This window comes from Zingiber officinale, chromosome 2A (genome assembly GCF_018446385.1).
Source record: "Zingiber officinale cultivar Zhangliang chromosome 2A, Zo_v1.1, whole genome shotgun sequence".
Lineage (NCBI taxonomy): Eukaryota > Viridiplantae > Streptophyta > Magnoliopsida > Zingiberales > Zingiberaceae > Zingiber > Zingiber officinale.
In genome coordinates this window covers 86,807,856-86,951,147 of record NC_055988.1, presented here as the reverse complement: position 1 = coordinate 86,951,147, position 143,292 = coordinate 86,807,856, and the positions used below count along the sequence as shown (strand labels likewise).

The following is a 143,292-nucleotide window of genomic DNA, read 5'->3' as shown; positions in this document are numbered from 1 at the left end:
TCTTTGTAAATTATTCACATGTTGAAAAATTAAAATTATAGAAATTTCTTTTTATCAACCATGAAGGGATTTTAAAAGGAAATTTTATTTTATTTTTTAAATTTCGAAAGACAAATAAGGAATTTTAATTGGTTGATTGAAAATTGCCTTGTTTGCTTCCTTGGTGTGGCCGGCCATATACACTAAGAAAAGGATTTTAATTTTAATTAATTAAAATTTTCCTTTTCAATAGCAATAGAGTTAAGGAAGTTTTTATTAAATTTTCCTTATTTGCCAAAGCTAAAGGATTATAAAAGAGGGGGTTTTGAGTTCCTTGAAGGTGAACAACCTCTATTATTTTTCTCCCTCTTTTCTTCCTTGGTGTGGTCGACCACTTCCCTTTCTCTTCTCTCCATCTTTGTGGCCGGACCTCTCATCCTCCTTGGAGATCTAGTGGTGGCCGGTTTTTAGCTTGGAGAAGAAGGAGAGAAAGCTTGCATCCCTTGGAGCTTGGTTGGTGGAAAAAGATCTTCATCCTTTGGAAGCTTTGTGCTTGGTCGAAACTTGAAGGAAGGAGAAGAAGGTGCTAGGTGGTCCTCGTCTTGGAAGATCGTTGCCCACACAATGTCCGAGATTAGAAGAGGAATACGGTAGAAGATCAAGAGGTCATTATCATTAAGTAAGGTATAACTAATATTGTTTTCCGCATCATGTTAGTTTTATCTCCATGTAAAAATACCAAATACAAGAGGCATGCGATTCTAGTATTTCGAATTAGTTTTCGATGTTGTGTTCTTTTATTTTTCTTTTCCTTGTGATTTGATTGTTCTTTTTGGTTGACCTAAAGTTATTTAAGGAAATTAAATATTAGCTTTCCTTAAAAGGCTTTGTCTAGGCGGTGGTGGTTGTTCTCATATCCAAGAAGGCCATGTGCCTTGCCATGCAGTCTTGGAAGCCAATTTTGGAAATTAATATTTAATGGAATTAATAACCTAGGTGATTTGGATCGAACGTGTTAAGTTCCGCAGGAGATCCAAGTCTAAACCTAAAAGAACAAATAAATTAAACTTAGAATCAAACGTGTTAAGTTTCGCAGGCGATCCGAGTTTAATTTAAAACAACACATGGTAGATAAGAAAAGGTTCAGACCTTTGTACAAAATTTTTGTACAGTGGAACCATTAGGTTTTCCGAATAGCAACCAACATATCTAACATCCACTGATCCAATTCTTTATGTTCCTACACATAAATTGTTTGAATTGGACTCTCTTTGATGAAAAGAAAGTGAAGTGATTAAGTTTGAGTTTGTATTCGTTGAAACAAAGGTTTAACTTTAGGTTAATTTATTTTGAATATTTATTTTAAGTTAATTAATTTTGAAAAAATAATTTAAGTTAATTAAATTTTGAATTAAATTAATTTAAAAAATAATTTTAATTAATTTTAATTTTGAATTAATTTTAATTTCAAATTTAATTTTGAATTAATTTTTTATAATCCTTAGTCATCTCGTCCGGTCTAAATTTTCAATCAGGGGATCCTATAATTTTTGTTAGATGAATTAGTTTCAATTTAAAGGTTTAGTTTAACTTTGAGTTAGATTCAGGTTTAGCTTTGGGTTCAACAAGTAGGCGTTCTTTGGATAAACTTCTGGGTTATGGTGAGTCACAAGGATATCATTAAAGTAACCATGCCTTCGAAGTTTTCCAAATAGTCCTACCCATTGAATTTAGTACAAAACCTTTGTCTAATTGGTTAGGATCCATAAAGGGTAGCTTCGGTCAGTTTCACTTAGCCAAATGCACCAGGTCGAAGCCATATCTTCCTAGACTTGCGATGACTAAGTTTCCCCAACATACTATCATCCAATACTTCACCAGTACCGTGGGTCAAGTTAAACCTAGTCCATTTTAATCTAACCCTATTTATCCTGTCGGGTAGGTAAAGTTCGGTTATCCTGTCAGGTAGATTAAGTTCGGTTACCCAGTCGGGTAGTTTTAGTTGGGGGTGCCAACTATTTTGGATCCTCCTTCTATTTTTATTTGATTTAAGTTGAATTTTATTTTTAATTTTGAATTAATTTCGAATTATTAATTGAATTTTGAATTTTGAATTTTTTTAATTTAATTTCGAATTATTAATTGGATTTTGAATTTTTTATTTAATTTTGAATTTTTAATTGAATTTTGAATTTTGAATTTTTTAATTTAATTTCGAATTATTAATTAAATTTTGAATTTTTTATTTAATTTTGAATTATTAATTGAATTTGAATTTCTAATTTAATTTTGAATTTTTAATTGAATTTTGAATTTTGAATTTTTTAATTTAATTTCGAATTATTAATTGAATTTTTAATTTTTAATTTAATTTTGAATTTTTTAATTATGTTTGTTTTATTAATATCGTCTTTCTTTTTGCTCCCCTTGGATCATAGCCTCGATATGGTTTATCGAGGTAGTGTATTTGATCCTTCGGGATCCAATATTGACCAAGTCCAACTTGATTAATCAATTTGGACTTGGGGACCCATGCTTGGACTGTTTTTCTATTTGCTCTCTGTACAAGAGATAAATAAGATTTATATTTTTTCTTTGGTCTAAATCCTAGACCAGTTCTATTGTAAACGGCTCTTTGTGTCTCAAGAATTAGGTCAAGATTCTTGGAACCTAAAGAAAACCGTTCTAGTGTTTTCTCTAGATCCTTGACTTGAATTTTCAGGCTGGAATTCTCTTCTACAAGTTTTTGGACTTGAGTTGAGTTTCCAGTTTGAATTGGTTCAGTCAAAGATTTGGAGTTAGTCACTTCTTTAAGGACTTCTACTTCCTTTAGAAGTGACTTGACTCTAAGGTTTGATTTAGCTAACTTTCGTAACAAATAATTAACTAAATTATTGAGTCGAGAGATACTTACAGAGGGATCGGACCCTTCGGAAATGGATACGGATTCGTGGCTTTGCTCGGACTCGGCCTCCGACTCGCTCTCACTCTCGAACATGTTGATTTGGTCCCGGGCCATCAGTGCAAGTAAACTCGTCTGATCGAGTTCGTTGTCGTCGTCTTCATCTTCCTGCATTTTTAGGTTATACAATTTATTAAGCAACAAGTCACGTTTACTTACTTTTGTGTCGGAGGTTCCCTCGTGGAGTTCGATCAGCTTCTCCCAAAGCTCTTTTACGCTGGAGAATGGTCCAACTCTGTTGAGTTCCTCCTTGGTCAGTCCGCATTGGAGGGTGCAGGTTGCTCTGGCATCAGCTTCCACCTTTTTGATTAGGGTCGGTTCCCATTTTTCGTAGGGTGTTGGCTTATCGTCTTCGTCTGATGGCAGTTGTAGTCCGGTCTTGATTATCATCCACGTGTCGAACTGAGTCTTGAGGAAGGTTTCCATTCGCCCCTTCCAATATCTGAAGTCTTCTCCAGAGAAGAGTGGGGGGCGAACGGTGCTGAAACCGTCTTGTTGGGCCATTTAAAATCCTGAACGACAAAAACAATAAAACTGGTTCCAAGACTGGGTCTTGGATTAGCAGTGTGGGAGAAAGAAGGGAAAACGAGCTCGAGTGGTATTGTACCAACCTCGAGCAAAACCGATTCGATAAAGCAATTAGAATGTAGCTATTAAGCTAATTCTAATTTGACTCCGAAAAATCTGAAAATACCACGAAACAAAATGTTTTGAATAGTGGTTGCACTAATTCGAAATGACCCCGCTCTGATACCAATTGTTGGATCGAGAAGCGCTAGAGGGGGGGTGAATAGCGCTCGTGGCTTTCACTTTCACGGATTCGAAAAACTATCGAGTTATAAAGCAGCGGAAGTAGTAAAATGCACAAACACACAGAAGACACGAGAGGTTACTTCGTTCGGAGCCTATCTCGACTCCTACTCGAAGGCCCGCGGTCGTTGACCGCTTTCGGTGGGCAACAACTATAAGTTCGAAAATACTACAGATTAAGTACAATAAACAGAAGTTAAAGTATACCGACAACACTTAAAAATAGCGAATTTGGAGCTCCGGGTCGTCGGGATGTTGCTACAGCACTTCGGGGTCGTTGAGTTTGCAGCTTGTCGTAAGAGAATCACTTAGGAGCAGTTGTTTTGAGCTGCTGGTCAAGTGCTGCTTATAAAGGGTGTTCAAGGCGCCTTGAAAGCCATCCAAGGCGCCTCCAGCATGGTCGAGTCGCCCGCGTGGATCAAGCCTGAACTGGTCGTGACTTATCCCTTCAAGGCGCCTTCTGTGCTCTCCAAGGCGCCTTCAAAGCCTGGTCCAAGGCGCCTCCACTGAGTTGCGCTGGTAGAAGCTGGCTCTCACCCGAGGCGCCTCCAAGCCCCATGGAGGTGCCTCGGACACTGTATATCCGAGCTTAGCTTGTGTTTTTGGTACCTGCAAGATGCGTTAGTCCAAAGTATCTGCAACACAGAGTTAGTGTATAATAATAATAATGAATTAAAGTTTGACAGTCTCCCGACTGTCCGAGTCTGACTTCAGATTTCCGACCGGAAACCCTAGGTCGACCCGACGCCTACTGTTCCCTCTACGGGGAACGCATCCTCACCTACTCTACTCAGGAGATTTATCTATTGCCAGTGCGATCCTCCAGATCGACTGGACTTTTGCTCGGTGCTCGATGCTTTCGGACTTTCTGCTGGACTTCCGCTTCCCGGCTGGTCCAGTCTTTCACCTGGTTCGCGACACTAGACTTTCCACCTAGGGTTACCCCCCTAGGACTTTTGCCTGAAGCACTCGACCTACCAAGACTTTCCACATAGGGTTACCACCCACTATGACCTAGGGTTACTACCCCCTAGGGTTTTCACTTGCTTAACCATAGCTAGGACTTTTCCTGAAACACTTAAACAGACTTGTTAGATCACAACATAACCTTAACTTTGAATCCTTTGCCATTATCAAAACTTAGGTTCGATCGTCGGATGCTTCCCGCACCAACAGTCTTTAGCTACAAAGAAAGGTATAACTAATTAATGGTTTCCGCTTCGAATTAATTAGTTAGTTTTCTTTGCATGGATTCTAAAACACCAACACAAGATGCTAGCAATTTTATATTTCGATTTCGTGCTATCGATTTTGTATTTCGATTTGCGTTTCGATCTTGTGTTTCTATTGTGGTCTCTGTAGTTAAACCTAAGATTACTGTAAGAAGTTAAATATCTCATTTCTTTGAAAGGTTTTGTCTATGAAGTGGTGGATGATCTCATAACCAAGAAGGCCTAGTGTTTCGTCATGTTTAACATGGAAGTCAATCTTTGAAATAGATATTTAATCAACTTCTGTAATATGGTTTAACTTAGAAAGATCACATCGGTTAAACTTGGAGTAAAAATGTTAAGTATCGTTTTCAATCCAAGTTTAACTTCTGAAGAGTAACTTGAATTAATAATGTTAAGCATTGTTTGCAATCCAAGTTTAACTTTAGTAGAGCACATGGGTAGCTAGGTTAAGTTTTATGCTTATATAAATTTTTATACAGAGAAAACAAAATGATATTCTGAGTAGCAACAAACAGCATCATCCATTGGAAGTTGTTTCCACTTAACGAGGCTTTCTTCAACAAAACACGACCCTTTTTTAACCCAATGTGTATCCAAGATAGCTTCAGGTTCCAAAACATTTGCATCGTCATCATCAGCAAGTGGCAAGTCAATTGTAGCATTGTGGGAGCCCCCCACCTTCTTCTTAAGTAGTGAAATATGGAAAACTGGATGAATTTTTTATCCTTCTAGAATCTTTAATTTATATGCAACCTTCCCAACACATCCTCAATCAGATATGACCCATAGAATTTACTTGAAAGTTTTTGAGAAGCCCTGCAAAAAATAGATTGTTGTTGATAAGGATGGAGTCGAAGGAAAACCATGTCACCTATTTGATACTCAAGGTGACATCACTTGGAATCTGTGATTTGCTTCATGCGGTTCATAGCAGAATGCAAATTGAGCTTTAACTGGTGTAATATGTCATCTTAGGAGGCTAATTGTTGGTCAACTTCTTGAACTGGAGATGTACCTAACTCATAGCGTGGAATGGGTGGAGGTAGTCACCCATACAAAGCTTAAAAGGGGGCATCCCTATTGAAACATGGTAAGTCGTGTTATACCAGAACTCTACCCATGGAAGAAAAGAAGTCCATTTACAAGGTTGATGATTTACAAAACAACAAAGATATTGCTCAACACATCGGTTAACAACTTTAAATTGTCCATCCATTTGTGGGTGGTAGAAAGAACTCTTATTTAATTTTGTGCCTAATAACTTGAACAACTCCTGCCAAAAATGATTAATGAACATTAGATCCCTATCAGTAATAATTGATTGTGAAATTCCATGTAGCTTGATGACACCATTAACAAACTTTTCAGCTACCAATTTAGCTGTGAAAGGGTGTGTCAAAGCCAGAAAATGTGATGATTTACTCAAATGGTCTACCACCACAAGAATTGTATTTTTTCCATTGGAAGTTGGAATTCCTTCGATGAAGTCCATTGTAATGTCATCCTAGACTTGACATGGAACTGGTAATGGTTGTAAGAGGCCTGCTGGAGCTAGAGTTTCAGATTTAACTCTTTGGTAAATATCACAGGAAGAAACATATTCTTGCACTATATGGAACATTGATGGCCAGTAAAACTGTTGAGCAAGTCTTTTGTAAATTCGTAATACCCCATAATGACCTCTAAATGGAGAATCATGGAATTCGTACAGTAGCTTTCTAATTAATGAAGAATTTGGAGGTAGGACCATCTTATTTTTATAATATACCAGCCCATTTCGCCATGTGTAAGGAACACCTGGTCATTCAATTGCCAATTTACCAATCTTGTCCATGTATGGATGTTCAACAACCTCTGCCTTGACTTCATTCCATAATGAAGATTGAGAAGTAAATAAAGCATTAAGAGAAGGGTTGCCCCTGACCCTAGAAAGTGCATTTGCTGCTGAGTTCTCTCGTCTCGGTTTATAAGAAATTTCACAACCATATCCCAGTAACTTTGCGACCTATTTTTACTATTTCGGAGTTGCTATTCACTGTTCTAGTAAGTATTTGAGGCTGAATTGATCTGTTAGTATATAGAATTTCTGTCTCAATAAGTATGGTCGCGAAGTTTGAATAGCATGAACAATAGCCAACATCTCTCGAGCATAGATAGACCAAGAATGTTTGGACACTCCCAAGGCATGACTCATAAAAGCTATTGGTTTTCTCTGCTTGGTGAGAACAACACCAGTTCCCTCTCCTGAAGCATCGAATTCAATGACAAAAGGTTCATTGAAATTAGGCATAGTAAGTGTAGGAGTTGAAGTCATTGCATCTTTGAGTGCTTGGAAGGTTGTTTTAGCATCCTCTGTCCATGTGAATGACACTTTCTTTAACAGATTAGTGAGTGGTCAAGCAATGTTGCCATAGTTACGAACAAACATCCTATAGTAATCAGTAAGGCCTAAGAATCCATGTAACTTGGAAATATTAACAGGTCGGGGCCAATTTAGCATTGCTGTGATTTTGACTTGATCCACCTTAACACCTTGAGAAGTCACAATATGACCCAAATACTCCAGCTCTTTCTCGCCAAAGCAGCATTTGCTAATTTTCACAAAAAATTTGTGTTGCCTCAATATTTCAAAAACTTTTCTAACATGTTCAAGATGCATGTTCCAATCGGGGCTATAAATCAAGATGTCATAAAAAAAACAACACAAATTTGCGAAGGTAAGGCTGAAATATTGAATTCATAATGGCTTGAAATGTAGATGGCGTATTAGAAAGACCAAAAGGCATGACTAAATATTCATAATGATCATTATGAGTACGAAAGGCAGTTTTAGGATATCATGTGGGTTTACTCATACATGATGGTATCCAGCTTGAAGATCAAGTTTAGTAAAATAAGTTGCACCATGACGCTCATCATGCCTATCATCAATTGTAGGAATGGGAAATCGATCCTTCATGGTTACAACATTAAGGGTCCTATAATCAGTTAAAAAACGCCACATGCCATCTTTCTTTTTAACCAATAAAATCGGAGATGGAAAAGGACTAGTACTTTGGTCTTATAAGCCCCAACTTTAACATGCCATGAACCTGTTTTTCGATTTTAGCTTTATGAAAATAGGCATACCTGTAAGGTCTTACATTGAATGGCTCAGAACCTTTCTTCAAAATAATTCAATGGTCAATCTCTCTTTCTGGCAGTAGTTGATTGGGCTCTTGAAAATATCTTCAAAGTCTTTAATTATTTCCTGCATGTCTAGATGAACTTCTTATTACATCCATGTCGTAATTCTTTTGAAATGGAATTAATAGATGTTGCTTGAATGGGTTTGATATCCATGCCCTGTAATCAGTGGGTTTAATCCTCCCATTGGAACTCCATTGTCATCCTCTTCTAATTGCATATTTGTTAGTATTAGTCCTACTACCAATTATGAGATAATTGACAAAGGCACCTTTTGTATCATATTTAATTAATTGATAAAATACAAAGTTGGTTATTATATTTATTTCAGTTTAGTACCGAATGAATAAACATAATAATGTCCTAGGATAGTAGATTCTAATCTACAACATATCAATTGGCTAAATTGATTGTGGGACATTGTAGATTGATATAGAATGCTACTCTTAACTATTCCTAGTCAAGCATTAATATACAAGGACAATATTAATACATTGGGACTAGCATGTAGGTCAATGGATGACTTAATCTCATAAGTCATGGATATGAAATATTAGGTTGGCATATGAGTATATATTAGAGAATATATATTGAATGATCCGCCATGAGAATGTTTCATAAATCATTATATGAGTGTTATAAACATTCCCATGTAACTATTGGTATAAATAGTCCTTAGACTTGAAGTCACTACGGTTCCCTACAAAAAGAGTTGTGTACTTTGGTATCGATAAACGTCACTTGTAACAAGGTAGACTATAAAGTCGATCACTGGGTATGTAACAAATTATGTAGAGGGAGTGAGTGATATAGATGAGATTTATCCCTTCCATATGACGAAAGTGATATTTGTGGGTCCCTTGATTAGTAGGGCACAAGAATGTATGACCATGCTCAAATGAGTCAATATGAGATATTAAACTTATTTATTTGAGTGTGTCTACTTAGAGATCAAGAAACACAAAGATTGATAAGAGGATGACACGGTTTATGTCTCATTGATCAATCTAGATATCAAGGATAGAAGGACTGAGTCATACAAGATAATATATACGGAGAGGTTAGGTCGAATCTTGATATTCTCGTCACTTAGGTAGCAATGATGCATTGCTAGATGTCACTCATTGTTATGTATCTAAAATGATTTTAGCTATATTGCCAATGTTATGAGAGCCTATTAGGTCACACACAAAGAATATATTGATTTGGAGATGGATTATATGGTTAAGTCTAATCCGAATTGAGTTAGACTCGAATGAATTCGGATTAGACTCATTAAGTGATGGGTTAGACTCATTGGTTTATTGTGTTAATGGATTATTGGATTAATGATTAATCTAATATACTAAATCTAACTCATTAAGATTAATGAATATTAATAGAGATTAATACATCATTAATCAAAAGGAAGATCAAGAGACAAACATATTTTTGTATTCATTGGATGAGTATAAAAGTTATTTGTAAAAATAACCTTTAGGTAAAGTAACCTTTTTGATTAAGTAATCTTTTGGTGAAGTAATTTATTTAGTAAAGTAACCTTTTTGTTAAGTCACCTTATATAGATGAAGTGACCTTTTGGGTGATGGTAATCTTCTTGGTTTTTGCCCTTCTTCCTCTTCTTCTCTTGGACAAAAACAACCTTGTGTAGTTGCTAGCACAACAAAGGTTGTTTCTTCTCCAAGTCGTGAGTTCATAACGAGTCCCAACTCATATTTTTTTCTCCAAGGATAACTAGCGAATGTGTATGAATTCTAGAATTGATTCAAATCTAATTTCCATCAAATGAATTTGGTTTCTTATGCAACATTGAATAATTAAGTCAACTACTATATCTTCTTTTCTCAATGTAGTAACCATTAAATTCAATCACCAAACAAACTTGTAGAAACCAAACTAGCATTCAATTCACAATCTCAATCATATGCAATAATTAAACTGAAATGCTTAAACAAAATAATGTTGAATGGAAGTAGCAATCAAAAACTCAAGTTAAGCAATCCACACTTAAACAAGATCACAATCACAATATCCATTAATCTCGAGAACTCCATACCATTTCAAAACTAAAATTAACATTTCATTCACCATCACAATCAAATTCATCACTCAACTCAATCTCCTAGTTTTCTATTCTCAATCAAATTCAACAAAATTAAACAAGGTAAACTGTGAACATAATTCAAGTAACCATTCAGTGTCTCAAATAGTCCACAATCTTTAGATCTGAAATATTAAGCAAGAATTCCTCAAACATTCAAGAAGTAACTGAAACACTAGCTGGTATAAACTCAAATAAGGAATTCAAAATAGGAAATAGATTTCTAAACTATGTTAGGAGCTGTAACAAGATTTGGATTTCAGAAATTCAACAAAAACTGAATTGCAAAAATAGAAATCAAATCATAGGATCTGAGCAGATTCAAGAACAAATCAAAAACAATATCAAGAAAACTAAACCCTAAGCATTCCACTTCCCAAATCTGGATCAAAACTCTCCACTCTGCTATTAAACAGAGATGTTCTTGGAAACCTCCCCTCAAACACCCAATGAACAATGAACAACCTTCCAACTATCACTAGAGAACGCTCACAGCTCTAAGAAACCTCCCTTGCAACTCACACTCGTCTCATAATCTTATTAGCCTAAGAACAGAGCAAAGATTCTATGAATTGCAAAACTAATTCGATTGATTAGATCTACTTAGCTTAGCCACGGAATGGAAATTGGAAAAGGCTCAGAAACTCCAAGAAACCTCCCTCGAAGCTCTGTTGAATGCGAAGATCGCTGATCAGAAACCACCCTTAATCAGTGACGCGACGATGAAGCAGAATCCAAATCGTGGCTGAGAAACCTCCCTATGCCACTCTCTGATCTCGGAAGATGAACGCCGGCAGCTCGAAGATTGCCGTCCGTGAAGAAGCTAAGCTCTCGGATTTGGTTTAATGGAACGGGATCTCAGCGTCGCGGAGAAGAAGACGGTGAATAGTGCGATGTCGTGGAAACGCCGAGCCCAGGGAAGAACTGTAGCTTCTCGCGGGTTTTAAACTCTCCCAAATCTGATCGAACGGTCCAGATTGGTTTGGGACTTGATCAACGACTAGAACATCTCAGATCTGGATCAAAGTTTCTGGATCTTCCATCAACGATCGTGATGTGCTTCCTCTTTGCTTGGATGGGTCGGATCTTCAATGGATGACTCAGATCTACTTGATCTTGAATGAACGGCCCATAATGCTCCAAAGCTTAATCGACTTGTTTAGCCTTAGATTTGAGCCCAAACGTGGTCTGATCTGATCGGGTCCATGACCCTTTTGATGTCTACAAAATAATAATCAAATAATAGCATCAAATACCATGATAATTGGCTAATTTATAATTAAGTCCAAAATCAAATGTAATTATGAAATGTAATGTAAATGTGAGTTTAAGCCATAAGAAAATCATTAAAAACTTGCATTATGAATCAAGATAATATAGCCAAATTCATGGTTATCAAATCTCCCACACTTACTCTTGAACGTCCCGTGAAAGTAAAGAAAACTAAAAATCATCTCCACACAAATTTCCTAGCAATACCTAGAAGATAGTAAAAGGAATTTAACTAAGACCATCTAAAGATCACAAACAATAATGAATACAATCCAAACAATAATCAGTAGGTATGATAGTTTCAATCCAATTGAAAACTTAAGCAAGTTACAATCTCACAAGGTTTTTACCTATTCTATCCCTCACACTCAAACATGCATAAAAGTGGAGTTCACTCAATGTCACTCATAGCATTTCACTACCATAAGCTTGCTTATTATCTAATTCTCCACCACTATAAACATAGCATACATGAATCAAAAGGATTTGTCAACAAGAATTAAAATGGGATAAAAAAAATAATGAAAGTGAATGAAATAGGCAAAAGAAAAGAATTTAGTGAAGAAAATGAGAAGATGAGAGTATTGGAGGAAATATTTGATGAGTTGACCAATTTAATGTATAAAGAGATGAATACCATTTGTCATTATCAATTCAAAATATCAAGCTAACCTCTCCTTCAATTTGATAGCAAAAATAGAATTTTGATACTCTATCTTCACACTTGATACTCTTTGTCTTGCCACTGTTTTTTTTTTCTTTCTGTTTTTCCACTTTAATTTTAGCACTAGGAACTAAAACAATCTCTTATCCCCTTATGGAGAAGAGTTTCCTCCCCCACACTTAATATATTGTCCGTCTCGGACAATGAAACACATCATGCATTTGCTACTCTTTAACCACTGTTTTCTTGTCTTCAATTTGCAGCTTTTTCTTTCTCTATTTTTGCATATTCAAACTTAGACTTTTGTTTCCTGTTCAACAGCAACCATCTGCCTGGCACTTAATAACGACAGGATTAAAGCTTCACTTCAAATCCTCTTACCAAAATTTGCATGCATCATGCTTAAATTGACACATTCATTTACAGCTTTTATGGATATACTGCCAGCAGTAATTAAGAAGCCCTTAGGTGAACTAAGCAGCAATAAAATACAGTAATAAACAGGGTTCTAACAACAAGTTTCCATAAATCCATAATACAACATATTTCAGAAGCACAGCTAGGAAGTTGTAGACTTTGAATTATACAGAAATCGAGTTTCAATAGAAATTTGGCATATTATCAAGAGCTATCACTAATTCAATATCCCAGAACTAAGCTATGCATTTTACATTTCTGAAACTAGATTCAAAAATCAAAAGATTGACCCCTAATAGCAGTCATTCCACAACAGATTTGATAATTCTAGTATTGCAAGTCAGAATTGTAGTTTCAGAATTCCAGATTTGAAAGAATAAGGAGTTGAATTCTCTGGATTAAGTTTCATAATCTGTAAGTTAGGGTAGTCGCAACTTGTATCATGGAGAATACATCTTAACAGAGATTCCCATTAGCTCAAAGTACATAGAAAACTAAATTTCAGTTCCTACTATCCAAGTTGCTGCACCTAATTCAGATTCTGATAATTTTGGATCCTGAATTCTGGAAACTATGAGAGATTGCAATTGGCACACAAAAATTAAGTTCCAATTCACAATTCAGCTTCTCTACCAATTCAGACATTAGTTCTCTGGTTCACAAGTTTTAGATCCCTCTGTCTTTATTCTGATATAAAGGTTTATAGTTCCCGTTCCTACCATTCATAATCAGCACACAAACTGGCACTAAACAGGATACAATTTCGGCATTACAAAATCCAAATTCCTGCAACTGAGTCTCATAGATTTTGCATCCTACAAATTCAGCTTTTGAGACAACCATTTCAGAATATAGGCTAATCTCTACAAATGTTAATTCGAGCTTAAGCTTGAGAAATTCCAAGTCAAAGAAGTTCAGCTAGTCACTAATCAGAAACTGCACAACTTTTAGCATGTAACAAGTTCCTTAGTTCCAGATTTTTGGTTCTGCAGATTGTACAAAGTTCCAACAATTCAAAACTAACTTTACCACTTTATCAAAACTGAAACTAACTCACTGTATCACTTTTTCAAAACTAATTTTCTTAAGTTGTACTTAAGTTCACTGAGCATACATAAACATCTCAGTTGCATATCTGCTCTTCCAAAATCTTATTAACTTGATACAAATCCCAACTGCTTAAGCATTCTAGCATTTCTGCATTTGTAACTTCAGAAATCAATGCAAGTAAATTTCATATTATCAAGTTTTTGCTCAGACTGAAAAGAGATGGAATTCATAATGTTACTAATCAAAAACAACATAGATGTTTGGCGCTAAACTCTTCTACAGATTTTTAGTTTCTGAGAATAAAAAGGCTATGAACATTTTTCAGCATCATCATCCAAAGCTAACAATCACTCCAGGACTTGGAAATGCTCTCAAATTGTCCTTCTAAACTGATGCAACATTCAGTTAAAACCAACTCAATCCATCCCCAAAAGCTGCAGCTAAAAATCTCTAAGATGGAATTAATTTCTGCAATTTATGTCTTCAAATCAGATTCAGAAATCTGTATTCAAATTCAGACTTTGATTTCATACTCTCTGATCATTTCTGTCCGTGCAGCAACATGCCCTTTATTTTTCTTTATTTGTTCAACTTCCAAGCTAACTTAGATTATAATCCTTGACTGAAGTATCACTTCAGTACTTGAAATTCATCACTGTCTTCCTTCGTTTTTGCCTCTACAACTTGAAATCAGAATCTGAATTGTTAAGACATTGCATCTAAAATCTCAGCACTTGTGAATATATCACTGTTGCCATTAGCAGTGACAATATAGAATAGAACTTCTGTATTAACAACTTCTGCAATTCTTCTTTTTTAAAAAAAAAAAGAATTCAACTCTTGCACATTTAGATACCCCTTTCTTCCTTAGCTTTGAATCGATTGAAAATAAACTTCACAGAGAAAATTGGAATATCAAATGACCAATGAAAGAACAAAAACTACACTTAAAAAGCCCACTAATCAGTTTCTGAAATTTCAGAACTTAACTGATTAAACTTCTTTACACAACGCACTGTACAGCTTCCTCAAGAGCCCTTAAGAATTTATCACAATTTGAATCTTTTCAGTAATTTGCATCAGAATTTGTAAGGCCTAATTATGCAAGATCACCATTTGTACTTAAACACTTCACCATATCTTCTTCTTCAATTTCTTGATATTGCTTCTGAGTTTTTGATACTCCACTGTTACCACACTAACTGAATTGTTTCCCTTTCTATTTCTGCATAATCCCAGCTCCTTAAACCTCCTTACAACTGCTATTTCCTTGACTCCATGTTTCACTGTCAAGTCCATTAACAAAAGTATTGTCAAATACAATCCTTACTCATGCTTCTAGTGCATTTCAAATTCAACAATGCTTCCCACTTTTAAACCAATCTGCTGTGAACAGATCTTTCAACACCCAATAGTTACAATTTTTTAAAATTTTTCAACAATTCCAGCTTAGCACAGTTTCTCTGGACACCAACAGCAGCCCTCAAAGCAGCTCTGATTTTTTGTTTTATCAGAAATCTACAGGTTTCTGATTTAATGAACTGATTCCTGATCATCTTCCAGCTTATTAACTCAACTAAACTCACTGATTCCAGCATTAAAATGCAGCAGCCAAATTCCTGCACAGATTTGATGGTCAAACATTTTGTCTCTTTAAATTCTCAATTCACAGATCCTTAGAAAGTTGCCACAAAACAAGGTTGATCTTTGATTTCTAGCACTTAGTTACAAAATCTGAACTCTAACAACTTCAAGTTTCAGATAGCATAGCTTGGTAGCTAATTCTCAAGTTCAATGTATCAACTTTACATGTGTCTCTGATTCCTACCCAAAAGAATGTCAAGCCTTGTATACCTCTGATCCATTATCATCTGCAGCCACATTTCCTTCATGTGAAATGTTTTCATAGCTCAGTTTACATTCTCAATCAGGAGTTGCTTGATAGAATTCAATAGCTTAGTTTTCTCTTACAGTTACAACTTTTCCCCGATTGATAGAATTCAATAGCTGAGTTTTAGAAACCATATTTTTGAAAATATAGCATCACCAATTCAGGAACATAAATTCCTTCAGATTTTCCACATCACAAAATCAATTCAATTCAACATTTAATTGCTTGGTGTATCAATTCAATGAGATGAAAACTCAGCTTCACTCAATTCCAACTCTTAATTTCAAATTCAGTTTCAAGGATCATGCCAAGAAAAACACACCCTAACATTGGGAAGTATTCCTCACCAGCAACTATCATGCCAACATTGCCCATTTCTTGTACATTACAGATATTAAGTTTCAGAATTAGAAACGTGAAGAACTATGTATCAATATTCTTTAACAACCAGTGAATCACTTCAAAATTGTTTCCCGACAGCTACACACGTTCATTAAAATATGCCTATCAATATACCACACTGCCTTAAGCAATTTGAACATTTGATAATGCTCCGGCAATTTGATTAACTGCAGTCTCCATATTTCAATTTCAGCAATTGGAATTCAAGGTAATTTCAGCTGAATGCATCACAATTTCGGTTTGGAACTGAGATAATAGGAGCTTGATTTCAGTACATTTTTTATCAGAAAACAGCTTGAAGGATTGGCGCAAATTTGTACATCTCCTGTATATTTCCTACTTCTGCAGCATACAGCCTTCTTCATTTCTGCAGATTCTCTTCTTTTTCTCTGTTTCTTCTAATCACTACTGGTCATAATTAGTATTTAGAATTAAACAAACTGACCAAGATGAACATCATCTAGTTTCTGCTAAATTCAGTTTGAAAAGGCAAGAAGTGAAATGAGAAACTATTTGTTACTGAAATTAATAGAGTTTCACTTGAGATCTTGTTGATTCAAGGACTTCTAATATGATTTTGGCACAAACTTGATACATCATAGTCAAGTTACATCAGCTACAATTACTTCCAGTTTCATTTCAATTATGGTTTTGCATTTCTTTATTTTCCATCATTGATACCTTTTGTTCCCCTCCAATGTTCTCAACCAGATTGATGAAGAAATGGAAAATTAACAATTCTGTGACAATCCAGTTAAACATTTTCATACTTTGAATCATACTAGCCTACCTCAGCATTTCTGTAATCCTATCAGGTCATGAAAAGTACAGGTTACAAACTGGTTTTGATCAGGACATCTACATTTCATTTCCTACTTTACTTGATACTAATTCCAATTGCAAACTTCCAAATGCATGCAACTGTTGTACGTCAGTTTCAGAGATCATCTCATTTCTGGAAATTCCAGACTTAAGTTCATATTTCAGAATCAAATGTCATCTCAACCAAGACACAGCTGTTGTAAATTCAGTTAAATAATATATAATTCATTTCCAAATTAGCACAGAAATGCCACATTCCTTGTTCTATAAAATTCTGCACTCTCTTTCACTTTTGTTTCTGCAGAATCTAGTAGCACTTTCAAAATTAAACAACTACAGAATTGTTGTAGAACTTCAAATGTCCAGATCCAACCTTGTTAAGCAATCCAACTTCCAGAAATTCATAATAGATTTTTTTAATCTTTAGCCTTCCACATGTTACTCCTTAAATGACTGTCAAAAGCAATACAGCACATGCAAATTCCAGCTTCATTCTCATCTTTGCAGGGTCTAGCACATCAACTTCTTCCTCCAACAATTGTCTCCTAGAGTTTGAATGTATCATCATAGTATCAAATCTCAAAATCCAAATCAATTGTAGCTTGCTCTTGACATGATTACACTCCAGAAATGGATATATTTAGCATACAATCTTAAGAGCACTTCATTCATAACAACATTTTCAGCATTTTCTTTTCTAGAACAGTAGCACCCCAACCTTAAAACCTTTACATTTAACTCCATTGCAACTTTCCAAAACTCCAGCATTAGCTTGAATTTGAATCCCGAACATTAACAAGTTACTCCAAACATTCCAAGAATAATATACACCTCCCCCACACTTAATCCTTTGTCCATCTAGTCAATCCAACTCATCAAGAAATTCCACCAAAACTCCCAATAATAGAAGAATGACAAGCAAAAATGATCAAGATTTAGAATACTAGATGAGAATGCTTAAAGAAAATTGTGTGGAAAGAAATTGGAAATTATGAGGGAACAAAATGATAAATATCCTTTTGTGACCTTGAAAAGAAACTAAGCAAGTTCTAGAGTTTAATTTGCTATGAGTGCATGCCACACAAAGATAAAATAGTGTTTAGGCTTAAAGTGGTCCTTCTAGGAATTTTTATATGCAATCAAGCTCAATTGATCAAATTAGAATCCGCCACCATTTTAACCAATATCATGTAAGTAAAGCATCCAATCATGTCAAATGACCTAAAATTGATGATCAAATTTAAGAAACTTTTATCATCTTAAAAATATTACTAGAAAATTCCCATGAAAGCTTTTATTCAAAATGAAATGCTTTGTATACTAAATAAAATGCAAAATGTGGAAACAAAATGCAAATGTAAGAAAGTGCAACTAAAGAAATGTATAAAGAAAAAAGAATTTATTAAATAAAATACTAAGCACAAAACATGAATTAAAATGCAAAAGAAAATGAAATTAGACCTAACTCCCCTTTAATTCTGGTGGTTGAAGAAGATTTAAAAGAAGTATCCACCCCGGAAGTTGAGTAATTGTGGTTCCAATCAAATCTTTTTTTTTCTTCATTTTTCTTTTCAAAATTCTTTCCGGAGGTCTGACGCGATTCAATTCAAGCATCCACTCCAAGAGTTTATGTTCTCCTATAACATCAATCAAAGCAAACCTCTCCCACTCACATGTAGGATAAGAAGGAAATAGGAGAACATTAGTGTGGGTAGAAAATATATCAAGAAATGAATCACATCTAACAAAATTAACAATTGGTACCTCAATTAAATTTTCTAAAAAATCACAAAAGATTCTCACCCTGTCATGTTGAAAGGTACCTGGAGTAGTGATTGTTACCTCCTCTTCATCAAGTAAATGCTCAAGCTCTAGTTCTGGTGAATGTTCAACTTCATATGGTGATCCTTGGGTGCTTGGCTCCATAGCACAAGTCCCTACACTTTCATCTTCAAATTCAAGTGATCCTTGGAATACTGCTTCCAGTAAGCAATCCCCTACACTTAAATTATCTTCAACATCAATACCTGCATCATTCACATCATCTAAAGCAACAACATTAGTAGAATCAAAAGTATGTTCAACTACATCATCACAACAATAAAAAGTACTTAAAGAATCTAGTGAAGTAGTAGATGCAGTGTCAAGCCTGACAGAGCTCCACAATCCACCTCCTCACTGGCACTTTGTGTTTGTAACTGGTTGATGAATGATATAATTTGATCCAATTGTAACTGTATATTCTGTATCCTTGAGAATTGTTGCTCTTGATATTCACTCATTTGTTACATAATCTCCCTGAGTTTCCATGTTAACTCTTCCATTTGAGAATCGTTTTGTTGAAAAGGATGTTGCAAAGAAGATGTCGAAACCTCTTGAAACCCATATGAATTCGGATAGGCTGGGTATGACTCAATAAATTGTCCTTGTGCACTTTCATACCTGAAACATGAATTATCCATCCAATTAGTATTAAAAACATTAGAAAATGACTCATACCTAATTTGTTGATCCATGTTTGGGTAAAATTGATACTCAGGCTGAAAGTACTGATTCTCCATTCCTCCTCCAAAATTCTGAAAATATGGATCCATACTTCTGAAATCTCCTGTTCTTTACACTACACCACTAAACTCAAAATTAGAAGACTCAAGAGCATAAGTTTCAAACACAATGAATTAATGAAAATTAAAGCACTTAACAATTCAAGAATAGCCAACATGAAAATACAAAAAGAATAGCAATCAAATCAAGGAAGATGCTAACAAAGTAAACCAATCAATGCACAATCCCAAAATAAATACACACTACTAGTAATTTCCCCGGCAACGACGCAAAAATTTGGTATTAGCCTTTTTGCATGTCACAAGGCGCTCCAAATTAATAAAAATTGGAAACTCACTTAAACTAAAGATAACACGTGTAGTAACGATTCTCAAGTCATATTTTTTTTCTCCAAAGATAACTAGTGAATGTGTATGAATTCTAGAATTGATTCAAATCTAATTTCCATCAAATGAATTCGGTTTCTTATGCAACATTGAATAATTAAGTCAACTACTATATCTTCTTTTCTCAATTTAGTAACCATTAAATTCAATCACCAAACAAACTTGTAGAAACCAAACTAGCATTCAATTCACAATCTCAATCATATGCAACAATTAAACTTAAATGCTTAAACAAAATAATGTTGAATGGAAGTAGCAATCAAAAACTCAAGTTAAGAAATCCACACTTAAACAAGATCACAGTCACAATATCCATTAATCTCGAGAACTCCATACCATTTCAAAACTGAAATTAACATTTCATTCACCATCACAATCAAATTCATCACTCAACACAATCTCCTAGTTTTCAATTCTCAATCAAATTCAACAAAATTAAACAAGGTAAACTGTGAGCATAATTCAAGTAACCATTCAATGTCTCAAACAGTCCACAATCTCTAGATCTGAAATATTAAGCAAGAATTCCGCAAACATTCAAGAAGTAACTGAAACACTAGCTGGTATAAACTCAAATAAGGAATTCAAAATAGGAAATAGATTGCTAAACTATGTTAGTAGCTATAACAAGATTTGGATTTCAGAAACTCAACAAAAACTGAATTGCAAAAATAGAAATTAGATCATAGGATCTGAGCAGATTCAAGAACAAATCAAAAACAAGATCAAGAAAACTAAACCCTAAGCATTCCACTTCCCAAATCCGGATCAAAACTCTCCACTCTGCTATTAAACAGTGATGTTCTTGGAAATCTCCCCTCAAACACCCAATGAACAATGAACAAGCTTCCAACTATCACCAGAGAACACTCACAGCTCCAAGAAACCTCCCTTGCAACTCACACTCGTTTGATAATCTCATCAGCCGAAGAACAGAGCAAAGATTCTGTGAATTGCAAAACTAATTCGATTGATCAGATCTACTTAGCTTAGCCACGGAATGGAAATCGGAAAAGGCTCATAAACTCCAAGAAACCTCCCTCGAAGCTCTGTTGAATGCGAAGATCGCTGATTAGAAACCTCCCTTAATCAGGGACACGACGGTGAAGCAGAATCCAAATCGTGGCTGAGAAACCTCCCTATGCCACTCTCTGATCTCGGAAGATGAACGCCGACAACTTGAAGATCGCCGTCGGTGAAGAAGCTAAGCTCTCGGATCTGGTTTTGTGGAACGGGACCTCAGCGTCACGGAGAAGAAGGCGGTGAACAGTGCGATATCATGGAAACACCGAGCCAAGGGAAGCACTGAAGCTTCTCGCGGGTTTTAAACTCTCCCAAATCTGATCGGACGGTCCAGATTGGTTTGGGACTTGATCAATGGCTAGAACATCTCAGATCTGGATCAAAGCTTCTGGATCTTCATCAATGGCTGTGATGTGCTTCCTCTTGGCTTGGATGGGACGGATCTTCAATGGATGACTCAGATCTACTTGATCTTGAATGAATGGCCCATAATGCTCCAAAGCTTAATCAACTTGTTTAGCACTAGATTTGAGCCCCAACGTGCTCTGATCTGATCGGGTCCATGACCCTTTTGATGCCTACAAAATAATAATCAAATATTTGTTGGTTGCTACTCGGAAAACCTAGAGGTTCCACTGTACAAAAATTTGTACAAAGGTCTGAACCTTTTCCTAGCTACCATGTGTTCTTTTAAATTAAATTTTGGATCGTCTGCGGAACTTAACACGTTTGATCCAAAACTTAATCTATTTGTTCTTTTAGGTTTAGACTTGGATCTCCTGCGGAACTTAACACGTTCGATCCAAATCACCTTAGTTATTAATTCCATTAAATATTAATTTCCATAATTGGTTCCCAGTACTGACGTGGCGAGGCACATGACCTTCTTGGATATGGGAACAACCACCACCGACTAGACAAAACCTTTTAAGGAAAGCTAATATTTAATTTCCTAAAATAACTTTAGGTTAACCGAAAGGAACAATCAAATCACAAGGAAAAGAAAAAACAAAGAACACAACATCGAAAACAAATTCGAAATACTAGAATCGTATGCCTCTTGTATTTAGTATTATTTCCAAAAATAACTAGTATGATGCGGAAAGAAAAATACTAGTTATACCTTTTAGAAAAACCTCTTGATCTTCTACCGTATTCCTCTTCTAACCTCGGACGTTGTGTGGGCAACGATCTTCCAAGATGAGAAACCACCAAAACACCTTCTTCTCCTCCTTGCTAGGTTCGGCCAAAACAAAAGCTTCACCAAGGATGAAGAAAAACCACCAACCAAGCTCTAAGGGATGCAAGTTTTCTCTCCTTCTTCTTCTTCTTCTCCAAGTAGTATCCGGCCACCACAAGAGCTCCAAGCTATAGAAGAGTTTCGGCTACCACAAAGAGGAAGAGAGGGAGAGAAGATGGCCGGCCACAACACCAAGGAAAAAGAGGGAGAGAATAATAGAAGTTGTCACCCATGAAGGCACCCCAACCCCTTCTTTTATATTCTTTGGCTTTGGTAAATAAGGAAATTTAATTACAATAAAATTTCCTTAACTTTCCTTGACAACAATTAATTAAGAAAAATTAAATAAAATTTCTTAATCAATTAATCATGGTCGGCCACCTCATGGAGAGAAAACAAGACAATTTTTAATCAACAATTAAAAATTCCTTATTTGTCTTCTGAAATTTTTATAAAAAAATTCCTTTAAAATCCCTTCATGGTTGATAAAAAGAAATTTCTATAATTTTAATTTTTCAACATGTGAATAATTTACAAAGAGAAAAAATAAAATATCTTTCCTATCTACAAATAAGGAAAGAGATCTAATCTCTTTTCTTAATCTTTTGTAGAAGAGATATTTTAATTTTAATTCTCTCCAATAAATTATATCTTCCACATAAGAAAATTTTAAAATTAAAATTCTTTTAAATTTAATGGGGGCCGGCCACCTAAGCTTGGGTTCAAGCTAGGGCCGGCCACCCATGAACCAAGGCTTGGCCGGCCCCTACATCATGGGTACGAAGGTGGGTATAGGTGGATATAGTACTCTATAAATAAGAGGCTACGATAGGGACCGAGAGGAGGAATTGGTTTTGGTCTCCCGATAAAATTAAGCATCCCGTGTTCGCCCCGAACACACAACTTAATTTTACCAATAATAATTCATTCCACTAGAGAACTATTATTGAACTACCGCACCAATCCCAAATTACATTTTTGGGCTCCTTCTTATTATGAGTGTGTTAGTCTCCCTGTGTTTAAGATGTCGAATGTCCACTAATTAAGTGAGTTACTAACAACTCATTTAATTAATATCTTAATCCAAGAATAGTACCACTCAACCTTATCGTCATATCGGACTAAGTCCACCTGCAGGGTTTAACATGACAATCTTTATGAGCTCATCTTGAGGACATTATCAACCTAGATTACTAAGACACAGTTTCCTTCTATAATCAACAACACACGCTATAAGTGATATCATTTCCCAACTTATCGGGCTTATTGATTCATCGAACTAAATCTCACCCATTGATAAATTAAAGAAATAAATATCAAATATATGTGCTTGTTATTATATTAGGATTAAGAGTACACACTTCCATAATAACTGAAGTATTTGTTCCTTTATAAAGTCAGTATAAAAGAAACAACCTCAAATGGTTCTACTCAATACACTCTAAGTGTACTAGTGTAATTATATAGTCAAGATAAACTAGTTCCTAATTACACTATGACCTTCCAATGGTTTGTTCCTTTCCATTTTGGTCGTGAGCTACAGTTTATAATTTATAAGGTACCGATAACATCATCTTCTGTATGTGACACCACATACTATATTATCTACAATATAAATTAATTGAACAACTACAACTAAATGTAGACAATTTGACCAAATGTGATTCTTTATTTAAAATAAATGTTTACAAAAGCTTAGGCTTTCAGTATACACTCTAACAATATTAACATCAAATACCATGATAATTGGCTAATTTACAATTAAGTCCAAAATCAAATGTAATTATGAAATGTAATGTAAATGTGAGTTTAAGCCATGAGAAAATCATTAAAAACTTGCATTATGAATCAAGATAATATAGCCAAAATCATGGTTATCAAAGGGCAAAGGCAAATGGAAACCCAAAGGTAAGGGTAAGACCCAAGCCAAAGGCAAAGGCAGAACTCAAGTATTGAAACCCAAAGGTGGAGTTGCTAAGGAAGAAACCTGCTTCCACTGTGGTGAAAATGGACACTGGAAGCGAAACTGCAAGTTGTACCTAGAGGAAATGAAAATGAAGAGAAGTGAGACTTCTGCCTCAGGTATAAATATTATAAAAGTTAATCTATCTATTTCTTCTTCATAGGTATTAGATACCGAGTGCGCATATCACATTTGTGCTAATGTGCAGGGGCTGAGAAATAGTAGATCTTTGACAAAGGGCGAAGTGGACCTACGAGTAGGCAATGATACAAAAGTTATTGCTATAGCTGTAGAAACATATGCCTTATCTTTGCCCACTGGGCTTGTTTTAGAACTTGAAGAGTGTTATTATGTGTCTGCCTTAACTAAGAACATTATCTTTATTTCTTGTTTGGACAAGAAAGGATTCTCATTTATAATAAAGGACAAATGTTGTTCCATTTATTTCAATGAAATATTTTATTGTAGTACACATCTCATGAATGGACTCTATGTTCTAGACTTTGACAACCCAATCTATAACATAAATATCAAATGGTTCAAGTCTAATGATTTGAATCAAACATATCTTTGACATTATCGCTTAGGTCACATAAATGAGAGTCCTATATCCCAACTCCACAAAGATGGACTTTTGGACTCATTTGATTTTTAATCATATGAGGTATGCGAATCTTATCTTGAAGGCAAGATGACAAATACTCCATTTAGTGGACATAACGAAAGAGCTAATGACTTGTTAGGACTCATACTTACTGATGTATACGACCCTTTTAGAATAGCAGCTAGGGGAGGCTACCATTACTTCATTACTTTTATTGATAATTTCAGTAGATACAGCTACGTGTATCTAATGAGACACAAATCAGAATCTTTTGAAAAGTTCAAAGAATTCAAGAATAAAATACAAAACTAACTTGGTAAGCGTATTAAGATGCTTCGATCAGATCGAGATGGGGAATACCTTAGCCAAGAATTTTATGACCATCTCATTGAGTGTGAGATCATATCTCAACTCACTCCACCTGACACACCACAATAGAATGGTGTATCAGAAAGGAGAAATCATACTTTATTAGATATGGTATGATCGATGATGAGTCAAACAGAACTTCATACTTCCTTCTGGGGATATGCTCTAGAGACGACCACTTTCACACTTAACCGCGTTCCATCTAAGGTCGTCATAAAAACATCATATACAATATGGACTGGGAAGAGTTCCAAGATATCTTTCATGAAGATTTAAGGATATGAGGCTTATGTTCGACGACCAGTGTCAGATAAACTAGGACTCAAATCAGACAAGTGTTACTTTGTATGATATCCTAAGGAAACAAAGGGATATTACTTCTATAATCCCGCATAAGGTAAAGTGTTTATTGCCAGAACTAGTGTCTTTCTAGAAAAGGAATTTATTTCTAGAAAAACTAGTGGGAGTCAAGTCGATTTTGAAGAAATTCAAGATACATAAATTAACACCGAAGACTTAATGGAAACTGAACAGGTACCACAAGTGTTGTGGATCATGATTTTGTTACACCGTAAGAAGTTATGGAGCAACAACCAGTTCAAGTAGCACAAGCTCTATGCAAATCTGATAAGACCCGTCGTCAACCTGAGAGATATTTTTTTCTCTTGTCTAACAACGATGATATAGTGCTAGTTGGTCTCAACGAGCCTACATCTTATCAGGAAGCTGTATAGGGTTCAGATTTTGAGAAATAGCTAGAAGTCATGAGATCCGAAATGAAATCCATGTACACTAACCAAGTATGGACATTGGTTGATTCGCCTAAAGGAATCAAACCCATTGGGTGTAAGTGGGTCTTCAAAGTGATGGCTGACATGGATGGTCATATGCATACCTATAAAGGTAGATTGGTGGCTAAAGGATTCAAGCAGATTCATGGTATAGACTATAATAAAACCTTTTCACCAGTTATGATGCTCAAGTCCATTCAGATCATGCTTGCTATTGCAGCTTATTATGATTATGAGATTTGACAGATGGATGTCAAAAGCATGTTGGAAAGGTGTGTAAGTTGTAACGATCCATATATGGATCGAACCAAGCTTCTAGAAGCTGGAATCTTCAATTCGATGATGCAATCAAAGCGTTTGGTTTCATCAAGAACGAAGATGAACCTTGTGTCTACAAGAGGGTTAGTGGAAGCACAATCATCTTTCTCATATTGTATGTAGATGACATACTTCTCATTGGAAATGATATCCTTACTCTTCAGTCAGTGAAGACTTGGCTTGGGAATTATTTTTCAATGAAGGATTAGGTAAAGAAGCCTACATTTTAGGCATCAAGATCTTTAGAGATAGATCTAAGAGATTACTTGGTTTAAGTTGGAGTGCATATATTGACAAGGTGCTTAAACGTTTTACCATGCAGAATTCCAAAAAGGGGATTTCTACCAATGTCACATGGTGTGAGTCTTTAGAAGACTCAATGCCCCTCTTCTAAGGAAGAAAGGGACTGCATGGATCAGATTCCTTATACGTCTGTTATAGTGTCTATCATGTATGTCATGCTTTGTACTCGCCTAGATGTCTTGTATACATTAAGCATGATGAGAAAATACCAGTTAAATCCAGGTGAAGGTTACTGGATAGTAGTCAAGAATATTCTTAAGTACTTGAGAAGAACTCAAGATTATTTCTTGATTTTTAGAGATGATGAAGAGCTTGCTGTAAAGGGTTACATCGATGCTAGCTTCCAAACTAATAAGGATGATTATAGATCATAGTCAGGGTATGTATTTTTCTTAAATGGTGGTGTTGTGAGCTGGAAGAGTTCAAAGCAAGACACAACCGCTAATTCTAGAACAGAGACCAAGTACATTGTCGCTTCAGCTGCAGCTAAAGAGGTTGTTTGGATTAGAAAATTTATTATAGAGCTAGGTGTTGCTCCTAGTATAGCAAACCCAATAGACCTCTGTTGTGATAACAATAGGGCTATTGCACAAGATAAGGAACCTCGCTCTCATCAGTAATCCAAACACAAACTATGGTGATTCCATCTCATTCAAGAGATCATCAATAGAGGAGATGTGAAGATATGTAGAGTACCAACCGATGCTAACATTGCGGATCCCTTGATCAAGGCTTTGACATAAAGGAAGCATGATGGTTATACTAGGTCACTGGGTATTAGATATTTCAGTGATTAACACTAGTATTAGTGGAAGATTGTTAGTATTAATCCTAGTACCAATTATGAGATAATTGACAAGAGCACCTTTTGTATCATATTTTATTAATTAAAAAGGTAAAATTAGTTATTATATTTATTTCAGTTCAGTGTCGACTAAATAAATATAATAATGTCCTAGGTTCTAACCTACAACATAGCAATTGGCTGAATTGATTGTGAGACATTATAGATTTATATAGAACGCTACTCTTAACTATTCCTAGTTAATCATTAATATACAAGGACAATATTAATGCGTTGAGACTACCATGTAGGTCAACAGATGACTAAATCTCATAAGTCATGGATATGAGATATCAGGTTGACACATGGGTATATATTAGAGTATATATTAAATGACCCACTATGAGAATGTTTCATGGATCGTTATATGAGTATCATAAACATTCTCATGTGACTATTGGTATGAATAGTCCTTAGACCTGAAGTCACTATAGTTCCTTACATAAGGAGCTGTGTACTTTGGTATCGATAAACGTTACCTGTAACAAGGTGGACTATAAAGTCGATCACTAGATATGTAACAAATTATGTGGAGGGATATGAGTGATGTAGATGAGATCTATCCCTTCCATATGACGGAAGCGATATCTGTGGGCCCCTTGAATAGTAGGATACAAGAATGCATGGTCATGCTCAAATGAGTCAATATGAGATATTGAAATTATTTGTTTGAGTGTATCTACTTAGAGATCAAGAAACATAAAGATTGATAAGAGGATGACACAGTCTATATCTCATTGATCAATCTAGATATTAAGGATTGAAGGACTGAGTCATACAAGATAATAGACATGGAAATGTTAGGTCGGATCTTGACATTCTCATCACTTGGGTAGCAATGATGCATTACTAGATTCCACTCATTGCTTATGTATCTAAAATAGTTTTAGATACATTGCCAACATTACGAGAGCCTATTGGGTCATACACAAAGAACATGTTAATTTGGAGATGGATTATATGGTTAATTCTAATCCGAATTGAGTTGAATTAATTCAGATTAGACTCATTGAGTAATGAGTTAGACTCATTGGTTTATTGGATTAATGACTTATTAGATTAATGGTTAATCCAATATACTAAATCCAACTTATTAAGATTAATGAATATTAATAGAGATTAATACATCATTAAGTAAAATGAAAATCAAGAGACAAACATTTTTGTATTCATTGGATGAGTACAAAAGCTATTTGTAAAAGTAACCTTTAGATGAAGTAACTTTTTTGGTAAATTAACTTTTTGGTGAAGTAACTTATTTAGTAAAGTAACCCTTTTGTGAAGTAACCTTATATAGATGAAGTGACCTTTTGGGTGATGGTAATCTTCTTGGTTTTTGCTCTTCTTCCTCTTCTTCTCTTGGACAAAAACAACCTTGTGTAGTTGCTAGCACAACAAAGGTTGTTTCTTCTCTAAGTCATGATTTCGTGTGATGGATAGAGAATGTGTTCGTCTTGATACCATGGAGGTGCGGGCGTGCTGATCGCGCTAAGATTTGCATTCTAAAGAAACATTGCTATCGGGATTGTGAATGGCACACACCAAAGGTATAAACTCCATTTATTAAACTTAGTATGTGGTTTTCCTTCGCATGGATCTTCTGGAAGGAACTTGTTTTTCCGCTACACTTTCTACGTATTTAGTGCTATAGTTCCTTACAAAATCACTGTGTAGGATTGAAAAGAGATTTAGATATCTCCATAATGATATGATATTGTCCACTTTGGACCTAAGCTCTCATGTTTTGCTCTTGGACTCTACCCAAAAGGTCTCATGCCAATGGAGATATCTTTTTCTTATAAACCTATGATCTTTCCCATGTGTTTTCAATGTGGTACTATATTTGCAACTTTACAATCCCAACAATCGCCCTCCCTCAAACAAAGGACCATAGGGTCTCCCTCAATTATCGGGTCACTCTTGATCTGTTCAGGGTCTCCTCTCGAGCATCAGGTCACTTTTGACCTGCTCAAGGCCTGCCCTCAAGTATCGGGTCACTAACCTACTGAGGGTCTCCTCTACTTTGTTCAAAATTTTACCCACATAGTTCGATCTTGGATCATGGCTCTAGCTCGTACTTGTTTCGGTGATTAGTCTGATGAAGAGAGACCTCACTCTGATACCAATTGTAGAATCAAAAGAGATTTAGATATCTCCACAATGATATGATATTATCTACTTTAGGTCTAAGCCCTCATAGTTTTGCTCTTAGACTCTACTCAAAAGTCCTCATGCCAATAGAGATATATTTTTCTTATAAACCTATGATCTTTTCTATGTATTTTCAATGTGAGACTATGTTTGTAAACTTACAACCCCAACACACTAAAGCCAGTTGTTCGAGCCATTGCACTCCTAATACAAAGTCCAGCCCTGTTAATGGTAATGGGTAGAGTATTAAAGTGAAATGAATTCCCTGGAGTATCACAGGTACATGTTTGAATCTCCCCTTACACATTAATGGATTTCCGTCAGCTACTTTGACAGAGAATGACTCGGTTGAAACCACAGGCAAGTGCAATACATCTGTTATCTTTTCACTGATGAAATTATGAGTTGAACCACAATCGATGAGGACCACCACTTCTTGATGCCCAATTGTTGTTGTAATCCGCATGGTTTTAGAAGTGGTCCATCTAGTGAGAGCATGGAAAGATATCTTGAGCTGAGTTTGATTATTACTATCTTCTATCTCATCCTGTATATCATCTTCTGTAGTTGCTTTGAAATCCCCTTCTAGCAATAATAATTGTGGTCATTGGCACTTGTGACCCAAAGTAAACTTTTCATCACAGTTAAAACAGAGACCTTGTGCATGTCTCTTTTGCATTTCCTCCCAAGTAAGTTGTTTCACAACTGGTGATGTTTTCAATTTTGTGGGAGAAACAGAATCCAAAGGTGAATAGCTGGCTAGTGGAAATCTTGTGAATTTGCGACTTTGTGATTAGCTTCACCCTCTAGATGGAATGACACAAGTGACACCTTTTGTTCTATTGGAGTGCCTTGATATTCAAAAAATTGTTCCACTTTATTGAACCATTTTGTTGGATCGTCACCGAATACCACGGAAATGCAAGTTTAGCCAATTTGGATGAGAAAACTTGTCGTGTGTTTTCTGCATGATCTCAAAAAGTACTTCTGAAATTGCCATGATGATGATTGGCGTTGGTGCTTCATCCTTCTTTGTTAGATAGCAAAGCTTTAGATATTTTGTGGATAAATTCTTCCATTTAATGTAACTTATCGTTGATACCAAGTTCCATCTGGCTCATGCCATCTTGAAGTTCTCCTAACCCAACTTCCAATTGTTGGATCCTTTTCCTGTTGGTTTCCATTAGAGACCTGACTCTGATACCAATGATAGGTCCCAGTTACAGCCTAAGAAATGAAAGTGAATGAAAGAAACTCTCTTTAGGTGAGAACAAACCACAAATTTTATGAACTTTTTTCCCCTTCTTCCCCCATGAGATAGGCTTAAATACAAATTATTTCATAATCTCCTCTTACTTTTAGGACAACTACCCATATGCTTAAAATAAAAACTAATACATGAAAACATAATTAATAACCGACAGAAACCGATTATTTTAGTGCTTATCAGAATCAAACTACAATTGCAATGTTGGACACAAACAATCTATTGCCGGAGATTTTAGGGACTTAGCTGAATTTAAAATTACATAGAATTTAAATTCAACTTACAATTGAGTTGACCTGAGCAGATGATCTCAGGCTGCCAGCAGGAGTTGGTTTTTATCCAAGTTCCAACCTCAGAGTGACTAAGTGAGCAGAGCGTCTGAGCAGTGAGGCTGGTCAAATGAGGCACACAGGTCGAGCAGGAGAGGCCGGTCGGACGAGGCGGATAGGCCGAATAGGAGAGGTCAGTCGGGTGAGGCAGACAGGCCAAGCAAGAGAGGCCGGTTGGATGAGGCAGACAGGCCAGGATGTCAGAGAGGTCGCCCAAGTCGAGCAGACAGGCTGGTTGAAGCAGAGAGGTCGGCCGAGTCGAGCAGATAGGTCGGACTGTCAGAGAGGTTGGCCGGGTCGAGTAGACAGGACGAGTGAAGCAAATAGGTCGGGCTATCAGAGAGAGATTGACCAACCGAGCTAACTGACAAGCCGGGCGAAGACCCCGAGCGGGTAGAGAAGTCTGATGGTCGGATGAAGAGACTGACCGGGTGAGCTGACCGAAGCTTGCGAGTCGCAGTTTCCTTGAAACAGATTCGCCCACCTCCAGCTGTGCTTCGAGGCTTACAAGGGTCGTCTGTTTCCCAGGATACAACGGTTGACCATGGACTCCACCAAGTATTGGTGGTCATGGCGAACTGAGTGGCACCCGATTGCTATCACGGGCACTCCGCCGAGCAGGAGTTGCACGACAGAGGAGGAGGAAAATGGAGAGTCTTTGCTTTGCTTACTATGTTTTTTTTTGCCTACGATCAGAGCCTCCTTATATAGGAGCTCGGTTCAATGGCCAGAGTTAATGATCTTAATGGTCATTATTAGCCGAGCAGCGAAACGACCACCATTTCACTCATTATTACTCGGCCAATTTTATTCTGTATTAATTTCGAATTTAATGCATTTGTTTCACAACAGCAAAAGATCTACGTGGTAATGAAACGGCTACCTAATCTCGAATTTAATGCATCTGTTTCACAACAGCAAAAGATCTAGCATTCATGTGCGCAGGTCGCGCTCGCACACGAGTTAACTTGATTTAGTGCAATCCGCCATGGATTTGCCCCCCCCCCCCCCCCATTGCGCACCCACACGTGAGAGAGAGCTTCTCCCCATGCATTTGTTCACATTTTTAATGTATGTGAATGAATATAAACCAACAAAAATGTCTTGAAACTTCCAATGTGGTACTAAAGTCTCATTCACAATGGAGCATCTTTCCTCTTCCATTTCTTCTCCATTCACTTATTCAACATGCAATATATTGACTGTAATTAGTCAATATATTTCTGATTCGACCGAGGAACATGCTGAGATTTTCGTGATTATTGAGTTCTCTTGGCTTATCAGTAGGAAATGGACAAACTTGGATAATCGATCAATGATCACCTAAATCGAATCATGCACCCTCCAAAATTCATTGTATTATATTTCCTTTTCTACTTTGGTAGAAAAATCTTCTGAAGTAAGTTTGCTGGTCTCTGACGCTTTCTATAGGTTATGGGTCCACTATGCTTTGACTGTGTCACTCTGAGGTTCTACCTTCACTTATTGACACACCAAGTGTCGAGATATAAGATCCTCAATGTCCTTCTTCACACCGTTTCACTCGAAAGAGCATCTTAAGTCCTAATATATATAGGTACTTCTCGGATGAACCGTAATATCATGCTCGATGCACTAGGTACTTCTCGGATGAACCGCAATATCATGCTCGATGCACTTTCAAGAGTAAGTCTTCTTTATTTGAATTTGCCTTGGGAGCACATCTTTGAAATCGATGATCGTCGAAATTGAAGAGTCTCATCTATAAGACTTATAATGCGCAAATGCATCTCACATAGAGGTGGAGAAGGTGATTAAGAACATCTCTACAGCTGTATCGAGGTATGATGACAAGGAATACCCATAGGGAAGGGTAGAAAAAAAGCATCCTCAAGTCAACTTTTCCATTAGAATTTCAGAAGGAACAAAACCGAAAGATCTTTTCAAGATGGGCTCTACTAAGTAGAGTATATATCCATAGAGCATCTCCATGCATCTAGATCCTAAATGTCTCTATATGGGACCTCAAATGCATTGATGTCTCAAATCTCAATGAATTTGTCGGAAATGGCACATAAATGTTTTGCTCGGCTACCACTCAGAGTGTGCCAATTTTAATGAATTTGCCAAAGTTTTGATGCATATTTTGTGGGTAGAAATTGAAGTATTCAAAGTGCAGATAGCCTGAATTCGAGCAAGATTGAGATATAACACTCAAAGTTTTTGAAGATATCCATTGAAAGGCAAGATAATTGAATGACTCTTATTGTAAATGGTTTGCTAACATCTTTCAATTATGCATTGAAATAATCCAAGTTTCTGCACTGTATATAAGAATCACCCTCAGGACTATGCTATAGTTGCCTCACTTAGGGTTCAAGAACTCCTGATGACGAAATACACACAAAAAAAAAAAGGTAGAGAAATATTATCTCTGCCTCTCGAAGGTCAACTTATGTAATTTTCACTAATTGTCATGATCTCGCAAGTGATAAGCAACTAGCTTTATCTTCTCCACATCACTATAGATCATATATCTGAATGTATCTTCTAGGTTATCTAACTAAATATGAGTAGTCCATGGCCAAAATCTCTATGGTATAGGATACATCGATCCTTTATTGACTATGATAATATGAGTCTACGCTCTTTGTTCATTATCCAAATCGTGGTGGTAAGAACGATATAGTTGTTGGTATTTCCTAAGACTATGCTCCTTGATCTCCAATAGGTTGTTGATGGGCCCAACCCCTACCTTTTAACTCGGTCTCAGTTGGTGCCACAGAAGAATTTGCATCCTCTGCATCAGGTTCGGGTCCTAAGTGTCAATGGGTCGCGTCCATGGACAACTCCGACCACGATTGCGAATAGAGCTGATTCACTAAGTGTTATCATACTAAACCAAATTAGTGAGTACCTAATGGACATATATAGAAATAGTTACACAATCCAATTAAATTAAAGGAAATCTAACCAATCGCACCTCAATTCCTATGACATTCAACTTGTCTAACATTAACTTACACCAAGTAGTGAACACATAAGGTAAGATAATCACTAGAGGTATACTTTACTTTCCTATAATTCAGAGATGTTCTTTGGCATGTCTTGCTTCCCGACTCGGAAAATTATAAATCGAAATGAGATGGAAATCCTTAAAATATAAAACTCAGCATTTGAACTCAAACCTAATTCTAATACCAATAAAATTGTGACATTCCCTAAGTATACTTGTACTCTCTTATGAAAGAGTTGAACCATATTTGGTTTAATCATGAATTAGTCATTAACCTGTTTGGTTTAATTGTGAACCAAATCAAGGGGTAAATGGACTAATTTTTTGTTAAGGAATAATGGATTGGATTTGAGCTTTCTAATCCAACTCATTAAAGGAGATTATATATACATGTAATTGGGAGAGAATTATATATAAGTTTAATTATTTAGTTGATTAACTTTTGAAAACTCAATCCTCCTCTCTCTCTCCTCTCTCTCCTGCCGCCAACAAGAGGGTACTCCCTCTTGTTATCGTGACCACCACAAGGGAGAAAATTCTCCCCTGTGTGCTTCTCTTCTTCTTACTCTCGATCATTCTTCTTCGCTCGTGGCTAGTAACTTCCAAAGAAGAGACTTGTATTCAAAGAGTTATCTTGAGGAGCTCAGCATGGATATGAATAGAGGTGAAGTTTGACAACATCGATACGGTTGATACCCTTCTCATTACAAGTCATCCGTACGGTATATTTAGTGTAAATTTATTTTTTGTAAAATTTTAATTATGCGATCATGTTTGACATGTTGTATCCTTGTATACGTATGATGTGTGTGATGCAATAATTAGAAAGTATTATTATTTTATTTTTTGTTGTGCATGTTTACGAAACGTGTTACATGTTCTAGCACACACCCGCATCGGGTATATCCCAATAGTGGTATCAAAGCCTGATCGTGTTTCGACATGATCGTAAAACTATTTTATGGTTTGTAATTAGTGTTATAATTAATTTTAATCTTTTTAGAATTATTATGACCTTTTCTATTTTTTGAAGTTTCCTAAATTGTTAGGAAATTCTAAATTTGGAAAGTTTCTGATATAATTTTAGAAAATTAAATTTAAAAATATTATATTAATTTAGAAATTATCATTTTTAAAATTTTCTAAAATTTTAAAAAATATTCTATTTTTTAAAAAATTTCTAATTTGTTAAGTAATACTAAATATGGAGAGATTATAAAATTTTAAAAAATCTAGATTTGAAATATTCTAAATTAAATTATATAATTAATCTTTTTTGAAATTTTCATATTTATTAAAATATTCTATTTTTGAAAAGTTTCCTAAATTATTAGGAAATGATAAATTTGGAAGGATTTAAAAATATAGATTTGAATATTCTAAATTAAATTATTGAATTAATCTTTTCTAGAATTTTTGGATTTATTAAAATATTTCATTTTTGGAAAGTTTCCTAAATTATTAAAAAATACAAAATTTGGACCGATTTGAACAATCATAAAAAATCTAGATTTAAATTATTCTCTAATAAATTAATAAATATTAATTATTTATTTCCTAAATTGTTAGAAAATTAATTTGAAAATTCGTTTCCAAAATAATTAAAGATTCTTGATTGATATAAAAATTCTAGTGACGCATTCAATATCAATACGAGCAAGAAACGCGTCTGATTAGATAATCAATTAACCTCTTACTCGTGGCATTGTCGCCTTGGCCATATAAGCAAGAAACGTATGTCCAAATTATAAAAGATTGCAGTTCTCAAATCATATGAATTAGATACATTTGATACATGTGATTCATATTTAAAAGGTAAGATGACAAAGTTACTTTTTTTTTTAAAGGGTGAACAAGTTGATGAGTTACTTGGGCTCGTACATACCGATGTATGTGGATCAATATCAACTCATTCACTAGGAGGTTATAGCTCTGAATAGTTCAAAAAAGGACAAGTGAAGCTATGAAGTCAGAAATGATTTCCATGTACGAAAACCAAGTTTGGAATTTGCTGGACTCACCTAAGGGTATTACGCCTATAGGGTACAAGTGGATTTTCAAGAAGAAAATCAACATGGATGGTAATGTAATTACCTACAAGGCAAGGTTGGTAACGAAAGACTATCATCAAAGGTAAGGCATTGACTATGACGAAACTTTCTCACATGTAGTCATGCTTAAATCTATTTGGATACTCCTGGTCATATCATCTCATCATGATTATAAAATATGACAAATGAATATGAAAACAGCTTTCCTTAATGGAAATCTGCTCAAGTATGTGTATATGATATAGCTCGAAGGTTTCACATCCATTGACAAAAACAAAGTATGCAAGTTTTAACGATCCATTTATGTACTAAACCAAGCATCCAGGAGTTGGAATATCCATTTTGATGAGACAATTAAAGAATTTAATTTCTCATAAAATCCAAACAATCTTTGTGTGTATCAAAAGGTTAGTGGAAGTGTGATCATATTCCTGATATTATATGTTGATGATATAATACTTATAGGAAATGATGTGATAGTTTTACTGTCAGTTAAAGTTTAGTTGTCCAAAACATTTTCCATAAAAGACATGGGAGAAGCAACTTACATCCTCGGGATAAAAAACTATAGAGATAGATCGAAAAGGTTGCTTGGTCTTTCACAGTTGACATATATAGATAGAGTGCTAAAATAGTTTAGCATGTCTGAATCCAAGAAAGGTTTTATACCTATGAGGCATGAAATTCACCTTTCAAAGTCTATGTGCCCACGTATAGAAGACAAGAGGATTTGCATGGATAAAATACTTATCCGTCCGCAATACGATCTATCATGTATGCTATGTTATGTATAAGGCCTAATATATCGTATACTCTGAGTGTTACGAGTAGATACCAGTCTGATCCTGGAATAGATCATTGGATAGTTGTCAAGATGATCCTTAAGTACTTGAGAAGAACTAAGGATATGTTCTTGGTATATGGATATGGTGATATGATCATACGTGAATATACAAATTCAAATTTCCAAACGGACAAGGTACTCTAAGTCCCCGTTTGTATTCATATTCATATTCATATTCAATGGAGGCACAGTTAGTTGGAAAAGTTCCAAGCAAAACACTATTGCAGATTCTACCTGTGAGGTAGAATACATTACAGCTTCGGAAGTAGCAAAGAAAGTAGTTTGGATCAAGAAGTTCATTGTCAAACTTAGAGTAGTTCTATCTACTGTTGAAGCATTACCTATTTACTGCAACAACACCGAAGCTATTGCGCAAGCAAAGGAATCTAGGTCTCATCAGCGATCAAAACATGTGTTGCGCCGCTATCATCTGATCAGGGAGATCATTAGTAGGAAAGAAATACAGTTCGAAAAAATTTCCACTGAAAGGAACCTAGCGTATCCTTTGACAAAAACTCTACCACTAAACAAGTTTGACAGTCACATCCATGCTTACGATTTAGGACACCGTAGCGATTGACATTAGGCTAAGTGGAAGTGTTAGATTTTGAGGGATGTCCTAAGGTAATTATCTTATGTTTTTTACCAAATATAGATTTACTATTTGAGTGTATATTATGTGTTTGATAGTCTTAAACTCATTTACTGAATGTCCACAATACAATTTAGCATGAAAAAAATTATAATTGGATCACAACTAGTAATTATCTCTACATGTGTAATTATGAATGTATTAGAATTTCCCTAATCATCAAATTGATGCATTCAGACATCATCAATTCTGTAAGACTAGCATGGGTTATACTCCTTGGTTCACCAAACAGTTGTTTTCTTACTAGCTGGAGACATTGGGATGTTGAGAGTTAAACGTGGATGCTAGTTACGGTAACTAGTTCATTGAAGTGACTCGCTGTAAGACTTCATATGGCTATATATATATGGATATGTCTGTGAAGCTTTTACTACAGCTTGAGTGTAAGTTTTCTTCGACTTGAGGTATACAAGTCATCTTGGTTATGAAAACTTATACTTTGACATCTTAAGCAAGTACCTCATTGAGGTGTGGACCTGTGATGATTGGATTTAAATCGAAATACCTGAAGATATTTAGATAGCCCACAAAGGATTCATTGTTCTTTACGAGGAGACGTATACCCTATGATCACTCGTTAAGATTATTACTCAAAAATTTTTACCAAAGCATCACCTATTAAGAGTACGAGACTCTTGTACACATATACGAGTAATTTGAATCTGTAGAACAAGAAAGTATTACTTGGGCTAGATGTGACATAGTCAGTCTAGTAGAGACAGACACATAAATCATGTTCTGAACCAAGTAGGTATAAGATGAGTGAAAGGAACAAGACACAACTTACTGTAGCTGCTGAAGGGTTTAGAATTAGTTTTAAGATCAACTATGATTTTTTGGCTAATTGGAGATCATGATATACTACTAGGTTCTACTTATGATCGTTCTATAATTAAGTAGTTAATTATGGATGATCAAGATAAATTGGGAACCTATTGGGTCACAAGCACTAACGAGTCTCTAAAAGATGTAAAATAAGTTAAAGAATACGATTCTTAGATCGAGCGATAAATATTTGATTGAACCATACATAAAACAAATATGAAAATATTTATTATGATGGAAGCGTGGATGTGTGACATCTCTTATGGTAGAGTTGAACCATATTTTATTTAATCATGAAATGGTCATGAACCAACTTGGTATAGTTGTGAACCAAACTAAGGGGTTAATGAGCTAATTTTTAGTTAAGGGATAATGATTTGGATTTTGGCTTTCTAATCCAACTCATTAAAGAGAATTATATATAGATATAATTGGGAGAGAATTAGATACAAGTTTTATTATTTGGTTGATTGCCTTTTGGAAACCCAATCTGTTGGTGCGGGAAGCATCTGACGATCGAACTCGTGTTTTGATAACGGCAAAGAATTCAAAGTTAAGATGTTTTTTAGTCTAACGAGTCTACTTGAGGGTTTCAGGAAAGTCCTAGCTGCGGTTAGGCAAAGGGAAAACCCTAGGGGGCGATAACCCTAGGTCATAGGGGGTGGTAACCCTATGAGTAAAGTCTTGGCAGGTTGATGGCTTCAGGCAAAAGTCCTAGGGGGTGGTAACCCTAGGTGAAAAGTCCTGGTGTCGCGAACCAGGTGAAAGACTGGACTAGCCGGGGAAGCGGATGTCCAGCAGAAAGTCCGGAAGCATCGAGTGCTGAGCAAAAGTCCAGTTGATCTGGAGGATCGACTGGCAACAGGTAAATCTCCTGAGTGGAGTAGGTGAGGACGCGTTCCCCGAAGAGGGAACAGTAGGCGTCGGGTCGACCTAGGGTTTCCGGATGGAAATCCAAAGTCAGACTCGGACAGTCCAAAGACTGTCAATTATTACTTACTGTGTTTTATCAGATTCTAACATTGTCTTGCAGGGTATTTTGCTCGGACTAACCTTTGTTTGCATGTGAGGAACCTGCTGGAAAAAGGCTGTCCGGGCGCCCGGGATGGATCCGGGCGCCCGGAGGTCCGGGCGCCCGGGACCAAATTCTATCTCCTGCGCGACTTCGCCACGTGGAGCATCCTGGTTGGTTGGCCACGTCACACTCCAGGCGCCCGGAAGGGATCCAGGCGCCCGGAATCGCATATAAAAGGAGGGTTGAGGTGCAGCTTCAAGATATAACGAATTCTAAGTGATCCTTCATCAACACGCTGCTCCAAAAGACGCTCCGAAGTTCTACTACAAGTGCCCGACGACCCGAAGCTTCAGAATTAGCATTTCTTGTTGTCGGTATAATTTTTGATAGCTTTTATTTGTACTCATTATTGTAATCTTTTAACGAGCTTATAGTTGTTGCCCACCGAAAGCGATCAAGGATCGCGGGCCTTCGAGTAGGAGTCGATCAAGGCTCCGAACGAAGTAAAAATCCTCTTGTCTCTGTGTGCTTACTTTGTTTTATTCCGCTGCTTAATTACTCCGATAGTTTTACGAATCGAACGAAATAGCCACGAGCGCTATTCACCCCCCCCCCCCTCTAGCGCTTCTCGATCCAACAATTGGTATCAGAGCGGGGTCGTCTTGAATCAGTGCAACCACTATTCGAGACAATTTTTTTTTGTGGTTTTGTTCGGAGTCAATTAGAATTTAGCCTCATAGCTATATTCTAATTCCTTTTTACGAATCGATTTTCTGCTCAAAGCTGGTCAATACCACTTGAGCCTATTTTTTTTCCTTCCTCCCACACTACTAATCCAAAACTTAGTCTTGGAATAGATCTTGTTGTTTCTATTTTTTTTGTAGATCTAAATGGCCCAACAAGAAGGATTTAGCACCGTTCGTCCCCCATTATTTTCCGGAGAAGACTTCGAATATTGGAAGGGGCGAATGGAAATTTATCTAAAGATCCAGTTCGACACATGGATGACCGTCAAAACAGGACTACAACTACCAACTGGTACAGACGGTAAGCCTACATCCTGTGAGGACTGGGAGCCAGCTTTTATCAAAAAGGTGGAAGCCGACGCCAAAGCCACCTGCACAATCCAATGCGGTCTTACCAAAGAAGAGCTCAACAGAGTTGGTCCATTCTCCTCCGCAAAGGAACTATGGGAGAAACTGATTGAACTTCACGAAGGCACTGCGGAAACCAAGGTAAGTAAGCGTGATTTGTTACTAAATAAACTATACAATTTGAAAATGCAGGAAGGTGAGACGGCAAGCTCTTTGCACGCCCGAATTCAAGATATCCTGAATTCTCTACATGGAATCGGGCAGAAGGTAGAAAATAGAGATATAATAAGGTATGCACTTAACTCATTTCCTAGGAGTTCATTGTTGGCATCAATGGTAGATGCCTACAAAGTCTCTAAGGATTTGTCGTCCTTAAAATTAGACGAGTTATTTAGCGAATTTGAACTCCATGAACAAACTAATACACTGCCATCTGAGAAAGGTATTGCTTTGATTGCAGGAACGAGTAGAACACGAGAATCAAGAGGACGGCGAAAAGTTGAATCAGAATCAGAAGACGAACCCAATTCAGAAGATTCAGAAGATTCAGAAGATGAACTGGCCAGCGAGTTTGTGAATCTTGTAAAGAAGCTCTACAAGAAGAAGAAGGGCTTCAACAAGAAGGATCTAAAGAAGGCAGTTCAATCAAAGGAGGCTCAACAGAACTCAAAGGCAAAGTACGAAGTCACTTGCTACGGGTGCAACCAGAAGGGGCATATAAAAGTCAACTGCCTCAATCAAAAGGAAGCCAAGAAGCAAAGAAGAAAGAAGGCACTAAAGGCAACCTGGGACGAATCTTCTTCGGAGGACGAAGACGACGAACTCGACCAAACGAGTTTACTCGCATTGATGGCCCGGGACCAGATCATCGAATCCGAGAGCAAGTCAGAAGCCGACTCCGAGCAAAGCCACGGATCCGCATCCGTTTCCGAAGGGCCAGACTCCGCTGTAAGTATTCCTAGACTTAATAATTTAGTCAATTATTTACTTCGCAAATTAGCCAAGTCAAATTTGAAAATTAAGTCACTTTTAAAAGAAGTAACCACTCTTAAAGAAGTAACTAACTCAAAATCTTTACCTGATCAAGTTCAAATTGAAGATTCAACTCAAGTACAACAACTTGAGAAAGAAAATTCATATCTGAAAAATCAGTTAAAAGATTTAAAAATTACTTTAGAAAAGTTCTCTCCGGGGTCCAAGAATTTGGATCTAATTCTTGGGACACAAAGAGTCGTCTACAACAAAACTGGACTGGGATATAAAAGTAAAAAAAAATATAGATCTTATTTATCATTAATAAAACAAAATAGCAAATCAGTCCAAGCATGGGTCCCCAAGTCCAAATTGATCAATCAAGTTGGACTTGGCCAATACTGGGTTCCGAAGGATCAAATATACTACCTCGACAGACCGTATCGAGGCCGTGATCCAGGGAAAACTAATATTAAAACGATCTACAAAATCTAAATTCTAAATTCGAATTTAAATTAAAAATTCAAAATTAAATTACAAATTCAAAACTTAAATTACAAAATCTAAATTCTAAATTCGAATTTAAATTAAAAATTCTTCAAAACTTAAATTACAATTCTAAATTCAAATTTAAATTAAAAATTCAAAATTAAATTACAAAATCTAAATTCTAAATTCGAATTTAAATTAATTAAATTACAAATTCAAAACTTAAATTACAAAATCTAAATTCTAAATTCGAATTTAAATTAAAAATACAAATTAAATTGAAAACTAGATGGAGGATCCAAACTAGCTGGCACCTCCAACTGAACTACCCGATAGGGTAACTGAACCTAATCTACCCAGAATGGGTAAAACAAGAGTAGACTACCCGGTAGGGTAATTAAGGATAGATTAAAAAGGATAAGTTTAACTTGAACCACAGTACTGGTGAAATTTTTGGATGATAGTACGTTAGGGAAACTTGGGCATCGCATGTCTAGGAAGATATGGCTTCGACCTGGTGCATTTGGCCAAGTGAAACTGACCGAAGCTACCCTTAAATGGATCCTAACTAGTTAGACCAAGGATTAGTATTAAGTTCAATGGGTAGGACTATTTGGAAGACCTCGAAGGCATGGTTACTTTAATGAGTTCCTTGTGACTCACCATAGCCCAGAAGTTTATCCAAAGAATGCTTACTTGTTGAACCCAAAGCTAAACTTGAATCTAACACAAAGTTAAACCAGACCCTTGAATTCAACAATAAATCATCTCACATCAATTATAGGATTCCCTAATTGACAATTTAGATCAGGTGAGATGACTAAGAAATAAAATTTCTTTTCAAAATCATTTAAAAAACATTTCAAAATTAATTTCAAAATTATTTAAAATACTTTCCAAAATCAATTTCAAAATTATTTAAAAAACCTTTTCAAAATTAATTTCAAAATTATTTAAAAAACTTTTCAAAATCATTTTAAAAACTTTTCAAAATTAATTTCAAAATCATTTAAAATACTTTTCAAAATTAATTTCAAAATTATTTTAAAAACTTTTCAAAATTAATTTCAAAATTATTTTAAAAACTTAATTATTTAAAAATCTTTTCAAAATTAATTTCAAATCTTTTCAAAATAAATCTCAAAATTATTCTCAAACTCAATAAACATAAGTGTTTGCTAAATTATCTTGAAACAGAAAATTTAAGGAGACAATAAACATAGTGTCTGCTTCAATCACGCTATCTTTAATCCATTAAAAAGAAACCAATTCAACTACTTCATGTGTAGGAATTGGATCAATGGATGTTGGACAGTGGATGCTCCAGACATATGACTGGAGATAAGTTGAAGTTTACCAAACTCAAGTACAAGAGTCTAGGATCAGTTGCATTCGGCAACAACGGTAAACTTAAAGTAATCGGAAAAGGTAATATTGAACTTAGTTCCGATTTCATTATTCAAAATGTTTTATTGGTTGAAAATTTTAACTTTAATTTACTAAGTATAAGTCAATTGTGTGACAGCGGATATCTAGTTAATTTCGATAAATCTGGATGTCTAGTTAAAAACATTGAAAATCCAGAAATTAAACTTAAGGGACTTAGGAAAGATAACATCTACACAATTAATTTATCAATATCCTCTATAAAGTGTCTCCTGACACAACAAGAGGAAACCCAACTGTGGCACAGAAGGCTGGGTCACACACACACAAGACTTATTTCAAGAATGAGTCAAAATGGTCTAGTTAGAGGTTTACCCAAATTAAAATTTATTGAAAATTCAATCTGTGATGCATGTCAAAAAGGAAAAAAAACCAAGTCAACCCATAAGTCAACTAACCTAGAAAGATCCAACACCTTACTTGAACTCCTTCACCTTGATCTATTTGATTCACATGGAGCCAAATCACTAAACAAGAACCAATATTGCTTAGTAATAATTGATGACTACTCCAGGTACACTTGGGTAAAATTTCTAAAATCAAAAGATGAAACCTATGAAATATTTAGTAATTTTTGCAACTTAACGGAAAATGAAAAAGATACTAAAATTAAAAGAATAAGAAGTGATCACGGAGGGGAATTTGAAAATCATAAGTTCACCCAATTTTGTAAAATAAATGGATACCAACATGAATTTTCATGTCCTAGAACCCCCCAACAAAATGGACTAGTAGAACGTAAAAATAGAACACTACAAGAAGCCGCTAGGACAATGTTAAACGAATATGAGTTAAGTCACCAATTTTGGGGTGAAGCAATAAATACGGCAAATTATATTCAAAACAGAATTTTAATAAACAAATATCACAACAAAACACCGTATGAACTCTACTATCATAAAATTCCCAATCTAAATTATTTAAAGGTATTTGGTTGTAAAGTTCACATTTTAAATACTAAAGATTACTTAGGAAAATTTACACCCAAATCTAACCAAGGAATATTCCTAGGATACTCCTCTACCAGTAGAGCCTTTAGAGTATATAATCAAAATACATTGAAAGTTGAAGAAACAACTAATGTAATATTTGATGAAGAAAACAACTTACCTAAAATAAATGCAAGTATTAACACTAATCCAAGAGATGTAGATGATGATGAAATCCAAACTAATCTTAATGAGTCTGAAGAACCAGTTTCTGACTCACAAATAAGACCAACTAGAATAAGCACCTCTCACCCACCTGACCAAATTTTGGGTGACCCAAACCTAGGAGTCAGAACTAGATCGTCCTATAGAAACCTTAGTCAGATTGCTCTAATTTCTAAAATTGAACCTAAAACTATAGAAGAAGTCCTGCCTGATCCAGACTGGATCATTGCAATGCAGGAAGAATTAGCCCAATTTGAGAGAAACCAAGTCTGGGACCTTGTACCTAAACCCATAGATAAATCAATAATATATACAAAATGGGTTTTTAGGAATAAGTTAGATGATCACGGTGTTATAGTAAGAAACAAGGCAAGATTCGTAGCCAAAGGGTTTAGTCAAGTCGAAGGCCTAGACTATGATGAAACCTATGCTCCAGTAGCTAGACTCGAGTCCATTAGGATGTTATTAGCCTATGCAGCCAATAAAGGATTCAAATTGTACCAAATGGACGTTAAGTCAGCTTTTTTAAATGGTTTTATCAAGGAAGAAGTCTACGTAAGCCAACCTCCAGGGTTTGAAGACATAGACTACCCTAATCACGTTTTTAAATTAAAAAAGGCACTATATGAACTAAAACAAGCCCCTAGAGCATGGTATGAAAGATTATCTAATTACTTAATATCCAAAGAATTTAACCAAGGACAAATTGATCCTACTTTGTTCGTGAAAACTATAGGAAAAGACATCGTTATAGCCCAAATCTATGTTGATGACATAATTTTTTGCTCAACTAACTCAAAATTTCTAAAAGAATTTATTAAGTTAATGGAAAGTGAATTTGAAATGAGCATGGTTGGAGAACTCAATTTTTTCTTAGGCTTACAAATAAAACAAACCAAAGATGGAATCTACATTTATCAAACTAAATATGCTAAGGAGTTAATCAAAAAATTCAGCATGGAAAACTCAAAAATTATAAATACTCCAATGGCAACCAACATAAACATTGACTCTGACCCTGAAGGAAAATCTGTAGACCCAAAATACTATAGGAGTGCCATAGGGAGTTTACTTTATCTAACTGCAAGTCGACCTGACATACTGTTTGTAGTAGGTATGTGTGCAAGATACCAATCCTGTGCAAAAGAGTCACACCTAACATATGTTAAAAGAATACTGAGGTATATTAAAGGAACTCTAAATGTAGGACTTTGGTATCCAAGAACTTGCACTTTTGACCTTTATGGCTATTCTGATTCAGACTATGCCGGGTGCAAGCTAGACAAAAAAAGTACAAGTGGTGGCTGCCAGATTCTAGGTCAGTGCCTAGTAAGTTGGTCAAGCAGAAAGCAACATTGTGTTGCTCTATCCACTACAGAAGCTGAATACATAGCTCTAGGAGAATGTGCATCTCAATTGTTATGGATGATGCATACACTAAAAGACTATCAACTAGACTATAAAAATACTAAAATCTTTATTGATAATATCAGCTCAATTAATCTGACCAAAAATCCTATACACCACTCTAGGACCAAACACATAGAGGTAAAACACCACTTTGTAAGGGATCATGTAGCTAAAGGTGAAATTGCACTCAACCACGTTGAGTCCAAATCAAACCTAGCTGACATTTTTACAAAACCCTTACCTGAACTTGAGTTCAGTGGACTTAGAAGGCAAATAGGAATGTATTGGGTAGAATAGATATCTTACTATTATTTTCAAATTCTAGGAAAAACAGTTTTCAAACCTCCAATTTTACTAGACTTTCAAAAGTTGGGTTTAGTCTATGACCCCCCTAGATATCATGTTCCCCTAGAATTAAGCCAGAGCATCTCACAAAACACCTAGGTTTACCTTGATTGTGATTGAAAAACATAGAATGGCGTGAGATGCATAGGGTATAGCCTGGACTCAAGAATGCTTATATCTGTGCATCAATATGAGTCTGGGCGTTAAATATGCAATAAACATTAATCAAGTTAAAGTTCTCCAGCTCTAGTCAAGTCTATCTAGACCTAAATAACTTAACTTGACTAACCTAGTAAAAGCTATTGTCCTATAGACAATCAGCAAGTAACTAAAGGTTAGACAGTTGGCAAAAGGTACTCAATTTCTTTTTCAAGAATGTGTTGTTCACTATGGCTCTGATACCTAATATATAAACATGACTTGTGTCTGGACTTAAGGATCAACTGAACTTAAATGAATAATCTAGTCCTAAAAACTTAATTTCCAATTGACCTTAACTTCCAAACTCTGTTGAATATTGCTAACTTTAATCATGTACAACTCTTTATACATTGCCTATTTTTTGAGTTATGGCAAAGGGGGAGAGTAGCAAAAATGTAAACATAAAATTCAAGAAGTTAAAAATCAAGGGGGAGCAAAAGTTAAGGGGAAGCCAAAGTTAAGGGGGAGTATATAGGGCAAAATTTACTTTAGTTACATTGTTCAGCTATACTTAGCAAATTTTGCCTGTGTTTAAAACGACTATCTATTTAAAATGACTATCTATTTACTTTAGTTCTATTCGCTTGTTTACTTAACTTCGAATTCGTGTTGCCATAATCAAAAAGGGGGAGATTGTTGGTGCGGGAAGCATCCGACGATCGAACTCGTGTTTTGATAACGGCAAAGAATTCAAAGTTAAGATGTTTTTTAGTCTAACGAGTCTACTTGAGGGTTTCAGGAAAGTCCTAGCTGCGGTTAGGCAAAGGGAAAACCCTAGGGGGCGATAACCCTAGGTCATAGGGGGTGGTAACCCTATGAGTAAAGTCTTGGCAGGTTGATGGCTTCAGGCAAAAGTCCTAGGGGGTGGTAACCCTAGGTGAAAAGTCCTGGTGTCGCGAACCAGGTGAAAGACTGGACTAGCCGGGGAAGCGGATGTCCAGCAGAAAGTCCGGAAGCATCGAGTGCTGAGCAAAAGTCCAGTCGACTGGCAACAGGTAAATCTCCTGAGTGGAGTAGGTGAGGACGCGTTCCCCGAAGAGGGAACAGTAGGCGTCGGGTCGACCTAGGGTTTCCGGATGGAAATCCAAAGTCAGACTCGGACAGTCCAAAGACTGTCAATTATTACTTACTGTGTTTTATCAGATTCTAACATTGTCTTGCAGGGTATTTTGCTCGGACTAACCTTTGTTTGCATGTGAGGAACCTGCTGGAAAAAGGCTGTCCGGGCGCCCGGGACCAAATTCTATCTCCTGCGCGACTTCGCCACGTGGAGCATCCTGGTTGGTTGGCCACGTCACACTCCAGGCGCCCGGAAGGGATCCAGGCGCCCGGAATCGCATATAAAAGGAGGGTTGAGGTGCAGCTTCAAGATATAACGAATTCTAAGTGATCCTTCATCAACACGCTGCTCCAAAAGACGCTCCGAAGTTCTACTACAAGTGCCCGACGACCCGAAGCTTCAGAATTAGCATTTCTTGTTGTCGGTATAATTTTTGATAGCTTTTATTTGTACTCATTATTGTAATCTTTTAACGAGCTTATAGTTGTTGCCCACCGAAAGTGAACAAGGATCGCGGGCCTTCGAGTAGGAGTCGATCAAGGCTCCGAACGAAGTAAAAATCCTCTTGTCTCTGTGTGCTTACTTTGTTTTATTCCGCTGCTTAATTACTCCGATAGTTTTACGAATCGAACGAAATAGCCACGAGCGCTATTCACCCCCCCCCCTCTAGTGCTTCTCGATCCAACACAATCCTCCTCTCCCTCTCCTCTATCTCCCGTCGCCAACAAGAGGTTGCTCCCTCTTGTTGTCGTGACCACCACAAGGGAGAAACACTCTCCCTTGTATGTTTCTCTTCTTCTTCCTCTTGATCCCTCTTCTTCGCTCATAGCTAGTAACTTCCGAAGGAGAGGCTTGTACTCAAGGAGTTGTCTTGAGGAACTCGGCGTGGATACTAATAAAGGCGAGGTTCGACAACGTCACTACGATTGATGTCTTTCTCATTTCAAGTCATCCGTAAGGTATACCTAGCTTAAATTTATTTTCCATAAAATTTTAATTATGTGATCATGTTTGGCATATTATATCTTTGTATGCTTGTGGTATGTGTGATGTAATAATTATGAATTATTATTGTTTCATTTTTTTGTTGCACATGATTACAAAATGTATTCTAACATGCACCTACATCGGGCATATCCCAACAGTGATAATATAGGAAATAATCGATATCAAACCATTTAAAGTCAACACAACAAGCTAAGAATGATAATATGTATATGTATGTATGTACATGTAAACATACTAAAAAAATTGATACAGAAAGGAAACTGTAAACATATATAGTGAGAAAAATAAAACCAATCAACTCAATAGAAATCAAACTCGAGTGGGGCTGATAGCCAGGACCTCTAAGCGACATAACACATTCTCTATCTGTTAACTTGAAAGACAAAGGAAAAGTAAGGGGTAATGAGTACAACAACTCAGTGAGCATTAAAAGATAGAGCATGATACTATATATAAGGAGATCAAAGGAATCAATCTCACGTAAAATACTTACTACACAAGTAAGAGCATCAATATAATTACCTGGTAACCAAAAAACATAACTAATAATGTAACACCCACTAACCTACTCAACTAGTTATAACCAATAATTTGGGAGTACATGTAGGATCGAAAAGAATTTAGATATCTCTATAATTGCATGATATTGTCCACTTTGGACCTAAGCTCTCATGGTTTTGCTCTTGGGCTTTCCCCAAAAGGCCTCACGCCAAATGGAGATATCTTTCTCTTATAAACCCATGATCTTTCATATGTGTTTTCAATGTGAGACTATGTTTGCAACCCCAACAATCTCCCCTCAAACAAAGGACCATAGGCTTCCCATGTCCGATCCTCGACCCATCAGGTCTTCCTGCCCCTCTGTCCACCCGACCTACTAGGACTTCCTTGCCTAGCCGCAACTAGGACTTCCTGTCTGGTGTCTGGTTCTCTTGATCCGAACATAGGAACCCCCGCTTTCTGTGTTCGAGGTCAATATTGTACCCACATGACTCAATCAGATCATAGCTCTTGTGCACAGTCGGCGGTTAAACCTTCTGGCAGTCTGGGCTTTGATACCAATTATATGATCGAAAAGAATTTAGATATCTCCACAATTGCATGATATTGTCCACTTTGGGCCTAAGCCCTCATGGTTTTGCTCTTGAGCTTTCCCCAAAAGGCCTCACGTCAAATGGAGATATGTTTCTCTTATAAACTCATGATCTTTCCCATGTGTTTTCAATGTGGAACTATGTTTGCAACCTTGCAACCCCAACAATACATCCCAACCTATACCACCAAATACAACCGATATATAGTAAGCATATAACAAGCATTGACTGCAAGAGAAATGCTCTACCATATACAGTCCTGTGGGCAATCAGGATAAGCAAATAGTCATTGTTTATAGGCGAACTCGCTATCACGTACAATTTCATGGGTAGACATGGTATATACATAGCTATCTAGGATTGCATGCGAACTCGCTACCACAAATGTCTCATGGGTAGTGGTATGTATCATGATCACTGACGACTCTCTCAACCACGAATATAAGACAATAGTTGACAAGATATATATGATATAATGATACACAGAAAATCAATAATCACATCCAAAAGAATACCCTATAACTACACCTCGGTATGTTATCAGTAACATATGTTATGGGCATAAATATCCACCAATCTATGTAATGTAGTAATAACCATATTTAAGAGTAAATCTCTATAAGCTATACTATGGTCTAACCTCATTAACATATAGGCATGAGCCTAAATAACAAATAAAGGTCTAATAGGATACTCGATATCCTACACTACGATATGATCTTACCAAGGTATATGCATGAGCCTAAATAACAAGCAAAGGTCTAGTAGGATACTCGATATTCTACACTACGGTATGATCTTACTAATACATAGACATGAATAAATATCAAACTGATAACCTAGTTCAATATTCTACAGCTATGTTATGGCATAGTATCACTAGCATAAAAGTATAATCATAAATGACCATAAATAGTACAAATAGCTATGAGACGGTATGAATATCAAAATAGACTAAAACAAGTGTAAGCAGTAAAGGTCAACTCAAGGAATACATAGAGTGGAGCCAATGTAGCATAAGTAACTATTATGTATGAAATACAGATAACAGATCATGCACTAAGATTAAGAGAACTATAGAGGTAATAGCAGGAACTACCCACCTCAATAGTAGACTGTCCTATCTTCAAGTTGAGAGTCTGCATCGAACTTGAATTCTTAATAATCATGATGGCGGTGAGGCCACAGGTTGGCAGGAGCAAATCGGTGCTCAATTGATAGTGCATGGCTGATCATTGCTTCTTCTCCATCTATGGCTCATGACGATAGTCGACCGTCAATGGCAGCACACAATTGGTGATAAGAGATGGGGTCGGATATGGGCTACAACAGCGGCAATGCACGATGTCGTCTAGTCATGTCCCAGATCAGGTCCCGTAAAGTTGGACGTTAACTACGATAGGATGCGTGGTCGAGCCCGTTGGCTCTTGTGGCGGGGAAATGTCGTAGCAGGGTTGTAGTGAGGTGCGTGATGTGCATCAGGCAAATGGAGCAGGCAGTGGTGAGGCACACCATGGTTTCACAACATTTTCTCTGGTGATGACTCAGCTCTCTAACAACTGCATATGGTAATCGACAGTGGCCTACGGTGATAGGAGAAGGGGAAGTTGATGTCGATGCGAAGGCAACATCAGGTGGCAGGGGGAGCACGTGTGAGCAGTGGCTACTGGTCACGCTTGAGATAAATTGGAAATAGGGTTTGATTATTAAAACCTAAGTTGAAGTTCAATCAACTTATTTAAATGAGGTATTTTAAAGAGATTTTTCTCTTACTCATTTATCCCCATAAAATCTAAAAAATTTCATTTAAAATCTAGAAAAATTTCAATAAATTTATATAAACTTATTTCCTAATTAATTATCTATTTTTGTATTTTTTTTTATTTTCCTAAATAAATTTAATTATCTCAAAATTTAACTAAAAATATAACCAATAATAAAATACTCTACTAACTTGCTCAACCAGGTATAACCAATAGATCGAGAGTACCTACAGTATGTCCAAACCCTACATAAACAAATACATAACTAGCAAATAACAAGTCCTAACTAACATAATAATATCCTACCACGAATGAGTCTCGTGGGTAGTTGGGTATATAACTAGTCACTGTCCGCGGGAGAATGCTCTACCACGGATGGTCCCGTGGGTGGTCAGGATATATAAATAGTCATTGTTTATGAGAGAACGTTCTACCATGGATGGTCTCATGGGTGGACAGCATGAGATAGCTATCTAGCTTCTCAACCATTGATTGTAGGAGAATGCTCTACCACGGATGGTCCCGTGGGCAATTAGGTATGTCAACAGTCATTATCTATGGGAGAACGTTCTATCACAGATGGTCTCATGGGCAGACAGGATATATACATGGCTATCTAGATATGGACTACGATGAACACGTTATCCCAAATGGTCACTTAGACAATCATATGCATCATGATTACTAATGACTTTCTCAACGATAAATGGAAGACGATGATCAATAGGATATACTAATGATCGCTAACAACTCTCTTAGCCATGAATGGGAGACAACAATCGTCAAGATATAACACTGTAATAATAAACAAAAAGTGAATAATCACATTCAATATAATCCTCTATAATCATATCTCGATCTAACTTCACTAGCGTATAGGCATGAGCCTAAATAGCACACAAAAGTCTAATAGGATACTCAAATTCTATAATACGGTATGATCTTACTAAATTATAGGCTTGAATCTAAATAACAACCAAGGGTCTAGTAGGATACTCGATATCCTATGCTATGGTATGTTAGCACTAATACACAGGCATGAATAAATATCAAGCTGGTAACTTAATTTAATATTTTATAGCTATTCTATGGTATAGTCTTGCTAGCATAAAAGGACAAGCATAAATGACCATAAATAGCATAAATAACAATGAGACTACATGAATATCAAATGGATTAAAATATAAGCTCAAGCAATAAAAGGTCAAGTTTAAGATGTAATAGAGTAGATGTCAAGGTAAAATAATGACTACTCAATCAATACAAATAATAAAATCATACACTAATGTCAAAGATCTAAAGAAGACAAACAGAAACTATCCACCTCAAATGTAGATCGTCCTAACCGTCTTTAAGTCGAAAGGGTTTTGCTTTGCTCTCAAATATATTTCTTCTTCATTTTATTCTCCAGCGATGTGATGATGGCCAGAGGTCACTGGCGGTGGCTCGGGTGGCTAGTGGCAGCCTAGTTGAGCAATCTCGGGCAACCGACAATGGACGAAATCCATGGCGACGACAATTGTGGTCTACCTTGAGTCTACTTTTGCAACCGAGGGTCAGTGATGATGTTGGCTCTTGGCTATGGTTGGCGGTCGACGATCAGCTATGCTCTTTGTAGAAAATTCAGAATCAATTGACCAATCGATTCTGTCTGCCTCACGTTCTCGCGAGAAAAATTGAGCCCAATCGATTGGCTAATCGATTGGCAGCTTTCAATCGATCAACTGATCGATTTAGAAGCTCACTATTCGCTCAGAAACTCTCCCAATCGATTGACCAATCGATTGGGGGAAGTTTTGATAGATTACCCAATCGATCAAGATAATTTCTGCACCAAATCATGTCAACCAATCTATTGGCTGATCGATTGACCCCCCCCCCCCCCAAATAGATTGGCCAATTGATTGTAAAGGAGAAAAATATGTAGAGCTTGAAACGAGCTTCATTTCGCATCCAAGATTACCTCATTCCGATATCCGAGTCAAAAGTTATGGCCTTCGGAAGTTTACTATGTCCGAACTTCCTAGTTCCATGCCAACTTCCTATTTGACTTACGACCGCTAAGTGTTCGGTCAACTTTTGACCCATCTGGACTTTCTCTTTGTCAACTTCTCGTTGGACTTCTGATCACTAAGTACGGTCCTCCTTGACCTACTTAGATTTACCATCTCGTGCCAAGTGGCTGGTCCTCCATGACCCACTTAGATTTCCTTCCACTAGATGTCCGATCACCCTTGATCCATCTGGATTTCCTTGTACCAAGTATTCGGTCAATCCTTTGACCTACTTAGACTTCTCAATACCAGGTGTCCAGTCAACCTTGACCCACCTGGATTTCCACATGCCTGACTTCACTCACCAGGTCTTTCCATCTACCTAGCTTCACTCACTAGGACTTCCCATATACCTGGCTTCACTCACCAAGAATTTCACCTAGCTTCACTCACTAGGGTTTTCACCTGGCTTCACTCACCAGGATTTTCCCACTACTCGGCTTCACTCACCGGGACTTTCACCTGCCTAGCTTCACTCACCAGGACTTTCACCTACCTTCACTCACTAGGATTTTCCAACTGTCTAGCTTCACTCACTAGGTTTTTCACCTGGCTTCACTCACCAAGATTTCTCAACTGTCTGCCTTCACTCACCAGGACTTTCAACTACCTAATCTCCAATTAGGACTTTCCCAATCAAGTAGTCGGTCAACCCTTTGGCTTACGTGACTCTTCTTCATATATAACCGATCAACCTTGACCAGAGGGGAATTGTATCAACAATCTCCTCAAATGGACAATTGCATCTGCAATCTCCATGTATTGTCAAACATCGAAACCCAAACATCAAGACTCAAGCTTGAGACAACTCAAACTTGAGCCAACTCAAGCTTAATCAACCAGGTCAATCTTGACCTAGGGATATTGTACTAACAGACAACACTGCTTGTATTACACAACTAAAGGGAGGTTATATTAAAGAGAATATAATAAAGTATATTTCATCAAAATTCTTCTACACACATGAACTTTAGAAGAAAGATGATATTGAAGTTCAACAAATTCATTCTAGAGATAATGTAGCTAATTTATTTACAAAAGCATTACTGACGTCGACATTCAAGAAATTTATGCACAAAATAGGAATGCATCAATTAAAAGATCTTCAGTGATTGAAATCAAGGGAAGTATCTGTTATTGTACTCTTTTTCCTTCGTTCAAGTTCTTTCTACTAGTTTTTACTTATAAAATTTTAATGAGGCAACGTTAGATTCTCCATCAATCATCTAAGAGGGAGATTATAATAGATGATTAATTTAATTATTGATTGATTAATAATTATATTCTTTTATTTTTACATCACTCCACCTATCTTATAAATAGTAGTGTTTTAATAGTAGTGTTTTGATAGAAATAAAATATAAGATAATTCTCTCTTATTCTATTATTGAATTATAACAAAAATAAGTTTTTTAAAAAAAAAAGTTTTTGATAGTTCAAATGGATATAATACTTACTAAAATTTAATGACAAGATATGATTAAATGTTTAAAACATTTTATTAATAGATTAAAATTGTAAAAGCACCCTTTATTATTTTCTTGAAAAGTATTTTTAAAAATATCAAAATTATATTTCATTTCATTTTTTATTTTTCATTTTTCATTTCAAATATTCTTATTTCAAAACTACTACAACAATAAAGAGCATTTTTATTTTTATTTTTATTTTTTATCCTCTTTATTTTTAAAGATTTCTTTTAACATTTCACATTATGTATTATCTACATACTCCATAGAGTTTTGTTTTTTTCATCAGAATCAAGTTAAATTTTTAGAGTCTTTTCACAATACCCAAAGTTTGGGATGCATTTTGAAAAAAGAAAGTTTCGAACCGCCGAAGCCAAAGGTTGGGTCCGAAAGCGGTTCAAATCGGAACTGAGCCGATTGGCTCGGTCTGAAAAGTTAGATTTTTGCTCGCCGCGCTCGGTCGAGGTGACGGCGCGCTTGCCCTCCTCCTCGTCCTTTTGTTCTTCCTTCCGCGATGCTCGTCTTCCCTCTCTCCGCCGCCGCCGCCGTCGCCGTCGCCGTCAAATGCTCGTCTCGAGGAGGTTCCGACAGCCTCCTCTCCTCGTTCACCTTTTCTTAGTCGAAGGAAGAAGCCATAGCTCTTCTCACTTCTCCTTCGCCGCCGCCGCCCATTCCTCCCCTGACTCCGACTCCGATGCCCTTGTCACGGACCACCGCCCTCCCGCATCCGTCGACGTATCCTCTGCCTACGCTACCCACTGCATCTCCCTCCTCCACCGCCTCCTCCTCCGAGGCGAGCACTCCGCTGCCCGCTCCGTCCTCAACCGCGTCGTCGCTGGTTTGCCCGTCCCTGATTCAGCCTCCGCCATCCACCTTGCGAGTTCCTTTGGAATCTCCCCCGAGTACGGTCGTATCCTCCGATCCTTGGTTTCCTCTCGCCAGTTCCTGAAGGCTAAGGCTCTTTTCGCTCACTCCACCGGCGGCGAACTACCGGAAGATTCCTCCGTGCTGGATGCCATGGTAGAATGCTTTTGCAAGCTAGGAAAGCTTGTGGATTCCAAGCCTCTGCTGGACCACATGATAAAAATTCGGTCTTTGCCGTCGAAGAGGACGTACACTGCGTTGCTGCGTTTGCTCTGCGCGGAAGAGAAGTTCCTGGAGGCTCTGGACCTCTTCGTTCTGATGGCCGGTGCAGGTGTTTTCCCAGATATGTCAGGTTATAATTCCCTAATCTATGGTTTGTGCTCAAAGGGGCATTTTGTTCAGGCACATCACCTGCTTGATAAAATGGTCAGCAGAGGATTGAGTCCTTCTTCCCAGTTGTGCAAAACCTTGTTTTACGGACTTTGCAAGGGAGGTGACATTGTCGAGTCTGAGCATGTTTGTAGAGTGATGGAGTCCCATGGTTTCCATTTTGATCGAACAATGTTTTCCACCTTGATTTCTGCATACTGTAAGAAGGGAAGGTTGGAGCCAGCTCTAGTCATTTTCCAGACAATGAAGGGGCATGCCTTCTTGGAGCCTGATGTGTATTCCTACAACACCCTGATAAGGGGCTTGCTGAGGCTCGGCTATGATGATTCAGCATGGAAGTTTTATAAAGAAATGACCATGACTGGACTTAAACCTGATGCAGTTACTTACGGGATACTGATCAGTTGGTACTGCAAGAACCAGAAAGTCGATTGTGCTTTGAGACTTCTTGAAACAATGCTTGGGTACGGTTTAGTTCCTAACATCCAATGCTACACAGCCATGATAACAGCTCTTTGCAAGACAAACAGATTGGTGGATGCTGAAAATTTGTTCGATAGGATGTTGGAGAGTGATCTCGTACCAGATCATCTAATGTTTGTTTTACTTTTGCGAAGTTTCCCCAAAAGTCATGGATTTGCAATCATCAGCAAGACTTTGCAGGCTATGGCTAAGACAGATAGTAGTGGAAAATTTAGAAATTCCTCCATATTGTTCAGTTCTAGTTTAGATCAGATATCACTTCAAGAGATGGAACTTGCATTTGATGAGATTGTGAGGCTTGATGTGCTTCCGGTTGAGTTAACTTTTAACATAGCGATAAGAACTATGACCGGAGAGGGAAGATTTGATGCTGCTCATCGTTTGTTGGACAAAATGGTTAGTTATGGTTGTGAACCTTCAATATCAACGTACAATTTTCTCCTAAAATGCCTATGTAGAGAGAATCAGATGGAGAATGTTAAATTACTCCTAGATTTAATGAATAGCAGGGGAGTGGTATGGAATTTGGTTACTTACTCTGTTCTGATAAATGCATATGGGAAGTTTGGGGACATACACTCAGCTTTTGATATTTTTAATCAGATGATTGATCGAGGTGTCAAGCCTAATGTTATTATCTATGATCCAATAATCAAATGCCTATGCAGAATAGGAAGGTTCAGGGAGGCTGAGCTTGTATTTGGTAGAATGATCGAAAGTGGGGTAATGCCTGATGAAGTAGCCTATGTTAATCTTATCAATGGTTACTCGAAGATTGGAAGGATCAATGATGCTCGTTTTCTTTTCGATGAGATGTTGCACTGTGGCTTCCATCCTGGCTTGCATGCATACAGTGCTCTTATAAATGGACTAATAAAGAAGAATATGTTCAGTATAGCCTACAAATATCTAGATAAGATGTTGGAGGATGGATTTCTACCCGATAAGGTACTTTACACAATGCTAGTCAATCAGTTCTTTAAGAAAGGCGAAGAGAACTTTGCCTTGTATCTAGTTGACTTGATGGCGAGAAACCAGATTGAACTTCATCTAGTGACTTATGGCTCCTTAGTAAGTGGGATTTGCAAAAACATCCTACCTCGACGAAGAAGACAGCCATATTTAGCTCATAAATTAGAAGAAGCTAGGCATATGCTTTTCAGATTGCTACCTCAAAAACATGCTTTCCTTGGAAAAGCAAACCACTTGCATCATTACCAATCGGCAGAAAAGAAGGTTGAATATGCATTGAATATAATGCAAATTGTCGTGGACAACGGGATGATTCCCAATCTCCATTTTTATAATGGTATACTCAATGGATTATGTAGAGCTAAAATGATCCAAGATGCTTGTGATTTGGTTTCATTAATGCAGAAACTCGGCACTATTCCTAACCAAGTAACTTATACGATTCTAATGAATGGCCATTTCAGATCAGACGAGGCTGATTGTGCAATTCAGCTATTTAACGAGATGAACCGCGAAGTACATGTTCTAGATGAAGTTGCATACAATACATTGGTTAGGGGTCTTTCTGGGGCTGGCCGAACCAATGATGCTCTCTGTGTTGTAAATATGATGCAGAAAAGAGGCCTTTTCCCGAGCAAGAAAGCATATAACAAATTAGCTGAATCTCTACCTCTTAGTTGTTCTACCAAACTTGCCGTCAAACTGCTCGAGGAGATGCTCTCTCATGGCTATTTTCCTAGACACATCTATTACAATAGCTTGCTGTGGACTCTCTCCGACAACAACTTGTTTGAGGCTCATAGGGTTTTTGATATGATGTTGAAAAGAGGAAAACTACCATATCGAGAAACAAAGAGACATTTGGTTGATATGTGTCGCAAGGCTGGACAATTCGACATGGCTTTTGAGATCGAACAAAACATGGCCATCTATGAGCCTTGAAAATCCATTCAGCCTCTGTACTGCTAAGCTTTTATGAGGTAACTTTTATTTTCTTGATTAACTCGCAAAGTTTCTGTTTTCGAATCTCTTATAGTTTGAGGTGCAGAAGATGAATGACATTCATACCGATACTAATGGATACGATATTCATCTAAATCAATCTCAGAAGTATGTTAAACAGCTTGACAAGAAAATATTTGTGCAAAAGTCATCTGATACAGCATTATCCTTGAATCAAAGTTTGTTTTCCTTTCATAGTGGATGATGACATACAACCTTAGTACAAGTAGAATGCCATTTAGAAAAACAAAGTGCTTGCTATAATCATGGAAGAAAATTTTACATGGTACATGGATCAGTATCTATAGTGGTTGATATGATTTCTTTGTTTCCTAGTTCGTGTTGCATCAGCTGATGTTTTTTTGTGTTCTATTGGTGAATTTTCAGGTAAACTACTGATGATGATTTGCAATGCAAACACTGGTGATCTGGTTGCAAAACCCTACAGAATCGCATTGACCAATCCGATGTTTATTTGAGAAGGTGGAATTTGATCCATTAATCTTGGATCAATCCGTTGTTGAATAAAGCAACTGGACGAGGAACCCACCCGCCGTTAATGGCCGCACAATCAATGGCCACCGGACCGGGAGGTGTGCCAAAGATGTTGCAGTGCAGCGCGCCGCGGCGGCGGCGTTGCCAAAGACGAAGTCGGAGCTGGAGATGTCGCATTCCCGGTGGAATTGCGGCTGCGGGGGTGTTGAGAGGTCGGAGACGATTGAAGCACGCAACGGGGGCGACGGCGATACTGAGTCAGTGCTACCTCAGGGGAGAACGGTGTTGGCGTATAGCACGGTGGCGTGATGCCACAATAGTAGTCGACTTCGACGGCGATACCACCGTAGGCGTCGGCGATGACGGCGCAAAGAGAAGGAAATTAAGCACACCATATACAGAGTTGACTTTATATAATACTTTTATCATACACTTCAAATGTATATTATTATGACCGTGAAATAGTTGTCTTTGAATAATAAATTGAAGAATTGTCACTTCATATACCAAGTTGATATTTTCTGTATTCAACAGAATAATGACTACCAAGAGAGTTTAAATTATTTTTAAAAATTAAAATAAAACTCTCAAACTAATAATAATAATCTATAAATTTAAAATAAAAATAAATGATGGCTTTATGGAAAGTTTAGATAGATGTAAAAAACCAAAACCAAATCGAAAATAAATTATTAAACGCTGTGGGGGCTTAAAAATTATATAACATTAAATTATGAAAAACAATCGCTAGAAGGAGGGCTTGAACCTCCGACCTTATGGTTAACAGCCACACGCTCTAACCAACTGAGCTATTCCAGCTTGCATGACTCTTTAGTTTAGGATATAAATTTTGAATTTTAAAATAATGTATTCATAAAACACAGGTGGCAGGCCTTATCTGAATGCCCTTTCATTTAAGAACCTTATCGAAGGATAGATTTATCGCCTGCTCATAGAAAAGTTCCTCCGATAAAAGATCTATTACTTATCCTTCATCTAAGAACCTTATCAAAAGGATAATTTTATTGCCCTACTCATAAACACAATGTCACAGTTCTGTTTCTTTGGAAGTGCAGTCCAAGAAAGCACACAACATGGCAATATAAGACGTAGAAACCGACCTCTTTGAAACGCATGATAATATATCAAGTTAAAGAATAGACAACATGAACATTGTTAGGCATTTCTGCTGCATTGTTAGAGATTTACAGTGGTTACTACAAATTTACACACTACAAGAGAAGAGAGCATTGCTTTCTAAGTTTGATTTAGCGAGAGCCTTATAAGCTTCCCTGATCTATCTAACTTGCCTGAACCAGAGTAGATTTTGTTCTGCACCTCTGGCCTCTGCTTTGGAGCGCTGCAGGATCGTATTTTTGCCTTTGATGATTCGGTATCCGCCATGTAGTTTGGGTAGTCTGAATAGCCACTGAAGAGACTCCGAGAGCAGTCACTTTTTGAAGGAGTAGGTGCTCCTCTTCTTGAGCTTCCAGGCCTTGATGAGGCGGAGTAGCACTGAGGGCTCTCACCGTAGTTGTGGAACTTGAATGGTAACTTCATGCGGCGAAGAGATTGTTGCTGTGTTTCGATGATGGAGGATTGGCCAGAGATGACACTGAGAAAGCTGAGGCTGTTTCGGTCTGAGGTCAGAGTTGAGCATGAGGAATGGTGTAACTGTGCCTTCCCTGGGTCTACTTCCAGGACCTTGGCATTCTTGTCATCGTCCTTGTATGCATCGACAGATCCATGGCTGTCACAGTAACGTTCCTCCATCCACTCATCCAGCCAGTTCAATCCAGCAGAGTTAATCCGATCCCGCATGGCTGAATCTGAAGTAGCTGGCCTTGAGGAAGTCCTCTACAAATGTAAAAGAGCATGATCACATTAAGAGCATGGCACAAGCTTTTTGCAATGGCAGTTAAAATTCATTGAAACCATTGGCCTAAAGAATAAAGATCTAGATCTTGTGTTCGGCAAACTCAATTGGTTTAAAAGATCAGAAAAAAAAAGGTCAACCCTGATTTTAGTTTGAAATGGATGAGCATCTTCTAGTTTATTCTAACAATTATGACTGCAAATTGCAACCTGCAAAACTCTGAACTATTACTTAACTTGGCCTTCTAAATTATTTGAATCTCGAAACAACTTGCATCTTAAAACAGTTAAAACTGACTTCTAACCAAAAAGACTGATTTAATACCGCAGGAACTTATTCAGGATGCAACTGCAGAACTTACGGCATGCCTTCTGGGGAACTTCTTGAAATGGTGCGGTTGCTCCGATCGGAATACACGTTGAGCCCGGGCCCTGGCTTGGACTCGCACCAGGGCCTGCATGCATCTCAGAGCCTCTGCGGCCTGCTTCCTGACAATGTAGCCTCTGACAAGTGCCTGGAGCTTCACAAGTCCCCTCAGTGCCTTCAATGCCCTTCTTGCCTTCACAACACCAACACAAAACAATTCACCAAACACATGATTCATCACAGGAACTAGTAGAAACATGTAAAGTAAATTCCTTTACACAGAAACAAGATCAACAGGAGTTCATTAACTCAGATCTGGTATCAGAGGCAAGACAATTATGAGCCGTACCAACTAAATTGTCATAACTGTGGTGCACGAGATTCATGGGTGTATTCAGTACTCAGTAATGGAGCAGTAACAGCTGCGTTACAAATTGGCAGGCGAAGCAACAAAACAAGCAAAATGTAAAGAGAGAAATTGAAATAAAAGTAATAGAGCATTCAATAATCTGGAAGAAGGATAAGGATGTGAAATAATTCCTACTATATCCATATTACTTTCAAGAGAGGAGAAGAGATGGAAACAGGCGGAGTAATGAGAGGGATGAGTCCGGGCTAGGACCTGAGAGATCTCAGATCAAGGCAGGACGAGAGATAGCGACCAAATAGGTGTTTATGGCAAATTTGAGGCGACGTGATCCAATGGAATCACGCAATCTGCTCACTATCTTTGGCCACTTGCTAAAGTGCCTCAATGGGAGACAATTAGGAATTAATTTGGTTCTTCTGAGTTGCGAAGCAAATTTGGAGCTCGAAAATTTCAATTTTTAGGTCTAATTGCTTTAAAAAAAAAATCACCAGCGAATCGAATTAGGGCTGAAATTTGGGAAGATGAGAAGGTTAGACTAACCAGGTAACCACGGAACGCGGCCTGGATCTTGCTCGCCGCCGCTTCCTCCATCTTATAGAAGGCGGAGGCGAGGGATGAAAGCAATGCCGGGGACGCCATCCCGCTGCTCGTCAGCCGGACGACCGCCGTCGCGGCCTGCGAGGTGGCCACAGCGGCCTCAGCCACCACGGCGGTGGCCACCGCGATGGCGACGCCGCGCGTTCTCTGCTCCTCCTCGTCTTGGGACGATACAAATGCTCCTCCGTTGAAGCCCTTCCGCTCCCCCGCTCCGGCCGCCGCCGCCTGCCCTGCCCTCCGCTGCTTCTGCTGCGCCTTCTCCCGGAATGGCACCACAAAGTTCCACTGTCGCCGTTTCTCGCTGACCGCCGGCGCATCGAGATCTGGCTTCTTCCCGACGAAGAGGCCACGCAGCCACCTCGTGGCCTTCCCCATTCGCGCGCCGCTCTCCGCTGAATCACGAGACTGCTCACCTTCCGTTATTTAAATATCTAATTAATTACTTAATTTTTTTTTTAAATAAAAAAAGAAAACTAAAAGGAGAGAAAAAGATAGCGGGAAATTAAATCGAAAATAAAGGGGAAAAAAACATGTGAGAATAGATTATTTTGAAAAAAAATCACTTTTTCTTAAAATAAAAAATAAAATTATTCTTCAAATATTAGAATGAGCCAAAATTGAACCTTTCACATTTTGAATTGGATCGCCGGTTCTATTAATCGGGAATCTATACCAGCTGCACGTGGGCCGAGGAGACGGCCCATTTAGCTCTATATAATCCTCCCCTGCGATTATCACGTTGCTGCAAATTTCTAGGGCTCGAACTCACCAAAGGGGAGAGAGATAGAGGGGGAAGAAGAGCGTGTCTACTCAAATCGATAATGGCGGAAGATGATTACGATGATGTCGACATGGGGTTTGCCGCTCTCACTCCTTCGTTTTCTTGCTAGCCTGACTTATTTAGCTCGCCGTCAGTTTTAATCTATGATCTGTCGAACTTAGCTAAGTTCCCACCGATTAATCTGTGTGAGGGACTGTTCCGTTTGATTTCTTGCGATGGGATTGTCTTAGAGTCCCAGTACACTTTATTGTTGATCTTGTTTTGGATTAAATGGCATACTATATACTCGTAGTACTTAAAGGGAACCTTTTTTTTCCTCTCGGAAATACAATCACAATGGATTCATGTTCACAGACATAATCCTTTATATTTTGTGAGCTGAAGAGAGAAGATGAGTAAGAACTGAAAGAAAGAAAGAGAGAGAGAGAGAGAGAGCGAGAGATTGACCTTTTCGGAGCGGACGTGGCAGAGGGAGAAACCTCCCTCCCATAGACCATAGTGGGAGGGAGGTTTCTCCCTCAAACGAAAAAGCGGGACAGAGCCGCTTCTTCGTTGCTTTTATTTTTTTTTATATATTTTAATTTTTTTAATAATTAAAAAAAAAACATAACGTTTTAATTTTTAGCCGCACGCAACGGTTACCAATTGCATGCCGTTGAACAACGGCTAATTTTAGCCGTTGTTCAACGTTTTAATTTTATTATTTAATATATAAAAAAAATCTATAAATATGGGATCAATTTTATTCATTCCATTGCAATCTTTGCTCTCAACTCATTTCTCCCTTTCATTCCCTCTTTGTATTCGACAAAGAATGGCAAGATATTAAAGAATATCAAATCCAAAAAATGGTTTTGCGAGAAGCCGAGATCTTTCATAAGGATTATGAAATTCTTATGAAGGATACCAGTGAGATGACACCAGGACAATTTTATTTACATAAGAAAATGGTGAAAAAAATTAAACAGAGACATGGCTTAGTGTAGATGAGTTTATGTTTATTGTTAGGACTATTATTATAATTTATGTCTTTTTTATTTGATGCATTGTAATATTTATGTATTTTTTAAAATTATTAATGTTGTTTAATGTTATCAATTTATAAATTTAAATTTTATAAAAAATTAATGGTGTATGAATTAATTTATAAAAAATTAATGGTGTATGAATTATGAAGGAGAAATGAGAATTATATATAATAAAAAGTGTGGGACCCATGAGGGAGTTGTTGAGAGGTTTTTTGATAGTGGAAGAGGATATGAGGTTTTTAACTTTTGATGTGGCGCAGACGTGGCAACGAAGGAGCTCTCAACAGGGTCTATCCACTGTGGATGCTCTTAGGATCCGTTTTTGTTTGCATGGCGAGCATGTTGATAATTTGTTAGTTTTTGGCTAATTCTAGCTGTCTATGGATTGTTTAAGTTGATAGAACTGAATCTGCGCCTACATGTAGTATTATCATCCCATTGGTGTTAGGAAAGAACCTTTATATACTATCATTTTCTTGCCACACTGCCGCATGTTCATGTGGTATGTGTTACAGGTATTATCTCGAACCTAATACTTGAATCCACTTGATTGATAGATTATTTATTTTTAACTACCTTCTAGATACTATGGTAAAATCAATTAGGCAACCACTTTTCCAAAAAGCTCGAGCTTTTAAGCAAGGATCAATTCTCTCTTTTCAATTTTATACCTAACACGCTTCAAGCATTAATGGATTTTAGCCTAATAACTTTTGATTCCTTTAGTCTCTTATTCTCTTTTGAGGAGTCACCCTTAAAGCATTGTTTCAATCTCCATGAATGTTAGGTTTTGTATTTTTAAGGTACGTAACATGAAATTTTGGCACGTAATCCACATAGTGAAATTTAGTCCGTTGCATATTTTCCACTTGTTTGGTTAAATTTAATTACTTGAGAAGATTCGCCAGTGAGAGATGATTTCTACTGAACAGTTCACGCCTCCTGGCCCCAGGACTACAAGAAAAATGGTTGAAAATTCCTTGTGCAATTCATATAAATTTCATATTTCAATCTGCTTTAAGCACCGTCCTATAACTGTTTTCAGTGTATATAGTTTACTCTCCAATGTATTTAAGGAAGATTTTGCTTTGTTATTTTTGAACCCACTATTTGTATATATATGTTTATCATCTTCATGTGATGAGTTAATATGTATTTGCAGTTATGAAGATGAGCCACCGGAACCAGAAATCGAGGTATGCATTGGGTATTCATTTACAATTTATGTGCTCATAGTTTTTGCCTAAAGATAAATTGGATAAGCATTTCATTCATAAAGGAGGGGATGGAGGAGGATCAGGAAAATAACAACGAAGACGTCCCAGATGATGTTGTTGGTGATGCTGAAGAAAAACAGCAAGAAATTGTTGAACGGCCTAGAAAAACATCGAAGTTCATGACAAAGTATGAGCGTGCTAGAATCCTTGGTACACGGGCTTTGCAAATTAGGTTTGGAACTTCAGTCTCGAACATTTAGTAATCTTTCATAGTAATATCTTCCAACTTCTTTTTGACTTGTTTAACTCACTGAACAGCATGAATGCTCCAGTGATGGTTGAGTTAGAGGGTGAGACTGATCCTTTGGAGGTATGGTTCTTCACGAAATATTATTTTGAGTTTGATGAACTCAAACTTTTTTGTTTTTTTTTTTTTTTGTGCTTTCCATCCTCGTATTGTATCAAAATTGTGTTTTTTTAGCTTTTAGGATTAGTTTTGAAATGTAAACAATATCTCACTCATTTAAGCTTATAAATGCATAAAAGTAAGACTTTAACATGGTATGGTATCAAATTAAGCCCTTTACCTCTAACAATGTCGACAAAATTGTGAGAGTATGAAATGAAAATTAGGGAATGAAACTTCATCCATCTGTCTAATATCACCAAATTTGAATTCTAAAAAATATACCTAATATTAAGAGGTTTCTCATCAGAATACCATTTAGAATTGGATTGAACTCCTTGAGCTTTAACAGAAATCTTTGTTTCCACTTTCTTGATGTTTTGTGCTGCTGTTTTTCCTATGTGACTTCAGATTGCGATGAAGGAACTTCGTGAGCGCAAGATACCGTTCACCATTCGACGATATTTACCGGACGGGAGGTACTCTTACTTATTTTGTGTTATCTTCACTAAAATTTTCTTTTAAGGACGAACACCAAACCCTAATCGAATTCAACATAAATGATCTTCTGACTCGTTTTGGCACGTCGCTGCAGCTACGAAGATTGGGGAGTCGACGAACTGATCGTGGAGGATTCCTGGAAGCGACAAGTTGGTGGTGACTAAGCCAATGACTTAGAAACCCTAAGACTTGTCTAAGTTGGGATTAGATCAATTCTGGTGGAAGTATTAACATAGTGATGTGATGTCAGTCTTTCTAGCACTTTGTTTTGTATGATTGCAACGTCAGAGGTTGTTGACTTGTGGTGTATGTTTAGTTTATTGATGAACCCATGATACATCGATAGATAAAGAGTAGGATAACTAGATTTGTCAAATACAAATAATTGCTATTTTTTTTTATTCGTTTAAAAATTGAGTGACTACTCGTTTACTGAAATATTATAAATGAATGATGGAATGGATTTATTAATTTTTATTTTTTATTATTAATTTTCTAAAATTTAAAATACCCTCTAAAAATTTCCAATTCTTATAGAGCTAGCTGTCATGTTGAATGATATGAAAATATTTATATTTGCAAGTCGTCTTTGAAAAATATCTTAATTCTTGAAAATATAGTTAATTTTGACTAGAGATTGACTCTTCGAAACATGTGGAAGGGCAGGTATTGATTTTCAGATCTTGGAAAATTAATATATTGTGGAGTGAAAAATAGGTATTTAAATTTAATGAAATAATTTTTTTATTTTAAAGTATACGAATATGAATTCAAAATATCATGGATTGGATTCGAATTAGATTTCAAAAACATTATCAAACAATTCAAATTTGATAATTTTTCGAGTCGGCTAAGAAAAGCAGCGAACATGTTGGATTCTTTTTCACCTTGTCGGCATTTTGGATGGAAATAAGAAAATTATAATCGGAAATAGTAATAATCCGTGAAATTACAATTATATCCATCGTGGAAACCATAATTGTCGGAATAAGCAGGGAATTGAGTTGCTAATCAGGTCACGTGCCTGCTTATTGTGAAGCTTTGTTCTGGTCGTTAATGAAGATCGTAGATGTTGGTGTCGGCGGCGTAGCAGCCCAAGATCCTCACGAACTCGGCGGTTTGCGATATCTCGTCGATGGCCTCCTTCGCCTTGGGGTTCTCCGGCGAGCCCTCGAAGTCAACGTACAGGACATGGGGGAACGCCCTGAGCATCCCCTTCCTACTCACGTCCAGGATGAACACCGGTGACTTGTCCTCCTTCGACGCCGAGTTGAGCACCTCCAGCTTCGTCAGGTTGATGCTCCGACGGGAGAAGGCAGAGAGCACCTTCAGGAGCACCGACATGGAGCCGCCCCGGTGCGCCACCACCGTCGAGGTCTTCAAAGGCGCCGCAGCCTTTGGGCGCACGGCGGCGGCGAGGGACGTGGGCGAGGCCAGGAGGAGGAAGCGCGTCACGTTCCAGGAATCGTCCTGGAGGCCGTCGGCGAGGACGTCGAGGCCGTAGAGGAGCGCGGCGCGCGGGGAGGCGATGGCGGCGGTGTCGAGGAGGCGGTTGGAGCGGAGCATCTCGACGGCACCGGCGGTGTCCTCGACGGGCTCGCGGAGGTGGAGGCCGAGCTGGGCGAGGGCGCGGCTGCAGTGAGCGAGCGCGAGCGGGTGGCTGATCACGCGGCGGAGCTCGGCGGGGCTGACGCCGGGCATGGCGAGGAGGCAGTAGTTGACGAAGAGGCTAATCTCCTGGACCACACGGAGGTCGTGGTGGAGGAGGAACTCGTAATTGCGCAGGCCGGCGCCGTCCATGGTGCTCTCCACGGGGAGGATCGCGCGGTCGGCGAGGCCGCGCTCGACGGCGGAGATCGCGTCCGCGAAGGCGCGGCAGGGGAGGGTCTCGCAGCCCGGGAGGGCGGTCTTGGCGGCAAACTCGGAGTAGGCGCCGGGGGCACCTTGGAAGGCGACCCGCAGACCGGCGGACTCAAATCCGTTGATCCGAGCGCGATCGTCGACCTTAGGGACGACACCTCCGTTGATGGCAGCGACGGCGGCGCAGGCGATCGAATACGACGTAAGTCGACGGAAAGGCGAAACCTTGACGGCGCCGGAGAACGGATAGAGGCGGACTCGATCAACAGAGATAAAATCGGCGGCAGAAGTGGAAGAGAAAGCGGGGCGGATCGAGGGAGCTGACGCCATGGTTGCCGATCGAGAAGATTTAGGAATCGAGAATTAGGGATTTGGATTAGGGAACTGAAGGAGAAGGGAAAGGAGGACTTGAAGAGAAACGTCGTCGACTCCAAATGAGGAAATTAATATGGATTTGTTCGCTGTATCTTATAAAAAATATATATAGAAAAGTCCTTAAAAAAATTCTATAGTACTTTTCTCTATTAAATTAATCTAATAATATTTTTTAAATTTTAATTAAAATTATTTCAATGTCGATAAAAATTACTAAGTGATTACAATTGTCGAGCAAAAATTAAAAAAAAATCCGAATCATCAAAATAAAACTTTTTTTAAATTATTATCCAAAAACCACCTCATCCCATCTTTGAACATTTTTATTTTTCAGAATCTCTTATAACAGTTTTTTACATTATAACAGTTTTTTACGTTATTGTCGGCTACTGCTATAAAATTATAACAGTTATACAATTATAATAGTTACGATCATATAATTATAAAAATTATGATTTTATTGTTACTATAATCTTGTATGTGTTATAATATAATATGGGTTAATTCTCAATTTAGTCCCTCATTATTTAATATGGTGCTGATTTCATCCTTAATTTTTTAATTGACCAAATTTAATTCTTTAATTTTCGAACATTTTCCCAAATTGATCCTTCCGTCTAAATCCCCGTTAAAATAAACGGGAAGACTTGTTTAACCGGTGGAAGTGACCTGGATAATTCCTAATTTAGTCCCTCATTATTTGACGTAGTCCCGATTTCGTCCCTAATTTTTCAATTAATCAAATTTAATTCTCTAATTTTTGAACGTTTTCCCAAATCAATCCTTCCGTCCAAATCCTGTTAAAATAGACGGGAAGACTTATTTAATCGGTGGAAATGATCAGTTGCTTTTATTCTTGCGCTATTTCCCTAATCCTGACATTGATTGAGTTCGAGATTTAGAAACTTGTTTTCTTTGTTGGTTTATAAGCTGTGAAGAAGAAGCATTGACCGTATCGAAGTCTTTGTTGATTGTTTTGAGAAAATGATCGGAAGGATTGCACAGAGAAGGGCAGGCGAAACCATTGGAAGCAAAGAACTGGAGAAAAGTTTGAGCAAGGCTGAATTTCCATAGGTCGAAAGAGAGAATTTAAGTCTTAATTGAGCTTTGAGATTGAGTTGGTACCTCGGCAGCCACCGGAGCAGGGCCGAAGAAGACAGTGCTGCCATAGGCGAGGAGGAAGAGGCGATCGAAGAGGTCGAACACCTCGCTGTCGGGTTGGTGGACGGCGACAACGACCGTCATCCTCTCGCGGCGGGTGAGACGCGCGATCCGGTGGACGACGTGATAGGCGGCGGCGCTGTCAAGGCCGCTAGTGGGCTCGTCGAGGAAGAGGAGCGGCGGCCGGGTGAGGAGCTTGACGCAGATGCTGACGCGCCGCCGCTGATGCCTTTGATGTGCCACCCGCCGATTCTAGTGTCCATGGCGGCTGCCAATCCCATCTCCCTCATTGTCGCCTCTGCCCTCGCCCGCTTCGCAGGCGTCGACATGGAGTCCGGCAGCTGGAGCTGCACCGAGTAGCAGACAGCCTCCATTTTAAAACTATCCTTGGACGAAATCGGGACTACGTCAAATAATGAGGGACTAAATTAAGAATTATCCAGGTCACTTCCACCGGTTAAACAAGTCTTCCCATTTATTTTAACGGGGATTTAGACGGAATGATCAATTTGGGAAAACGTTTGAAAATTGGATGATTAAATTTGGTCAATTGAAAAATTAGGGACGAAATCAGCACCACATTAAATAACGATGGACTAAATTGAGAATTAACCCAATATAATATTGTCTAATGTTAATAACAATAACTTGTTTATATGGTATAGCATAGCAATAATGATTTATAATTAATATTGTACACAGGTTGTATGTGTAATATAATAATATATAAATTATTTGAGTATTTGAAAATCCAAATTATTTGGATTTGGGTCTAGGATTTAGAACCAAAAATTAATTATTTGGGTAAGATTCGTCAGACTCATGTAATAGTGCAATAATGCAAAGGTAACGCTAGAGAATCCCAACAATAAACTACTGTAACGAGTTTCCCTATGCAAAAAATTATTTTAATTTAATATTATATTTATCTTAATAAAAGAAACTAAGAAAAGTATATTTTTTAACATCGTCAGCCTAAAATATTTATAGGAGTTTCTTTGATCATAGTATTGTCAATTCTAAGATATGAGACTAAAGAGAACTATAATTTTTTATATAAAATAACCAGAGAAAATCAATGATGAGAAAAATTTATAATAATACGTTGTAGTTGAGTCTCAAACTCTAGATCACTTATTGTTTCGCTTGTGGAATTACTAATAAATATTAGAATTATTTTTAGTATGAATAGAAAAAAAAGACAATAACGTAAATTCATTTTAGACTTCACTAGTAAAGGGAAGAGATTTTTAATAAAATAGTAAGATAATATGATATTATCAAAGATAAAATACACATATTATAATAGTTTACTATTGTAATATAGTGTTATTGATATTGATAGGCTTAATTAATATTATAATATAATACTGATTAATATTATAATAGTTATGAATTATAGTTACTATAATTCTAGTGGTTAAGTAATGTTAAAATATAAAAAGATAGTTTCGTTAAAAAAAAAACGCACTAGTGACATGAGATAGGCCGTCATTTTGACGGCCAGTTTAAAAAAGGACGGTTGTTTTTTTTTTTTACAATTCTAATATAAAAGAAATCTCTTTTAATTGTTGCCCAAAATTATTTGGGATAAAATTACTTTAAAATTATTTATATAAATATCAATCAAAATTGTTTTAATAGTTAAAATTATTTAAACACTAATTAAAAATATTTTAATGCTAATTAAAATGGTTTAAATTTGATAGAAATAGTGAACAGTTTGGACTAAAATTATATAATTTTTTAAAATACTTTTTAAGATATTAAAATTATAAAAATCACCTAGAAATATCTCAATTCAATTAAATTATACATTCATTATGTGATTATTTGGATACTAACTTAACATTACCCATAAGTAGGAGCATGATGATTGATGATTGATGATTGATGATTTGATCGGTCATAAATTGATTACATGATTTATCTCTTTTTATATAACATAATAATATGTTTTGGAAGACAAAGCATATGTTGGTGTGGAAATATCCGACGATCGAGCCTATATTTTAATTAAGTCAAAGGGTTCAAAGTTAAAATGTTTTGTTATCTAATACGTTGAATGAGCTTTGCAGGAAAGTCCTAAGTATTCTTAGGCAAAAAGTCCTAACTGCGGTTACATAAGTGGAAAACCATAGGGGGTGATAACCCTAGGTCATAAGGGGTGGTAACCCTAGGTCGTAGGGGGTGGTAACCCTAGGTGAAAAGTCTTGACAGGTTGGAGTCTTCAGACAAAAATCCTAGGGAGCGGTAACCCTAGGTGGAAATCCTGGTGTCGCGAACCAAGTGGAAGTCTGGATGAGTCGTGGAACGGGCGTCCAGCATGAAGACCAAAAGATTCGAGCGTCGAGCAAAAGTCTAGGCGGTTTGGAGGACTGAACTGGCAAAAGGTAACTTCTCCTGAGTGGAGTAGGTGAGGATGCGTTCTCCGGAAGAGGGAACAGTAAGCATCGGTTCGACCTAGGGTTTCCGATCGGATATCTGAAGTCAGAACCGGACAGTCCAAAGACTGTCAATTTACTTACTTATATATTTTCTGCTAGATTCTAACTCTGTTTTGCCGGAGAACATTTCTAACAGTTTTTGTGCAGGGTCGGAATTGACCGGGATCGATCGCCCGAACCGGGTTATCGGTCGACCGAATCCCCAAAGCAGCAAATCAGATTTCCAACGAGTGGACCGGGCTCGACTAGGGGATCGGTCGACCGAAATGGTTTTTCGGTCGATCGAACCGGGGATAAGAATTGAGCAGATCGAAGTGGAGCGAGCGGATCGGGCGGATCGGATGAGGGGGAAATCATCTGATCGGTCGACCGAACTGGGGATCGGTTGACCGATCCGCCTCGGGTCAAAGTTGATCCCGAACTTCGAGGATCTAGATCTAATCCATAAAGGCTATAAAAGGGGCCTCGAGCTGCAGCTTCAAACAACAACTTGAACATAACTACTTGTGCACTTGTACGTTGCTCCGAACGCTTCAACTACACTCTGCTACTCCGACAACCGACGACTCCATTCTTCAATTCTTTTGTATTGTCGGTATTATATTTCTTTCTTCAGCACTTGTACTCTTAAATTATAAAAGATTTAAGGATTGATAGTGATTGCCCATCGAAAGCGATCTACGATCGCGGGCCTTGGAGTAGGAGTCGCTCTAGGCTCCGAACCAAGTAAATCTTGGTCTTCTTGCGTGTGATTGTTCTTTTATTATTTCCGCTACGTTACTCCGTTAGTTTTAAATCGAACGAATTAGCCACAAGCGTTATTCACCCACCCCCCCCTCTAGCGCGATCTCGATCTAACAATTGATATCAGAACGGGGTCGCTTCGATTTGGTGCAACCACCAGTCAAGCAAATTTTTTCGTGGTCTTTTTAATTTTTCGGAGTCGATCGAAATTAGTATAATTGCTATATTCCGATCTGTTTTCTCATTTGAATCAATTTTTGCTTGAAGTTGGTGCAACACCACTCGAGTTAATTTTCTTTTTTATTATACATCCCGCACTACTAATCCAGGATCAAGTCCTAGGATTTGTTTTTCTTTTTATTAAGTGCTAGATTCTTTAATGGCTCTCCTAGAAGGCTTTAGCACAGTCCGACCGCCACTCTTTTCCGGCGAGGACTTTGGCTATTGGAAAATCGGATGGAATACCACCTCAAGACGCAAGTCGAGATGTGGATTATTATCCAGACCGATCTCGAACTTTCACGTGATGGCGCTGGAGAACTAGTTTTACGCATCAACTGGGATGTCAGCATAAGGAAGAAGATTAAAGTCGATGCCAAAGCTACTTGCATGCTACAATGCGGGTTAACAAAAGAAGAACTGAACAGAGTCGGACCATTTTCAAGCGCAAAAGAGTTATGGGAAAAGCTAATCGAGCTGCACGAGGGAACCTCCGACACTAAGGTAAGCAAGCGCGATTTAATTTTAAATAAATTGTATAATTTAAAAATGTAGGAAAGTGAGACGGCGAGCCAGCTTCATACGCGCATCCAGGACCTCCTTAACGGACTCCACGCGATTGGCCAACGTATAGAAAACCGTGACGTCATAAGGTACGCGCTTAACGTTTTTCCGAGGAACACTTTGTGAGCATCCATGGTTGATGCTTACAAAGTTTCCAAGGATTTATCCTCAATTAAACTAGATGAACTGTTTTCCGAATTCGAATTGCATGAACAGACTAATGCACGTCCAGCCGAGAAAGACATTGCTTTGATTGCAGGTACAAGCAGAACCCGGGAAGCTAAAACAAAGCACAAAACTAAACCCAAGTCCAAAGACGAATCAGACTCAGAGGATGATGACGAGATTGTTTCTGAGTTATTAAGGCTCGTACGAAAGATCTACAGAAACAAAAAGGCGACTCGATCAAACACGAAGGACAAGACTGGAGTCACCTGCTACGACTGTAACTAGAAGGGGCACTACAAGCCGGACTGTCCAAATCAAAAGCAACAAAGAAGGAAGGTGCTGAAGGCAACATGATATGAGTCCTTAGACGAATCCGAATTCGACGAAGAAGAACAAACAAGCCTTCTCGCTCTACCAGTACAAGCGAACATAATTGAAATCGAGTCCGATTCGAGTCAGAAACCGAGAGTGAATCAGAAACTGAGTCCGAGCGAAACAATGGATCCGTATACATTTCCGAATGGCCAAACCCCGTTGTAAGTTCTTTACTCGCTGAGACTCAATTAGATGATTTACAAAAATTAGCTCCATATCTATTAAAAAAACTGGCTAAATCCAATATCCGAGTCAAGTCGCTCCAAAAGGAAGTAACATCCCTTAAGGAAGCGACTAACTCGAGTTTTTTTACTGAGCCGATTCAAATTGGAACTTCGACTCAAGTCCAACAACTTGAGGAAAAAAAAATTCCAATTTGAAAACTCAAGTTAAAAAACTCAAGGAAACGTTGGAACGGTTCACCCTGAGTTCCAAGAATCTTGATCTGATTCTTGGAAAACAGCGAGCCGTTTACAACAAATCCGGACTTGGATTTAAGGCTAAAAGGAAATATCGTTCGTATTTGTCAATTGTTAGCAGATCTAATAGAAAGGTAGTCCAAGCATGGGTACCAAAGTCCAACTTGGTCAATCAAGTTGGACCTAGTCAATATTGGGTCCTCAAGGATCTAGTACATTACCTTGATAGACCATATCGAGACTATGATCCAGGGGGAGCCAATAGAAAAACTGTCTTAATTAATAAATATAATTGTTTAATGATTGTTTATTTATTTTATTTGCAATATGCATGTGTAGATTAGGATAGTTTAAGGACCAAGACATAATTTACACTTGTTCAGTTAAACCTAGGGATTTCAAAAAGATAATTAAATATATAATTTCTTTGAGCGGCTCTATCTAGGAAGTGGTTGATGATCCCATACCCAAGAAGGTCTAGTGTCTCACCACGACCTGGGAACCAATCTCTAAAATATATATTTAATTGACAAATTGAAAACTCTAAGCTTAACTCAAATGTAAATTAACCCTTAGAAAAAACCTAAATCAAAGATAACCATCTTACAAAATTACTTAAGATTACCTGATTGATAACTTAGAATCGGGTGAGATGGAACTAGATTGAAGTTAGTCTAAAATAATATCAACTTAATTCAATTTAATCAAATTAATTAATCAACTTACTAAATTAACCTAATTAACTCTATAATCAAGTGAATTAATCATTTTAAAAATTATTTAAAAAATCATTTCAAAATCATTTTGAAAATTATTTAAAAATCATTTGAAAATCAATTTAAAAATTATTTGAAAATCAGTTTAAAAATTATTTAAAAATAAATTTAAAAATCATTCTAAAATCATATTTAAAAATCATTTGAAAATGAGTTTAAAAAAATCATATGAAAATCATATTTAAAAACCATTTGAAAATCATTTTAAAAATTATTTAAAAATCATTTTAAAAATTATTAAAAAATCATTTTAAAATCATTTTAAAATTCTTTTAAAAATTATTTGAAAATTATTTTAAAAATTATTTAAAAAACATTTGAAAATCAGTTTAAAAATTATTTTAAAAATCATTTTTAAATGATTTTAAATATCATTTGAAAATCAGTTTAAAAATCAGTTTGAAAATTATTTAAAAATTCATTTGAAAATCATTTTAAAAATCATTTAAAAAAATATTTAAAAAATTATTTCAAAATCAGTTTAAAAATTATTTTAAAAATCACTTTAAAAATCATTTCAAAATCAAAATCATTTGAAAATCATTTTTAAAATTATTTTAAAAATCATTTGAAAATCATTTTTAAAATTATTTTAAAAATCATTTGAAAATCATTTTTAAAATATTTAAAAATTGTTTTAAAAAATCATTTGAAAATCATTTTAAAAATCATTTTAAAAATTATTTAAAAATCATTTAAAAATCAGTTTAAAAATTATTTAAAAAAACATTTGAAAATCATTTTTAAAATTATTTAAAAATCATCTGAAAATCACTTTAAAAATTATTTTAAAAATCATTTTAAAATCAGTTTAAAAGTTATTTAAAAAAGTATTTGAAAATCATTTTAAAAATTATTTTAAAAATCATTTGAAAATCAGTTTAAAAAATCATTTGAAAATCATTTTAAAAATTATTTAAAAATCATTTGAAAATCAGTTTATAAAATTATTTTAAAAATTATATATAAAATCATTTGAAAATCGTTATAAAAATTATTTTAAAAATCATTTGAAAATCAATTTCAAAATCATTTGAAAATCAGTTTAAAAATCATTTGAAAATCAGTTTAAAAATCATTTGAAAATCTTTTTAAAACTTATTTAAAAAATCAGTTTAGAAAATCATTTTAAAAATTATTTGTAAATCATTTTTAAAATTATTTATAAACCATTTGAAAATCAATTTAGAAAATCATTTTTAAAATTATTTAAAAAATCATTTGAAAATCAGTTTAGAAAATCATTTTAAAAAATATTTGAAAATCATTTGAAAATCATTTTAAATATCAGTTTAAAAATCATTTTAAAAATTATTTTAAAATCATTTGAAAATTATTTTAAAAATCATTTGAAATTTAGTTTAGAAAATCATTTTAAAAATAATTTGAAAATCATTTTAAAAATTATTTTAAAAATCATTTTTAAAAATTATTTGAAAATCATTTTGAAAATTCTTTTGAAAATCACTTAAAAATTCTTTAGAAAATCCTTTAAATTTGAAACTCAAAAGTCAAACTATTTTAATCAATTTCAGTTCCGTCTCACACTCACTCATAAGCTCAACATGCTTTATAACCTAAATTGGGTGAGGTGGAAAATTAGGAAAATATAAAATATTTTTTCTTGGACTCTAGGATCCTTAAAACTTTTGAACATTAATTAAGGGGGAGTGGATGAACTTAATTTTATATTTTTGTTCAAAATAATCTGAGAAAGAAAGTATTTTTGGAATAAACAAGAATAGATAAATTATTTTTGAAACTAAGTTTTTTTTTTTTTTTTTTTTTTTTTTGAAGAAAAAGGACTTTCTGTCATTTTTTTTCTACCTAACTAAGTTTCTTACTAACTCCTTCTTGAAAATAATTTTTCAAAGGTTTAGCTAAATCTTCGTTAAAATCTAAGTATTTTCAGCCTAGTTGAACTTAAATTTATCAAAATATGTTTTCACATATTTTTAAATTTATCAAAGTTTAGCTTAAAATACTTTTAAAAATATTTTGAGTTTGTAAAATACGTAATTTTTTTTAACTAAGTATTTAAGCTAAGCTTTTATGAAAATTCTTTAAAAGTTAAGTAATTAAACTGAAAACTTCCATCAAGATTTTTTGAAGTTAAGTATTTTAAATGTTTGTCATAATCTTTTAAATTTAGCTAAGTGTTTCTCAAAATAATTATCTTTAAGCTAAGTTTTTTAAACTCCCTTTCAGTTAAGTTTTTTAGCTAAGCAATTTTTTAAAAAAATTTAAGATTAAATTTAATGAAAGTGTCTTTTAAACTTAGCTATTTATCAAGATATTTTCTCAATGCAATCATTTTGAAGTCGAAAATTTAGCTAAGTTTATTTTTCAAACACAAAATGAAAGTTTCAAAACTTATGCTTATTTAAGTCTTGTTGAAAAATTTAAATATTTTTTTTCTAAATTTGCTAAGTATTTCTAAAAACTACAGTGCTACCCTTCAAGGGGAGCTGAAAGTTAATAGAATAAATATGTCAAAGGGAGAGAGAGATCAAAGTTAAGGGGAATATAAGGAATTGAATTTTTTTTCATGGAATATAAGGAATTGAATTTTTTTTCATGGAATATAAGGAATTGAATTTTTTTTCATTATTTCATTTCCTCTTCTAGTACTATTATGTTATTGCTTAACTTTGAAGTATGTTGCCATAATAAAAAAGGGAGAGATTGTTGTTGCGGAAGCATCCGACAATCGAACTTATATTTTGATTATGTCAAAGGGTTCAAAGTTAAGATGTTTTGTTATCTAATACGTTGAATGAGCTTTACAGGAAAGTCCTAAGTGTTCTTAGGCAAAAAGTCCTAACTACGGTTAGACAAGTGGAAAACCCTAGGGGGTGGTAACCCTAGGTCTTAGGGGGTGGTGACCCTAGTCGAAAAAGTCTTGGCAGGTCAGAGTCTTCGGACAAAAATCCTAGGGGTAGTAACCCTAGGTGGAAATCCTGGTGCTGCGAACTAGGTGGAAGTCTGGACGAGTCGTGGAGCGGGCGTCCAGCATCGGTCTGGAGGACCGAACTGACAAAAGGTAACTTCTCCTGAGTGGAGTAGGTGAGGATGCGTTGCCCGGAAGAGGGAACAATAGGCGTCGGTTCGACTTAGGGTTTCCGGTCGGAAATCTGAAATCAGAACCGGACAGTCCGAAGACTGTCAATTTACTTACTTATATATTATCTGCTAGATTCTAACTCTGTTTTGCAGGAGAACATTTCTAACAGTTTCTGTGCAGGGTCGGAATTGACCGGGATCGATCGATCGAACTGGGTTATCGGTCGACCGAACCTCCAAAGCAGCAAATCAGATTTCCAACGAGTGGACAGGGCCCAACTAGGGGATCGGTCGACCGAACTGGATTTTCGACCGACTGAACCGGGGATAAGACTTGACTAGATCGAAGTGGAGCGAGCGGATCGGGCGGATCAGATGAGGGGGAAATCGTCTGATCGGTCGATCGCCCACCGAAAGCGATCGTCATCTCATTGAGGCACCGAAAAAGATTTACGAATTAATAGTGATTGCCCACCGAAAGCGATCTACGATCGCGGGCTTTGGAGTAGAAGTCACCCTAGGATCCGAACCAAGTAAATCTTGGTTTTCTTGCATGTGATTGTTCTTTTATTATTTCCGCTGTGTTACTCCGTTAGTTTTAAATCGAATGAATTAGCCACGAGCGCTATTCACCCCCGAGCACGATATCGATCCAACAACATAATCATATTTTATTCATATTTTATTATAAAATTTTAGTCATGATTGTAACAACAACCCTTCCACATCAGTATCCTCATCAAAAATTAAAATTTAGGGTAAAAGAATTATTTTATTAAATATAGATATCCATTTTTCACTACATGATACATCAGCTTCCCTATAATTTGCCATATATTTATTTTTTTATTATTTTTTCTCTTTCTCTTTCCTTCATATTTTTTATTATTAGATGGAGGAAAGAGATAGAGGAGAGAGAAATTTTTTATTATTAGAGGGAGGAGAGAGAAGTAGCATTTAATGTTTAGAGAATGGAATACATTCTTTAAATTTAAAAAATTACTATTCATAAAATGTATATTTAGGGAATAAGTAGAGTACCTAATGTGGATGTTTTTTTAATACAAAATGTAATATTTAAGATAAAAATTTAATTTAGGATAATTAATGTGGATGAAAGTTTAAGCGTCATCCTGATTTTTTCATCAATTATTATTAATAATTGATGTTACTCCCTCCACATGACTTATTAATTTATTCAATCAATTATATATATTATTCTAGGTCATAAAATATTTGATTAATCCAATTCCAACGTCTACGTTTGAAAAAATAGAAGAAGATTCATTTTAAATTATTTTCACTTTTGCTTTATCAATCAATGTAAACAAACTAAGCTAAATTTTTTATTGATGAAACTTATATGATAAAGACATAAAGTAATCAAGCTGAAGTAAACCGAATTAAAACAAATTGAATTGTTGAAATAATTATTTAAGTTTGATTTATTTTTTTTATAAACTTTATTTTGATTTAAATTTAATTTATTTAAATATTATTGAGTTTTCAATTAAGTTTATTTAATTATTTGAAAGTTTTATATTTTTAAATTTATTTGATTGCTGAGAGAATTTGTTATTATAAATTTATTTATTTTTATAAGTTCTTTATCTATTTAAATAATAATGAATATAGTTTATAAATTTTATTTATGCACATTGTTTATTTTTATTTGTAAATATTAATGAGTTGAAATAAAGTATATAATTTTGTTCATTTAAATACAGATTAAGAGGGCATATGATAGAATGCCATTAATTGTAGTAGTAAAATGAAATTTATTAACAAATTTATGAATCCACCCACAGGAAGGATCCCTTTACATATATTGATAGAGATAAATGATCCCATTTATTTTATGAGTGGGGCCATCTGTTCTATCAATATATATAAAGGGATCATCTCCTGGATCGCAAAAAGCGGTCCAGAAGATCTGTTCTCACCCCGGGGGCGGATCCTCTGGATCGTTTTTTGCAGTCTGGGGATGGTCCCTTTGCATGCATTGATAGGGATGAATGGTATCCGCCTATTTTATGAGTAGGGACCATCTATTCCACCAATACATGCAAAGAGACCATCTCCTGGATCACAAAAAGACAGTTCAGAGGATCTGCTCTTGGATCGCAAGGATGGTCCCTTTGCATACATTGGTAGGAATAAATGGTCCTCACTTATTTTATAAGTGAGGGTCATCTATTTCACCAATACATGCAAAGAGACCATCCCCTGAACCGTAAAAAGTGGTACAGAGGATCTACTCTCCCAAGGGGGCGGATCCTCTGGATCATTTTTTTTTGTTCAGGGGATGGTCCCTTTGCATACATTGACAGGGATGAATGATCACCACCTATTTTATGAGTGGGGGTCATCTATTCCACTAATACATGCAAATGAACCATCCCCTGGACTGCAAAAAGTGGTCCAGAGGATTTGCTCTCGTTTTTCATCACCTACTCGGCCGCTGCTTTCGGTCTGTAGGCATTGGTGGTGAAAGCAGATCCTCTGAACTGCTTTTTGCGGTCCAGGGGATGACCTCTTTACATGTACTCATAAAATAGATGGGGACTATTTATCCCTACTAATGTATGCAAAGAGACCATCTCCTCCTTGGACTAAACAAGCGATCCAAAAAATCCGCCCCATGAAAAACCCGGTCGACCTTTTACTGCCCTTAAAATATGGGCCAGACTAATTACGACGTAACTGACAAATCGGCCCATTTTGAAGCCTGTTAAGTTTATTCGGCCCCGAGCTTCAATTGCACTACAAATTCGAAGTATGTTGAGTGCTCTGAACCCTAATCGTCCTCCCGCTGCAGCAGCGCATCTCCCCGCCATCCTCCTCAGTCCCTGGTCGCTCCGTCACCGGTCTCTTCCGGGGTGCGTCTCCGCCGCCTCTCCGACGAGCCTGCTCAAGCTGGTATTTATCGTGAATTGGTGCTGTGGACTCTCGCACTTCTCCTGTATTCGTCTCTCTCTGCCCCAAAACTACGGTACTTGCTTCATAACCTTTCTTTTTTGTCTAACAGCCTCAGCAGCTTCCATGCTTCTCTTTGTCTTTTGGCAAACTCTGCATTAAGCAACGCGTGTAGCTTTCTATCGTTAAATTATGCTTGTTCTTACTGGTTAGGCTGGCATCTGCTTGGAACAATTACCTTGATTTGATGTTGGCATCGACTATTTAGTTCTATTTGCACCACCACATTCTGTGCTTTTTTTGTATAGTTTTTTTCAGTCCTGGCAGCGACGATCATTTTAATATACTTTTTCATATTGCCCAAATCATATCCATCACTTTTATTGTCCTTGTCTCTTTCTCAGAACTGTTGAATTCTCCTGGAGTGGGTTGTGAATGTTCTCTCCTACTTGATTCTTAAGAAAGTTAAACATCATAAATATGTTGCCTTAATACATCTCTAAACAATTCTTAGCTGTTTGACTTCATATTTGACTTAATGTAGCTATTGAAGTAGAAATTACTAGGTTCTCTATATGATTTTCAACTTGGCTGGTGCTTGACACCAGAAATATAAAGCTCAAACATTACCAAACTCAATCATGCATAATTTCAAAATTATGTAAAATTACATTGAAAATTAACTTTATTTGGTTTAGACTCAAACAGTACTTTTTTATGATTGTTGTGCGTAAGCTTGTGAGTAGGAAAATCAGCACTAACCAGGTTCCTCTCCACGACTGGTAGAAGTGATATTTGTGCTTTTGACCAAATATATGTCTCCATTTTCTACCTTATTCCTTTTAAAATGTTAATTATCATAATACCTTTTATCAGCTGCTGTTGACTGAGCAACCGTTTGGGTCAGTACAAGCAAGTACTGCAACCAACTCCTTTTTATTGTACAACACTTGCCATGCCTTCTGCCAAGGAGCTTGTTGATGGCGTTAAAATGAAGAAGTCAGACAAGAAACGGAAGAAGAGACCAGATCCCAACCAAGAGGAGGCCAACCCCATAAATGACGAAGATGGTGGGCCGCCATTGGAAGAACTAAATGTAGAAGGGAACCATGATATGTCCCCAGATGGCAAGCAGGAAACACATGGGGATAATAATGGAGATGAAGTTGCAGAAGGTGTGGAGGGGATTCCTTCAACTAAGAAGGTTAAAAAGAGCCATGGGATCTTGACCACTGAGCCTTTCTCTAGGCTCCCCCTTTCTGAGCACACGATGAAGGCTATCCAAGAGATGGGTTTTGAACACATGACACAGGTCATCTAACATTTATTTTCCTTCTATTATGTAGCTAGCTATCTTTTTTATTATGTTTTTTTTGTTGTGCTAATGATTTTTTTTCCTTGTAATTTTTTAGTTTTAGAACTGTTTTGTGTTTACCATATCTCATATTGTGATGGCAGATTCAATCCAGATCCATCCCACCTCTCTTAGCTGGAAAGGAGGTGATGGGTGCAGCAAGAACTGGTTCAGGAAAAACTCTTGCTTTCTTGATTCCTGCAGTTGAAATGCTGCATAACATTCATTTTATGCCTCGGAATGGGACCGGGGTGATCATTATCTGTCCAACCAGGGAGCTTGCAATTCAAGTAAGACTGTCGTTATTATTGATTCTGTAATTTGTTTTCTCAAATGTCTTGATTTTCAATTTCAGTTATGTATATGACTGTCGAAAAAAATTATGGATGTTTTGTTTTATAGAGAAAGGCAACATTAGTCTTTTAAAATTTTGTTGCAACAAACAATATTATTGGAATAGGCTTTTTTTGTGTATTTTGTTGAGTTTATTGGCCTTTAAAAAACCCTTGGCTAACTTATTTTTCGTGTGGCAGACACATGCTGTCGCGAAGGATCTTTTGCAGCACCATTCTCAAAGCCTTGGCTTGGTTATAGGTGGAGCTGGGAGAAGAGGAGAAGCTGAGCACCTTGCTAAGGGAGTAAATTTGTTGGTGGCTACACCTGGAAGACTTTTGGATCACCTTCAAAACACAAAAGGGTTTATCTACAAAAGTTTAATGGTAAATGGTTTATTTTTGTAAAGCATTTGATCCCATGTATCTGTATTATTGGCTTATTCTTGTTTTCAGTGTTTTGGTTCCTAGTCATTTATGTTTTGATAAATTATGCAATTATATGGAATGATAACAGAAAAAGTAGTAAGGAACTGATTTAAACAATACCTTAACCGTTGACTATTGGATTGAGGAATTGTTCTTTCTTTTAGCACGCAGAACTCTGGTATTGCATTTTTTGGCAGCAGAGTTTTTTGAAAATTTCATTTATCATTGTTCTATGAAATCTGTTTTTGGAAATTGAATGTAACTAAGCACAGCACAGCATGCTAGCCATATTGAGAAAGATACTAGAATGGCAAAGTGGAGGCGACTGGATGTAGTTCGAAGTGGTTGCATACTGAAATTGTATATCTTTCCATTGAATGCCCTCAGTACTCATTGAGTTCCTTTTACTAAATGATCTGTTGTTTCATTTCTTTTTTGCATTAATGAGCTCTACTTATGTTCTCCAACTAGTTGCGTGTTTCCTCTTATCACATATCCATGCTAATGATTATTTGCTAGCATGTTTAATCCTAACCACGAGATCAATAATTATTTTCATATGCTCCTTTGTTTGACATTGAGATACTAATTTTGGGTGTTGGTGCACCAAATGTAGTTTCTTATAATCGATGAAGCCGATCGAATATTGGAGGCTAACTTTGAGGAAGACATGAAGCAAATATTTAAGCGGCTGCCAAAGGTATGCTATTTAGTTCCCTTCGGTTTATAGTTATTACAGGAGTGTTACAAAGTCGGCATCATGTTTTATAATTATCACATTCACTCCCTAATACGCAGACAAGGCAAACTGCTCTATTTACAGCTACCCAAACTAAGCAGGTTTCCATTTCTTTCTAACTACTATTCATAATCATTTTGGTTTTCATTTTCTTTAACTTATAAAAAAAATTGCAGGTTGAGGATTTTGCGAACTTGTCATTTAAGGAAAAACCTGTATATGTAGGTGTTGATGATGGAAGGTCGAAGGTAATCTCCAGATTTATTTTATCATTGTTTTTACTCGGTTGTTTCGTCAATAGCAAGGTTGACACGAATTCATCTTTCTCAGGTGACCGTCGAAGGGTTGCAGCAAGGCTATTGTGTCGTGCCTAGCAATAAAAGGTTTCTGGTCTTGTATGCTTTTCTTAAGAGGAACCTTTCGAAGAAGATAATGGTCTTCTTCTCCTCGTGCAATTCGGTCAAGTACCATTCTGAGCTTCTCAGATACATTCATGTCGATTGTCTCGATATCCATGGAAAGCAGAAGCAGCAGAAGCGAACTAGTACATTCTTTGAGTTCTGCAAAGCCGAAAAGGGTATACTGCTCTGCACTGATGTTGCTGCTCGTGGACTTGATATTCCTGCTGTGGTAAGTTAAACTTTGCTTTTATATTCATGCATTGTCTAATCTTAATGCCACATCTTGTTGATTGGCCATAGGACTGGATTGTGCAATATGATCCTCCTGATGAACCAAAGGTGCGAGTTTAACCAAATGGCACGGTACCCTACTCCGCTACTCGTCTTCCCATGTCGAACATATCATTTAGCTTTTCTCGATTCACATTCATTTTCAGGAGTACATTCACAGAGTCGGTCGTACAGCCCGAGGGGAAGGTAGTAAGGGAAATGCTTTGCTTTTCCTACTGCCCGAAGAGTTGCAATTTCTAATCTATCTGAAGGTACATTTCCCCGCATAAACATTTTCCTAGTCTTCTGCGATAGTGTGGTAATCAATTCGATATCGACTCTGATAGGAAGCAAAGGTTCCTGTCAAAGAGTACGAGTTCAATGAAAAGAAGGTGCCGAACCTGCAATCTCATCTGGTAACAGTCTTAAGCGAACATGTTAATGTATGCGTAGTATATATTTGTGATCGTAAATTGAACTCTTCGAATGGGTTTAGGAGAAAATAGTTGGAGAAAACTACTTTTTGCACCAATCAGCTAAGGATGCATATAGGACATACATCTTGGCCTACAATTCACATTCTATGAAGAATGTTTTCAATGTACACCAACTTAATCTCAAGGTATCGCGCGCAACTTAAATATTTTGGTATTTTTTTTTAAAAAAAATAAATGTCTCATGTTTGAGTTGCTTAACAGGATGTAGCTGCTTCATTCTGCTTTACCTCGCCTCCAAAGGTGAACTTGGATTTGGAAAGCAGTGCTTCCAAGTTCAGGAAGAAGATGCGCCGAACTGATGGCAGTCGACACGGTATCAGCTCGAGTAATCCTTATGGAAGACAGTCAGGCGACGACACTAGACAATTCGTGCGGCACTAGAGCACCCTATAACTCAAGTAGCCGATATAGGATGAGATTTTGAGCTTTTGCTAATTCGAAGTTTGTAGCTTTGTATTTAACAAAATATGCATATTTGCAAAAGAACAATTAGAATTTTTGTTGTGGGAAAAGTAATTTAATTTCTTCATTTGGAAGTTGTTAAAGAATGATTTCTAGGGGTCGGACATTGCCAAAATAACTTGTGGGAGAGATTATTGGATCTATTAAAATCTACATGTATCTCGAATTAATACTTCGAATTGATTTGAAAACAAATTTAATTAAATATGAGACATTGAAATAAAAAAAGAATACTTGAAAATATTTTTTGAGGTTTCCACGTGCAGACATTTCGACACCCTCGCTAAATTCGCAATCGCCGATCGACAGATTTTGTTTTAGATTTCCGACACCGACATAGATCTTGTCGATACGCACAGATCTTGTTGTCGACGCTCGAGACGCACACGAGCGGACGAAAAGAGCGCACGGGAACCTGGAAGTGTAACTCAGCGTTCCCCTTTTTATCGTCAGATAAATAATAGAATCTTATTATTATCATCAATAATCCAAAAACACAATTAATTCCTTGTCTAACAGTCAAGGTCCTAATTTTTCATCTTAGAAAATTTATACGGTACACAGTAATCGAGAATTGAACTGAATATTTAAGAACTGCCCGAGCGTCTCTACTATTATTAATCTTATCTTTAAAAAATATTTATTTTGTACAATAATAATAAATAATTTTGATCTTAATGACTTTGTATCGGATCTCATGGCTCTTATCTCAAATGGAGCTTGAAGTCAAGATAAAAGTAGGACTATAAAAGAGTTAAGTCAAAGTCAAACCGAGTCAATTTTGTGATGTTTAATAATCTCACCAAATCAAGTTAAACTTAAAATGAATTAAGGGGGTATTTGGTTGATGAATTTGAGAATCAGGGAATAAAATAATAGTAAAAGATAATGTTTAAATTATATATTTAGGAATGACAATTTTAGAATGATTTCTAAATTTATGGGAATCAACCGAACCCATATAATTATGTGAATTTTATTTCTATTCTCATTCTCATTCTACTTTACTATCAAATTCATACTCATAGTCATTCTCATCATTTAACCAAACACTACCTAAATCTCAATCTTGACTTGATTTATTTTGTTTTCTCTGTTTTTTTTATGAGTTTGACCATAGTTCAAGCTTAATTTAAACTTACTATCGAACACTCAATTCAAATTTATTTAATTATTTTAAATTTTTACATTTTAAACTTATTTGATTAATTATTGAGATTGATAATATAAATTTATTTATTCATTTTAAATTTTTTAAATATTTATTTAACACATTGATAAGAATTTTATTGATGAATATGATTAATATGCTCGTGAATATTAACAAACTGAATACATATATGTTCAAGTTTATTTATATAATTGATCTGGTGTATATTGAATGAAAAAAATAAACTATTATCATGAACACTAAATTTGTTTATAAATATTCAATTTATTTTTCATAATAAATTTCTTCACTAGTGAGAAAGAGATACGAAAGTGGATTGATGAGGAGAAGTAATATTATAGGAGGGTAAATTGATAATATAAATATTTAATAATTAATATATTTTTTAATTATATATATATATATATACACCCTTGGATTTTGAAGGATATGCCTATACCTTCTTCTCCATCCAAGATCCCATCCTAAAGGGGTAACCTTCTAAGTTGGGTTCCTATATTGACATCTATGGGTTAACCTCTCAAAAATATCCCTGTGACCCAGTGCTATTATAGCAACTACTGATAGCTATTACAACGTATAGAAGCTACCTAGTAGTTGTTATAATGTGTTTAAAGTGAGTTTAAGATTAAGGATTTAGAGTTTACGCTATACATAAACTAACGAGTAGTTGTTACAATATATAGAAGCTAATAGTAGGTGCTACAATATATTTATGATAAATTTAGGATTTGAACTTTAGGATTGTAACAACTACATAATAGCTTTTACAACTATTTGAAAGTGATTTTGATTAAATTTAAATAATTTTGATCAAGTAGGTAAATAATATTTTGATATAATAGTGTTCATAGACTCTAAATCCTAAGTCTTAAATTCTAAACTCACCCTAAGCATGTTGTAGCAACTACCGAGTAATTTATGCATGTAGTATCTATTTGGTAATTTTTACACAGTGTAAACCCTAAACTCATCTTAAACATGTTATAGCAACTAGTGATGGTAGCAACTATTTGATAGCATCTACACATTGTGATAGTTATTCGATAACTTTTACATATTGTAGTAGCTATCGATAATTACTACAACAATATTGGATCAAAAGATATTTTCAAAATAAAATTACTGAAAAGACACATTTATTTATTTATTTTAATAAAGAGACATTCATTTGATGTTTTGTTCCATTTGGAGTGTCTTTTGATTTTTACCCATATATATATAATTGGAATATGTTAAAGTTTTTTTGCTCCTCATTTTTTGTATTCTTTATTAATGAAAGAAAAAGGATGCATGATTTGGTCGGCCATCAATTCATGGTGATATGTAAAACCTCTCATGTGATGTTGGGATTTATGAATGAAAACTTGTTTCGTGATCTAAAAATACTTGTCAATGTTTGCAACCTTACCCTTGTCTTATTCCATCTAGCATTAGTCATAATCACCTTTTATGTCCATATAAAATCATATAAATCTACTTAATTTTAAACTTATTTCGATTCGATATAACAATCTATTCGATTCGTCCATATCATTCAGCTCATCTAACTCATAATTGAATCCACTAACCAACTCGTCTAACTTAGTTAATCGAATTTACTCGTCTAACTTAGTTAATCGAATTTATCGTACGATGATTTAACCCAAGTTACTGGCACTAAAATCAATGATTAAAATCAAATATAATCCAATACTTACATGCTTAAAAGGATGCATGTTAATATTATAACAGTAGAAAACAATGATAATTAATTTGAAATAGAAAAAAAACAACAGTAAAAATTATAATACACAAATAAATTTTTTTAAAAAAACAGAACTTAAATCGAAGAAGACAAACCCATCAATGTCGATGAAGGTTCTCCAAACAAAGCCACACGAGGCTGAGCTGCTATTATTTCACTTCACTTGTCTCGTACCACCTTTATTTCAAAGTATTAAGGGCAAAAATCAAAGAAGCCCTATTTTTTTTAACAGTAAGACTGACGTCCTTTTAATTTTTATCATAGGCGCCCGTTGTCTTCGAAAATAACAAACTGCCCTCAAATAAGCTGTTCCATATTATTATCTTTTACCATACATATTAAATCGATCCATCAATTGTATAAATATGATAAATTCACTTTATAATAGTTATGAAACCATAATTATTACCATAGTTATAGCAGGTAACAAAGAAACTATTAAACTGTAACGGTTATAACTACAGTAACAATTAAGAAACCATAGCTATAACGGTTATAACTATGGTAACAATTAAAAAAACTATAGTTATTACAATATGAGGACCGCCGTCATTTTATATAGGGATTAGTGAGAAGCTCTTTTAATTTAAAAAAAAATAAAAGATGGATGCAACATTAAGAATTTCAATAACAAGAAGCGTTTTTGAATTTTGCCCAACTATTAACGACAATTTGACTGCTAATTACTCTTCCGAGAATGTTTTAACAGCTGAGGGAAAGGAAAGTCTAGAATTATTGTTAAAATAATGCTCTTTATTGTTAGTAATAAGTGGACGATTTAGATGATAATTTAATTCAAAGTAATACAATAAATATTGATAATAAAAGGATTTTAAAAATATTTTTTAGAAAATAAATAAATGTTATCTCGATTCAGTGGAGTAAATAAACTCAAAGTGTGGGGGAGAAGCTCGGCCATTAATAAATGCCGTCGAACAAGACGAAGCCCACCCAGCTTTCGCCCATGGCGTGAAGCAATCGAATCGCCGACGAAGCTCCTCCTCCTCCTCCTCCTCGTGCGGCGCCCTCCTCCGCCCCCTCAATTCGATCGATGACGACGCCGATGGTGGCGCTGAAGCCGCTCATGCTCAAGGAGTACCTGGAGCTCGACCACGACGACGACGACGGCCTCGTGCTCGGCGGCGGCGACGTTGTCACCGTCCGTAGCCTCCTCGACGGCGAACTTCGCAAGAAGACGGCCGGGAGAAGCGCCGCCGTCCAAGACGCGGAGACGGCCAACGGGAATGCGCTCGGTAAATTCTCCGCCGTCATCGAGGCCGTCAAAAGGCGCTGCCTGCAGGCGGCGCGCTCGGAGCGCACCGCCTTCTCGGTGCTCTCCTGGAAGAGGAAGAAACAGAGGCCGGAGGCGGAGCTGAAATCCGCCACAGTCGAAGACGCCACGTGGGCGAACCCCGTCCGGTGGCAGCCCCTCCGATTCGTGTCGCCGGTCGCCGCCTCCCCTGTCCTCGCCTACGACCCAGCCACCGCCTCCGGCGAAACCAAGAAAGAATACTCGTCATCCCCCTCATCGTCGTCGCAGCCATCAGAAAACGAAGAAGAAGAAGCCACCATCGCCAGCACCACCGCCACCCCCTCGCCGGCGACGGTGAGTAACGAAACCCACATCTTACAAAACTTCACATCACCCCTTAAAATTCGCTAATTTTGCACCATCGGCCCCACATTTGACAAACAATGCTCCCTCCATTATTTAGGGGCCCCAAAGCCACAATTAGGTGCGCTGCTTTCCAGCGCTTTAATACCATAAAATCGTCGACGGGCCTCTCCAAATCCACCCTAATGAATCCTATAACCATCATTAGAGGCTTCCAAACGGAAAACCAACAGACACTGCTACACATAACTAAGCGCGTAATTAGTAATTAATCGAGAGGCCCGGCGGAAAGTTTAGGATAGGGATTGATGTAATGTAAGTTAATATTCCATTAATAATGATGAATAGTATTCTCTTATCTTTTTTCTGCGTCTGTCCGCAGAAAGAGTGGGGACCGTGGCATGCGTGCACGGTTTTTGGTCTCGTCTTTTTTTACTCCCACGGACTGGACCGGAGTTGTGGTCCAATCGTGCTCGACCCGGTTTGACTCAATTTCATTATCTAATTTATGTAGCTCTTATTCTTATTGTTAAACAGGAAGTCGACGGAAAGGTTGGACCGGGTCCAGTTTTGATACTGAAGGAGGATGAAGAGGAAGAGGAGTTCTATAGAAGCCTCGACTCCATTGAAAGTAAGGCTACGATTGGTTTTAAAATATATATTTTTTAAAAACAATGAAATAATGAACTATTTAAGTGGGGGGAAAAAATAATTGATGAGATTTGAAGGTGTGAAGCCGTACCTGGTTGTATTGTATCGACACCGCAAGAACAATTTCTTTGGATTCTTTGATTGAGTAGGGCCCGCGCTATTAAATCACGTCAATTTCTTCCTCTATATCTTGTTGGCCTGCTACAGCACAAGAAAATATATTTTGAGAAAATATCATATTTTGATGTGTGACTGGCAGGTGAATTGGACGATTTTGAGAAGTTTAGGGGGCAAAATGAGATGTGTTATTTTTTGTATGGTTTGTTATGATGACGCAGTGCTACCGTGTGGTGTAGGGACGACGGAGCAATTGCTGCACCGGATCCGACGGTTCGAAATGCTTGCGGAGCTGGACCACGCGGCGGAGTGCTGCTCCCGGTCGTCGGACGGAGAATACGAAGAGGAGGAGGAGGAGGAGGAGCGGGCGTGGGAGCTGCTTGGCCGGCTGAAGGCCAACCCGCCGCCTCGCGGCGGGGAGAAGCTTCTGCTGGACTTCTTCATCCAAGGCGGCAAAGCGGGCGGCGTCGTCATCTCATTGAGGCAGCGACTGCGGCAGGGTGCAACGACGACGACGGAGATGCTCTGCTCCGCCAGGCGGTGGATCGACGGGCGGCTGCGGGGGGAGGCGGAGCAGCACAGCGGCCACGGGGAGGCAGCCACCCTGAGGGAGATGGAGAAGGACGGACACTGGAGATGCTTCCACGAGGAGGAGGAGGAGCTGGGCCTGCAGGTCGGAGACGAGATGCTTCAGTCGCTGGTGGAAGAACTAGTGAAAGAATTAGCATAACAATTGCAATAAAGACGATGATTAAGAATTTCTTTTTGCTCTTTTCATTCTTTGATTCACAGATGGGGATTGTATAGTCGATTCTGCTGGTTCATCAATCAAGAACAATGTTCTGCTAATGCCAAGCAAATATAGATACACTGGGGGAAAACTAAAATGAACAGACACTGAACCAAAATTTACCCCTGAACCTTCCTATTGGCTCGGTAATGGTAAAGTTACTATAGTATGATTTAAAGGTAGTTTGAGTTTCGAAAACATCTTGTCAAGTAGAATAAGATTACGTATAATTGACCTATTATAACGACCTTGTATTGAAGGATGTTTTGTACACGGTATTACCCTTTATGAATTTTAATATCGAAGAAGAGTCTTAATGTAACGGTAATACGTCTACCTTGTGACCTAGGTTATGAGTCCAAGTTAGAAAACAACCTCTATTATGTACAACAAATCCAAAAGGATCATCCTTTCTTTTACAAACCTCAATATCAAAATTCTCAAGGATTTCAACCATAACAATCTTGCACCAGTGTTCTTTACTTGAAAGATATATTGTGATCCTTAGAAACCCAACAATATTGCTCACGTTGAATTACTAAAAAATGCTTAAATTAGAAGTGTATTTTTTGAATCTAGGTATTAGTTGCTCAAACCGATAATTTTTTATCAACCATCAAAAATAAATCCAGAAGCATGAACGGTTTGTCACTCCATAACCAACTTTCCAACATTATCTTCTCACAGGAGAAAATTAATTTTACAGTACATACACTGTAGTTAGGAATCAGCCAATAAATACCTTATTAATTATGGAAGCGTCTTACCATTTTATTGTAGCCTAGGAGCTTAAATTTTACATAGTTATATAGAAAATTACTTTTAATTTTGGATGGGAAGAGAAAAGAAAAGCTTTATGTGCATGTGCCTCTCTCTCTCTCTATTTTTTTTTATCAAATCGTAACTCTATTTATATAATAACATATATCTTTAGCCCATCATAAAAAGATAGGTTACACACACAAGGAGATCCACTTTATTGGAGCCCCCAATTCTAACATATTTAAGAGACAATTAGACACAGTCAACAGAGGCTAATAACAAGGAATGTGGCAAATTCAGTAAGATTGAAATGCTAGCACTAGCAATTGCTAGTGTATGAAGTACTTTGATATTTGGATTTTTCAACTTATCCCCTCAGTATCTGTGTCGTGGATACTCAATATTTTTACTGATCATCAATAAAAAAATTGTATCAATGGAATGTTTAACAGATATTTGCATTAATGTTAGATACTCATACTTGAATCTGAATCACACACAGTCGGTAAATGACACCCTTGGAGTGTGTTCTAGTGTTCAGATGCTTTCTAATGAGCTTGAAGTTAGTAAAGACTTTTATTTAGGAACATCATTGGAAGATATTTGTAGGCATATCAATCAAGACTTCTCAACTTGGGTATCTCCAAAATATAGATAATTGAAGTAACAATTGAAGACAATAGTATCTTTATATCAAAATGAAGAAAAAATTTTCATAGATAGACTATCCATCAGTGACAAAAGAGAGAAATTCACAACTTGCAACTGCAATTCCTGTGCATAGCAAAGTAACAATAAGTTGAGGTGAAAAGATGGTGATAAATTCCTTATCAAGGCTACAACAATAGATTGCGAAAACCTTGCAAATTTTGTTAATGGATAACTTTCCATTAGTAAAAATCACCAAAGATGAGTGTCTTGTAATTTTTGCTGAATTTCATGGATAAAGTAAAATTATCATACCAAATAAATATAAGAAATTTTAAGAGTACAATTGTCGAAACCTCCAATTTCAATCTAAAGCCTAGTTGAAAATATTAAGAGTGCAAATTGCCAAACCTCCAAAACTTCTGAGCAAAAGCAAGTTAAACGAAGTTTCCTCCTCAAGTCTACAAAGAGTGTAAGGTTGTGTTGTTCCGAGAGAAATAAAAGAGTAAAAGTGAATGATCCTCTCCGGAAGTTGAGTAGACAGAGAGACTAGTGAGGTGGCTAGAATATTGATAGAGGAGAGCATTCGAGCTGGGAGCTGTGAACCTGGAGCTGGGAGTTGTGGACTTGTGCATACCACATACATAGCCAATTGGACGTGAGAGTGAGAACCACGGAGAGGGTTCCTGGTGCAAACACTCTGATGCTCAAGTCAGAGCAGTAATCGGTTGTGATGTGGACGGAGCTTAGGACATAGGAGGGATTAGGGAGGAAGGGAAGGGCAAAGGGGCATTTTCACATGGTAAGGGTTTTTGCTCTTAAGAGGAGCACTGTTCTCCACCAGGAGGAGGCCGGTTCGTGCCTTTGCTGGACACCGCCACCACCAGGAGGGGGGCTGGTTCCGCCGCCGCCATAGAGAGGAAGGAGGTGGAACATTCCTCTCTCGCCGGCCGTCGCCGCCAAAGGACCGGACCGCCGCCTCTACTTCTCCTTCTCTCGCCACAGCCACCACGAGCAGAGAGGAGGAAGCTCTCCTTTCCCTCGCGCAGCCACAGGGGTCGACCCGCAACTCACAGTGCCTGCCGCCGCTCCTTCCGGCACCCGCTGCAGCTCACAGCGCCTGCCGCCGCTCCTTTCGGCACCCACCGCAACTCACAGCGCCTGCCGCCGCACCTTCCAGCACCCACCGCAGTTCACAGCGACTGCCGCCGCTCCCTCCGGTGCTTGCTGCAGCTCACAGCGCCTACCGTCGCACCTTCCAACACCCACCGCAGCTCACAGCGCCTGCCGCCACTCCTTCCGGCACCCACCGCAGCCTATAGTGCCTGCGAGTGCCGCTACCGACGCCTCCAGACAGCCTCCTTCGGTGCCCTTCGGGCAGCTGCCGTTCGAATGTCCAGGTATCGTACTATTTGTCCATTCCGGCTTACAGGCCGATATGGTGTCGGGCCTTCGTGCCGCTGTTGCATGTCGGCCTACGAGCCGAGGTTGTAGTCAGGTCGTTCGTTGCCTTGCGGATCCGTATCGCGTCCGGCTTCTAGCCACCGGGGCCAGCTACTCATCTGGCAAGCATCTACCTACTCCTCACGACCATTGCGACTCGATCAGCGCCTCGATTAGCTCATCCATCCATCCGAGGGCGCCCCCCCGGGCCAGGGTACGTCACCGTATTCATTTTGTACATATCTTATTGTCCTGTTATTATGTGGATGCTTATATATTCGTGGGACCCGCCTCGAGCATCAAGGAACCAGAGATCGGGGCAACCCGGCCGCTGGCTGCAGGGATTGCTGACCATAGGGCTTAAGGCGACTTGGTCAACGCAGAAGACAGCTCGCCACCGGGTCATGGGGATGCGGTCAACCTTCCAGACATTTCATTCCGGCAGGTTCGTCTTCTCAGCTTCCCGACAGGATCAAATTGGCGTCGTCTGTGGGAACACACCTGGTCTGGAACATGGAGATGGACGATGCCGAAACTTTCTGTCATCCTCATAACCTCGGTAGATTCTGAAAAGTATATCATATTCTCCTCACTCCACGGGTATTAGGGAGTCGAGGAACGGAGTCAGATCCTCAGTTGGTCGGTAGGTCAGTTTTTCCGTTATATTCTTTCAGTTATTTGATCTGTCAATGTTCCTCGATGTCGAAGACCCCGTGCCGATCGGCCGGGCGTATATTATCCGAGCCACGGGCTCGATGCCGAAGACCCCGTGCCGAGCGGTCGGGCGTATATTATCTGAGCCACGGGCTCGATGCCGAAGACCCCGTGCCGATCGATCGGGCGTATATTATCCGAGCCACGGGCTCGATGCCGAAGACCCCGTGCCGAGCGGTCGGACGTATATTATCCGAGCCATGGGCTCGATGCCGAAGACCCCGTGCCGAGCGGTCGGACGTATATTATCCGAGTCACGGGCTCGATGCCGAAGACCCCGTGTCGATCGGCCGGGCGTATAATGCCGAAGACCCCGTGCCGATCGGCCGGGCGTATATTATCCGAGCCACGGGCTCGATGCCGAAGACCCTGTGCCGATCGACCGGGCGTATATTATTCGAGCCACGGGCTCGATGCTGAAAACCCCGTGCCGATCGACCGGGCGTATATTATCCGAGCCACGGGCTCGATGTAGAAGAAGACCGTCGAGCGGCGACGTTAAACCCTCGCATCATCGGCAGTCGAGCGGCGACCTTAAACCCTCGCGTCATCGGCGGTCTAGCGGCGACCTTAAACCCTCGCGTCATCGGCGGTCGTGCGGCGACCTTAAAGCCTCGCGTCATCGGCGGTCGAGCGGCGACCTTAAACCCTCGCGTCATCGGCGGTCGAGCAGCGACCTTAAACCCGCGTCTTCACCGACCAGCTTATCAGAGCATCGGATATTCTACCTCCCCCATCAGGGGTCGAGCAGTCATCACAAGCATCTACCTCCCCCATCAGGGGTCGAGCAGTCATCACGAGCATCTACCTCCCCCATCAGGGGTCGAACAGTCTTCACGAGCATCTACCTCCCCCATCAGGGGTCGAGTAGTCATCACTAACATCTACCTCCCCCTGATCCCATCAGGGGTCGAGCAGTTTTCACGAACATCTATCTCTCCCTTTCGGGGTCGAGTGGCCTTCACCGGTCTCGGACCAGGATATCTCATAGGCTCTGCGCCCGTTTGGCTCACGACTTCCGTTTCGGTTTCGCGTGCGATGCACCAGTGCGGCTCACGACTTTCGCTTCCACGCGCCCTTGATTCACGGGTTACACTTCAGTTCAGTTCACGTGCGATACGCCCGTTCGGCTCACGACTTTCATCTCCGTTCGCACTCGATTTCACGGGCTATGTTCCCGTTCAATTTTCAGGCTCCACGCCTGCCCAGCGCTTCTTTGCCTCTCGCTCGATCTCTCGGTCGCATTTTACGACAATCCGAGCGGCAGTTTATGATCACTCAGCCGTTCGTTCGGCCAGACACTTGAACTACTTGATCGAACGCTCAACATTCGCTAGATGGTTCGGTCAGCATTTTACGATCTATTGGTCGACATTTTCTCAGTCGCTCGTTCGGGATCGCCTACTCGTTCGCTCGGTCCACTCAGCATCTCGCGTGTCGCTCAGCTACTATCATTTTACTCGTCGCTAGCTGGACATTTTGCCGCCCGCTCGTCATCGTGTTCTGTCGCTCTCTCGGCATCGTTCCGGCTGCCGACGTGGCATTATTTCTCGTTGTTTGCTCGATGCTATTTGAGTCATTTGCTCGACATCGCCATAACTACTCGTTTAACATGATAAGACGAGCCCAATGGTTTCGCGTTTGGTAGTGATTCTGTTTAGGGCTTGGTCCAGTCAGTCGGACTCGCGCCTCCTTCGACTAGACTTAAAGGGGAGGCTTGTGATGTGGACGAAGCTTAGGACATAGGAGGGATTAGGGAGGAAGGGAAGGGCAAAGGGGTATTTTCACATGGTGAGGGTAAGAGGAGCACTGTTCTCCACCAGGAGGAGGCCGGTTCGTGCTTTTGCTGGACACCGCCACCACCAGGAGGGGGGTTGGTTCCGCCGCCGCCATAGAGAGGAAGGAGGTGGAACATTCCTCTCTCGCCGGCCGTCGCCGCCAAAGGACCGGACCGCCGCCTCTACTTCTCCTTCTCTCGCCACAGCCACCAGGAGCAGAGAGGAGGAAGCTCTCCTTTCCCTCGCACAGCCATAGGGGTCGACCCGCAGCTCACAGCGCCTGCCGCCGCTCCTTCCGGCACCCGCCGCAGCTCACATCACCTGCCGCCGCTCCTTCCGGCACCCACCGCAGCTCACAGCACCTGCCGCCGCACCTTCCAGCACCCACTGCAGTTCACAGCGACTGCCGCCGCTCCCTTCGGCTCTTGCCGCAGCTCACAGCGCCTGCCGTCGCACCTTCCAGCACCCACCACAGCTCACAGTGCCTGCCGCCGCTCCTTCCGGCACCCACCACAGCCTATAGTGGCTGCGAGTGCCGCTACCGACGCCTCCAGACAGCCTCCTCCGGCGCCCTTCGGGCAGCTGCCGTTCGAATGCCCAGGTATCGTACTATTTGTCCATTCCGGCCTACGGGCCGATATGGTGTCCGGCCTTCGTGCCGCTGTTGCATGTCGGCCTACGAGCCTAGGTTGTAGTCAGGTCGTCCGTTGCCTTGCGGATTCGTATCGTGTCCGGCTTCTAGCCACCGGGGCCAGCTACTCATCTGGCAGGCATCTACCTACTCCTCACGACCGCGGCGACTCGATCAGCGCCTCGACTAGCTCATCCATCCATCCGAGGGCGCCCCCCCGGAGCCAGGATACGTCACCGTATTCATTTTGTACTTATCTTATTGTCCTGTTATCATGTGGATGCTTATATATTCGTGGGACCCACCTCGAGCATCGAGGAACCAGAGATCGGGGCAACCCGGTCGCTGGCTGCAGGGATTGCTGACCATAGGGCTTAAGGCGACTTGGTCAATGCAGAAGACAGCTCGCCACTGGGTCATGGGGATGCGGTCAACCTTCCAGACACGTCATTCCGGCAGGTTCGTCTTCTCAGCTTCCCGACAGGATCAGGCTGAAAAATGCAGAAAAAGATGAATAATAGAACATTAGTATGGATGTGTGTGCGCGCGTACGCGTGAGCATAAGTGTTTGAGCATACCTGACCAATGGAAAGGACCCCTTTTTATACCACCTCTTATAACCTCTGTAATAATGAGACGGTAGAGAATCTCTAGTGTCAAAATATGTCATGTGATGAAAAATGTACGACAGTCTTCCTTATGCCATAATAAGAGAATATTTTTTGGTGAATAGCTGTTATTCTCTGACAAGTTGTTACAATTCCATCACAATGTTGTCTCCTAGAGGAGATCCGACCGACTCTAAGACCGAGTGGATGTAACTGTGAGTTGCGCCCAGGAGAGATGAGGAATTGAGTTTGGAGGTCTGATCGGCTCTGGGGCTGGGCGGATATAGGCTGGGAGCTGCGCCTAGGAGAAATGAGGAATTAAATCTGGAGGTCGTGTTTATGAGGGGTGGGGAGCTGAGTCTCGTATGTCCGGCCGACGCTGGGTCACCGAATTTATGCTGAGAACTTTGCATTGGAGAAGTGGGGAGTTAAGCTCCGTAAGTTCGACCAACGCTGGGGCCGATCAGGTTCATGATGAGAACCTTACATTAGAAGAGTGAGGAGCTGGGCCGTGTAAGTTCGATCGGCGCTGGGGCTGACCTGGTTTATGCTGAGAATCTTACATTGGAGAAGTAAGGAGTTGGGCTCCGTAAGTCCGACCGACGCTCGGGTTGGCCGGGTTTATGTTGAAAAACTTACATTGGAGAAGTGGGGAGTTGGACCTAGGGCCAACTGGGTTTATGCTGAGAACTTTACATTAGAGAAGTGGGGAGTTGGGCCTCGTAAGTCCGACCGGCTATGTGGCTGCCCGAGTTTATGTGGGAAACCTTGTTTCTGAGAGGTGGTTCGTTCATATATTGTATACTCGGACTTTGACTGTCACCTCACATTGACTTTGACCGTCACATCATTTTAACTATCAATCCCACATTACTTTTAGGATCACTCACAACATGCCGTATCAATGAACATTATGTTTTTTTTAAAGAGAAAGTATGGAAACAAACAAACAAACATCTTTCTTTTCCTCAAAATTAACAGACGTAAATCAAAGAAAATAAGCATTGCATCGGCTTGCTTACTTTCTCTGTCTTGGCCTTTGCCTCTAGTCTCTAAGCCCACCAAACATAAATTCAGTGCATCATTATGACTTAACCATCAATCTCTGAGATTTGATCTCAGCCAGATCGAAAAGCCAAAAAAGAATTTCAAAGAAATACAACTAGAATTTTTCATGCATTCTTCATTCTGTTCTGCTCTCTATCCCACCTCCAAAAACACTATAATCAATTGATAAGAACAGGAAGCGAAGAAAGTTGTAATGCTAGAAAAAACGCTTGCACTTTCCTTTTCAATCCATTTTAAGACAACTTCCCAATTCCTATGCACAATGAAGCTCAGATTTCAGAAAACAACAAAACATGGAGATAGAATCGAAACCTTTGATCCACACCTCATGAATCCAACCTAATCTAAGTTCTAGCCCTCCTAGAAAAAGTTAAACAGATACTAATCGTACGTGACGTGCACCCTCATCCTCTCCGATTGATCCGTGTGCGCATCCAAATGCCACAAACCGACAAGGGAAACGATCACTTTCCACGCAAAGCCAAGTCCAACAAGCACAAGCAACAGGAAAACGAAGCACAACAGAACAAAAATTGATCGAGCACTCAGATCCATACCGTTTTTGCCGATCAAGCTCCCCAGCGAACAAGATGCTCATCGCTTCCGCTGGATCCCCAAAGCAATCGCGACTTTGTGACAAGGTGATCGCGAGAGTTGCAGTAGGAATCGCCGGGACGAATGAAAGGAAGAGAACGAGTAGAGTGAGGAAGGAAATTAAACATAAAGACCCCCGCCCTAAAATACTACATCGCGTATATTTTACGCGTACAATTTTCGCGTAGAAATAACTAGTTAGCATGGGCCACCATGTCTTGTACTGGGATCCGATGGCGTCCACGTAAGTGAGAGTTCGATATGGACGGTCCATAATACCGCGCTATCCAAAACGGTTGGGAATAGGGTCCCTCCACGAATTGCCCAGGTCACAACAACGCGCTGTCGTCTCATTTCGATCGCTGCGTTTCCATGGCCGCTCCTTCCGTCGCTCTGATCCAATCCCTCGCCGCCTCTTCCTCCTCCTCGCCATTCCGGAAAAGTCGGTTTTCCGCAGGAAGCTCGATCTCCGGCCGCTTTTCCAGCACGATTCTATTCCCCGGATCACCTCGGCTGTCCCTGCGCTTAACCTCCCGCACCGTCGACGCGCGGAGGAGGAGCGGAAGAGGCGCACGGGCGGCATACGTGTCGGCGCCTTCCGCCGACTTCGAATCCGTGTCCAAGAGAGAGAGCTCCTCCGATGACTTCTCACCCGCATCTCCTGCCGCTTTGAGCTGGGGCGTCATCTGGTCTCTCATCACTCGCCACAAGCTCCGGATGGCCGCCGCGTGCGGTTCTCTCATTGGGGGAACTGCTTGTACCCTAGCGATGCCCATATTTTCCGGTAATGGATGTTTCGGTCCTTGCCTTTGAAGATCATTTCCTATTTTGGCTTTGATGTTAGAATTTTCGCGCTTCTCTCGTATATTTGTATATTTAATTCACTTCTTCTGGTCTCAACATCTTACACCTGTCTCACTTCTAAGGTTCTGTTTGGAGGAGTGAAAAAAAAAAATACTTCTACTTCTTTGTTGTAAAAGCTTGTTTGATAAAAAGGTGTTTTTTTTGTAAGACGTATTGAAATTTTCTTTTGAAGACAATAGAATACCTAGTGAAACCAACATTTTTAAAACCTTCGTCTTCTCCTCTTAATTCACAGCTTCTCATCAACTGGTAGATAATCGAGATGATGATGGTGTAACATCTTCGTCAAAATGCCATGTCAGTCCCAACTATATGGGATCGATTACTTGGTTCTCATCGTTGAACTCTATGCAAGACTGTATCATCAAATCATGAAGCCCTGTTAGTCCCAAATATCTGAGCTCTTCTTCATGGATCTTATCCCTCCATTGAATTATATGCAAGACTATATTACTACTAGAATTTCCCCAAGTACAACTGAGTTTTCCCTTTTCTAATGCTGATACATTTATAAGACCTTTTTTTCTCCCAAAAGAGGAATTTAGTTGATCGTTTTATGTATAAGATTATCCTAAATAGGCCTGCTGCTATTTTTTATGTCTTTTTTTTTTATCAGTTTACTGGTTACTCTCTCTCTCTCTCTTTTTTTTTTTTTTTTTTTCACTTTTTGCAGCTGCTAATAGTCTCTACATATTAAATCATGACAGGGAAGTTCTTTCAGATACTCACAGGCAGCATTTCTGAGCCTTTGTGGAGACTTCTCTCTCAGATTTCATTTTTATATGCTCTGGAACCCATATTTACTATCATCTATGTCACCAACATGACCATTATATGGGAAGAGGTTATGGCAAATTTAAGAGGCCAAATATTTAGACAGATATTGATTCAAAAGGTATGATTACCCTTGGTCATCCCTGTGGTTACAACTGGATATGATTGTATAGTTGTCACTTGTGATAATATCGTGTTGCTTTTCTTCTCCTCTGTAAGATAATATTATCTAAGAAGTGCACGGAAGCTATTGTTTAGGAATTAGAGAAGGAAAATTGGAGCGAAGATGTGTAACTCTGATTTTCAATCTGATTTATCTGCTTTCTTAAGTTACTAATTTACTTCCAGTTGGTTTATTAGCATAAACCCCCCTCCACAAATAATTTATTGTTTGTTAGTTATTCCATTGTAATACACCAGAAACATTCTAATAATTTATTAAATCTCACGTTTGTTCTTAATGGTTTTGTAAAGTATGATTATATTAGAGAAATAAATAAATTGAATTTGGTTCTTTGGTCAGAACAGGCAATGCCAGCTACACCTTTTAATTGCTTAAATTCATTAAATTCCTCTTCATGCTCATATCCAAGTTTATTTTTTTTATTACATTATTGTTGAATTATCTAAAATTTTGTGGTTATACTTCTTTCTGCAGGTTGAGTTCTTTGACCGCCATAAGGTATGTATTCTGTAATTATTGTTGAGTTTTTTTATTACATTAGCTGCCCTCAAGTTGTGAGACTCATGGTTTGTTGCTGTTTTTGACTTGTTATAGTTATTCATTTTAATTTTATTCTGAGTGCACTATCTCTGAGAGTTTGAGCCCTATAATTTTGTGACATATTTTTATCAGGAACTTTAAGTTTAACCACAGCATTTATTGCTCTGCTGGTTTCCCATTTTTTGTTGAGGATTGTAAGTTTCACAGGTCTTTTGCTTGTTGATAGATACATTTATTATCATGGGCAGGTTGGTGAATTGACTGGGTTGTTGACATCTGATTTGGGTTCCCTGAAGGACCTAGTTAATGATAATATCTCAAGGGATCGTGGGCTCAGAGCTCTCTCTGAGGCAAGATTCTTATTCATTAAAGACTGTATATGCATTTGACTTATAATTTCAAGAGATTGAACTATGTACTTATCCATTTATTTTTCTTTTTGTTAACAGTTTTTCTCTTAATTTTTTTTTCACTTTACTATATATTGATTATGTTCATGATATATATATAAACTTTCACTTGAATTTGTATCTTGCTTCTTCTTTGCTTCTTTTGTAGGTTGTAGGTACCGTGTGCATACTTTTCTTCCTCTCTACACAATTAGCTCCTATCCTTGTGTTGCTTATGGTTGCCATATCTGGTTCAGTAGGTAAGTTAAACATTCCCTTGGCAAATCAACTATTTAGTTACCATCTGCCTGTTTATGTGTTCCATATATCATTCCTTGTCGAGTATGCATGGTATTATCTAAAACACTTTAGAAAAATGGAAACTGTGCCAGACTGTCTCTGTCAGTAGACCATCCAACCCTACTGTGCTGATCAATATGTATTGGCACACACAATGATCAAATTATTATTTTCACCGTCAACTGGAAGTCCATGTTATTGATTATATGCACACCAAATCAGTACACTGTAGATATATCTTTCTAAGGAATATCATCTTTTATTGCCGAGCGAAGCAATAACTACCCAAAGTATGCATGATCTGTGTAATACTTACTTTTTCATTGTCTCATGTGTTTGTATGAAAGAGACATCAAAATAATTCTAGAATTTGTTCTCTGTCTGTCAAAAAAGTTTGGGTTCTAAAATTTTGTAACACAAAAACGAAACTTAACATGGATCAAAGGATTCACTTTTGATGTCAGGAGTCATATGATTTAGTAATTTAGCTGAGTAGCAGATTCTGATTTCTTGTGGACCATCACGATGCATGAGCATATTTCACCATAGTAATAGCAGTTAATCCACTGACAAGGATACACACTGTATTAAATCTATTTATTATGGACCTGTTATTTTGTGTCTTCTTGCATTTCAGATTTTGATGACATTGTTTGAAGTCAATTATTTTGTGTTCTCTATATTATTCTTGCTAGTATTTTGCTTCCTTGCAGTCATCTGGCAATCACAGATCTGATCATTGACTTCATTAAAAATTGATTACTGTTGGTTCAAAATAAAATTGTTCAATTCTGATGCTTGACTAATCAGAGTTTGTTCTTACTGCATAGGAATTTGTAACTTGATTCTTACAGTAGATTCTGCACTGAATGTTTCCTGTGGACTTTGGTATAAAAGTAAATAATATTTTTCTTTCATCTTACAATTCTCAAATGTATTGTATACATTCAATTGAAGTGGTTATTAACCTTTTAAGGCTAGACCCTTTTGTATTTTGACAATCACTATATAGGATATGCTTCTTTGAATCAATCTCTTACTTTGCTTCCATGCATTAACTGTAAATTAGCTGTTCTAACATGTAATGACATGTTCATGCCTCTGACATGCTCAGCAATATTTAAACGGTCAACAATTCCTGCTTTCTTATCTCATTCAATGGCCCAAGCAAACATATCAGACTGTGCAACTGAAACATTTTCTGCAATTCGTACTGTAAGTATCACAACTATCTTACTTCTTATCTCCTGTTCATCTTTGGTTTTATATAGTCATACACATATCTTCTTTTTTTCATTCTACAGGTAAGAAGCTTTGCTGGTGAGAAGCGACAAATCTCCATTTTCAGAAATATGGTAAGGTTTTGACATACAATTTCATGGTAATTCTTATTTAAGGAAATTTCTAGGAAGTATTTAAATAGGCTTACTTTTGCAAAATGAAATGAAAATGACCTGAAATATTTCCCACCAATATCAGATCAATTTGTTTTTAATCCTTGTGAAATGCTGAGCTTCCATCTAATTTTGTTTGTAGGTGCTTGCATACCAGAAGAGTGGAATAAGACTTGGTTTGTTGAAGTCTGCAAATGAATCCTTAACAAGGATGGTAGTCTACATTTCTCTAATGGCACTTTATATTCTCGGTGGAAGCAAAGTGAAGACAGTAAGGAACTTCATATTTTTGTAACATGTCTCATGTTATTGCCAAGAATGTCACCATATAGACAAAAGATTCAAAATGGATCCCATTTTGTTCTTTTTAAATATTAAATACATTACAATCATAGGCAAAGTATGCTTTATGTTGCAATTAGATACATGGGTTTCTTGTTGCAATCAAATGTAATGCCTTTAGAGGTGTTCCATTCTTACGAGAGATTTCCATCTTTCGCTAATGTTCAAACTGGAAACTGAAGTAAAAAAATCTGCGATGCTGACCTTTTTTTTCCTATCTTTTTGATCACTTCATTGTTCAATTTCAGGGCGAACTCTCTGTTGGAACTATGATTTCCTTTATAGGTTATACCTTCACACTAACATTTGCGGTGAGTTGCTATAATTTTTTTTTGAATATAAGAGGTGCATTATTACATAATTACAAGTATCGCAGGTTCAAGGGGGTGTTAACAGTCTTGGAGATCTTCGCCGGACATTCGCTGCCACTGAACGCATAAACTCTATACTTTCTTCTGCTGAAATTGATGTGCCACTCGCATATGGCTTAGAGAAGGAACTTCAAACAAATGAAGCAGATGTTGATCTTAGTTTGGATAATGGAGGACTTCCTACTAAGAAAGCGCAAGGCATAAGTAATCATTCCATGTCAGCATTGAGATCTACAAGTGGCGGATGTAGCCTTGCTCGTTCAGGAGACATCCATCTAGAAGGTACCCTTCTTTATTAGTTTTTTGGTAATACCTTTCGCTAGTTTTGTTAAAAGTCCTCTCTGCAAGTAGCTACAAGGTCCAATCTTTCTCCAAAATTTGTGTAATTCTGAGCTTGCCATGCGCCCCTGTGGCTTCTGCAACATATCTCTAGTTATTAGCAACCGCAAAGCTTTCCTGGATATAGAATAAGTTCATTGATATTACTATTTGCTCAGAATCTCCTATTTGAGACTGGTTTCTTGATTATTCTTTATTAATCCTGATCGCAGATGAGCAACTCCTGTTGTTTCTTTTGTTTTCAACTAGTTGGATCGTCCGGATAACTTTCATTGGCTTCGTTTAGCGCAGATATATACTTCTCTTATCCTTTGAGGCCTGATGTGGAGGTCCTAAATGGTCTAGATCTGACTCTCCAATGTGGAAAAGTAACTGCCCTAGTGGGACCTAGTGGCTCTGGAAAAAGTACAGTCGTACAACTTCTGGCACGGTTTTATGAGGTATATGGGATAATATTTACGAAAAAAAATATTACATATTAAAAAGAGATTCACGACCCATTGACTGAATTTTTTTCCCTACCCAGCCAACAAGAGGGCGCATTACTGTGACAGGGGAAGATATCAGAACCTTTGACAAGAGGGAATGGGCTCAGGTCGTCTCAGTAGTTAATCAGGTATCTTTTGGCATTCAGTACCCGAACAAGAGTTATTTGATTATCCTTCTGAATTATTGAACTTATAATTTACATCTTGCTTCTGTCGGGAAATGAAATTGAACATGCTTTATTGTTAGAACATGCGCTCACGATCACAACCTAAAACAACATTATGCTAAAGGTATGAGATATGCTATGTGAAATGGAAAATGGATATTGATGTGTCTTTGAGAAGGCAAGAAGCATATAAGATTTTATAACTTCCTTTGCTCGGTAGAAGTGTTATTATGTTCTTCACTTCATATTAGAAATTCACACAATTGTGAAGTACTGCCATACAAAATCACTTCATTTTGAGTTTTAACAGAAGTGCAATGTTGTCTGGATCGATTCATATTCCATATATTACCTAACATATTACTTTTCAGGAACCTGTTCTGTTTTCTGTTTCCATCGGAGAAAATATTGCTTATGGGCTTCCTGATGAGAATGTCTCCAAAGAGGACGTAATAAACGCCGCCAAAGCTGCCAACGCTCACGAGTTCATAATCTCACTTCCTCAGGTAAATAACACGTTCACTTTGTTAATGACTCAACCTTGACAATCCTTTCCACTCGTCATCCAAATTCATCAGGCAATTGATAATATCCGACTCAGGGCTATGACACACTAGTTGGCGAACGAGGAAGCCTCTTAAGTGGCGGACAGAGACAGGTAATAATCATAATTTACACTATCATGGCATTTCTCATCGTTTCAAAAGATTGTTGTTCCTCACTTTGCAGAGAATTGCTATTGCACGAGCTCTTCTTAAAAATGCTCCAATTTTGATACTCGATGAGGTAACTCATTCTACCATCATCCTCTTTTGATTTTGATTGATTGTTCAATTACATTAAAAGCTCATCATTATTCTATAAAAATTACTAATACTAGAAAAAGCCCATACTAATTCCCTGACTAACTCAAAAATTTTCATTTCTGTGTTCATACGTCAATATCAATACACGAATTTTTGAACCAAGTAAAGATCTAGAGAGGTTCTACTATTTTAAAATTGAGACATTTTGCAAACAAAGATAAACTATATCGTAAGAACTAAGAAATGAACTTTGCTATTGTCGAAGAATTGGTAAGTTGATATGGGATGAAATTTTCTGTGCAGGCCACCAGTGCTTTGGACACAACCAGTGAACGCCTGGTGCAAGAGGCTCTCGACCATCTGATGAAGGGAAGGACATCGTTGGTGATCGCCCATCGACTAAGCACCGTGCAAAATGCACACCAAATTGCTGTTTGCTCAGGTGGTAAGATCGCAGAGCTAGGAACCCATATTGAATTGCTAGCCAAGGGAGGCCAATACTCCTCCTTAGTCGGAACACAACGGCTCGCATTTGAGTGATGAGTCCTCAGCACTTCCATAGTCAAGTCACAAGCATAAGGTCAGTAGACTTCTTTCTCTTCTTCATTCTGGTCGAACCGAACCATTTTGTTTGGATCGATCGGTCAGTTTTGGTTTAAAAACCGCCATTTGTTAGGCCTCTACTAATGAAGAATTTTGAACTCAGGCCCTCCTCGTGTCAGAAAATACTCAATTCGAAGACCTCTTCGACTTGTGAGTTGGAATATACTCGTATCTGAAACACTACTGATTTCAATCATCACATTCAACAAGGAAGTTATGGCTTTTTACCCCAGGCTTCATAAAATATACAAGTGTATATTTGAAATATATTTTTATATATTTTTAAATAATTTCTTTGTTTTTTGTAATTACTAATACATTTTTTGGTATATTTTACTACTTGGAATTATAGTTGAATTGCCTTGAGTAGGTAGACAGCCATTCAATACTCTAGGAGTGTAAATTTTTGTAATGTGCTATTTTTTTTGAAAAAAATATGTATATTATTTTTCTATCAAATCATATTGGTTTTAGTTTTTTCTCATATTATTCATTTTTTGATAGTTTTTTTTTAAAATTTTAGGAGTTCAGGGGAAAGCAATGGAGATAATATATTTATTTATATACGTGTTTGAATTAAAAAAAATAGAAATAAAAATAGAAATAAATTTATACATTGTTTTTTTTTGTTTGTCAATTGTTTAAAAATTTTATTAAGTTTATTTATTATATATATAATTTGGGTTTTGAGTAAATGTTAATAGCTCAATGTCCGAACTGAGCCGTTATAATAATCCGGTTCAGAGTTGGGCCTGGTTTATATGCTAGCGCACTGTGCTTCTCTCTCTCTCTCTCTCTCTCTCTCTCTTCTGACGTCGGTTCTTGGGAAGGGACGAGCGATGGCTGTGGAATCCCCGGGCGATGCTGGCAACAAGGTGAAGGCCTCGGTGGCTTCGGGCCCACCGGTTCCTAGGCCGGCGGCGACGCCCGAGGACGAGATCCGCGCGGTGGCTCGCAAGTTCTCCGACCAGCCCGTCCAAAACCCCGATCGCGGCGTCTGGGCTGTCCTTACCGCCATTTCGAAGAACGCCCGCCAGCGACAGCAGGTGCCACTTCCTTATTTCCCTCTCTCCTTCACCCTTTCCTTTGTCTTCCTCTTCACCCTATCGAGGACCCACGACTGGCGACCCAACCGTAGCGCTAAACCCTAGCCTTTCTCGGTTTTCGCCGCAATGCTGATCGAGAAGGGATTCAACTTTATGGTGTTGACGCCTGATCTTTGTATAATCTTTCGGCTGAAGTAGCTAGTTTACTACATCCTGTTTGCGCACAGTGTGAAAGGATGTTTCACAGGCTGCTTTGAACTTTGTTGACCTACTCCGAGCAAAAAATTTTAGCTGTTCAAGTTTCTTTTGAGAAAGATTGCTCTTTTTTAGGGTACGGAAATGCATTTGACTGAAATGGCTTTGCATTAAAAGAGTTCTTGTTTCTTCGGAAGTTTCAAGATGTCAACAATTTCAGTTAGCTTCCATGCTTGTTTATTTTTTGCGCTGAACTAGTTCAGCGGCTACTTTTTTCTTGTCATGATTTATGTTTGACGATGATCTTTATTGTAAAACAAAGGGAATGAATATTCTCCTGAGCGGGGATGAACACAGCTTGGGAAGATGCGTTGAGGATCCACGCTACCAGATAAGTACAATGGCTGTCAGCGGGAGTCATTGCAAAATATTTAGGGATAAAGTGGCGGTAGGAGATGCTGAGGTTGATCCTAATACTTCTGTGCCAGTTTTCTTGAAGGATACCAGGTTGGAAAATATGATAAACAAGGGATTCGAGTTGATAGTCATGTTATTATTTGTTTTATTCCCTATGTTATTACTATTCTTTTTCTTTCTTTTCAGCACAAATGGGACTTATCTCAACTGGACAAGGCTGAGAAAGCATTCTCCTCAAACTAGACTTCAACATGGAGATATAATAGCATTTGTAGCTCCTCCTCATAATGGTAAAAGAATGTAATTCTACAAAAAAGTTGTTCCATTATCAGCCACTGTATTATATACGTGTTTTCACTCTTATGTCTTGATGCTTAGCATTGGTCCATTAATTTTCTCAGATACATTCAAAAAATATTTTCAGCATGAAAAATCTGTATTTTGTTTATTCAATTTGTGTGTATCTATGTGAATATGTTACTTGTATGCCTGCATCATCTTGCATGCATCTTCCTTAAAATTCTGTGATCTGTATTCAAATGAATTTGTTTGTTGTGTGCCTTTTTTGTATTTAGATGAAGATAGTGAATTTTATGAACTTTAATTTTGCAAAGCATCATATTACAATGAATCTAGATTGCTTCAAGGATAAGAGGCTCATAGAAATCATTTCTTAATTCTGAAATGTTTGGAATTTTGAATAGTTCAGTCCTTTTAAAACCTCTTAAGAACTTATTGTCTTAGCTAAGACAAAATTGAGGTTATAAATACTTAAAAATAAGAACTTTTTAAGTGGTACTGCAACATAAGATCGTAAACTAAGCATAACGTATTTTTATGAATTATAAAATTTATATGTACTTCAAATTTAATTGATTTTGGATATTTAAAGTAAATTAGAATATGGTGCTGATGGGGTCACAAATTTAGTTTACCATGGCATCTCAAATAGAAACAGAGCACAAACTTGACCATTTGTTTTCTTATTATGACTAAATACGTGATAATTGTTTGTATTTGAGCAAATCAAAAGAGCATTCCTTTAGCTATTGCTGCTTTTCATGCACCTCAACCATTAATCTGTTTAATGTACATCTCTTCCTTATGAATAAAGCAGATTCCACTTGATTTTTCTGTTCATAGTATCTTGATTCTATCCTCTGTTGCAGCTCAAGCCTTCCTGCTCTAAAATGATCTCTTCTTGTTGTCATCTTAAAAGGACTCTTTCTGTTTCAGTTTCATGGATACCCTTTTTTAAAATTTTAATCTTGTTAATTGATGATTTTTTTCACTATGACAAAACATATTAAATAAGGTTGTATCCATTTTGCAGTTCATCAATTATTTACTGTTCTGTTGGCTTTTGTTGCTGTTATGTTAATCAATTAATTTGATCAAAAGTTTGTGGATAATATACTACACTAGTCATTCTCTTGACTAGCTGTATTATGTACTGATTGAATATTTAATTTGATATTTGTCTCGGAAACAACCTTTTGCAAAGCAGGTAAGACTTCATACAATAGACCCTTATCTGGGACCGCATTGGCTTGGGTTTTGTGCACCAGGCTGCCCTTTTAATTTGATATTTGTCTGCTCCTTAGTAGTTTTTCTACCTGTAATTTCTCTTGCTTTGCATACCCACTATGATCCTTTGTTATATGCTTATCACAGTGGGGATTTTTGTTTGTATTATGATTATATTTATTTGTTATGTTTTTATTGTATTTTGATTATCCACTTTCCTTTCAGAAAATTCCTATGCTTTTGTATATCGGGAAGTGCACAGGCCGTCGTTTCTAGCAAATGGTTCAACTCTGAAAAGGAAGTCAGGTAAGTATCAATTGCTCAAAAGTCATTTTGAGATATGGGTTTTCTTTCTATGATTTCCATTTGTGATATTTGGATGTAATGTGACTGGGAAATTTTTGTTGCAAATTGATACTTATCTGTATGTTGGATGTAATGCTGAAGACGAGCTGGATGTGGATAGCAAGAGGTTTAAAGGCATTGGCATTGGTGCTCCTGATGGTCCGATCTCCCTTGATGATGTTCGCAGCCTTCAGAGATCTAATACGGTAGTGTTTATCACCCTATTTAGAAGCTCACTGGTTGATATACTGTTTTGGCTAATGGAGATGCCTTGGCAATTTAAACTTGCAGGAACTTAGGCAGCAATTGGAATCACACGTCCTGACCATTGAGACATTGAAAGGTCAAAGCCGGTCACAGATGGCTCACCATGAAAATGTAACTCTTTTTATTGCCAACTTTTATTTTTTTTCTGGCATCACTTTTTGGGTCTATTTATGGAATAGTAAACTCTGATATTAGCTTTCTTTTAATCTAAATTTGGTGACTACTACGTTGACATGAAAACAATCATATTATGCTGTGAGTTATACTCTGGAAAGGTGAATACAGTCACTAGCTTATTCTTGAATTTGCCAGTTTATTTAGCTTCATCATAAAACGAAAGTTGATTTTTTAATATTCTTGCAATCCTGAAGTAATTGTTTTATGACTCAATGTCCTCTTTTCAGTGAACTCCCATTTTAGTTGCAGGTCCCACACACTATATAGGACATCTAAAGTATATTTACATGTTATTGCTCGGATATTATTAGACAAAGGATTTTATTTTTGGTATTTCATTCATTCATCAACTTATTTTTGTACATGTTGCCTACTTACCAAGGACGTTTGGTTTTTAGACTAGTGACATTACCTTGTTTTAACAATTAAATTCAACTGTTTTTTTAATCATCTCCTAATTAAGCTAGTTGAACATGTAGGAACTGAAAGATTTGAAGGAAATCGTGTCAAAAGGTTTCCATGATCAGATTGAGGAACTAAAATGTGCATTAAATGAGAAGCATGAAGAAATAAATTCACTTAGTACAGTGTCTGCTGAATTACGAAGCTCCATGAAGGATCTTAAAGAAAGACTTAGTGCATCTGTGCAATCCCGTATTGATGCAGATGAGATTATTCAGAGGTAACTACATGTCCTGTATTGATATACTATATCTGTGGTATTATCCTTCTTTCCGCCACTAAAATTTCTTCATTATTTCTAAGTTTTTAAGCTTCATATCTGTTTGTTTCTAATTGAGATGGAAATTAATTTGAATTTGAACTGCTTTTATAGTCAGAAAGCAACAATATCTGAACTTGAAGCTCGTCTAGATGAGGAAAGAAATCAGAGAAGAGAGGAGAGGGAACAAGCAGCTGCAGATTTGAACTCTGCAATAAAGAGAATTCAACTTGAAGCCCAAGAGGAAATCAAGAGACAAGCAGATAATTATCTAAGACAACACAGAGAACAGCAAGAAGTTATCAGTAAACTTGAGGTGAGTTATGCGTTCTTTGATGTTATTTCTTGCCTTTGATCTTCATGCTCCGAGGAAGGAGAATAAGTTATTTCATTGATCTTACCCAGAATATCTTTCATTGTTCTTTACATGTGTCATAGAGCTATGAACACTTTTTCCTAATAAATCATGAAGAACATAGTTTGATATGGAAATAATCATCAGCCACATAGGTCCTAACTATTAGTGGTAGGCTTCATGGGTGTTCTCCATCAATTGAACTCTATGCCATTGCTAGACTTTGATAAGGAAGTAATGGAAAGAAAACCTGAAATTAAGCAGGGAAATAGTATATAGGGCGTGGACCCATGAAATTAGATCTTGGCTTCATTTTCAAGTTAAGATTTGATTCTGCAATGGCTTCCATAATTTTAAAAGATTAATTTGTTAGGAATGGGACTAATTTATATAGTTTGTTATTGAATAAAATAAGTATTATGAGTTCTTATTGTTGCTTGGTGCCTAATTCATATTTTAATTACAATCAAAATTTATCAATTCTTTTGCCAGGAGTCTGAGAAAGAAAGCCGCTTGCTTGTAGAAACATTACGAGTGAAGCTGGTAATTTCGTGATGTTTTTCCTTTGAAAATTGAAATTTTTATCACACGTTTTCGCCTCCCATATCTTCAGCAGTGATTATTCTATCCTTTCAACAGGGAGATGCTAGGGAAAACCTAGTTACTTCAGAAAAGAAAGTTAGACAGCTAGAAATTCAAGTCAAGGATGAACAACTAGTATCAATGAATAGCCAAAAGGTATGTTTCAATCTAGTTTTCTACCATGCATATTTTTTTATTAAAACAGTTTTTGTATGACGCGCGTGCACGCGCACACACACAAACACACACACACACACACATATATTGCTTTCTTTCAACTCGAGAAGAATTCACACAGTTACTGAGGATAACCCTGCTGCCCTAACCTGAGTGGGCATTCTTCTTGACAACACATTATTATGACACCTCTCTCTATATATGGTACTTTTTGTGTTTATTTTACTTGTTATTTTCTTACAGAAATCAGAATCACTGGAGGCTGAACTAAAAAGACTGAGAAAGGATATTGAAAGTGAAAAGGTAGTGATTATAGGTCTTTACTTTGCAATTCAAATCTCAGTATTATTCTTCCTTTTTGGATCAAGGTTTATGCAGTTGTGATGCATTAACTGGACTCAAAACTCTCCTAATTGTTGGCCAAAGTTCATAGCAAAATCAACGCATTTGATGTGTAAAATTTCTTCCACTTGATTACATTTAAGAAGAATCACATATTCTATCCCTAGCTTGACCTGAATCTTGATTTTACCTGCTTCACTTTTGCTGCCTTCAGACTAAGAAAATTGTATATGAATTTTGTGAAGCAAGGCATGAATTTTGGTTGTAATTTGTATGCAATATAAAGTTACTCTCACAAAGGCTTTTCACGGATGAAACTCTATTGTCAACTGTTGTGTTTCCTAAATTTGAATGTAAATATTCTCTAAAATAACCTCCACATATATTTCATCAGTCATTCACCTTTCTGTATGTTTTGGTTTTCACTTTTCTCTTGGGCAATTAATTACTTGAGGAAGGGTTTATGAGCTTATCACGATCTGCATGTGAGTTTCTGAGTTAGTCTGAGGATGTCTTGGGCTGTTGTTAGCAGGTGGCACGGGAAGAAGCTTGGGCAAAAGTCTCTGCTCTTGAACTTGAGATTGCTGCTGCAATCCGTGACCTTTCAATTGAAAAACAGAGGTTTCAAGGAGCCAGAGAACGCATAATTCTTCGGTAAGCATGGAATATACAGAATAAATTTATGATAAATAATTATAAAGATACATATATTGGGTAGTAGACACGGAATGTTGACTTGTATGAAAATTAAATTCTTCTATGCTTGGCCTTAAAGATTATTGTAATCTTAGTTTGAATTGATTGTGAAGTAAATAAATTAAATTCCACTGTGACACAGGGAGACTCAGCTCCGCGCATTTTACTCCACCACAGAGGAAATTTCTGCATTGTTTGCAAAACAACAGGAACAGCTTAAGGCAATGCAAAGGACTTTGGAGGATGAAGAGCACTATGAGAATTCGTTTATAGAAACTGATCCTGTGGAACCTGTGACTGGAAAAATTAATGTTGGTGAAAGATATGAGCTCTGTAAAGGAGCTTGTGGTTCTTTTACCCCAAAGAACGTCCAAGATACAAATGATGCATCATGTTCTGAGGATGATGATGTTAGCACAACCGAAAAGCATGATTGCAGCCTGGTAAGCCACGGTAGCACTCAAGACTTGGAATGTACTAGTGCTGATAGGCTGGTCAGGGGATTTGGTTCAGATATTGAGGGAGTCAGCATGGCTGTGGCTCCAGAGGGAGATCCTACTGATACCGAACGAGTTATGGAAACTGAAAGTCAAGTTGGTGATGCTGTCTTCAATGAAAAAAATACTGCTTTACATAGATGCAGCAACCTCGGAGGGGAAACTATGCAGCTTGATGATGAGGCCCAGCCACAAGAAAAGGCAGGACCTAATGATGGCAACTGCACGATTCGAGGCTGCTCAGAGCAAAGGCTACAGGATACTGAAAATGGGACAGTAAAAACTGCTGATCTTCTTGCCTCAGAAGTTGCTGGGAGCTGGGCAATGAGCACTGCCCCCTCTGTCAATGGAGAAAATGAATCTCCTATGAGCATGGGGAATGCTAATGCTGCTGGAGCAGAGGATGTGGCGGCGGCAGCCTTGCTTCTCTGCTCTGATGGCTTGGCAGCTGGAAGTCAAAGTAATGTTAGTCAAGGCGTAACCAAACTAACCAAAGAACACAGGGCACTGAATGCCATGATTAAGATTGTTGCTCCTGAGTTTGAGCAAAGATTCCAGGCTGATGGAGATGCCCAAGGGGGTGAATCCATGTCTGATGCTGAAACACAGAGTAGCAATAACAGTGATGCCAATCGTGATATCGGCCAGAGCAATCATGATGGTAACGACGATACTAGTGATTCTGATGATGCAACACGAGATAACCAAATGATTGAAGATTCTGTTGGTTGATTGTGTAAGATATTGTAGAAAATTAGTATCCATGTCACTCAATATAGTTTTTCTAATATTTCCCAATTTTCTAGATGTTTTGTATATATTGTAGAATGTTGGTTTGGTGGATTATCATTTTCTTTGATGGTAACATACTAACATAAACATTTGTATGACTAATATTGCTGATTTTTTTTTTCTTTCGAAATATTGTGTGCTGGAAAGTTCACAAAGTGAAGATAGTTTTAAATTATATCTAGGAAAATCTCATAGGTATTTGCATTTGCCAATATCGTTTTAAATTGATACACAACATAATTCATTCAAGAATTAGTCATGAATAATTTGACTTTTTAATTTAACTTGTTTATCTAATGAACAATGTTATAATCTCTTTTTTAACATAAACACTGTCTAACTATTATTGCCGTTTGTTTTTTCTTTTGAAATGTTGTGGGCTGGATAGTTCACAAAGTGAAGCACTTTGTGATAGTTTTAAATTATATCTAGGAAATCTCGAAGGTATTAATATAATTTTATCACAATTCATTCAAGCATTAGTCAAGAATAATTTTACTTTTTACTTTTTATGCTAATCTATTATATTGAACGGAATTTGGATGCAATGATAAAGTTATTGTCATGTGATTTTGAAATGATTCGAGTCGTTGAAACAATCTCCTATAAAATATAAGTAAAATTATGTACAATAGATTTAAGATTGCGTACAATAAACTTAATGTGATTCAATTCTTCCTTTCGGATCAACATTGATGGAAATTTTATGCACTAGACTGTCCTTTATATTAATGTATTATATTACAATCTTCACTTTTTTATCATAAAAAAATCCCTCTTGAGAAAGATTTATGACGCAATGGTAAGGTACGTTATTATTGTATGATCCGACAGTTGCAAGTTTGAATCGTAAAAATAATCAAGATAAAACTACATATAATAAATCTAATATCATCTAATTCTTTCTTAGGATTTTATATTGACAAAAATTTCATATATCGAATTACCCCTTTATGTTAATATACTATATTATTATTATTATTATTATTATTATAAAAGAAGCTATAGAATTGTATTTGGATCGTTCTCAAACACATTAACCTATTGATGAGCTACCACTTCTCCCATTATCTAGAATACAAATTAAGAAAGCCTTCTTGATATTTACACGACTTAGAGAATAGCACAAGCATTTGGATTCTCCTCGCCGCTTGGGGCATAATATCGGTTGGGTACGTAGAGATGGCCATAGCTCGCTTCCATGAATTCCTTAATTATCTTTTCTTTTTTTTCCTCTTCTTCCTTTTTCTTTTTTTCTTCTTCTTCCTTTTTCTTACCTTCGTCCTTCTTGGGTTCTTCCTTTGGCCCCACAGAGACTATCTCGGTGGCCCACCCTTTTCTTAGCTTGCCAACGATGTCAATAGGATCGACTTCACCGATCACGGTCATCTTCTTATCCTTCATCTCTATGGCCACCGAATCGATCCCTAACTAAAAAAAATGTTGGTTAATAATACATAAACCCACTTTTAGTCTAAAATATTAGCAAAAACTCAATTTACTTAGGACAATCGATATAAAAATTATCTGAAAAAAAAAAACAAAGGAAAAATGAGACCAAAAGAGGAAGATGAAAACCTTGAAGAGTGGCGACTGCCTTCATGGCCTTTCGCTTCTCTTTGTCATCTTGCAAGCCCACTTTCACCACAATTTTCTACAAGAAGAAAAATTTTCATTTTTTTTTTTTTTTCAAAAATTCCCTTTTAAATTCGTCAAAAATATATATTCTCAGAATTTCCAAACTATTATAGTTTCCTCATTAAATTAACTGTTAATATTAAAACCATTAGAGTTTAAAAGTTTTAGTAGATATATTTTGGAGATTTTCATATAAACCTTCAGGGGCAGAGTAGTTTTTTTTTTTATTAAAAATTAAATAAATTTACTTGCATCATATTTGAATCTTGAATTTAATGATGAGCATTTTTTTATTTATTCATTATAAATATTAGAAATAAGATTCAACTTGTAATAAATCTGTTGCAGATTTTAGAAATAAGAATCAACTCGAATATATCTTTTTAGTAGATCCTAAGACACAACAAAGAGAACAAGAAAACGAAAAAAAAAAAGGTGAAATATATTTGAATTAAAAAGAATTTAAATATGCCATAACTGTTTTTTTGTTAATGAATCATGAGTATAAAAAGACACTCACCTTCATGCTTTCGAGGAGAAGCTAAATATTAAGCGAACGTTGAAAACCAAGAGACGAGAAGAGAAGAGGAAGGAGATGAACAACTCTATATTGCTCACTTCTTTTATATATTTTTTGTTGTCGTCATCATCGTCGTTGTCGTCATTTTAATTAGGAGAGGCTGAGAAAGCAAGGTGGTAGAAGAAAATGAGGTCCAAATCAAAGTTTGTCTTTTGGCCCCCAAACTGATCTCATGTATTTGGATTCCTCCATGGCAAAGGTTTGATGCTTGGAGATGGTCCCTCCACAATAGCCACCATGTCACGCGAGCAATCCATGTCTCCCTTTTGGCATTTGCTTTTGTTGCTCATGCAACTTACGGGGTTCAATTGAGATCGAAAGGGGATGGCAGTTTTAGGTAAAGTTTTCTACGAGAAAAGAAAATATAGACAAAGATGATGGTGATATCAAGAAAACCTATGCTAGATAAGGAAACCAAAATTATGAGATAAAATGGTACGTCTGAGATTTGACTAGTTAGTGCTTACTTAGTAAATCCACTATACAAAAAAGGTAAATCCCGATCGAACTAAATTATATATATATATATATATATATATATATATATATATATATGGGGAAAAGAATAAGACAATAGTAAGGGCTTTTCAATCTCCCTAACTCTTCATTTCTTGTAATATAAATGGATTAGAAAAATATTTTAAAAAAAACAGTAATATATACATATAAGAAAAAACATATATAAAATGACTTCCTAAAAAGCTTCATGACGGAAGGCCAATTTATTTAACTTTAAGAAAGGTGAAAATGAAAGTTATATTTTAATATAAATAGAATGTTTTGGGTGGCGTAAACTATTTTTTTCCCCTTCATTATTTTAATTTTTTTTTTCATCTTTTATGAAATTAATAATTCTTGTTGACATGCTCTCAGCCACCCAGTCCAAAAAAACATACATCAGTTTTTTCTTCTGCTTTATTAAATTAGATACGACAAATAATCCACTACAAATCATATTAATCATCTTTCTCCTAATCCTCATTCATAGTATATATATATATATATATATATATATATATATATATATATATAATTTAGGATTTAAGAAGTGAAAAAACATATACTAGTTGTGCAACATATCATTCTTCTCTCTCTATGCGTACAAAAAATTTCTACCACACTAACCGCCCCTCTCAGACGCACACGTGAGCTTGGCGAGGTGGTGCAGCCCTATATATATATATAAACAACTTTATCTTACATTTTACAAAACATTATTTCCGCAATTTAAATCTACAATCTTAAGGTCACATGATAATAATTTTATCATTATATCAAAGCTCTCCTTCACAAACAAGCTCCTCTAGCAAACCCTAACCCTCCGTTTGGATGGGGTGAACGAAGGTTCATTAACCGAAAGGGAAGAGAGGGAAAGTGAGCGAAAGTAAAGTATTTACATTTTCTTTGTTTGGGAGGGAGGGAATGTTCATTAACATAACATGTGTTACCGTGTTTGAGAGAAAAGTAAGGGTAATAAAGATTAAATATATAAAGTTACACCCTTACTTAAGACTTATGCATTCCAAAACCTAATATATCTTACATACATTTATTGGTTAAGATTTAAGCGTTCATGCAATTATAGCTCATTTGTTAAAGTCAACGTCGACGTGAACATTGAAATCGATGTCGGTGTCAACGTCGAAGTCTGTGTCGACATCGAAGTCAACGTCAGTGTCAAAGTTGACGTCAACATCGATGTCGACGTCAACGAAGTGCAAACATCGGGCGGTGCGAGTCGGGCGGCGATGCGAATGTTTTTAGTCACGACGCAAAGAATACCTAAAATAATAATTTTTAAAATTAATACAATAAAATGAGGATAAAATTGAAACATAAATTTTTTTAGTTCCCTTTAACCTTCCTTACACCTCAAATCGGGATGTAAAAAATTCTTTCATTTCATAGGCAAGGAAGGTTAAAGCTTACCCTTCCTTGCCTTTCCTTTCCATAGCTCACTTGCTACCAAACAAGGTTTCAAGTTTCCCTTCTCCCTCTTTATCCTCCCTTCCCCTTCCCGCACTCCTCCCAAACGGTGCATAAGGGAAACAAATGAAGGAAATTGGAGAAGAAAGAACTTCGATTGACCGATAAATGTTGATTTGGGAACCCAGTCTGTCTCATGTTCGTTTAGTTTTGATGTATCATCCAAAGTAAACAACTAAGAAACTCATATTCAAAAGAAGTTCTAAACCAAATTAGTTCATGCATGATTCAGAGCATTGATGCAAAAAGAAACTACTATTTGATCAACATAAATAAACATTTGAAGTAGTTGGCGAACATGACCGATAATTTGAAACCTACCGGTTCGACGTTCATACTTTAGTTTGCATGTAAGCTGAGAGGAACACTGCCAATGCACCAACAGAGAGACTCAACAGGAGACCTGAGGGAATGAATTTGCGAGTGGCGGCCAATCGTATGCCTTACGTGCGAAAAAGAATATGAGTAAGCATGTAAATGTTGGCTCGAACAGATGATAACTTTAAGGATAGGCAAAGCTGATTGATATGAGTTGTCTGATGAACAGAGGAGAGGGAGGACAAGAGTGCGTACCAAATACAGAAGAAAATAGAAAAGCAGAGGCGAATCCGATGGCCGTGCCAATTTCCTCAGTCTCAGGTGATTGCATAAGATAATACGCCTGGAAGTATCAACAATGAAGATCGTAAGATAACTAAGCAAATAGCATCAACACAATAAGAACCCCTAGAAAATCAACTCATGATTCAATAATCAAAAGAAGTTGCAGTTCATCAAAGGTTGGAGAATGAATGAAAATCATAACAAAATCAAAGGTTGCAGTTCTTATGGAGATGTAATGGTCCTTAGTCAGGCCTATCATTGATAGAATAGCTTGATTGATTCATTTATAGAATATTTGTCTATGTTTAACATTGGCTAGCAACCTAACACAACCCTCGACCTTTTACATCCATGCTTAAGACCAGCATTGATGGTTTTAAATCATGACGACTATTGTGGATATATATAATCACACCGAGCCATTGACTAGATGGCTTAAGCAAGGTATTATCAGTTCAAGGAGTGAGATTCCTGTTTTTGTCATTTATTTAAAACTGCATATCAAAATGTTAGTGAACCTTTAGGAGATTTACTTTGCCCTTGAAAATTTTCACACATTTTTCTAAAATTAGGTTACAGATTATCAGTTAAGTAGAAAAATAATCATATAATTCAGTTCTAAATCAGTAGTTAACAGATGAATTGGAGGAAAAGGGGACGAAAAAACAAGGCATAGAACCAAGAACTGAATCGAATATAAAAGCAAACAAAAGAAAAACAATGAACAATGCTCACAATGGTCATGAGTGAAGCTCCGGATATCCCTCCAAGAATCGACCCCTTGCTGCCGGATCTCGCATCTGAAGAACAAAAGAAAGAGGGGGGAATTAGTTGTTCGAGTGATGATCGATGAGAAAAATAGGGTTTTTAAGAGGGTTCTCGAGCCTACAAGCGAAGATGCCGCCGCCGAGGAGGAGCGTTCCGTAGGCGGCGGAGGTGACGGGGGCGAGGTCGCCGAGGAGTTGCGCCCTGCAAACGAGACCGGATTTCCTCTTCCCACCATGGCTCTTCTTCATCGGGAGGTTGGAGAGAGGCAACGAAGGAGAGGAGGGGAGTAGGAGAAGGGAGTGGCGGCAGTGAGAGAGGCGAGCGGAGGCAGCCCATGAAACCGACGCCATGCGCCGCCCGATTTCCCCTCCGCAAGCCGATGTCTAGGTCGATTTGGAATCGGAACGGTGTCGGTAGACAAGATCCTGATATTAGCATGCAAGATCTCCAATGTTTACTAAATTATAAATTAGTCCCTTGAAAAGTAGTAGACCTAAACCCTTTCGGTGGCCCCCAGGCCCCAACCTCCCCTCGCCGTCTCGAATCTGGTCCGCTCTCGTCCGGTACTCCCTCTCCCTCTTACCCGGCCTCGCCGAGCGCCGCCTCCGCCTTGTCTACCGTCGAATCCGCCGACCACGACCTCAGACTGCTCCTGGATGCGCGACATGTAGCATTCTAGAGATCCTCGGCCACTGCCATGTTATCCATCAAATCTTATATAATTTTATTCCGACATTGATTCCCTAAATCCGTCAACGTCTTTCATTCGCTCTCACCGAGTAATGCTAGCGACGCAGTCGGCGACGGAAAAGATGAAGGAGTTCGCCGGTGAGACGGCTGCGAAGTTTGAGGGCTCCGACACACGGATGCCGCAGGCGCGGGTCAAGGCAAAGGAGAAGGCGGAGCACCGTAGATAAGGATATAAATCAAACCGTTTGACAACTAATCGGGTCTCGATATATATAAAATAAGTTCAAGCTAATTTAATTTTTAAAAAATTATTTTTCAAGTCAAATTTAAACCGATTTCAAATTATTTAATTTTATTACAAATTGAACACGAACTTAACAATTAAAGTTTAAATTGAACTCGAGTTTAGATTAAACTTAGGAATAATGAGCTTGAACATAAATCTCTTATTATTCTATTTGGTTCGATTCAATTGTCCTCCTAATTGTTAGGGGTGAGCAGTCAACCCATCAAACCGACCAATCCGTTTATACCGACTAGAATCGAATCAAAAAAAAATAATCTGTCGGATATAGTGCCGGATGTAGGGTCCTGATATTGCATTATCTGATCTCGTAGGACCGGATAGTTTTTTATCCCAATAATCGAACCAACCCGATCCACGATCACCCCTACTTGTAGTAACTACTGTTGATAAGCTGCTACACGTTGTAGGCTTGTAGCAGCTACTGCCGATAAGCTGCAACATGTTATACTAGCTATTTCTGATTAGCTACTACAATGTATAATGAGTAATGTCTATTATCATTTTAAAATATTTTATTTTTTATTGTACTTATATTTATATTTTAGATTTCATTCGATATAGGGTCAGATATCCAAATAACTAAAAATTCATCGGATATATGATACATAAGAACCGCCGGATATAGGGCTGGATGTAAGTCCTGCTATTGCATTATCTGATCTAGTAGGCCCGGATAGTTTTTTACCCCAATAACCAAACCAACCCGATCCGTGATCAACCCTACTAACCATAGGCCAGGAGTTCAAATCCTCTGTCCCTAAATCTCTCTGTCCCTGTGTCCCACACATCATCCCAGCCCACCGCTAGCGGCCTCTGGCCGCCGCCCCGATCAACACTGTAACCCTTAGAGAAGGTCAACCCAAGGGGATCGCCATCGGCACGATCGACGTTGGAATCCGACCGGATCTGAGCAGGGGCTTAGATCGACGGTAGAGGAAAATTTGCTCAGATATGATCGGATTCCGACACCGATCGTGCCGATGGCGACCCCCTTGGGTTCACCTTCCTTAAGGATTATAGACTTATAGTGTTGATCAGGGTGGCGGCCGAAAGCCGCAGGCAGTGGACTAGGGTGATGAGTAGAATACGGGGACCGGTGATATTGGGGACAGAGGATTTGATTTGACAGGCGAGAGGCCGAATATTTTGGTTCCTTTCAACTCCATTAAATTTTTATAAATTTGTTTTACCACCATTTTTAATATATCAATAATTAGCAAATGGTGATTAGGTTTAAATATATCAATAATTAGCAAATGGTGATTAGGTTTAAAGACAGTAAAGATGTTTTTTTCCCAAAACATGGTTTAAGAAGGGTTATCTATTACTTAATCTACAATCATTTTAGGATAAAAATGGTTCCTTTTAATTAAAATAATAAAAAAATGAGCAATGATATGCTTAAGGAAAACCTCAAAGATAGACATATAAAATCATGGCTCATCATTTCATTTTTTATGGGTCCCATCATTTTATGTGTCTATCCTTAAAATTTTTCTTGAATTTTTTTTTTTTTTTTGCATATCATTTTTCTAAAAAAATATGCTTTTTTGTTTATTATCAGAGTAACATATGCTCTCTTTTATTTCGATGCTACTATAACAATTAAGACATAATTATTACAATTTAGTTATTTTAATTTTGATCTTAAATAATAACAAAAGGATGATTAAATTCTCCAACGAATAACAAAAAGGTATCTGATTTAAATCTCAGCTACACTAAAGAGGATTTTTCCTCTAATGAAAAATAGGCCTAAAAATGATGATTTGTTTTAATGGATCTTCATTAACACTTCTCAATTTATCTTAATGATCTGAGAAAAAATTTCATGGAATCGAACAAATATCTCTAAGATAAATAGAGCGGGATATCTAGATTATTAAAAAAAAATACTATACCCTACAGGTTAATATAGTTGGCAGGTACATAGAAATAAATCTTAAAATCAGTCACTAAAATAAGGTAAAATGACTCATTGAATATGTAACAAACAGACATAGAAGGGGCTAAAAGTAATAGCTTGTATAAATTTCATAATTTTATCTTAAATTTTTGGAAGGAGAATGAAACAAAACTTCTTATTCTTATTCTATGGCTCGAGAAATCGAGAAGATTGCAAAACTGAAAAATTAGGGAGACAATGAAATTATCATCGCATAAGAACATGCGGTCATCCATAAAAAAATATGATAATGTTCTAGAAATTGAACTATAGAAAATTACGATTCGAGCTTTAATTCTAGTGTTTTGATACACTCAAAGAAAAATCTTAAGGAAAACTCTTAAAGATAGACACATAAATGATGGGACCCACCATTTCACTTTTTTTTGGGTCTCATCATTTATTTGTCTATCCTTAAGATTTTTCCTTAAGAATGTCATTTCTCTTAATTCTATAAATTTATTTTTTATTTTTAATGAATTTGATTTGCAATGTTATGAATTTACCAAAAATATAAAGGAAAAAGGGGAGAGCAAAATTACTGGAATATATATCGGCATCATAAAAATATTCAGCTTTAGCAATTGAATATTCGATCGTTATTCGATCGCTAAATGGATTTAACAATCGATTAATAACATAAATAAAATGTCGTTGAATTTTTCGTCTGATGCAGTGAAGGGAGACGATAACATATATGTTAGTATTAGCCCCAGTATCAATTATGAAATGATTGTAAATGGTTCATTTTGTATCATATATCATTATTAATAAAAAATAAAGTTGATTATTATATTTATTTCAGTTCAGTGCTGATTGAATAAGTATAATAATATTCTTGGGTAATATGTTACTATCTACGTCATATCAATTGGTTGAATTGATAGTGAGATATTGTAGATATACATGGAACACTACTCTTATCTATTCCTAATCAAGCATTAATATACAATGACAGTATTAATGCGTTGAGACTAGTATGTAGGTCAACGAATGACTTAATCTTACAAATCATGGATATGAGATATCAAGTTGACATATTTGTATATATTAGAGAATATATACTGAATGACCCACCATGAGAATGTTTCATGGATCGTTATATGAGTGCCATAAACATTCTCATGTGACTATTAGTATGAATAGTCCTTGGACCTGAAGTCACTATAGTTCCCTACATAAGGAGTTGTGTACTTTGGTATCGGCAAACGTCACCTGTAATAAGATGGACAATAAAGTCGATCACTGGGTATGCAATGAATTATGCGAGGGATGTGAGTGATGTAGATGAGATTTATCCCTTTCATATGACGGAAGCGATATCTGTGGGCCCCTTAATTAGTAGGACACAAGAAAGCATGGTCATGCGCAAATGAGTCAATATGAGATATTGAGCTTATTTAATTGAGTGTATCTACTTAGAGATCAAGAAGCACAAAGATTGATAAGAGGATGACACGGTGTATAGCTCATTGATCAATCTAGATATCAAGGATAGAGGGACCAAGTCATACAAGATAATAGCCACGGACTCGATTTTCTCGTCACTTGGGTAGCAATGATACCTTGCTAGATGTCACTCATTCTTATGTATCTAAATGTTGATTTGGGTACAATGTCAACGTTACGATAACCAATTGGGTCACACACAAAGAACAAGTAAATTTGGAGATGGGTTCATATGATGAATCAATGGATCACGTCTAATCTGAATTGGACTTATTGAGTTAACCTCAATTAGATCTAATTATTGGATTAAGTCCAATTCAAACCAGACTCAAGGAGTCAATTCAAATTAATGAAATAGTGATTCATTGGATTTGAATTGCATGAGATTAATAGAGTAAGACTCGATTGAATTAGACTTGAGTTAGACTCAAAAGAATTATACTTGAGTTAGACTCAAGTGAGGATTAATGGAGATATTCATTGAATTTCGAAATTCAATGAATCATTTCATTCAATTTTTGAAATTGAATTTGAAATGAGGAGTTTTAATTTTGATCCTTAATGAAGTGTAAATGCACATTAAGGCTCATTAATTAAATTAATACACATTAAGTGTTTTCATTAGATGAAAATACTTAAGCAATTTATCTCTCATTTTTGCATAGTTCTTCATTCTCCTTCCTCTTCTCTCCCTCTCTTGGCCGAAACCCCTTCTTGTGGTTACTAGCACAACCTTAGGTGGTTTCCATCTCCACTTGTGAGTTTGTAAGACAAACGAATGCAAGGCTTGTTCATGTGGATACCGTAGAGGCACGAACGTGTGATCGTGCTAAGATCCAAGCTGTCGGACTGGAGTCCATGAGCACGCACCAAAGGTATAATCTCTCATGCTCTTATGTAAACTTAGTATATTTTCTTTTCCCTTCGCATGGATCTCCTAGAGGAATTAGATGGTTTCTGCTACGCATGAGCGTGTTTAGCGCTCTAGTTCCTTACAGTGTAGATGATTGGGGCATTTTTAGGATTTTACTATAGCCCCCTTCTATTTGGGAGGTAGGTCGATGCAGAGGAGAGGTGGGTCTTCCACCGCCCTTTGCCTCATGCAGAGCATGGCCATGCATGCATGCCAGCCCTCCCTACCTCCAGCGTCACCTTCCTCGCCGCCCACCGACCACCTTCATGGTCTGTAGCCTTCTCCCTCACACTAGCCGGCTCCCCTCTTCCCTCTCCATGCCGATAACACCAACGCCACCTCTCCTCCTCTTCTCTCTCCCATGACAGCTAGCCGCCGCTTCTTCTTCTCCCTCTCATCCTCGACTGACTACCGCACCCGCGAGAGTACCGCTCCATAGCCCCGGCGAGCAGCCACCAGTTGCCGATGCCGATATCAGCGTCATTGTCGGCGGCCCTACCATTGGATCCGACCAACTAGCACCCTTGTTGACGGATCTGATTTGTCGACGCCTTTGCCTTCAGATTTGACGTCGATTCATGTTTAGCACAGCCTGTGTTCTGACGATCCAGCATTCTGCTCAACCCCTAATCTAGCCCACCTCTAGCCTTTGAGCCGTTGTTGTTCTCGGCCTTTGCGTCATTGTCTTGTTTCGGCCTGTGTACCGACGTTGTATTCTGGCTTGCGTGTCACTGTTATATTTAAACTTGCATGCCATCTTTCGGATCCATTACGCGTCCGGCTCAACGCAGTCAGATCCAGCTCCTCATTTAACTCACATTCATCTCCGTTTCTTAGTCATGACGACTCGATCAGCATCACAACCAGCTCACTGGCCTCCTAAGCTAGGATATATTTTCCATGCTTATTCTCCACACACTTCATTATTCTATTATTTATTCAGCTCCTTATATATTTTTGGGACCTGCCTCGAGCATCGAGATACTAGGAACCAGGAGAACTCGATCGCTATTTGCAAGTAACATTGATAAGACAGTTCATCATACGCTCCCCTCTCCGGATCATAGCGACTTGATCAACATTTCAACTACATCATTCCGACGGATCCATCTTCTCAACTTTTAGACGGGATCACCGTCATAATAAGATTTAGCGACTGAATTAAATTTCTATCGCTAAATTTAGCGACTGAATTAAGTATCGAGTGGTAATATTTATTTAGCCACCGCATGATATTTCGATAGCAAATCTATGAATGAAAAACTATTCGTTTCATCAATTATCAACTGTAATTAAATTTCGAACGCTATTGATGAAACATAAATTTAAATCAGAGACCAATTTTTAATTTCGTGTTCAAATATTAGTGATCAAAATTTAATTTCGATCACTAATTTCTTAAAAATTTCAATAGAATTCCATTTGTTTTCTTTATTTTTATTTTGTTTACATTAAAAATATCTAAACTTAACAACCAACAAATAACATATCACAAACTTTACAACCAACAAACAAATATCACAAACATCACAACCATATCCAAAATTCACAAGCAACAAACAAATATCATAAACCTCACAAATAATACACCTTAGATACATATCCAAACTTCACAACCAACATACAAAAATATCATAAACTTCCAACTTCAAACCTAAACCATACCACAAGCAATATCTAGACAACACAAATATGAAACCATAAAGTGTACAATACAAATCGTATCCATAATAATACAACCATATCCAAATGTTTATGACAAACATGTCAACATGGCCAAAAATACAATATTAACATTAATCGTCAAATCCTATATCATGTAGAATACAATCTATTATTAAATAAAATAAGCATGAGATATAATATCAGAATAATGCACAAATAATAGAGTATATCAAAATACATACCTTAGTTCTAAAATATAGTACCAAATCATATCACAATCATATAATATCACATTAAAATGCACAAGTCAATCTGCATCAAGTAAAATACGATAGATTTTTAGAATAATATACAAATAAAAATATAGAATCAATAAACAAGATATAGTACCACAATAGTATTAAATTGTATATACTATCAAAAATAATCAAACAAATTTGATTTCAAAACATTAAAACTAACCTCAGAATTGATAAATATAGAATATGATTGCAAATGAAGCTGAAGAGTGAAGATTAAGACATTTATTTTAGGCAAGTAGTTATAAAATACTCAATATAAATCAAAACTAAATGCAGATTATGAAGCACCATTTCAATGATTTCAAAACATTAAAACTAACCTCAGAATTGATAAATATAGAATATGATTGCAAATGAAGCTGAAGAGTGAAGATTAAGATATTTATTTTAGGCAAGTAGTTATAAAATACTCAATATAAATCAAAACTAAATGCAGATTATGAAGCACCATTTCATTATTCTTCCAAAATAAAGTTTAATGTTTAATTATTCAGTTAAATACAAAAAAAAAATTTAAAAGTCAACACACCTTAGAATTTTTACTTATTAGGAGGGTTTGTGTCTTGTGTTTTTTGTGAATTGAAACGATGTGATGTTGAAAAAATAGAAGGACTCATTAGTGAATAGCGATCAAAGAATTCTTTCATTTGGCTAAAATATATAAGGTTTTTTATGATAATATCAGTTGTAATAATTTAGAATAAATTCTTTTTTACTTATATATACTATCACAATATTTTTATCACGAAAAATTGTATTTCTACATTTACAATGATTACACGGACATTTTAACTTATCTCTATCCAAATATTTTGGATGATGCTTAGTAAAATTCATAAACTCTTCAACTCCAGCAAAAAAAAATCAATCGGTAATAGCTCATTTTCTAACATATTGTATATATCCCTACTTTATTCATATACATTGTAACCTAAAAAGAAATAAATTTACAAAATTAATAAACATCTACAAGCTAAACATGCATATAGTTATAACATAAACTCAATTACATCATTAAAATAAATTGAAATTCTATCACTAATACTCAAAATTAAACTGAAATACAATATTCCTGAAATACAGTACCACTGAAATAGAAGACAGTAGAGGGATGGAAATAATCACACAGAAAATACAATATACTTGAAAATATTGTGCAAATATATGTTGGCTTAAATACTTAGTGTAAGGAACATAAAGCACACCATTTTCTTTACTGAGACCTGAAACTCAATCTACATGCATGCTGATGAACTTTGTTACTGCTGGAATATATTGAGATATAAATATATAAATTGATTTCTTTTCTAAAATTCCAAGCTTTTGACATAAGTGGCTAGCCAATCAAATTGAACAAGGCATCAGAGCAAGAAAATTTAGGGGTGCTTGGTTCCCAGAAGAGAATGATAGAAGTGGCGAATGAGAATGTAGGGGTTTTCATTTTCCCCATTTTGATAAGTAATGACTCATTTCTATATTTAGGGGATTGAATCCGTGAAACCCACCACTAATTCCCCAACCCAAGCACCAATTTTCCATTCTCTTCCCATTCTCACTCCCATATCATCCAACCAAGCACCCCCTTAGGGTTCAAATCCTTCCAATGTCAAAAAAAAAAATGTACTGTCTCATTCATAGGTTGAAGGTATACTTTGAAACCACGAGAGACTCCACTGTATTTCATAACATAAGCAAACTGTATAGATTCTAGAATTGAAAACAGTAATATACTAATACTACAGCAAAATCAAAGTGGGTACTATGATGAGAAATCCATATACAAGATATAGTATGAAATCTCTAAGGGAAAAGAAAATAACCTGAGTTTTTCTACAGGGAGACAGCCAAGATGAATATTGCATACAGGGCAACAATCTGTCTCTTCTTCGTCGAGCTTCTCAAATATGCACTTCCTGCAAACTGCTCAAGTATATTTATTAATTTACATATAGATTAACTTAAACGCATAAACCTTTGAAAGTGACTAAAGATCTGAACATGATCGCGTAAGAAATAAATTATCAAATAGTTGTAAAGCTCGAGACCATATTTTTTTAATGCAAAGATTACTGAAGTATATTACATTCAATCAATAAGGAGATATCTAACACAAGGATCAGACTACAAGAGTCTTAAAGAGTTGAGCAATTAACAGAAAGGAAAAGGGGAGCACACATATAACTAAGAGGCGAGGATCCTATGCCACCTATGATCCAGAGAAAACTAATCTGAACAAAAGAGTAAAAGATCCTTGACGACCTCTCTTCAACTTAGCACGTTGTACAGAAAAAGGAATGATCAAGACAAAACTCGATTTATTTTCCAGAAAGAAAAGTTATAAAACCTTCTATAATGTAAATGCAGCTATGTCAAGGCAAAAATGAACTCTTATGGTTTTATTGCATGCGTCGCCGTCCCTTGCTTAGTTTCTCACTTAGTACAACTTCTAACTGAGAAAAATGTCGACTGGATTAATAAGGAATGAAAACTCAAAGTATCTCATACAAAAATCAGTATCTTCTACATGACAATTAATAAGTTGTATGATAGTGGACCCTGAAAAGGGAAAAGGCGGTCGGTAATCAGAAGTCAATGGGACGTGACAGTCAGAAGTCAAGGGGACGTGGCGGTCAGAATTCGAGGGGACATGGCGGTCAGAAGTCGAGGGGACGTGACGATCAGAAATCAAGGGGACGTGGCGCAGAACGCACAGGGTCATGTCCCACAAGGCAGAGCATACAGGTCTGTATTTATAGAGCATGTATTGTGGAATGAGAACTACAGGTAAATGGTGCTGAACGGACAGGTCGGGACTTATAGATGAGTGGGTAAAAGCATACAGGTCGGGTCGCACAGGATAAGCTACGCAAAGCAGGATACGCAGGTAAAGATTGCAAGTCAAAGCGCGCCACATACAGGTCGGGAAAGACAGGTCAGGATTTACGAAAGCCAAAATAGGCAAGGTAAGAATTACAGGTCGGAACGAACGGGGAACGATGTACGGGGTACACAAGGAACAACATACTGGGTAAGATATTCGCAGGTCGGTACAGGTTGGTAAGATACTCGTAGGTCGATACAGGTCGGTATGATACTCGCAAGTTAGTAAGATACTCGCTGGTCGGTACAGGTCGGCAAGATAAAAGTAGGGTAGGAGAGATAGGTCATGAAACACAAGGCAGGACATAAGAGGTCAAGGCCTATGAGACCGGGCACACAAGGCAGGATATAAAGGTCCGGATTACGGTCAGGAGTTACAAGACGAGACTTACGCGGGGTTACATATAAAAGATTACAGATTGGGGATCGCGAATCAAGGACTTACAAGTAACAGGTAAGCGGTGGTGGTAATACAGGTCTGGATTCACGGGTCTGGAGAGACAGGTAAGGTCTTACAAGATAGGTCACATAAGGCAGGACATACAGGTAAGTGCCACGAGTCAGAGGGGACCATATGCAGGTCGGGAGAGACTGGCAAAGATTTATATAGGCCGGAATGAGCACAGGTATAGATCATAAGTCAAGGCATGCAGGGAAGAACACACATAACAAGGCATATCAGATAGGAAATATCGGTCAATGCTTACAGGTCTGAATTTACAGAGCAGGGTACAGAGCGGACTAGGCGGGTTAGGAAATGACAGGAAGGATCCACAAGGCAAGACTCATAGGGCTGGGCGTACAGGTCAAGATTTAGAAAGCTGGACGCACAGGTCAGGATTTACAAAGCTGGACGCACAGGTCAGGATTTACAGGGCTGGGCGCATAGGGTCGGAGGCATAGGTAAAGGAAGTCAAGTAGGCAGAGCAGGCGTTAAATGACAAGCAAGCCATGGAATCATACCCATCTGTCAGGGAATAACCGTCACATATTAGAGAATTTGCCGATGGTCGGAGGCTGTTAGCTAGAGAGATGCTCCCATAGCCAGTAAAAGGAGGTCAAGTGTCATTCGTTACCAGACAAGCCCTGACATCCGACATTCCCTGATACTTAGCAGGTTCCTGAAGTACCCACTGACATATAAAAAGGGAAGTCTTCTCCCTTATGCAGGTACGCTCACTCACCTTTTCGCATCAGTCTTTTACTTTCATCCTTTCACTATTCTTCTGGGGAAAAAGTACCTGACATGAGTGTCGGAGGACCTGCTCCGGGTACTTTTTCCCTGGTTTTTGGCCTCTAACGTTAGGTGGACTCGTTTGAATGTGCGCAGGAGCTTCGCTTTGTCATCCCCGTCATCATTCCTCGTCATTCGTGCGTGGGAACTTTTCCGCGAGGTGTTGGGTTAGTAAATCACTTCAACGACTTTCCGTCAACACTAAATACAGTGCGACCGACCTCTGTCTGACTCAGCTTCCGGACGAGATCAATTTGGCACCGTCTTTGGGAACACAACTACCTGTTCCAGAACGTGAAGATGGAGGAATCCGGTCGGATCAACGTAACCATGACAACGGGCGAATACGAACTCTTCAAAGAAGCCAAGAGGCGGGCTGCCTCTGAAAGACAAGCTACTGTCTCCCGACCCCACAAGGGGCATGAAGCCTCTAAGGAGCCCATTCTCGTCTCAGATCGGGGTTCTAAGAGGAAACAACCCGAGGAGCTTCCCCAGGCTCCCTATCATGAACCCGACTTGGGGTACTATCAACCAGGGCCCAATGACCCTAGTTTAAGAAAGAGCAATCGCAAGTCTCGATGGTCGAGAGCTCTCTCCCTCGAGATTCAAGGAAAGGGAAAGCAATAGTTCTGAGGGAAGATACTCGCACAGAGCCCGATGAAAAAGTGCCCTTCTCCTCGAAAATATTGGAAGAAAAACAACCTAAGGGGTACCGACCCCTAACTATCAGAGAATATGATGGCAGTAAGGATCTTGAAAATCATCTACGTAAGTTTAGAAACGCGTCGTTGCTACACCAATATAGCGATACTGTTAAGTGACGGGTATTTCTGAATACTCTATCTGGCTCGGCACAAAAGTGATTAGATGGACTGTCGCACGGGTCCATCACTAGTTTTCAAGATTTTAAGATTATCTTTCTGCACCACTTTTCCAACAGCAGGAAGTATCAAAAGACAGACTACTGTCTCTTCGCCCTTAAGCAGGGGTCGGCTGAGCCCCTAAGAAGTTATATCAAGTGGTTCAACCAAGTGGCTCAAGATGTCTCATCAGCCACTTCAGAGATATTGATAAGTGCCTTCTCCCATGGGCTGGTAGAAGGAGAGGTTTTTCGGGATCTCATCCGAGATCCAGTCAAGAATTTCGATGACATGCTAGAAAGGGCCACCAGCTATATTAACGTGGAGGAGGCCCAGGCGGCTCGAAAGAAGGCTGATCGAGCGCCCCCTACCGCTAACAAGCCGGAAAAAAGAGTACCTCAACAGCCGGCTCAACCACTTCGGTGAGTTCGAGAAGTCATGCCTTTTTTCTAGCCTGGTCAAGAAGCCCGACTAGCTCCATGAGTCACAGTAGTTCATGCCCCCCGACCTGGTCCATGGGAGGCCCGATACTGCACCTATCACAGATCCCGTACTCACACTACCAACGATTGTTTTCAGTTCGCTCGAGATTCTCATCGCACCGCCGAGCTAGGCCTACCACCTCTGGAGTTGGCTCCTCAGGTGTTAAAAATGATGGAGAAACAGCGCGTCGCGGCCGGACAAGCAAGTCGGCCCGGTCCCGACCTGGCAGGACCAAGTACTCAGCAGCTCGGTCGGGCTGGGGAACATGGAGAAGCCCGCGAAGTAGAAAATTGGGGCAACGCGGCCGTCCGAGAGATAGGCATGATCTCTAGAGGGCCTACTGACGGAGATTCAGGTAGAGCACGCAAATCTCACGTGCGTCGCTTGGAGGTACATACCGTTGGATGCATGCAGTCAAGAGCAGGCTGTCGGCCCTGTTATCAGTTTCGGGCCGCAAGATCTCGAAGGACTAGAGCTGCCTCATGACGACGCTCTTATTATCAAGGCTATCATCACCAACAGCCGTGTGGCCCAGGTTTTCATTGACACCAGGAGCTCGGTTAATATCCTATTCAGGACTGCATTTGAGAAGATGCAAATTGACGCCAGCGAACTCCAGCCCGTGACTACCTCTTTATACGGGTTTACGGGCAATGAAGTAAAGCCCATGGGTCAGATTAAGTCGGTCATATCTCTGGGCAATGAACCATTGGTGCACATCAGAAGAAGCACCTTCATAGTGGTGGATTCTCCTTCCTCCTACAACGTCATTCTGGGGAGGCCAACCTTGCATGAATTTAGGGCAGCTGTTTCTACCTTCCACCAAAAGATCAAATTTCCGGTCGGGGAGCAGGTCAGGGAAGTTAGAGGGGAATAGAGGGTCTCCCGCCGATGCTACATTGATATGGTCAAAGTAGAGGCCCGCAAAGCTCAGAGAACACAGGATGGCAGTGTTCACGCCATCTAGGAAGAGCCTCTACCTATAACAGAAGAGCTCATTCCCTGGGAGGAAGTACAGTTGCCTCCTGACTGAGCTGAGAGCCTGACTCGCATCGCCAGTGATTTACCCCCCAGCCTTAAAGAAGAGATGGTCCAGTGCCTGATCCGTAATAGAGATGTTTTCACTTGGTCTCCGGAAGAATTACCAGGGGTCAGGCCTGAAGTAGCAGAGCACAAGCTGCATTTCTTGCTGGACTCCCGGCCGGTCAAGCAGAAAAAGAGGAATTTCTCGGCTGATCAGAACAAAATCATCCGAGCGGAAGTGGATCAACTCAGGAAGGCAAGCCATGTCAAAGAAGTACAATTCTCGTTCTGGCTTTCCAATGTGGTCTTGGTGGCAAAGCCCAACAACAAGTGAAAAGTGTGCATTGACTTCCGGGATCTCAATCGCACCACCCCTAAAGACTGCTACCCTCTTCCTCTGATCGATCAGATGGTGGATTTTATGGTAGGGTGCGAAAAGATTTGCATGATGGATGTCTATCAAGGATCGATATCATCAGATCCCCTTAGCCTTGGAGGACCAGGAAAAGGTTAGCTTCATTACGGTTGACGATACTTTCTGTTATACTGTCATGCCTTTCGGACTCAGAAATGCAAGGGCTACATATCAAAGAATGATGGATAAGATCTTCTGAGAACAGATCGGGCGAAATGTGGAAGTATACATGGACGATATTCTCATCAAGTCCTCCTTAGCCCTAAATCTGATTGAAGATGTGGAAGAGACTTGTGGCACCTTGAGGAGGTAAGGATTGAAACTGAATCCGCTAAAATGCTTATTTGGAGCCCGAGGAGGAAAATTCTTGGGATATTTGGTAATTGAGCGTGGAATCTAAGCAAATCCCTAGAAGGTTCAAGCGCTCCGGGACATGAAGGCACCCCAGAACTTGAAGGAGACGTAGAAGCTGGTGGACAGAATAACAACCCTGTCCAAATTTATTTCCTGATCGGCAGACAAAACAGTGCCCTTCTTTAAGGTGCTCAAGAAAGCCTCCAAATTTCAATGGGATGAGGAGTGTACCCGAGCTTTTGAAGATCTTAAGAAGTATCTGGAGACTTTACCATCATTATTCAAGCCTGTCACTGGAGAGTCACTCTGAGTGTATCTGTCAGCCACCCCCGAGGCCGTGGGGGCGGTGTTGGTTAAGGAGCAAGATAATGTATAGCAACCGGTGTATTTCTTCAATCATCTATTAAAGGGGTCTGAATCCCAATATACAACCCTGGAAAAGTTGGTTTATGGACTGGTTCTCATGACGCGTCTCTTGAGGCCCTACTTCTTGGCACACCCCATCACAGTCCTGACAAATAGTACTAGGGATGTAAATGAACCAAACGGTTCGCGAGCTATTCGGAGCTCGGTTCGGTAAAAAGTTCATTCGAGTTCGTTCGTTTATCTTATCGAGCCGAGCTCGAGCTTGACAGTTTTATCGAGCCGAGCTCGAGCTTAAGGATATTCGGCTCGTGAGCTAGCGAACATGTTCATTTGTAGGCTCACGAGCTAAAAAACGAGGCTTAAAACGAACCCTAAAACGAGCCTTAAAACGAGCCTTAAATCGAGCCAAAAAATGAGCTCTAAAACGAGCCAAAAAATGAGCTCTAAAACGAACCTTAAAATAAGCTTTAAAACGAGCTAAAAAAAACGAGCTCTAAAATGAGCCCGAAAACGAGCCCGAGCTCGCTTAACGAATTAGGCTCGTTAACTATGATAATCGAGCTAATAACGAGCCGAGTTCGAACTGTTTGCAAGCTTGATAATTTTAAAACGAGCCGAGCTCGAGCCTTGTAATAAAAGTTCGATTTGAGCTCGAGCCCGAATATAACTTAAACGAGCCGAGCTCGATCCTAATATTGTTCGGCTCGGTTCGACTCGTTTACATCCCTAAATAGTACCATGGGTAGGGCTCTCACCAATGTAGAAGTAGCAGGTCGACTCATCAAGTGGGCAACTAAGCTGGGAGAATACGACATACAATATCAACCACGCACAGCCATCAAAGAGCAAGCCTTGGCAGAGTTTTTAACGGAGATTCATCAAACAGACTTTGGAGAAACGCGGAAAATTTATGTAGACAGGTCTGCCACCCAACAAGGAAGTGGCGTAGGAATACTCCTGATATCTCCTCAAAGGGATATAATGCAACTGGCCGTCCGGCTGAATTTCTGAGCCACTAATAATGAGGCAGAATATGAAGCTTTGTTGGCAGGGCTGTAGGCAGCTCGGCATGTGGGGGTTGCCCGGGTCATAATTTATTCAGACTCTCAGCTAGTGACTCAGCAAGTGGCTAGCAATTTCGAGGTAAACAGTGGAAAATTGCAAATATATCAAGAAGCGTATGAGAAGATGAGGGAGGGTTTTAAGGAATTTACGATAACCATGATTCCTAGGACAGAAAACAAAAGAGCAGACGAGTTAGCCAAAATGACCAGTTCTCTGACCACTTGGGTATTGGATAAACCGCTAGCACAAACCTTTCTCATCGCTCAGATTGATTTGCAGAACAAGAGAGAAGAGCTGATTAATTGGTGGACACTGATAAGCAAATCTGTCACATCCGCTAATCAAATTATACAAATGTATATATTCACTGAACCCCTTAATTTCACATTAACGTTGTAGTAATGAGCCCAGGATCGCTCTCGAGGAACCAACAGTATGATGTAATCTAGGATTGTATTTTTATTCCTATTTTTGGGGTTTTCAGTATAAAAATGGAGTTGGGGGTTTTAAAGCTTTAAGTCCAAATTAAGCAAATGAAATGCAAGCAAATAAGAAACTACACTACTGCTGAAATTAAAGCTAATTAAACTACAGAAAACTAAATTACTCACTAATACTTAACCCTAAGCTAAAGCAAGATTAATAACAGCTTCAAAAGCAATTAAAACTAAATTACTCAAACACTTGAATTAAAACAATTAAGCTAAAAGAAAACTATGATTACTAAATCCAAATAAATCTACCAATAATAAAAAAAAATGCATAAAAGAAACCCTAAACCATCTCAACACCAAACCAATTCTCTCGGCAATTTCTCCTTGCCGTCACACAAAGAAACAACGGAGAACACTCCAACTGTAATAGGAAAAGACAATCTCAGTAGCTACACTCAGCTCAACCTTTACCAGGACCATCGGAGACCACTCCAAACGAAGCTGATGAAGATCGGAGCTGCCCAACTCTGGAAATCTGCAAATCTGTGACTGCAACCTCAGATCTGATGTGGAGAAGATGATGGATGGAAGGTCGTCGGGAATGGTCCAGAAGCAGTGGAGGAACACTGCCAAAGCTCTCGGATGGAAAACAGAACCACCGATTGGAAGAACACCTCCAAATCGGGTGCGGCAAAAGTAGAGGTTTGCGGAGCAGAATTCTAGCCGTAGGACCACCTTTGAGCGAGGTCAGGTCGCCGGATGTTGGTTGCAAGCAGCTGAGAGCGTCATCGCTGATGAAATTGGACGGAAAATTGATCTAGAAGTGGAGATGAGATGGTGGTCGGAATCTCGGAGAACGCCGCGGGACGCGAAGAACGGCGCTGTGGAGAATCGACGAAGAAGCTCACTGTAGCTTCTCAGATTTAAATCAGATCTGGATCTAAAATAGACGGCTGAGATGATTCCGGGCTAAATCAACAGTGAAAAGTCATCCAAATTCTGATCTGAAGGTACTGATGTTGATCTAGGGTCTGGATCTACCCTCCCGTAGGTCGGATCAATCAGATCATCACTGGATGGCCCGGATCTGCACATTCTTCAATGAACGACCCAGATTAATTAAACTGGATCAATGGCTTAGATCTGCTCCCCATTAACTTGGATCGGCCAGATCTTCAACGGATGGTCCAGATCTGTCCTATTTTTGATGAACGACCCAAATCAACCCAAAGCTTGATCTTCTCGTTTAAATTCTGATTCGAGCCCAATTTCAGTCCAAATAGATCCAAATCCAAGATCCTTTGATGCCTACAAAATAAGAATCAAATATTAGCATCAAATAGCACAAAAATAAGATAATTTGCAATTAAGTCCAAAAATACACACTATGCACAAAATATGATGTAACCATGATTTAAACCTATGAAATCAACATCAAACCATGCATATATGAATCAAAATAATGCAGTAAAATCATGGTTATCAAATCCCCCACATTTAGTCTTGAACGTCCCGTGCAAGTAAAGAAAACTAAAAATCATCTCCATAGAAAATTCCCTAGCAATATCTAGAAGATAGTAAAAAGAATTTAACTAAGATCATCTAAAAAATCACTAACAATCATGAATACAATCCAAACAATAATTAGTAGGTATGGTAGTTTCAATCCAATTGAAAAATTAAGCAAGTTGTAATCTCACAAGGAATTTGCCTATTCTATCTCTCACACTCAAACATGTGTATAAGTGGAGCTCACTCAATGCAACTCATAACATTTCACTACCATAAGCTTGCTTATTTTCTACTTCTCCACCACTATAAAACATAGCATACATGAATCAAAAGGAATTTATCATGAATAATTGAAATGGAAGCAAAAGGAACAATCAAAGTGGATGAAATAGACAAAAGAAAAGTATTTAATGAAGAAAATGAGAAGATGAGAGTATTGGAGGAATATACTTGATGAGTTGACCAATTTGATGTGTAAAGAGATGAATTTCATTTGTTTTTACCAATTCAAAAGATCAAGCTAAACTCCCCTTCCATTTGACGCTATCCAAAAATCTTGATACAATGTCTCCACTTGATACTCTTTTGCCACTGTTCACTGATTTTACACTTCAATTTCAGAATTTGGAAACAAAAATAATCTCAAATTACCATAGAAGAAGAAGAACTCTCTCCCCCACACTTAAATTGTTGGCCGTCTCGGACAATTAAACTCATCATGCTATCTAATTGCTTGATACTCTTGTTGTTACTAATCAAAATTGGCATAGAAGTTTGGCACTAAACATGTACTTGTAGGTATTGTCTTCATTCTGCATTCCAGCAAGGAATATGGTTTTAGACCTCTAATTCTATGCACTGTAATGAGACTGGACAATTTCAGCAATCAGTTCCATTCACAATTGTTGATGAAGCCTGAATCTGGATTCTAATTCTACATAGCTGCTGTATTTCAAAAATCAGAGATCAAACTCTACAAGTTTCCAATCCATTCCTGTTCTCTGCATCCCAAATCCGAATAAAACTGGTATCCAAATATTTGTATTCATCCTCAGCTATAGCACAATGTCACATGGTTAAAGGAGCAAACAAAATTCTGATGTCATAATTATAGCACAATTCTAAATTCTGCACTTCAAAGTTCAGATTCTAGAAATTCCAGATTTTTTGAATGCTAGAAAAAATGACCTAAAATTCCAGCTAAGTTAATGACAGCAACAAAATTCCAGAATCATTTCTTAAAACTCATACCAACTTCTTGAATTCTACACTGCAGTGAACCACCAGACTTAAGGTTCCGTTTCTGAAAATTTCAGAACTGTATATTTCGTTTTCAGATTCAAAAATGTGATTCCAGCAGGATGCTTTTCAGGTTCAGTATCAAGACTTTGGTTTCTTGCAACCCCAAAGTTTTTCACAAGAAAAACCAACACTTCATAAATCAATTTCAGAATGCATTGCTGATGAACTAATACTACACTCTAGTTATCAATTCTGAAATTAACAGGAAGACAATTTTAGGTTGTTATTGGTCAAAATCAGCATTTAGAGTTGACACAATGCATGTATGTTAAGGTAAATACAGACTTTACTAATCCAAATCTAGTTGCTGGAATTGATTTAGAATTCAGCAAGAATTTGAAAAGTTGCAGCTCCCAAAATTCCAAGGTTTTAGACTTCATATTCAGGATCCAGCTCAAAGAATTAAGGTGCTACCCAGCTTTTATCCTCTGATAACAGCACTGAATTCCTGTAATTTCAGATTCAGCATTAAGTTTCTGATGCTATCGTGAATGGAACTGATCAGCAAAGAATACAGCCCCTTATCATTTCTCACCATTTATTTCCAGCTTACTCTTAAATTTTGATTAAGCTTCTGTCATTTGAATATTACATTCCAAATCTTGATACAAATCTGAAATAGACTGTACTTCAATTTCCAGCTTTGCACTTCAATTCTGCAGTTCTGTTTCCAGCATTTTACTTCACTGCTTGAGTATCAATTACTAACCTTGTCTTCCTTCTTTTCAGATTAAATGATGCTATCTTCAAGTGCTTCATAAGTAAAATGATGCTCACCAATTCAATTTCGAATTTGGATCCATAATGATCAAATTACCAGCATATCAACATCTCTGTTTCTGCATTCCAGCATCTCTGTCAGCTTACTGATTTTTTTTTCTCTGCTTTTACAATTGGTTTCTTCATCTTTAGTTAGAACTTATTCCTTGTTGAATTAGAAGTACATTTTAGTTGTTATTTAGATCCTACAGATGGATGCCCGCAGATTTAAACCAATTTGCTTCTAGTGGCTGGCAGTGTTCAGCATGACTAGATTTCAGAATTCAGAATTCAGAATTCAGAATTCAGAATTCATTAACTTCAAAACCCTTCTCCCAAATCTGCCAATGATGTTTTGAATGTATCACCATAGTATTAAATTCCAAAATTCAAAGCTAATTGGGCTGTTCTTCACATGATTAAGCTTAAAGAATCCTTTCATTTAGCACTGCAATATTCAGGAAATTATATCCAGCTTCACTGATTTGTTTCTGATATCTATTCTGTTTGTTTCATTCTGCATTTTACAGCCCTTTAACTTACATCTCAAATTTGTCTTCAACTTTCAATCTAAACTCCAATAACTCCGATAAAATAATCTCATCACCTGTCACGACTAAAATGACGTTTAGATTTCAAATTGCAACTGGACAAATAGCTTGGTCTCCATTAAGTATAGCAAAATGCAGATTTCAGATTTCTAAACTCTGTAACAGAATTCTCTTTTACTGCTTCTAGCATTGAAATCAAGCTTATACTTTCAGAATTTCATCCATTGGCACTGCATGCTTAAATTACAAAGAATGTACTCTAAATCTTCAGTTCATAGAACCACACAAAGCATTAAATAAATCAAGAATCAAACTGCATTCTGCAGTAATCCAGCTAATTCTTGCACAACTTCCTGGCTTTGTATCAATTAGCCACCATTAGGCCTTCAAAAATTTCAATTTCTTTCCATCAAAACTCTTAAAATCCTTACCAATTCATCCTTCAAAACTTAACAAATTTCAGCAATGCTAGTTTGTTACAATTTGTTTTTTTTTTCAATTGGCACAATTCTGCACACAATTCTTCACAATTCTGCAACTCCAAAATTCTGCACTTTCAGATTCATACTTTTCAGTAATGGAAATGAATCTTGGTAGAAGCTATTAATGCCAACTTCCCATTTGTTTCTTCACTTTACAACACTTCTTATAAGCTTCTTCCTTCCTTGATATTATTTCTAAATTTTTGATACTCCATTCATCAACACTACACAGCTGAAACTCCATTCTGCAGAATTCTGCATTTCAGATTTGCAGCATCAATATCACACTGATGTTACTGCAAATTCAGTTCAAGCTTCAACAATTGTTCCCATAAAATAAAAAAAACTTTACAATCATTTAATCAAACAATAGCTTGATTCCCATCTTGTCTCAGCTAATAACATCAATTAAAAAGTTACTGCGAATTTAGAATTCTAGAAAACTTGACACTTCTAAATCCTGTCCAGCAGAATTAGAAAATTGCTCACTGGTTAAAGTGCCAACTACTGCCCTTTAGTTTAAAACATCAAACTTCTGAACCAACAGCACTAAAGAACAGAATCTTCAATTCCCGACCTTAATTACTGCACATTGTACACATCAAGCACCAATAGCAAGGGCATGAAATCATCCAAAATCATCAAGATCTCCAAACTCATACAAGCCCCTCACTTAATCCCTTGTCCATCTTGGTGATTTAGCTCATCAAGAATATTTGTTAGGACCGAAACGTAGCTAGAGGGGGGGGGGGGTGAATAGCTCGTCGCGTGCTCGTTGCTCGGCGTTGCTTGTTTCTTCAAAGATGCGCAGCGAAAAATACAGAAACAAACCACACAACGCTAACAAGGTTGGTTTACTTGGTATCCACCTCACAAGAGGTGACTAGT

General features: G+C 37.7%; 11 protein-coding genes and 1 non-coding gene across 16 annotated transcripts; 6 read left to right on the top strand and 6 right to left on the bottom strand.

Moving 5' to 3' along the window:
• The first annotated feature begins 55,221 nt into the window (after positions 1 to 55,221).
• On the top strand, positions 55,222 to 59,593 carry LOC122043779 (pentatricopeptide repeat-containing protein At5g62370-like). The gene is made up of 2 exons (XM_042604360.1): positions 55,222 to 58,574; positions 58,984 to 59,593. Exon 1 carries the CDS (start codon positions 55,222 to 55,224, stop codon positions 58,534 to 58,536), a length of 3,315 nt encoding a protein of 1,104 aa, XP_042460294.1. The 3' UTR covers positions 58,537 to 58,574; positions 58,984 to 59,593.
• A 243-nt stretch (positions 59,594 to 59,836) lies between these two features.
• TRNAN-GUU lies at positions 59,837 to 59,910 on the bottom strand. The gene has a single exon. It is a non-coding gene; the product is annotated as a tRNA-Asn (tRNA).
• Positions 59,911 to 60,221: 311 nt separating this feature from the next.
• LOC122039763 (protein IQ-DOMAIN 23-like) lies at positions 60,222 to 62,693 on the bottom strand. Its single transcript, XM_042599218.1, has 3 exons — positions 62,244 to 62,693; positions 61,329 to 61,526; positions 60,222 to 60,948 (listed from the first exon to the last, which is right to left on the bottom strand). The coding sequence occupies exons 1-3, from the start codon at positions 62,673 to 62,675 to the stop codon at positions 60,349 to 60,351; spliced, it is 1,230 nt and encodes a 409-aa protein (XP_042455152.1). The 5' UTR covers positions 62,676 to 62,693; the 3' UTR covers positions 60,222 to 60,348.
• Positions 62,694 to 63,037: 344 nt separating this feature from the next.
• On the top strand, positions 63,038 to 66,595 carry LOC122041435 (DNA-directed RNA polymerases II, IV and V subunit 6A-like). Its single transcript, XM_042601110.1, has 6 exons — positions 63,038 to 63,156; positions 65,272 to 65,305; positions 65,389 to 65,558; positions 65,645 to 65,696; positions 66,144 to 66,211; positions 66,328 to 66,595. Exons 1-6 carry the CDS (start codon positions 63,122 to 63,124, stop codon positions 66,395 to 66,397), a joined length of 429 nt encoding a protein of 142 aa, XP_042457044.1. The 5' UTR covers positions 63,038 to 63,121; the 3' UTR covers positions 66,398 to 66,595.
• Positions 66,596 to 67,121: 526 nt separating this feature from the next.
• Positions 67,122 to 68,546, bottom strand: LOC122041434 (arogenate dehydratase/prephenate dehydratase 6, chloroplastic-like). Its single transcript, XM_042601109.1, has one exon. It carries the CDS (start codon positions 68,421 to 68,423, stop codon positions 67,287 to 67,289), a length of 1,137 nt encoding a protein of 378 aa, XP_042457043.1. The 5' UTR covers positions 68,424 to 68,546; the 3' UTR covers positions 67,122 to 67,286.
• Positions 68,547 to 81,173: 12,627 nt separating this feature from the next.
• On the top strand, positions 81,174 to 85,887 carry LOC122041433 (DEAD-box ATP-dependent RNA helicase 27-like). Its single transcript, XM_042601108.1, has 13 exons — positions 81,174 to 81,396; positions 82,197 to 82,632; positions 82,779 to 82,964; positions 83,208 to 83,393; positions 84,052 to 84,135; positions 84,234 to 84,275; positions 84,351 to 84,422; positions 84,505 to 84,804; positions 84,876 to 84,914; positions 85,013 to 85,117; positions 85,193 to 85,261; positions 85,342 to 85,467; positions 85,544 to 85,887. Exons 2-13 carry the CDS (start codon positions 82,276 to 82,278, stop codon positions 85,721 to 85,723), a joined length of 1,746 nt encoding a protein of 581 aa, XP_042457042.1. The 5' UTR covers positions 81,174 to 81,396; positions 82,197 to 82,275; the 3' UTR covers positions 85,724 to 85,887.
• Positions 85,888 to 89,630: 3,743 nt separating this feature from the next.
• Positions 89,631 to 91,954, top strand: LOC122041431. The gene is made up of 3 exons (XM_042601106.1): positions 89,631 to 90,328; positions 90,875 to 90,968; positions 91,345 to 91,954. The coding sequence occupies exons 1-3, from the start codon at positions 89,774 to 89,776 to the stop codon at positions 91,833 to 91,835; spliced, it is 1,140 nt and encodes a 379-aa protein (XP_042457040.1). The 5' UTR covers positions 89,631 to 89,773; the 3' UTR covers positions 91,836 to 91,954.
• LOC122041432 lies at positions 91,637 to 100,415 on the bottom strand. Of its 2 annotated transcripts, none has more exons than XR_006128981.1 (2): positions 100,105 to 100,406; positions 91,637 to 91,772 (listed from the first exon to the last, which is right to left on the bottom strand). XR_006128981.1 is itself a non-coding variant. In XM_042601107.1 (2 exons), the coding sequence occupies exons 1-2, from the start codon at positions 100,413 to 100,415 to the stop codon at positions 93,410 to 93,412; spliced, it is 333 nt and encodes a 110-aa protein (XP_042457041.1). In that variant the 3' UTR covers positions 93,324 to 93,409. The 2 variants fall into 2 exon arrangements, 1 of the variants encoding a protein (XP_042457041.1); XM_042601107.1 differs by lacking the exon at positions 91,637 to 91,772 and adding an exon at positions 93,324 to 93,431 and having other exon boundaries at positions 100,105 to 100,415.
• An 83-nt stretch (positions 100,416 to 100,498) lies between these two features.
• Positions 100,499 to 108,625, top strand: LOC122041430 (ABC transporter B family member 28-like). 3 transcript variants are annotated; one of them, XR_006128979.1, is made up of 18 exons: positions 100,499 to 100,925; positions 101,713 to 101,900; positions 102,438 to 102,461; positions 102,752 to 102,853; positions 103,062 to 103,152; positions 104,307 to 104,407; positions 104,497 to 104,547; positions 104,729 to 104,857; positions 105,177 to 105,239; positions 105,305 to 105,581; positions 105,930 to 106,078; positions 106,165 to 106,254; positions 106,665 to 106,799; positions 106,895 to 106,951; positions 107,023 to 107,079; positions 107,403 to 107,679; positions 107,806 to 107,852; positions 108,533 to 108,625. XR_006128979.1 is itself a non-coding variant. In XM_042601105.1 (17 exons), the coding sequence occupies exons 1-16, from the start codon at positions 100,514 to 100,516 to the stop codon at positions 107,637 to 107,639; spliced, it is 2,163 nt and encodes a 720-aa protein (XP_042457039.1). In that variant the 5' UTR covers positions 100,499 to 100,513; the 3' UTR covers positions 107,640 to 107,679; positions 107,806 to 108,059. The 3 variants fall into 3 exon arrangements, 1 of the variants encoding a protein (XP_042457039.1); XR_006128980.1 differs by lacking the exon at positions 108,533 to 108,625 and having other exon boundaries at positions 106,872 to 106,951; positions 107,806 to 108,059; XM_042601105.1 differs by lacking the exon at positions 108,533 to 108,625 and having other exon boundaries at positions 107,806 to 108,059.
• On the top strand, positions 108,542 to 115,940 carry LOC122041429. 2 transcript variants are annotated; one of them, XM_042601103.1, is made up of 13 exons: positions 108,542 to 108,748; positions 109,266 to 109,450; positions 109,547 to 109,650; positions 111,113 to 111,193; positions 111,335 to 111,438; positions 111,524 to 111,610; positions 112,156 to 112,358; positions 112,512 to 112,713; positions 113,245 to 113,295; positions 113,392 to 113,490; positions 113,755 to 113,814; positions 114,386 to 114,507; positions 114,692 to 115,940. In XM_042601103.1, the coding sequence occupies exons 1-13, from the start codon at positions 108,542 to 108,544 to the stop codon at positions 115,776 to 115,778; spliced, it is 2,592 nt and encodes an 863-aa protein (XP_042457037.1). In that variant the 3' UTR covers positions 115,779 to 115,940. The 2 variants fall into 2 exon arrangements, with proteins under 2 accessions (XP_042457037.1, XP_042457036.1); XM_042601102.1 differs by having other exon boundaries at positions 114,383 to 114,507.
• Positions 115,941 to 116,845: 905 nt separating this feature from the next.
• On the bottom strand, positions 116,846 to 118,326 carry LOC122041428 (heavy metal-associated isoprenylated plant protein 39-like). Its single transcript, XM_042601101.1, has 3 exons — positions 117,997 to 118,326; positions 117,417 to 117,492; positions 116,846 to 117,265 (listed from the first exon to the last, which is right to left on the bottom strand). The coding sequence occupies exons 1-3, from the start codon at positions 118,000 to 118,002 to the stop codon at positions 116,952 to 116,954; spliced, it is 396 nt and encodes a 131-aa protein (XP_042457035.1). The 5' UTR covers positions 118,003 to 118,326; the 3' UTR covers positions 116,846 to 116,951.
• Positions 118,327 to 120,210: 1,884 nt separating this feature from the next.
• Positions 120,211 to 121,896, bottom strand: LOC122041426 (protein FATTY ACID EXPORT 4, chloroplastic-like). Its single transcript, XM_042601100.1, has 4 exons — positions 121,535 to 121,896; positions 121,381 to 121,445; positions 120,616 to 120,703; positions 120,211 to 120,484 (listed from the first exon to the last, which is right to left on the bottom strand). The coding sequence occupies exons 1-4, from the start codon at positions 121,761 to 121,763 to the stop codon at positions 120,375 to 120,377; spliced, it is 492 nt and encodes a 163-aa protein (XP_042457034.1). The 5' UTR covers positions 121,764 to 121,896; the 3' UTR covers positions 120,211 to 120,374.
• Between the last annotated feature and the right edge of the window lie 21,396 nt (positions 121,897 to 143,292).

What these genes read in the sequence shown, in the direction of transcription:
- LOC122043779 (XM_042604360.1), top strand. Translation starts at nt 55,222, where the DNA reads ATGCATTTTGAAAAAAGAAAGTTTCGAACCGCCGAAGCCAAAGGTTGG.
- LOC122041433 (XM_042601108.1), top strand. Translation starts at nt 82,276, where the DNA reads ATGCCTTCTGCCAAGGAGCTTGTTGATGGCGTTAAAATGAAGAAGTCA. An exon ending in TTATCTACAAAAGTTTAATG is followed by an intron (nt 83,394 to 84,051) that starts GTAAATGGTTTA and finishes CACCAAATGTAG; the next exon opens with TTTCTTATAATCGATGAAGC. An exon ending in CAGCTACCCAAACTAAGCAG is followed by an intron (nt 84,276 to 84,350) that starts GTTTCCATTTCT and finishes AAAAAATTGCAG; the next exon opens with GTTGAGGATTTTGCGAACTT.
- LOC122041426 (XM_042601100.1), bottom strand. Translation starts at nt 121,763, where the DNA reads ATGGCGTCGGTTTCATGGGCTGCCTCCGCTCGCCTCTCTCACTGCCGC. An exon ending in GAGCTTCACTCATGACCATT is followed by an intron (nt 120,704 to 121,380) that starts GTGAGCATTGTT and finishes TGATACTTCCAG; the next exon opens with GCGTATTATCTTATGCAATC. An exon ending in TCTATTTTCTTCTGTATTTG is followed by an intron (nt 120,485 to 120,615) that starts GTACGCACTCTT and finishes TTCGCACGTAAG; the next exon opens with GCATACGATTGGCCGCCACT.
- LOC122041429 (XM_042601102.1), top strand. Translation starts at nt 108,542, where the DNA reads ATGGCTGTGGAATCCCCGGGCGATGCTGGCAACAAGGTGAAGGCCTCG. An exon ending in TGTAGCTCCTCCTCATAATG is followed by an intron (nt 109,651 to 111,112) that starts GTAAAAGAATGT and finishes CTTTCCTTTCAG; the next exon opens with AAAATTCCTATGCTTTTGTA. An exon ending in AGATGGCTCACCATGAAAAT is followed by an intron (nt 111,611 to 112,155) that starts GTAACTCTTTTT and finishes TTGAACATGTAG; the next exon opens with GAACTGAAAGATTTGAAGGA.
- LOC122041428 (XM_042601101.1), bottom strand. An exon ending in GGCAGTCGCCACTCTTCAAG is followed by an intron (nt 117,266 to 117,416) that starts GTTTTCATCTTC and finishes TTTTTTAGTTAG; the next exon opens with GGATCGATTCGGTGGCCATA.
- LOC122041431 (XM_042601106.1), top strand. Translation starts at nt 89,774, where the DNA reads ATGACGACGCCGATGGTGGCGCTGAAGCCGCTCATGCTCAAGGAGTAC. An exon ending in CCACCCCCTCGCCGGCGACG is followed by an intron (nt 90,329 to 90,874) that starts GTGAGTAACGAA and finishes ATTGTTAAACAG; the next exon opens with GAAGTCGACGGAAAGGTTGG. An exon ending in AAGCCTCGACTCCATTGAAA is followed by an intron (nt 90,969 to 91,344) that starts GTAAGGCTACGA and finishes CGTGTGGTGTAG; the next exon opens with GGACGACGGAGCAATTGCTG.
- LOC122041430 (XM_042601105.1), top strand. Translation starts at nt 100,514, where the DNA reads ATGGCCGCTCCTTCCGTCGCTCTGATCCAATCCCTCGCCGCCTCTTCC. An exon ending in TCTCCATTTTCAGAAATATG is followed by an intron (nt 104,548 to 104,728) that starts GTAAGGTTTTGA and finishes TTTTGTTTGTAG; the next exon opens with GTGCTTGCATACCAGAAGAG. An exon ending in TCGTCTCAGTAGTTAATCAG is followed by an intron (nt 106,255 to 106,664) that starts GTATCTTTTGGC and finishes ATTACTTTTCAG; the next exon opens with GAACCTGTTCTGTTTTCTGT.
- LOC122041435 (XM_042601110.1), top strand. Translation starts at nt 63,122, where the DNA reads ATGGCGGAAGATGATTACGATGATGTCGACATGGG. An exon ending in CACCGGAACCAGAAATCGAG is followed by an intron (nt 65,306 to 65,388) that starts GTATGCATTGGG and finishes TCATTCATAAAG; the next exon opens with GAGGGGATGGAGGAGGATCA. An exon ending in CGATATTTACCGGACGGGAG is followed by an intron (nt 66,212 to 66,327) that starts GTACTCTTACTT and finishes ACGTCGCTGCAG; the next exon opens with CTACGAAGATTGGGGAGTCG.
- LOC122039763 (XM_042599218.1), bottom strand. Translation starts at nt 62,675, where the DNA reads ATGGGGAAGGCCACGAGGTGGCTGCGTGGCCTCTTCGTCGGGAAGAAG. An exon ending in CCGCGTTCCGTGGTTACCTG is followed by an intron (nt 61,527 to 62,243) that starts GTTAGTCTAACC and finishes GGTGTTGTGAAG; the next exon opens with GCAAGAAGGGCATTGAAGGC. An exon ending in AGTTCCCCAGAAGGCATGCC is followed by an intron (nt 60,949 to 61,328) that starts GTAAGTTCTGCA and finishes TTACATTTGTAG; the next exon opens with AGGACTTCCTCAAGGCCAGC.
- LOC122041432 (XM_042601107.1), bottom strand. Translation starts at nt 100,415, where the DNA reads ATGGACCGTCCATATCGAACTCTCACTTACGTGGACGCCATCGGATCC. An exon ending in GAGCTTGATCGGCAAAAACG is followed by an intron (nt 93,432 to 100,104) that starts GTATGGATCTGA and finishes TGCTATGCACAG; the next exon opens with GAATTGCAGTTGCAAGTTGT.
- LOC122041434 (XM_042601109.1), bottom strand. Translation starts at nt 68,423, where the DNA reads ATGGCGTCAGCTCCCTCGATCCGCCCCGCTTTCTCTTCCACTTCTGCC.